Here is a 111,428-nt window from a genome sequence, read left to right as displayed (position 1 = left end):
TGAAGAGAAGGCCGGCTCTCGGCTCTCTTTAGGTTCGACTCTAACTTGATTTGTGTTCTGCAGATGTCAGGACAGTCAGCAGGCTCGGAGATTACAGCTGCCGACAGCCTGCGCTGTGCCCAGATCGGCTGAGGTTAAAGATAATCCATTAACTGGAAGGTCACCTGAGTCACCCCATCACTTAATTGAGTTCAGGGAAAAGTGCCCCAGTCTCAGGTTGAAGGGCGGCGAGTCATCAAGGGAATCGCACCAACAAGGTACAGAATGTCTTGTGTGAAAGAACGGGCAGGCTAAGTGCACCGGTGGTTGCTAGGAGATGGTGACGGAGCTGTTCTACAGCACACGGCCTGACCTTAATGCAAATCGACCGTGCTGAAAAAGAGCTGATTCTATCAGTCGTGCGTGAAATGTAGGTTGCAATGCTTTCAGCCTGCCTGCGAGGTCCTGGGCTAACAAAGCAGGTCATATATAAAAAAATATCACGAGCCACAATTCACAAAAAGATTCAGAGTGCTTCTGTTCACTGAAGACATCGGAAACATCGCCTCGTTGTGCTCGATGAGTCTTTCTGGAAGTTTACCGCAAGGTACAGGGGCGGAAGTCAAACGCAGCCCCACTCCCGGCAAACGCAGACCCACTCCCGGCAAACGCAGACCCGGCTCCCGGCAAACGCAGACCCGGCTCCCGGCGAACGCAGCCCCACTCCCGGCAAACGCAGCCCCACTCCCGGCAAACACAGACCCGGCTCCCGGCGAACGGAGACCCACTCCCCGCAAACGCAGCCCAGCTCCCGGCAAACGCAGGCCCGGCCCCCGGCAAACGCAGGCCCGGCCCCCGGCAAACACAGACCCACTCCCGGCAAACGCAGACCCACTCCCGGCAAACGCAGACCCACTCCCGGCAAACGCAGACCCACTCCCGGCAAACACAGACCCACTCCCGGCAAACGCAGACCCACTCCCGGCAAACGCAGACCCACTCCCGGCGAACGCAGACCCACTCCCGGCAAACGCAGACCCACTCCCGGTAAACGCAGACCCACTCCCGGTAAACGCAGACCCACTCCCGGTAAACACAGACCCGGCTCCCGGCGAACAGAGACCCACTCCCGGCAAATGCAGCCCGGCTCCCGGCAAACGCAACCCAGCTCCCGGCAAACGCAACCCAGCTCCCGGCAAACGCAGCCCAGCTCCCGGCAAACGCAGACCCACTCCCGGCAAACGCAGACCCACTCCCGGCAAACGCAGACCCACTCCCGGCGAACGCAGACCCACTCCCGGCGAACGCAGACCCACTCCCGGCAAACGCAGACCCACTCCCGGCGAACGCAGACCCACTCCCGGCGAACGCAGACCCACTCCCGGCGAACGCAGACCCACTCCCGGCGAACGCAGACCCACTCCCGGCAAATGCAGACCCACTCCCGGCGAACACAGACCCACTCCGGGCAAACGCAGACCCACTCCCGGCAAACACAGACCCACTCCCGGCAAACGCAGACCCACTCCCGGCGAACGCAGACCCACTCCCGGCAAACGCAGACCCACTCCCGGTAAACGCAGACCCACTCCCGGTAAACACAGACCCGGCTCCCGGCGAACAGAGACCCACTCCCGGCAAATGCAGCCCGGCTCCCGGCAAACGCAACCCAGCTCCCGGCAAACGCAGCCCAGCTCCCGGCAAACGCAGACCCACTCCCGGCAAACGCAGGCCCACTCCCGGCAAACGCAGACCCACTCCCGGCAAACGCAGACCCACTCCCGGTAAACGCAGACCCACTCCCGGCGAACGGAGACCCACTCCCGGCAAACGCAGACCCACTCCCGGCAAACGCAGGCCCGGCTCCCGGCAAACACAGACCCACTCCCGGCAAACGCAGGCCCGGCTCCCGGCAAACACAGACCCACTCCCGGCAAACGCAGACCCACTCCCGGCAAACGCAGACCCACTCCCGGCAAACGCAGACCCACTCCCGGCAAACGCAGACCCACTCCCGGCAAACGCAGACCCACTCCCGGCAAACGCAGACCCACTCCCGGCAAACGCAGACCCACTCCCGGCAAACGCAGACCCACTCCCGGCAAACGCAGACCCACTCCCGGCAAACGCAGACCCGGCTCCCGGCAAACGCAGGCCCGGCTCCCGGCAAACGCAGGCCCGGCTCCCGGCAAACGCAGACCCACTCCCGGCAAACGCAGACCCACTCCCGGCAAACGCAGACCCGGCTCCCGGCAAACGCAGGCCCGGCTCCCGGCAAACGCAGGCCCGGCTCCCGGCAAACGCAGACCCAGCTCCCGGCAAACGCAGTCCCGGCTCCCGGTAAATGCAGCCCATTTTCCAATGGATCAAACCTCTTCCCATTCACTCCCGCTGTACAGGATCCCAATGGATTTAACGGCAGTATGGTGGCCTGGTTGTGGTACTGAACTAGCAACCCCGAGGTGGAGCATTCAGAACCCACCGTGGTAAAAAGATCTGGTAATTTGTGGGTTGGCACCAGGGGGAAAAGATGAGTGCGAAATCTGCCGGATTTTCACAACAAACCCAATTGGTTCACGAACTCCTTCAGGGAAGGGAACCTGCCTCTCCCCCTACATGTGACTCCAGTCGCACACCATCTCATCGGCTGGGGATGGGCAGTAAATGCTGCCTTGCCAATGTTGCCGGCATCCCAAGGATAAAACAATCTATCTGGGCAGTGACGGTCTCCGCCCCTGATATCTGTTGTGTGCTGTCGATAGGAATCAGGGTGAGACCCACTAAATCTGATAGTTTCAGCTCTCATCAGGCTTCCCTAATGCTTTAATGGCTCACTTAGTGAATAATAGATGGTTGTGCGGCTCTGTTGGAGATACCACGCTATCAAGACTCACCTTCAGGTGCTGCGTGCAGCTGCCCTCGCTCATTCAGGAAGTGTACAAGTTGGAACCAGTGCCTCACATTCGGGAATAATATGCCTGAGAAACACAGCTGGTCTAATAACACACGCGTTGGCGTTTGGGTCGCGGGCTCGAGCCCATACTCCAGGCCGGCGCTCCCAGTGCAGTACTGAGGGAGCGCCGCACTGTCAGAGGGGCAGTACTGAGGGAGCGCCGCACTGTCGGAGGGGCGGTACTGAGGGAGCGTCGCACTGTCGGAGGGGCGGTACTGAGGGAGCGCCGCACTGTCGGAGGGGCGGTACTGAGGGAGCGCCGCACTGTCGGAGGGGCGGCAGTGAGGGAGCGCCGCACTGTCGGAGGGGCGGTACCGAGGGAGCGCCGCACTGTCGGAGGGGCGGTACCGAGGGAGCGCCGCACTGTCGGAGGGGCGGTACCGAGGGAGCGCCGCACTGTCGGAGGGGCGGTACCGAGGGAGCGCCGCACTGTCGGAGGGGCGGTACCGAGGGAGCGCCGCACTGTCGGAGGGGCGGTACCGAGGGAGCGCCGCACTGTCGGAGGGGCGGTACCGAGGGAGCGCCGCACTGTCGGAGGGGCGGTACCGAGGGAGCGCCGCACTGTCGGAGGGGCGGTACCGAGGGAGCGCCGCACTGTCGGAGGGGCGGTACCGAGGGAGCGCCGCACTGTCGGAGGGGCGGTACCGAGGGAGCGCCGCACTGTCGGAGGGGCGGTACCGAGGGAGCGCCGCACTGTCGGAGGGGCGGTACCGAGGGAGCGCCGCACTGTCGGAGGGGCGGTACCGAGGGAGCGCCGCACTGTCGGAGGGGCGGTACCGAGGGAGCGCCGCACTGTCGGAGGGGCGGTACCGAGGGAGCGCCGCACTGTCGGAGGGGCGGTACCGAGGGAGCGCCGCACTGTCGGAGGGGCGGTACCGAGGGAGCGCCGCACTGTCGGAGGGGCGGTACCGAGGGAGCGCCGCACTGTCGGAGGGGCGGTACCGAGGGAGCGCCGCACTGTCGGAGGGGCGGTACCGAGGGAGCGCCGCACTGTCGGAGGGGCGGTACCGAGGGAGCGCCGCACTGTCGGAGGGGCGGTACCGAGGGAGCGCCGCACTGTCGGAGGGGCGGTACCGAGGGAGCGCCGCACTGTCGGAGGGGCGGTACCGAGGGAGCGCCGCACTGTCGGAGGGGCGGTACCGAGGGAGCGCCGCACTGTCGGAGGGGCGGTACCGAGGGAGCGCCGCACTGTCGGAGGGGCGGTACCGAGGGAGCGCCGCACTGTCGGAGGGGCGGTACCGAGGGAGCGCCGCACTGTCGGAGGAACGGTACCGAGGGAGCGCCGCACTGTCGGAGGTGCCATCTTCTGAATGAGATGTTAAGCCAAGGCCCCGTCTGCCTGTTCAGTATGTTGAAGATCCCACTGCACTATTCGAAGATGATCAGGGGAGTTCTCCTCGATCTCCTGGGCAACCAAAAAACCAAAGTAACTGGTCATTCATTTAACTGTTGTTTGTGGGATCTTGCTGTGCACTAATGGTTGCCTCATTCGCCTACAAAGCAGCAATCGCTGCCTTTCTCAGACGTGCTGTAAATATAAACCGGAGTCTTTTTTAAGGTGGCTCCAATTGGACTCCATGCTGCCGGCACGGGCACGATGGGCTGAATGGCCTCCTCCTGTGCCGTAAATCTCTATGATCCTCTGTGGCTCCAGGAGGGAACAGAATCCACCCTCCGCGCGCCGGGCAGGGCCGCACCTCCCGGCCGAGCGGCCTCTTTGTCCGAGTCCGATTCTCGGCTGTGAGCGGCCCAAGGTGTTGCCGGTTGCAGGACTCGGGGTGACATGCCCGTCAGTCCCTTGGGACCCTGGCCAGGGCAGCCTGAGGCCTCAGACTGTGGCTGCTGTGCTCGGCGTGTCCGGGGCCGAGTCGCCCCCGCCCAGCCCCCACCCCCCGCCACTCCCGCTAATACGATAGCAAAATACTGTGGATGCTGGAAATCCGAAATAACAACAGAAAACGCTGGAAAAACTCAGCAGGCCAGGCAACATCCGTGGAGAGAGAAACAGAGTTAACGTTTCGGGTCGAAACCCTTCGTCAGAACTGAGAAAAAAGCAGACTGATACCTGGGATGGCAGGAATGACGTATGAGGAGAGATTGGGTCGATTGGGCTTATACTCGCTGGAGTTTAGAAGAATGAGAGGGGATCTCATTGAAACTTATAAAATTCTAACAGGACTGGACAGACTAGATGCAGGAAGGATGTTCCCGATGGCCGGGGAGTCCAGAACCAGGGGTCACAGTCTAAGGATAAGGGGTAAGCCATTTAGGACAGAGATGAGGAGGAATTTCTTCACCCAGAGAGTGGTGAACCTGTGGAATTCTCTACCACAGAAGGCAGTAGAGCCCAATTCATTAAATATATTCAAGAAGGAGTTAGATATATTTCTTAAGGCTAAAGGGATCAAGGGATATGGGGAGAAGACAGGGACAGGGTACTGAATCTGGATGATCAGCCATGATCTCATTGAATGGTGGAGCAGGCTCGAGGGGCCGAATGGCCGACTCCTGCTCCTATCTTCTATGTTTCTAAATTAAACAGATTAAAAAGGCCAGTTTGGGGGCTGGTAAATGGGGGAGGGGATGAAAGAACAAAAGAGAAGGTTTGTGAGAGGTGAAAAGACACTAAGAGATCTTCAAGGTGAGACGAGATGGTAATAGGACAGGTAAAGAGACGAAGGATGGCTCTGGATGAAGTGTGAAATGCGCTGGCAGAGTGAGAGGCAGCTGCCGCTGATGGATTTACACCAGCGCCGTCTGAAGCCGCTGTTCTGTTTCTGTGGATTTATAGCCGGCGGTGAAGTCAGTTACCGGCCAGTAACTGAAAGGCAGGAGCCCTCCATAAATCACCTCTAAATGATAATATTTCATTAGCCGAATAGCCCGGGAGCCTGGCGGTCAGTGACCTGCGAGCGGATCGATTGACGATGACCCCTGCTGACCTTCACTTTGTGCGACTCAAGATTAGCAACAAGGGCCACGTGACAATAAAATCCACGGCCGTCGCTGCTTGATTCATGGGCTGGTGTTGGGGCCGAGCTCAAGGACGTGAGTCCCTCCTGCAGGCTGGGGAAAGGGAGAGAGCGAGAGAGAGAGAGACAGAGAGAGGAAGAGAGGGAGGGAGAGGGAGAGGAAGAGAAAGAGATAAGAGACAAAGAAAAGGATGGCAAGAAATAAGGAGAAAGATTTGCATTTCGATAGCGCCTTTCACGACCACCAGACGTCCCAAAGTGCTCACAGCCGATGAAGTACTTGTCGAAGTGTAGTCACGGTTGTAATGTAGGAAACGCGGCAGCCAATTTGCGCACAGCAAGCTCCCACAAACAGCAATGTGATGATGACTAAATAATCTGATTTAGTGATGTTGGTTGAGGGATAAATATTGGCCCCAGGACACCGGGGAGAACTCCCCCTGCTCTTCTTCCAATAGTGGCCGTGGGATCTTTTATGTCCACCTGAGAGAGCATAAAGGGCCTTGGTTTAACGTCTCATCCGAAAGACGGCACCTCCGACAGTGCGGTGCTCCCTCAGTACTGCCCCTCCGACAGTGCAATGCTCCCTCAGTACTGCCCCTCCGACAGTGTGGTGCTCCCTCAGTACCACCCCTCCGACAGTGCAACGCTCCCTCAGTACTGCCCCTCCGACAGTGTGGTGCTCCCTCAGTACCGCCCCTCCGACAGTGCGGCACTCCCTCAGTACCGCCCCTCCGACAGTGTGGTGCTCCCTCAGTACCGCCCCTCCGACAGTGCAACGCTCCCTCAGTACTGCCCCTCCGACAGTGTGGTGCTCCCTCAGTACCACCCCTCCGACAGTGCAACGCTCCCTCAGTACTGCCCCTCCGACAGTGTGGTGCTCCCTCAGTACCACCCCTCCGACAGTGCAACGCTCCCTCAGTACTGCCCCTCCGACAGTGTGGTGCTCCCTCAGTACCACCCCTCCGACAGTGCAACGCTCCCTCAGTACTGCCCCTCCGACAGTGCGGCGCTCCCTCAGTACTGCCCCTCCGACAGTGTGGTGCTCCCTCAGTACCGCCCCTCCGACAGTGCGGCACTCCCTCAGTACCGCCCCTCCGACAGTGTGGTGCTCCCTCAGTACCGCCCCTCCGACAGTGCAACGCTCCCTCAGTACTGCCCCTCCGACAGTGCGGCGCTCCCTCAGTACTGCCCCTCCGACAGTGCGACGCTCCCTCAGTACCGCCCCTCCGACAGTGCGGCGCTCCCTCAGTACCGCCCCTCCGACAGTGCGGCACTCCCTCAGTACCGCCCCTCCGACAGTGCGGCGCTCCCTCAGTACCGCCCCTCCGACAGTGCGGCGCTCCCTCAGTACCGCCCCTCCGACAGTGCGGCACTCCCTCAGTACCGCCCCTCCGACAGTGCGGCGCTCCATCAGTACCGCCCCTCCGACAGTGCGGCATTCCCTCAGTACTGCTCCTCCTACAGTGCGGCGCTCCCTCAGTACCGCCCCTCCGACAGTGCGGCGCTCCCTCAGTACCGCCCCTCCGACAGTGCGGCGCTCCCTCAGTACCGCCCCTCCGACAGTGCGGCGCTCCCTCAGTACCGCCCCTCCGACAGTGCGCCGCTCCCTCAGTACCGCCCCTCTGACAGGGAGAGAGATTGGGGTGGGGGGATGGAGAGAGATATTGGGGTGGGATGGGTGGGGGGGGCGGAGGGAGAAGAGAGATTGGCGTGGGGGGAGGGAGAGAGAGATTGGGGTGGGGTGGGATGGGATGGGGTGAGAGAGATTGGGGTGGGGGGAGGGGTAGAGACCCCTGGACACTCCGAGCCCACATTCTGTCTCCAGTAGCTTGTAGCTGAAATGTTGCTCAGTGTACGGTCTAAGGTAGTGACACAATGATCTTTAGACCATCAGGGGACCCAGTCACATTACACCGAAGGTCTTGTGAATATGACCCCTTCATGGATTGTGACAGAAAGATAAATAGAATAGATAGTGTGTTGGTCACTGGGGACTCTGGTAGGAGCTAGAGGGCGAAGAGGGGGAAAGGGGATTTAGAAATGGACAGAACCAAGTTAATCCCTCAGATAAAGTACATCCTGAGAGTGAAGATGAGGGAATTATACTCCCAGCTGATCTCCTATAAACAGGATGTGTCTGTCGGTGTTCCTGTTTTTATCAGAGAATGAATCCCAATTCAATCCCTCCAATGGGACTTGTTAATCAAAATCTTTCTGCATTGAGCATGGAGTAAGGAACAGGACAAGGATCTCTCTCGGTGTGAGAAAGTATCTGGTACACTGAGGAGCTGGAGGATGTGCTCCCCAACTCTCCTGCCATGTCCCCAATCCCCTGTCCTGCACACGCTTACCCCGCTGTGTTGAAATCCATCTTAACTCATCCTCTCCCAGTATCTCTCACCTCGGGGTCTCCCCTCCCCTTCCTCCAACAAGTAGGTTTGAAAACCTAAGCAAGCTTGGAAAGGAAGGGAGGTTGGAATGGGCGGGCGTGCTGTCGTTTTTAAAGTCACGGTTAGGTTTTTTGAGGAGAGGGGCGATGACGGCGGTTTTGAAAGGGAGGGGGACAGTACCCGAGGAGAGGGAACCGTTTCCAATATCAGCTAACGTGGGGGGCAGGAAGGGAAGCTGGGTGGTGAGCAGTTTAGTGGGAATAAGGTGGAGAGAGCAGGAGGTGGGTCTCATGGACAAGATGAGCTCAGAGAGGGCATGACAGGAGATAATGTAAAAATGAGGGAGTTAGGGGTAAGGAGTCCAGTCGGGGGGAACTTTTCACCCACACGGGTAACAGAATGTGGACACAGTTACCAGGGAAGGCGGCAGTATATATTGGGTTAATGGAGATTTGGAAGTGTTTGTGGAGAGTGAAGGCTTGAGAAATATGGCTGTCCCATACCTGTACACATATAGGAGCTAGCACTGAGAGCTGGGTAGGTCCCCCAGTACCACACGGCAGCCTATTGTTCCCCTCACTGTGATATATCGTCCGTCTCTTGTCACCACCTGCGGCAAGAGTTGGTCAATTCACCCTCCGCCCCCCCCCCCCCCCAGGACACTGGACCTGAGCAGGAAGACGTTGAACCCCCAGGACCTACATGCTGCCCCTTGGCGACATCATCCAAAAACACAAGGTCAGGTTCCGCATGTACACTGACACCCAGCGCTACCTCACCACCACCTCTCTCCACCCCTCCACTGTCTCTAAATTGCCAGACTGCTTGTCCGACATCCAGTTCTGGACGAGCAGAAATTTCCTCCAACCAAATATCGGGAAGACTGAAACCATTGTCTTCGGTCCCCGTCACAAACTCCGTTCCCTCGCCACCGACTCCATCCCTCTCCCTGGCAACTGTCTGAGGCTGAAACACACTGTTCGCAACCTCGGCGTCCTGTTTGACCCTGAGATGATCTTCCGACCACAGATCCGCTCCATCGCCTGCCTCCACCCCTGCCTCAGCACACCTGCTGCTGAAACCCTCTTCCATGCCAAATGATGGAAGGAAGGATGAGGAGGAATTTCTTCACCCAGAGTGGTGAACCTGTGGAATTCTCTACCACACAAGGCAGTTGAGGCCAATTCATTAAATATACTCAAGAAGGAGTTGGATATATTTCTTAAGGCTAAAGGGATCAAGGGATATGGGGAGAAGGCAGGGACAGGGTACTGAATTTGGATGATCAGCCATGATCTCATTGAATGGCGGAGCAGGCTCGAGGGGCCGAATGGCCTACTCCTGCTCCTATCTTCTACGTTTCTATGATGCTAGATCAGTTGTTCATTTTAAATCTGAGATTGATAGATTTCTGTTAACCAAAGGTATTAAGGGATATGGGCCAAAGGCAGGTATATGGAGTTAGGTCGCAGATCAGCCATGATCTCACTGAATGGTGGAACAGGCTCGATGGCTAAATGGCCTCCTCCTGTTCCTGAGCCTTTGTTAATCTCGAGACTTGACTATTCCAATGCTCTACCGGCCAATCTCCTATCTTCCAAATCTGCTGGCCCATGTCCTAACTCACACCCAGTCCCGTTCACCCATCACCCCCTGTGCTCGCTGCCCTGTGTCCTAACTCACACCCAGTCCCATTCACCCATCACCCCCCTGTGCTCACTGCCCCGTGTCCTAACTCACTCCAAGTCCCGTTCACCCAGCACCCCCTGTGCTCGCTGCCCTGTGTCCTAACTCACACCCAGTCCCGTTCACCCATCACCCCCCTGTGCTCACTGCCCCGTGTCCTAACTCACACCCAGTCCCGTTCACCCATCACCCCCTGTGCTCACTGCCCCGTGTCCTAACTCGCTCCAAGTCCCGTTCACCCAGCACCCCCTGTGCTCGCTGCCCCGTGTCCTAACTCGCTCCAAGTCCCGTTCACCCAGCACCCCCTGTGCTCGCTGCCCCGTGTCCTAACTCGCTCCAAGTCCCGTTCACCCATCACCCCCTGTGCTCAGTGCCCCGTGTCCTAACTCGCACCCAGTCCCGTTCACCCATCACCCCCTGTGCTCACTGCCCCGTGTCCTAACTCACACCCAGTCCCGTTCACCCATCACCCCCTGTGCTCACTGCCCCGTGTCCTAACTCACACCCAGTCCCGTTCACCCATCACCCACTGTGCTCACTGCCCCGTGTCCTAACTCACACCCAGTCCCGTTCACCCATCACCCCCGGTGCTCACTGCCCCGTGTCCCTCACACCCAGCCCCATTCACCCATCACCCCCTGTGCTCACTGCCCCATGTCCTAACTCGCACCGAGTCCCGTTCGCCCAGCACCCCCTGTGCTCGCTGACCTACATTGTTTCCGGTCCGGTAATACCTCAATTTTTAAATTCTCATCCTTGTTTTCAAATCCATCTGTCATCTCCTCCAGCCCTTTAACCTTTCCAGATCTCTGCGTTCCTCCAATTTTGGCGTCTCGCGCATCCCCCAATTTCCATCGCTCCACCATTGGCGGCCGTGCCTTCAGCTGCCTGGGCCCTGAGCTCCGGAATTCCCTCCCTAAACCTCTCCGCCTCGCTCTCTCTCCTCCTCCATTAAGATGCTCCTTAAAACCGACCTCTTTGACCAAGCTTTTGGTCACCTGTCCTAATATCTCCTTGTGAGGCTCGGTGTCAAATTTTGTCTCGTAATGCTCCTGCGAAGCACCCTGGGAAGCTGTTGGATCTGGATGACAGGTAAGTGATATTTGAAAACCTGCTGCTGAGTTGGAAAGGTTTGGAATCGCTCTGGGCTGCTGACCTCATCTCGCCTTACACAGTGCCAGCTCTGGGCACAGTCACGTGTTGTGATCCTCTCACTGTGCTGCAGACTCCCAGGTCAGTCTGACACTGACAGGAGTACATGTTAATCCCACAGAGCAAAAATGGGACAACATAGACTTAGTGGGAATCGAACCCATTGCAGTAATGAGCAAGAAACTTTAAAACCTAATCTCTACTCCTTCAAGAGTGACAGTGAGAACAATGACTCCAGGTAGAAAGAAAGACTTGCATTTCTCCAGCGCCTTTCACGACCACCGGATGTCCCAAAGCGCTTTTTTGAAGTGTAGTCACTGTTGTAATGTGGGAAACGCGGCAGCCAATTTGCGCACAGCAAGCTCCCACAAACAGCAATGTGATGATGACCAGATCATCTGTTTTTGTCATGTTGATTGAGGGATAAATATTGGCCCCAGGGCACCGGGGAGATCTCCCCCTGCTCTTCTTCGAAATAGTGGAATGGGATCTTTTACGTCCGCCTGAGAGGGCAGACGCTGCCTCGGTTTAACGTCTCATCCAAAGGACGGCCCCTCCGACAGTGCAGCGCTCCCTCAGTACTGCCCCTCCGACAGTGCAGCGCTCCCTCAGTACTGCCCCTCCGACAGTGCGGCGCTCCCTCAGTACAGCCCCTCTGACAGTGCGGCGCTCCCTCAGTACCGCCCCTCCAACAGCGCACCGCTCCCTCAGTACTACCCCTCTGACAGTGTGGCGCTCCCTCAGTACGGTCCCTCCGACAGTGCGACGCTCCCTCAGTACCGCCCCTCCGACAGTGCGGCCCCTCCGACAGTGCGGCGCTCCCTCAGTACCGCCCCTCCGACAGTGCGGCGCTCCCTCAGTACTGCCCCTCCGACAGTGCGGCGCTCCCTCAGTACTGCCCCTCCGACAGTATAGCGCTCCCTCAGCACTGCCCGTCCGATAGTGCGGCGCTCCCTCAGTACTGCCCCTCCGACAGTGCGGCGTTCCCTCAGTACTGCCCCTCCGACAGTGCGGCGTTCCCTAAGTACTGCCCCTCCGACAGTGCGGCGCTCCCTCAGTACTGGCACCGGGAGTGTCAGCCTAGATTTTTTTGCTCAAGTCTCTGGAGTGGGACTCGAATCCAGAGGTGAGGGTGCTACCAGCTGACACTGAGAATGTGGGATAGAGTGAAAGGGAAAGAAAGATGAGAGGGAGAGAAAAATGAGGAATGGTGTGGGGGGAGGAGAGAGAGAGAGATTGGGGTGGGGGGAGGGAGATGGGGAGGGGGAGAGACCCCTGGACACTCCGAGCCCACATTCTGTCTCCAGTAGCTTGTAGCTGAAATGTTGCTCAGTGTACGGTCTAAGGTAGTGACACAATGATCTTTAGACCATCAGGGGACCCAGTCACATTACACCGAAGGTCTTGTGAATATGACCCCTTCATGGATTGTGACAGAAAGATAAATAGAATAGATAGTGTGTTGGTCACTGGGGACTCTGGTAGGAGCTAGAGGGCGAAAGGGGATTTAGAAATGGACAGAACCAAGTTAATCCCTCGGTTAAAGTACATCCTGTGAGAGTGAAGATGAGGGAATTATACTCCCAGCTGATCTCCTATAAACAGGATGTGTCTGTCGGTGTTCCTGTTTTTATCAGAGAATGAATCCGAATTCAAACTCTCCAATGGGACTTGTTAATCAAAATCTTTCTGCATTGAGCATGGAGTAAGGAACAGGACAAGGATCTCTCCCGGTGTGAGAAAGTATCTGGTACACTGAGGAGCTGGAGGATGTGCTCCCCAAACTCTCCTGCCATGTCCCCAATCCCCTGTCCTGCAAACGCTACCCCGCTGTGTTGAAATCCAAACCCATCGCACTGTCTTACTCTAACTCATCCTCTCCCAGTATCTCAGTCCTGCCCCTCTGACAGTGTGGCACTCCCTCAGTACTGCCCCTCCGACAGTGCGGCACTCCCTCATTACTGCCCCTCCGACAGTGCGGCGCTCCCTCAGTACTGCCCCTCCGACAGTGCGGCACTCCCTCATTACTGCCCCTCCGACAGTGCGGCGCTCCCTCAGTACTACCCCTCCGACAGTGCGGCACTCCCTCAGTACCACTCTTCCGACAGTGCAGTGCTCCCTCAGTGCTGCCCCTCCGACAGTGCGGCGCTCCCTCAGTACCGCCCCTCCGACAGTGCGGCGCTCCCTCAGTACCGCCCCTCTGACAGTGCGGCGCTCCCTCAGTTCCGCCCCTCTGACAGTGCGGCACTCCCTCAGTACCGCCCCACCGACAGTGCGGCGCTCCCTCAGTACCGCCCCTCTGACAGTGCGGCGCTCCCTCAGTACCGCCCCTCCGACAGTGCGGCGCTCCCTCAGTACTACCTCTCCGACAGTGCGGCATTCCCTCCGCACTGCACTGGAGTGTCAGCTTAGCTTTCTGTGCTCAAGTCCCTGGAGTGGGACTCGAACCATCTGACTCAGAGGCGAGTGTGCTACCCACTGAGCCACAGGTACAGTAATATCAGTGTCTTTTGTCCCTTCCTGAAAGTGGCAGGGGAGAGCAGGGAGCGTGTGAGGCATCTCCCGGATTTATTGCCTTCCCACGTTTGCTCGTGTCATTGCTGGGGAGTCCTGCCCTCAGGGCACACGCACATGAAGAATAGTTGGACAAGATCCCAGGGCAGCCGACTCGCAGGGAGCCGACATTTCTGTGGGCGTGCGCGCTCTACCACACACAAACGGATTAATACTGCGAGAGACACCAGCAGCTGCCCCTGTGCCAGGAATTAAGGATTTAAACGCAGTCTTTGTTTTACAGATTTTATCGTAGGAAATGATAGAGAGAACACACACAATACATAGGCTGCAGGAGAACTTGCGTTACAGTGGTTGAATTGTGGTCGCAGTGCGATTAGCTCCCTGGATCCTCCCTAACTTCCTTACAACAGTCTCGCGTTTTAATATCAGGTAAAAGGCTGTTACATCAAGTCCCCACCACCCCCACATCTCCTTCACTCTTGGTTTTACACTAACTTACACCAGCCCAGCACTGCAGAGTGCGGATCTCATGACAACAAAAGCACACAGAAAAGGTTCGATACGGCTGATGCTTTCACATGTGGGGGAGACCACAACTAGGGGGCCATAAATAAATATAAGATGGTCACTAATAAATCCAATCGGGAATTCAGGAGAAACTTCTTTGCCCAGTGAATGGTGAGAATAAGAACGTAAGAAATAGGAGGAGCAGGAGTCGGCCCCTCGAGCCTGCTCCGCCATTCAATAAGATCGCGGCTGATCATCGACCTCAACTCCACTTTCCCGCCCGATCCCCATATCCCTCAATTCCCCGAGAGTCCAAAAATCTATCGATCTCGGCCTTGAATATACTCAACGACTGAGCCTCCACAGCCCTCTGGGGTAGAGAATTCCAAAGATTCACCGCCCTCTGAGTGAAGAGATTCCTCCTCATCTCAGTCCTCAATGGCCGACCCCTTATCCTGAGACTGTGACCCCTAGTTCTAGACTCTCCAGCCAGGGGGGAAACAGCCTCTCAGCATCTACCCTGTCAATCCCCCTCAGAATCTTGTATGTTTCAATGAGATCACCTCTCATTCTTCTAAACTCCAGAGAGTATCGGCCCAATCTACACAATCTCTCATCATAGGACAGCCCTCTCATCCCAGGAATCAATCTAGTGAACCTTCGTTGCACCGCCTCCAAGGCAAGTATATCCTTCCTTAGATAAGGAGACCCAAACTGTGCCCAGTACTCCAGGTGTGGTCTCACCAAGACCCTGTACAATTGTAGCAAGACTTCCTCACTCTTATACTCCAACCCCTTGCAATAAAGGCCAACATGCCATTTGCCTTCCTTAATGCTTGCTGTACCTGCATGCTAGCTTTCTGTGTTTCTTGCACGAGGACACACAAATCTCTCTGAGCACCAACATTTGAAAGTTTCTCACCATTTAAAAAATAGTTTTTCTATTCTTCCTACCAAAGTGAATAACCTCACATTTCCCCACATTACACTCCATCTGCCACCTTACTGCCCACTCAGTCTATCTATATCCCTTTGCAAGCTCTTTGCATCCTCCTCACAGTTTACTTTTCCACCTAGCTTTTATTGTCAGCAAACTTGGATACATTACACTCGGTCCCTTCATCTGGGTCATGAATATAGATCGTAAATAGCTGAGGCCCCAACACTGATCTTGTGGCACCCCACTAGTTACAGCCTGCCAACCTGAAAATGACCCGTTTATCCCTACTCTGTTTTCTGTCTGTTAACCAATTCTCCATCCAACCCCATGAGCCCTAATCTTGCTTAGCAACCTTTTATGTGGCACCTTAGCGAATACCTTTTGGAAATCCAAATATAGTACATCCACTGGTTCCCCTTTATCTACCCTGCTAGTTACATCCTCAAAGAACACGATTTCCCTTTGATAAAAGCATGTCGACTCTGCCTAATCATATTCTGATGTTCTAAGTGCCCTGTTACCACTGCCTTAACAATGGATTCCAGCATTTTCCTGATGACAGAGGTCAGGCTAACTGGCCTGTAGTTCCCGGTTTTCTCTCTCCCTCCTTTCTTGAACAGTAGGGTTATATTTGCGACCTTCCAATCTGCTGGGACCGTTCTAGAATCTAGGGAATTTTGGAAGATCACAACCAATGCATCCACTATCTCTTCAGCCACCTCTTTTAGAACCCTAGGATGCAGGCCGTCGGGTCCAGGGGATTTGTCGGCTTTTAGTCCCATTAGTTTCTCAAGGTTCCTACGTTCTACTGATATTAATTACTTTCAGTTCCTCGCTCTCATTAGCCCCTTGGTTCCCTGCTATTTCTGCTTTACTTTTTTTATCTTTTCTATGGTGAAGACAGATACAAAATATTCACGAGGTTGATTCCTGAGTTGAAGGGGTTGTCTTATGAGGAAAGGTTGAGCCGATACTCATTGGAGTTTAGAAGAATGAGAGGTGATCTTATTGAAACATAGAAGATTCTGAGGGGGTTGGACAGGGTAGATGTTGAGAGGATGTTTCCCCTCGTGGGGGAATCTAGAACAAGGGGGCATAGTTTCAGGATAAGGGGGCACCCATTTAAGACGGAGATGAGGAGGAATTTCTTCTCGGAGGGTCGTGAATCTTTGGAATTCTCTGCCCCAGAGAGCTGTGGAGTCTGGGTCACTGAATATATTTAAGCCGGAGATAGACAGAGATTTGAGCAACAGGGGAGTCGAGGGTTATGGGGAGCGGGCAGGGAAGTGGAGTTGAGGCCCAGATTAGATCAGCCATGATCTTACTGAATGGCGGAGTAGGCTCGAGGGGCCGAATGGCCGACTCCTGCTCCTGATGTTCTTAATGGTATTTTGAAATAATAAAAATGTTGGGACTATTCATATGGACAATTTTAAATATCAGATTTTATTTCCGAACATTTTTTCCGCAATCCTAGCTTATTGCTTTATATTTTGTGTTCTCGTGTGGTGGTAGTGGGGGAGGAGACCTCGGCTGAAGATTTCCCGACATTCCTTAGGCTTCCACCAGATGGAACATTTATATGCAATGAGGCTTTTGTAGGTTCTTTCCTTCCTCCTTCAGACGCGAAGCGTGGAAGACAATCCAATGCAAGCCTACACAGAGCAGAGACTGGAGTTTGAGCTCTCAGCCATGCACTCTAATGCTGCGTACAGCCTGGAACAGCTCTTGGCGTTATCTTAGAAACGTAGGAGCAGGATTCGGCCCCTCGAGCCTGCTCCGCCATTCAATATGATCATGGCTGATCCTCTATCTCAATACCATATTCCCGCTCTCTCCCCATACCCCTTGATGCCTTTTGTGTCTAGAAATCTATCCATCTCCTTCTTCAATATATTCATTATATACATCTTAGCAACAGGATTGGTTCAAGAAAGTCAAAACACGACAGTGAAAATCTAATATTGGAATGTTTGTTACTTGCAATCAGGAATTCTTTGACATTCAAAATTGTACCCATCATACAAAGGCAAATACAAAGGTTGCGCAGAAAATACCCTGTTTTTTCCTCCTTCACACTCAAGCTTATGATCTTATATTATACTGTTTAAAGTCTCTGCCATTTCCTGGTTCCTCATTATAATTTCTCCCCGTCTCAGCCTTTAAGGGACCAACGCTTGGGGCAAAGGCAGGTGGGGTTAGGTGGCAGATCAGCCCTGATCTGATTGAATGGCAGAGGGGCTGAAAGGCCTACTCCTGTTTTCTTTAATTACTCGTTCCTGGGATGTGGGCGTCGCTGGCAATGCCAGCATTTATTGCCCATCCCTAGTTGTCCTTGAGAAGGTGGTGGTGAGCCGCCTTCTTGAATCGCTGCAGTCCCGTGTGGTGAAGGTGCTCCCACAGTGCTGTTAGGGAGGGAGTTCCAGGATTTTGACCCAGCGACGATGAAGGAACGGCGATATATTTTCAAGTCGGGTTGGCGTGAGAGACTCGGAGGGGAACTTGGAGGTGGTGGTGTTCCCATGCGCCTCCTGCCCTTGTCCTTGTCCTTCTAGGTGGTGGAGGTCGCGGGTTTGGGAGGTGCTGCCGAAGAAGCCTTGGCGAGTTGCTGCAGTGCATCTTGTAGCTGGTACACACTGCAGCCACGGTGCGCCGGTGGTGGAGGGAGTGGATGTTTACGGTGGCGGATGGGGTGTCGATCAAACGGGCTGCTTTGTCCTGGATGGTGTCGAGCTTCTTGAGTGTTGTTGGAGCTGCAACTCATCCAGGCAAGTGGAGAGTATTCCATCACACTCCTGACTTGTGCCTTGTAGGTGGCGACTTGTAGATAGATCCTGTCTCGGCCTTTAAAGGGGACCAACGCTTGGATACGGTCAAAGGCAGGTGGGGGGTTAGACGGCAGATCAGCTGTGGCGGAGGGGCCAGGTTCCAGGATTTTGAACCAGCGACGATGAAGGGACGGCGGCTATATTCCCAAGTCAGGATTGGTGTGTGTGTGTGTGTGAGACTCGGAGGTGGCGGTGTCCTTTGTCCTCGGTCGGTGGGAGAGGCCGTGGGTTTGGGAGGTGCTGCCGAAGAAGCCTTGGCGAGTTGCTGCAGTGCATCTTGTAGATGGTACACACTGCAGCCACGGTGGTGGAGGGAGTGAATGTTTAAGGTGCCGGGTTTGGGAGGTGCTGCCGGAGACGGCTTGGCCAGTGGCTGCGGGCGGTGGAGGAGAGGCGAGGTGCCGGGGTGGGGGACACTGCCGGACGGCTCTTGGCCAGTGTTTATGGTGGAGGTGCCGGGGGACCCTTGGCCAGTGGCTGCGGGTGGTGGAGGAGAGGCGAGGTGCCGGGGTGGGAGACACTGCCGGACGGCCCTTGGCCAGTGTTTGTGGTGGAGGTGCCGGAGACGGCTTGGCCAGTGGCTGCGGGCGGTGGAGGAGAGGCGCCGGGGTGGGAGACACTGCTGGACGGCCCTTGGCCAGTGTTTGTGGTGGAGGTGCTGGGGGACCCTTGGCCAGTGGCTGCGGGTGGTGCAGGAGAGGTGAGGTGCCGGGGTGGGAGACACTGCCGGACGGCCCTTGGCCAGTGTTTGCGGTGGAGGCCTGGGGAGGCGAGGAGAGGTGCCGGGGTGGGAGGCACTGCCGGACGGCCCTTGGCCAGTGTTTGCGGTGGAGGCGAGGCGAGGCCTGGGGAGGAGAGGCGAGGCGAGGTGCCGGGGTGGGAGGCACTGCTGGATGGTCCTTGGCCAGTGTTTGCGGTGGAGGCGAGGCGAGACCTGGGGAGGAGAGGCAAGGCGCCGGGGTGGGAGGCACTGCCGGCTGGCCCTTGGCCAGTGTTTGCGGTGGAGGCGAGGCGAGGCCTGGGGAGGAGAGGCGAGGCGAGGCGCCGGGGTGGGAGGCACTGCCGGACGGCCCTTGGCCAGTGTTTACGGTGGAGGAGAGGCGAGGTGCCGGGGTGGGAGACACTGCCGGACGGCCCTTGGCCAGTGTTTATGGTGGCGGTGCCGGGGGACCCTTGGCCAGTGGCTGCGGGCGGTGGAGGACAGGCGAGGTGCCGGGGTGGGAGACACTGCCGGACGGCCCTTGGCCAGTGTTTGCGGTGGAGGCGAGGCCTGGGGAGGCGAGGCGAGGGGGTGGGAGGCACTGCCGGACGGCCCTTGGCCAGTGTTTGCGGTGGAGGCGCCGGGGTGGGAGGCACTGCCGGACGGCCCTTAGCCAGTGTTTGCGGTGGAGGCGAGGCGAGGTGCCGGGGTGGGAGGCACTGCCGGACGGCCCTTGGCCAGTGTTTGCTGGAGGCGAGGCGAGGCCTGGGAAGGAGAGGCGAGGTGCCGGGGTGGGAGGCACTGCCGGACAGCCCTTGGCCAGTGTTTGCGGTGGAGGGGAGGCGAGGTGCCGGGGTGGGAGGCACTGCCGGACAGCCCTTGGCCAGTGTTTGCGGTGGAGGGGAGGCGAGGCGCCGGGGTGGGAGGCACTGCCGGACGGCCTTTGGCCAGTGTTTGCGGTGGAGGCGAGGCCTGGGGAGGAGAGGCGAGGTGCCGGGGTGGGAGGCACTGCCGGACGGCCCTTGGCCAGTGTTTGCGGTGGAGGCGAGGCCTGGGGAGGAGAGGCGAGGTGCCGGGGGGAGAGGCACTGCCGGACGGCCCTTGGCCAGTGTTTGCGGTGGAGGCGAGGCCTGGGGAGGAGAGGCGAGGTGCCGGGGGGAGAGGCACTGCCGGACGGCCCTTGGCCAGTGTTTGCGGTGGAGGCGAGGCGAGGCCTGGGGTGGCCCGGCTCCCCTCAGACTATCTTCATGCTGAATTTAGCAGCATCTTCCCCGCCGCCTCCTCCTCCTCCTTCCGCCCCGCCGCCGCGGGGCACGAAGTCGATGTGGGTGTTGTGCCGGATGGGCCCGCTGCCGCGGCTCCAGATAAACAGCAGCGAGAAGCAGAGCGCCACCACCCCCAGGAAGGAGGCCAGGCCCAGCGAGGCGGCGGTCAGCACGGTGCGCGGCTGCAGCGGCGAGCCCAGGCCCAGCAGGGCGGTGTAGCCCAGCAGGCCCGGCCTCTGGTCGGCCGGCAGCGAGCTCACCTCCAGCTCCACCCAGGCCGTGTCGTTGCCGGCCGCGTTGCGGGCTACGCAGCGGTAGGTGCCGGCGTCGGCGCGCACCAGCGGCGCGATCTGCAGGCCGCCGTCGGGCAGCAGGAGGCTGCGGCCGGCGGCCGGGCCCGAGGCCGGGGTGGGTCGGCCGGGCTCGGCCCCCGCCAGCGGCTGGCGCCGGGGGTTGAGCCACAAGATGGCGGGCGGCGGGCGGCCGTCGGCGTCGCAGCGCAAAATGGCCGCCTGCCCCTCGCTGGCCCGCACCCGGCGCCGGCTCGGCTCGTCCTTGCGGCGGATGCGAGGCCGGCGGCAGCTGAAGGCCGAGCGGGGCAGCTGAGGGTCGGTCAGCCGCCGGCCTCGCAGCGGTTCAGGCGAGGCGCACTCCGGCGGTCGGGGCCCCAGCCAACGCAAGCGGCGGGCCCGGCGGACCAGCCAGAGCAGGCGGCAGTCGCAGGCCAGCGGGTTGTCGCCCAAACCCAGCGCCTGGAGCGCGGCGGCCGAGCGGAAGGCCGCCTCCTCCAGGCTGGCCAGCCCATTGGCCGAGACGTCGAGCAGCTGCAGGCCAACCAGGCCGCGGAAGGCGGTGGTCGCCACGGTGACCAGCGCGGCGCCGGCCAATCGCAGCTCGCGCAGCCGCGTCACGTGCTGCAGCCGGCCTCCCGCCACCGCCGCGATCGGGTTGTCCGACAGGTTGAGGAAGCGCAGGTAGGCCTGAGAGCGCAGGCTGGCGTAAGGCACGGCCGACAGGTTGCAGCGGGTGACGGACAGCCAGACCAAATTTAGCCCCAGGAGGCTGTCGGGGCCTAGTTGGCCTAACGAGCTCAGACCGTCCAGTTCTAAGGCCCGGAGCTGCCGCAAGGCCCGCAGCGAGCCCCCGGGCACCGACTCGACCCCCGGCAGCCGCCGCAGCCGCAACACCGTCAGGTTGGCGAGGGCCGAGAGCGCCTGGGACGGCAGGCTGCCGATCGAAGCCCCCTCCAGCGTCAGCTGCTGCAGGCCGCCCAGCCCGGCGAAAGCCTGCGGCCCGATGTAGGCCAGCGAGGGCGAGCCGAGCGCCAGGCGCTGCAGGCCGGGCCCGGCCGAGCTCAGGCCGCCGTCGGCCAGCAGCAGCAGCGGGTTGTGGCGCAGGTCCAAGGCGGTCAGGCCCGGCGGCAGGCCGGCCAGCGGGCCCCCGTCCCCGCCCTCCCCCGGCGCCAGGTAGCGCAGCCGGTTGCGGCTGAGGTCCAGCGTCTGGGTCCCGGCCGGGATCCCGCGGGGAGCCGCCGCCAGCCGCCGGCCCGAGCAGTTCACCGCCTGCTCCCGAGGCCAACACTCGCATTGGGCCGGGCAGCCGAGCCCCGGGCCCGGGAGGAGCAGCAGCAGGAGGAGGAGGAGAGGGGCGGCTCCGGGAAACATCCTCCGGCCGGTCTGCGGAGAGAAAGAGAGAAGCGGCGGGTCAGTGAGGGAAAGACTGAGGCCCAAAAACACCACAAAAAACCCCAAAACCAGCCAAATCCCCCCAAAATATCCCAAAAACCAGCACAAACACCCCCAAAACCAGCCAAATCCCACAAAAATACCCCAAAAACCAGCACAACCCCCCCAAAATACCGCAAAACCCCCCAAAATGCCACAAAAACCAACACAAATCCCCCAAAACACCACAAAAATACCACAAAACCAGCACAAAACCCCCCAAAAACACCACAAAAATACCCCAAAACCAGCCCTGACCCCCCAAAGTACCCCAAAACCATCAAAAAAATACCCTAAAACCAGCACAAAACACCACAAAAATACCCCAAAAACCAGACAAATCCCACAAAAATACCCCAAAATCAGCACAAAACACCACAAATTACCCCAAAAACCAGACAAATCCCACAAAAATATCCCCAAAACCAGCCAAATACCCCAAAAACCAGCACAAACCCCCCAAAATACCCCAAAACCAGCACAAAACACCACAAAATATCCCAAAAACCAGCCAAATCCCACAAAAATACCACAAAATCAGCACAAAACACCACAAAATATCCCAAAAACCAGACAAATCCCACAAAAATACCACAAAATCAGCGCAAAACACCACAAAATACCCCAAAAGCAGCCACGGCCCGCCAAAATACCCCAAAACCAGCCCTGACCCCCCAAAATACCCCCAAACCTGCCCCGACCCCCCGAAATACCCCAAAACCAGCCCCGACCCCCCGAAATACCCCAAAACCAGCCCCGACCCCCCAAAATCCCCCAAAACCAGCCTCGACCCCCCAAAATACCCCAAAACCAGCCCCGACCCCCCCAAAATAACCCAAAACCAGCCAAATACCACAAAACCAGCCCCGACCCCCCAAAATAACCCAAAACCAGCCAAATACCCCCCAAAATACCCCAAAACCAGCCCCGACCCCCAAAATACCCCAAAACCAGCCAAATAACCCCCAAAATACCCCAAAACCAGCCCCGACCCCCCAAAATACCCCAAAACCAGCCAAATAACCCCCAAAAAGAGCCCCGACCCCCCCAAAATACCACAAAACCAGCCAAATAACCCCCAATATACCCCAAAACCAGCCCCGACCCCCCAAAATACCCCAAAACCAGCCCCGACCCCCCAAAATAACCCAAAACCAGCCAAATACCCCCCAAAATACCCCAAAACCAGCCCTGACCCCCCAAAATAACCCAAACCAGCCAAATACCCCCCAAAATACCCCAAAACCAGCCTCGACCCCCCAAACCAGCCAAATACCCCCCAAAATACCCCAAAACCAGCCCCGACCCCCCAAAACCGGTCCCGACCCCCAAAATACCACAAAACCGGCTTTGACCCCCCAAAATACCCCAAAACCGGTCCCGACCCCCAAAATACCGCAAAACCGGCTTTGACCCCCATGATACCCCAAAACCGGCCCCGACCCCCCAAAATACCCCAAAACCGGCCCCGACCCCCACAAAATACCCCAAAACCGGCCCCGACCCCCAAAATACCCCAAAACCGGCTTTGACCCCCAAAATACCCCAAAACCGGCCCCGACCCCCCAAAATACCCCAAAACCGGCTTTGACCCCCAAAATACCCCAAAACCGGCCCCGACCCCCCGAAATACCCCAAAACCAGCCCCGACCCCCCGAAATACCCCAAAACCAGCTCCGACCCCCCAAAATCCCCCAAAACCAGCCTCGACCCCCCAAAATACCCCAAAACCAGCCCCGACCCCCCAAAATAACCCAAAACCAGCCAAATACCCCCCAAAATAGCCCAAAACCAGCCCCGACCCCCCAAAATAACCCAAAACCAGCCAAATACCCCCCAAAATACCCCAAAACCAGCCCCGACCCCCCAAAATACCCCAAAACCAGCCAAATACCCCCCAAAATACCCCAAAACCAGCCAAATACCCCCCAAAATACCCCAAAACCAGCCCCGACCCCCAAAATGCCCCAAAACCGGCCCCGACCCCCCAAAATACTTCAAAACCGGCCCCGATCCCCAAAATGCCCCAAAACCGGCCCCGACCCCCCAAAATACCCCAAAACCGGCCCCGACCCCCCAAAATACCCCAAAACCGGCTTTGACCCCCAAAATACCCCAAAACCGGCCCCGACCCCCCGAAATACCCCAAAACCAGCCCCGACCCCCCGAAATACCCCCAAACCAGCTCCGACCCCCGAAAATCCCCCAAAACCAGCCTCGACCCCCCAAAATACCCCAAAACCAGCCCCGACCCCCCAAAATAACCCAAAACCAGCCAAATACCCCCCAAAATAGCCCAAAACCAGCCCCGACCCCCCAAAATAACCCAAAACCAGCCAAATACCCCCCAAAATACCCCAAAACCAGCCCCGACCCCCCAAAATACCCCAAAACCAGCCAAATAACCCCCAAAATACCCCAAAACCAGCCCCGACCCCCCAAAATACCCCAAAACCAGCCAAATAACCCCCAAAATACCCCAAAATCAGCCCTGACCCCCCAAAATACCACGAAACCAGCCAAATAACCCCCAAAATACCCCAAAACCAGCCTCGACCCCCCAAAATACCCCAAAACCAGCCCCGACCCCCCAAAATAACCCAAAACCAGCCAAATACCCCCCAAAATACCCCAAAACCAGCCCCGACCCCCCAAAATAACCCAAAACCAGCCAAATACCCCCCAAAATACCCCAAAACGAGCCCCGACCCCCCAAAATACCCCAAAACCAGCCAAATACCCCCCAAAATACCCCAAAACCAGCCCCGACCCCCCAAAATACCACGAAACCAGCCAAATACCCCCCAAAATACCCCAAAACCAGCCCCGACCCCCCAAAATACCCCAAAACCAGCCAAATACCCCCAAAATACCCCAAAACCAGCCCCGACCCCCCAAAATACCCCAAAACCAGCCAAATACCCCAAAACCAGCCCGACCCCCCAAAATACCCTAAAACCGGCCCCGACCCCCCAAAATACCCCAAAACCAGCCCTGACCCCCCAAAATACCCCAAAACCGGCCCCGACCCCCCAAAACCAGCCCCGACCCCCCAAAATACCCCAAAACCAGCCCCGACCCCCCAAAATACCCCAAAACCAGCCCCGACCCCCCAAAATACCCCAAAACCAGCCCCGACCCCCCAAAATACCACGAAACCAGCCAAATACCCCCCAAAATACCCCAAAACCGGCCCCGACCCCCCAAAATACCACGAAACCAGCCCCGACCCCCCAAAATACCCCAAAACCAGCCAAATACCCCCCAAAATACCCCAAAACCAGCCCCGACCCCCAAAAATACCCCAAAACCAGCCTCGACCCCCCAAAATACCCCAAAACCAGCCAAATACCCCCCAAAATACCCCAAAACCAGCCCCGACCCCCCAAAATACCCCAAAACCAGCCAAATACCCCCCAAAATACCCCAAAACCAGCCAAATACCCCCAAAATACCCCAAAACCAGCCCCGACCCCCCAAAATACCCCAAAACCAGCCAAATACCCCAAAACCAGCCCCGACCCCCCAAAATACCCTAAAACCAGCCCCGACCCCCCAAAATACCCCAAAACCAGCCCTGACCCCCCAAAATACCCCAAAACCGGCCCCGACCCCCCAAAACCAGCCCCGACCCCCCAAAATACCCCAAAACCAGCCCCGACCCCCCAAAATACCCCAAAACCAGCCCCGACCCCCCAAAATACCACGAAACCAGCCCCGACCCCCCAAAATACCACGAAACCAGCCAAATACCCCCCAAAATACCCCAAAACCGGCCCCGACCCCCCAAAATACCACGAAACCAGCCCCGACCCCCCAAAATACCCCAAAACCAGCCAAATACCCCCCAAAATACCCCAAAACCAGCCCCGACCCCCCAAAATACCACGAAACCAGCCCCGACCCCCCAAAATACCACGAAACCAGCCAAATACCCCCCAAAATACCCCAAAACCGGCCCCGACCCCCCAAAATACCACGAAACCAGCCCCGACCCCCCAAAATACCCCAAAACCAGCCAAATACCCCCCAAAATACCCCAAAACCAGCCCCGACCCCCCAAAATACCCTAAAACCAGCCCCGACCCCCCAAAATACCCCAAAACCAGCCAAATACCCCCCAAAATACCCCAAAACCAGCCCCGACCCCCCAAAATACCACGAAACCAGCCAAATACCCCCCAAAATACCCCAAAACCGGCCCCGACCCCCAAAATGCCCCAAAACCGGCCACGACCCCCCAAAATGCCTCAAAACCGGCCCCGACCCCCCGAAATACCCGAAAACCGGCCCCGACCCCCCAAAATACCCCAAAACCGGCCTCGACCCCCCAAAATACCCCAAAACCGGCCTCGACCCCCCAAAACCAGCCCCGACCCCCCAAAATACCATAAAACCAGCCCCGACCCCCCCCGAAATACCCCAAAACCTTCCCCGACCCCCCAAAATACCCCAAAACCAGTCCCGACCCCCCAAAATACCCCGAAACCAGCCTCGACCCCCCAAAATACCCCAAAACCAGCCCCGACCCCACAAAATACCCCAAAACCAGCCCCGACCCCCCCAAAATACCCCCAAACCGGCCCCGACCCCCCGAAATACCCCAAAACCGGCCCCGACCCCCCGAAATACCCCAAAACCGGCCCCGACCCCCCGAAATACCCCAAAACCGGCCCCGACCCCCCAAAATACCCCCAAACCGGCCCCGACCCCCCAAAATACCCCCAAACTGGCCCCGACCTCCCCAAAATACCCCAAAACCGACCCAAGCCCCCCAAAATACCCCAAAACCAGCCCCGACCCCCAAAATACCCCCAAACTGGCCCCGACCCCCCCAAAATCAGCCCCGACCCCCCAAAATATCCCCAAACCGGCCCCGACACCCCAAAATACCCCCAAACTGGCCCCGACCCCCCAAAATCAGCCCCGACCACCCAAAATACCCCAAAACCGGCCCCGACCCTCCAAAATACCCCAAAACCAGCCCCGACCCCCTGAAATACCCCAAAACCAGCCCCGACCCCCCGAAATACCCCAAAACCATCCCCGACCCCCTGAAATACCCCAAAACCAGCCCCGACCCCCAAAATACCCCAAAACCAGCCCCGACCCCCAAAATACCCCAAAACCAGCCCCGACCTCCCAAAAAATAAAAAAAAACAGACCTGACCCCAGCATATACCCAACTCTGAACCCCCGTAACCTACTGTCACCCCCGAATTCTCCACCGTATACCCCAGACCCTCCTTCTCACGATATATCCCTCAGCCCCAGTATCTCTCTCCAGAATCACCTCTAGTTGCCTCTTAACCCCTTTTATAAAAGTTATCTCTTCCCTGGTAATTATTTCCACATTCTGTCACCCGTTGAAATTCACTCCAACCCCCCAAATTTTTATAGAGGGATGGACTTCGATGGGAGAGTTAGGGGACTGGAGGGATGGGCTTCGATGGGAGAGTTAGGGGACTGGAGGGATGGGCTTCGATGGGAGAGTTAGGGGACTGGAGGGATGGGCTTCGATGGGAGAGTTAGGGGACTAGAGGGATGGGCTTCGATGGGAGAGTTAGGGGACTGGAGGGATGGGCTTCGATGGGAGAGTTAGGGGACTAGAGGGATGGGCTTCGATGGGAGAGTTAGGGGACTGGAGGGATGGGCCTCGATGGGAGAGTTAGGGGACTGGAGGGATGGGCCTCGATGGGAGAGTTAGGGGACTAGAGGGATGGGCCTCGATGGGAGAGTTAGGGGACTAGAGGGATGGGCTTCGATGGGAGAGTTAGGGGACTGGAGGGATGGGCCTCGATGGGAGAGTTAGGGGACTAGAGGGATGGGCTTCGATGGGAGAGTTAGGGGACTGGAGGGATGGGCTTCGATGGGAGAGTTAGGGGACTGGAGGGATGGGCTTCGATGGGAGAGTTAGGGGACTAGAGGGATGGGCTTCGATGGGAGAGTTAGGGGACTGGAGGGATGGGCCTCCATGGGAGAGTTAGGGGACTGGAGGGATGGGCTTCGATGGGAGAGTTAGGGGACTGGAGGGATGGGCTTCGATGGGAGAGTTAGGGGACTGGAGGGATGGGCCTCGATGGGAGAGTTAGGGGACTAGAGGGATGGGCTTCGATGGGAGAGTTAGGGGACTGGAGGGATGGGCCTCCATGGGAGAGTTAGGGTACTCGAGGGATGGGCTTCGATGGGAGAGTTAGGGGACTAGAGGGATGGACTTCGATGGGAGAGTTAGGGGACTGGAGGGACGGGCCTCCATGGGAGAGTTAGGGTACTCGAGGGATGGGCTTCGATGGGAGAGTTAGGGGACTAGAGGGATGGGCTTCGATGGGAGAGTTAGGGAACTGGAGGGATGGGCTTCCATGGGCGAGTTAGGGGACTAGAGGGATGGGCCTCGATGGGAGAGTTAGGGGACTAGAGGGATGGGCTTCGATGGGAGAGTTAGGGGACTGGAGGGATGAGCCTCCATGGGAGAGTTAGGGTACTCGAGGGATGGGCTTCGATGGGAGAGTTAGGGTACTCGAGGGATGGGCTTCGATGGGAGTGTTAGGGGACTAGAGGGATGGGCTTCGATGGGAGAGTTAGGGGACTGGAGGGATGGGCCTCCATGGGAGAGTTAGGGTACTCGAGGGATGGGCTTCGATGGGAGAGTTAGGGGACTAGAGGGATGGGCTTCGATGGGAGAGTTAGGGGACTAGAGGGATGGGCTTCGATGGGAGCGTTAGGGGACTGGAGGGATGGGCTTCCATGGGCGAGTTAGGGGACTGGAGGGATGGGCTTCGATGGGAGAGTTAGGGGACTAGAGGGATGGGCTTCCATGGGCGAGTTAGGGGACTGGAGGGATGGGCTTCGATGGGAGAGTTAGGGGACTAGAGGGATGGGCTTCCATGGGAGAGTTAGGGGACTGGAGGGATGGGCTTCCATGGGAGAGTTAGGGGACTGGAGGGATGGGCTTCGATGGGAGAGTTAGGGGACTGGAGGGATGGGCCTCCATGGGAGAGTTAGGGTACTCGAGGGATGGGCTTCGATGGGAGAGTTAGGGGACTAGAGGGATGGGCTTCGATGGGAGAGTTAGGGGACTAGAGGGATGGGCCTCGATGGGAGAGTTAGGGGACTAGAGGGATGGGCTTCGATGAGAGAGTTAGGGGACTGGAGGGATGGGCTTCGATGGGAGAGTTAGGGTACTCGAGGGATGGGCCTCCATGGGAGAGTTAGGGGACTAGAGGGATGGGCTTCGATGGGAGAGTTAGGGGACTAGAGGGATGGGCTTCGATGGGAGAGTTAGGGTACTCGAGGGATGGGCTTCGATGGGAGAGTTAGGGGACTGGAGGGATGGGCTTCGATGGGAGAGTTAGGGCACTCGAGGGATGGGCTTCGATGGGAGAGTAAGGGGACTGGAGGGATGGGCTTCGATGGGAGAGTTAGGGTACTCGAGGGATGGGCTTCGATGGGAGAGTTAGGGGACTGGAGGGATGGGCTTCGATGGGAGAGTTAGGGGACTCGAGGGATGGGCTTCGATGGGAGAGTTAGGGTACTCGAGGGATGGGCTTCGATGGGAGAGTTAGGGGACTAGAGGGATGGGCTTCGATGAGAATGTTACTAGACTAGAGGGATGGGCTTCGATGGGAGAGTTAGGGGACTAGAGGGATGGGCCTCGATGAGAATGTTACTAGACTAGAGGGATGGGCCTCGATGGGAATGTTACTAGACTAGAGGGATGGGCTTCGATGGGAGAGTTAGGGGACGAGAGGGATGGGCTTCGATGGGAGAGTTAGGGGACTAGAGGGATGGACCTCGATGAGAATGTTACTAGACTAGAGGGATGGGCCTCGATGGGAATGTTACTAGACTAGAGGGATGGGCTTCGATGGGAGAGTTAGGGGACGAGAGGGATGGGCTTCGATGGGAGAGTTAGGGGACTAGAGGGATGGGCCTTGATGAGAATGTTACTAGACTAGAGGGATGAGCAAAGTGGCCTTTTCTTGTCCCCTTTCCTTATAATTTAAGTGTGACTGAAAATCACATTTACCTCATAAACATCTTCTTTATCCCGAACACCTGGTTGGTTTTGTTCAGTCCTGGATCACAGCTGACGGGGTCCGGGTGTGGGTGTCGCAGCAGTTGCTGGTGATCTAGTGTTCGAGGAGCCGAGAAGCCTCTAATGTGCCAGCGTAGTGAGCCTTTTATCCGGGTGGGATCTGGTTACAGGTTACACACCTACTGCAGCCTGTGACTGAGGTTCCAGGAGCACAGCACCTGGCCGGGGCACGATCAGGTTACAGCACAAACATTGTTCCTCTGAATATTTAAAAACCGGACATGTACAAATAAAGCTTCACCGTGTAGAAAGAGAAAGGAGCGGTATCTCACAGTGAGAGCCGCTTGAGTGTGACTCCCTCTACACTGTCCCGTCAAACACTCCCAGGGCAGGTACAGCATGGGTTAGATACAGAGTAAAGCTCCCTCTACACTGTCCCGTCAAACACAGCACGGGTTAGATACAGAGTAAAGCTCCCTCTACACTGTCCCATTAAACACTCCCAGGGCAGGTACAGCACGGGTTAGAGACAGAGTCAAGCTCCCTCTACACTGTCCCGTCAAACACTCCCAGGGCAGGTACAGCACGGGTTAGATACAGAGTAAAGCTCCCTCTACACTGTCCCGTCAAACACTCCCAGGGCAGGTACAGCACGGGTTAGATACAGAGTAAAGCTCCCTCTACACTGTCCCGTCAAACACTCCCAGGGCAGGTACAGCACGGGTTAGATACAGAGTAAAGCTCCCTCTACACTGTCCCATCAAACACTCCCAGGGCAGGTACAGCACGGGTTAGATACAGAGTAAAGCTCCCTCTACACTGTCCCATCAAACACTCCCAGGGCAGGTACAGCACGGGTTAGATACAGAGTAAAGCTCCCTCTACACTGTCCCATCAAACACTCCCAGGGCAGGAACAGCACGGGTTAGATACAGAGTAAAGCTCACTCTACACTGTCCCATCAAACACTCCCAGGGCAGGTACAGCACGGGTTAGATACAGAGTAAAGCTCCCTCTACACTGTCCCATCAAACACTCCCAGGACAGGTACAGCACGGGTTAGATACAGAGTAAAGCTCCCTCTACACTGTCCCCATCAAACACTCCCAGGGCAGGTACAGCACGGGTTAGATACAGAGTAAAGCTCCCTCTGCACTGTCCCATCAAACACTCCCAGGGCAGGTACAGCACGGGTTAGATACAGAGTAAATCTCCCTCTACACTGTCCCATCAAACACTCCCAGGGCAGGTACAGCACGGGGTAGATACAGAGTAAAGCTCCCTCTGCACTGTCCCATCAAACACTCGCAGGGTAGGTACAACACGGGTTAAATGCTGTGGCTTCCAGAGCAGGAGAGGGGCTGCCCCGCCGATTCCTCAAAGCCTCTCCAGCTCCTACCAATCACGAGTTTGAGAATGCACAGGACAGAAAGAGGCCATTCAGCCCAACTGGTCCACTCGAGCCTCCTCCCACCATTTCGCCCGACCAGCCTATCCGTCTATTCCTTTCTCCCTCCTGTATATCGAACTTCCCCTTAAATGCAGGTGGTTCGAAGTTTGGTAGCAGAGGTCCTGCCGCCATCTCATTGCCCCATTGCTGCTCCGGCGGAGATCAGCAGAGCCCAGAATTGGAGGCCGGGTTTCGCCTGGCTGGGTGTGGCTCAGATCCACACCAGGCCGTATCCATTGGGCCACTCTCCCAGAACGTTTAATAATCTCCATTAAGAGTTTCGAGCAGCCCGTGACAAGACAGCAGGCGGAACGAGATGTCAATGTGGGATTTTCCTTTATTGCATCGATAGGAACAAACTATGGGTGAAACAGAGAACCTCACTTAACATCACACACACGGGAACCGCGGACTCCCTGGGCAGCAATGTGAGCATCTCATTGCATTAAATATGCAGCATCCTGGGTGCGACCACATTCCTCCTTTCAAGGGGACCGGGTATGGACTCTGCCTCTTAATCAGGGGTCCCAAATGGTGCACTCCCTTCCCCTTTACATCGAGTCCAGCTGGGACTGAACGTGAAATCCAGATGCAGGTCTGGGGAGAGATGAGGAGGCCCAGGGATATGTAACAGAATCCAAACACCAAACTATACAATTCACATGTGATTGGGGAGGTACTGGGGGGGGGGAAGAGAGGAATTACTGTGCCCCCCTCCCCTCCCCGGGGTCTCAGTTGCTAGAAGAAGGGGTCGTTCTCTTCCTTGCGCCCACTCTGGAGCTGCAGGCGGCCCATGGTAGTTTTGCCGATGCACGGGATCCTGCGATTGGCCTTCATGACAACTGCCAGCCGGCAGGAGTTGGGTCTCTGGATCACTTCACACCATTCTGGGTAATCGACTGGCTGTTGCACACTGTGAGGGAACACAGACAGTGAGACTCTGTTACAGTTAGATACAGAGTAAAGCTCCCTCTACACTGTCCCATCAAACACTCCCAGGGCAGGTACAGCACGGGGTAGATACAGAGTAAAGCTCCCTCTACACTGTCCCATCAAACACTCCCAGGGCAGGTACAGCACAGGTTAGATACAGAGTAAAGCTCCCTCTACACTGTCCCATCAAACACTCCCAGGGCTGGTACAGCACGGGGTTAGATACAGAGTAAAGCTCCCTCTACAGTGACCCCATCAAACACTCCCAGGGCAGGTACCGCACGGCTTAGATACAGAGTAAAGCTCCCTCTACACTGTCCCATCAAACACTCCCAGGGCAGGTACAGCACGGGTTAGATACAGAGTAAAGCTCCCTCTACACTGTCCCATCAAACACTCCCAGGGCAGGTACAGCACGGGTTAGATACAGAGTAAAGCTCCCTCTACCCTGTCCCATCAAACACTCCCAGGACAGGTACAGCACGGGTTAGATACAGAGTAAAGCTCCCTCTACACTGTGCCATCAAACAAACCCAGGGCAGGTACAGCACGGGTTAGATACAGAGTAAAGCTCCCTCTACACTGTCCCATCAAACACTCCCAGGGCAGGTACAGCACGGGTTAGATACAGAGTAAAGCTCCCTCTACACTGTCCCATCAAACACTCCCAGGGCAGGTACAGCACGGGTTAGATACAGAGTAAAGCTCCCTCTACACTGTCCCATCAAACACTCCCAGGGCAGGTACAGCACGGGTTAGATACAGAGTAAAGCTCCCTCTACACTGTCCCATCAAACACTCCCAGGGCAGGTACAGCACAGGGTTAGATACAGAGTAAAGCTCCCTCTACACTGTCCCCATCAAACACTCCCAGGGCAGGTACAGCACAGGTTAGATACAGAGTAAAGCTCCCTCTACACTGTCCCATCAAACACTCCCAGGGCAGGTAGAGCACGGGTTAGATACAGAGTAAAGCTCCCTCTACACTTTCCCATCAAACACTCCCAGGGCAGGTACAGCACGGGTTAGATACAGAGTAAAGCTCCCTCTACACTGGCCCATCAAACACTCCCAGGGCAGGTACAGCACGGGTTAGATACAGAGTAAAGCTCCCTCTATACTGTCCCATCAAACACTCCCAGAGCAGGTACAGCACGGGTTAGATACAGAGTAAAGCTCCCTCTACACTGTCCCATCAAACACTCCCAGGGCAGGTACAGCACGGGTTAGATACAGAGTAAAGCTCCCTCTACACTGTCCCATCAAACACTCCCAGGGCACGTACAGCACGGGTTAGATACAGAGTAAAGCTCCCTCTACACTGGCCCATCAAACACTCCCAGGGCAGGTACAGCACGAGTTAGATACAGAGTAAAGCTCCCTCTACACTGTCCCATCAAACACTCCCAGGGCAGGTACAGCATGGGTTAGATACAGAGTAAAGCACCCTCTACACTGTCCCATCAAACACTCCCAGGGCAGGTACAGCACGGGTTAGATACAGAGTAAAGCTCCCTCTACACTGTCCCCATCAAACACTCCCAGGGCAGGTACAGCAGGGGTTAGATACAGAGTAAAGCTCCCTCTACACTGTCCCATCAAACACTCCCGGGGCAGGTACAGCACGGGTTAGATACAGAGTAAAGCTCCCTCTACACTGTCCCATCAAACACTCCCAGGGCAGGTACAGCACAGGTTAGATACAGAGTAAAGCTCCCTCTACACTGTCCCATCAAACACTCCCAGGGCAGGTACAGCACGGGTTAGATACAGAGTAAAGCTCCCTCTACACTGTCCCATCAAACACTCCCGGGGCAGGTACAGCACGGGTTAGATACAGAGTAAAGCTCCCTCTACACTGTCCCATCAAACACTCCCAGGGCAGGTACAGCACGGGTTAGATACAGAGTAAAGCTCCCTCTACACTGTCCCATCAAACACTCCCAGGGCAGGTACAGCACGGGGTTAGATACAGAGTAAAGCTCCCTCTACATTGTCCCATCAAACACTCCCAGGAAACTGGGCTGAGACTTTCCAACCCATTTCATTCGGACCCTTGCAGCCAGCAGCTGAAGAGGAATGCTAGTGTCTGACCCACTGTTCTGTCCCCTGGTTTGGGTTATACTCACTTGTCACAGCAGCCCACCCCAAAGGGGTTCAGACAGATGCACTGGTAACAATTCTCATTGATCCAAGTATCTCCGATCTCCAGCCTAAGCCCCTTGTGCTCGCAGGTGGCTGCAGAGAGAGAATCAGCGCAACGTGATGGTGGGTCTGACCATTATAAGAACATAAGAAATCGCAGCAGGAGTAGGCCATTCGGCCCTTCGATACAATCATTGCTGATCTAAAACCTCAACTTCACCCTCCCGCATTTCCCCCATTTCCCTTAATATCTAAAAATCTATCGCTCTCTGTCCTGAATATACTCAACGACTGAGCTTCCACAGCCCTCTGGGGCAGAGAATTCCAAAGATTCACCACCCTCGGAGTGAAGAAATTCCTCCTCATCTCGGTCCTAAATGGCCGACCCCTTATCCTGAGACTGTGACCCCTGGTTCTAGACTCTCCAGCCAGGGGGAAACAGCCTCTCAGCATCTACCCTGTCAATCCCCCTCAGAATCTTGTATGTTTCAATGAGGTCACCTCTCATTCTTCTAAACTCTAGAGAATACAGGCCTAGTCTACTCAATCTCTCCTCATAGGACAATCCCCCCATCCCAGGAACCAGTCTGGTGAACCTTCGTTGCACTCCCTCTATGGCAAGTATATCCTTCCTGAGGTAAGGAGACCCAAACTGTACACAGTACTCCAGGTGTGGTCTCACCAGGGCCCTATATAATTGCAGTAAGACGTCTTTACTCTTATACTCAAATCCTCTTGTAATAAAGGCCAACATATCATTTGCTTTCCTAATTGCTTGCTGTACCTGCATGTTAACTTTCAGTAATTCGTGTACAAGGACACCCAGGTCCCTCAACACCAACATTTCCCAATCTCTCACCACCTCTGCCTTTCTAATTTTCCTACCAAAGTGGATAACTTCACATTTCTCCACATTATATTCCATCTGCCATGTTCTTGCCCACTCACTTAGCCTGTCTATATCCCTTTGCAGGGTCTTTGCGTCCTCATAGAGTAATACAGCACAGAAAAGGGCCCTTCGGCCCATCGTGTCCGCGCCGGCCATCAGGCCCCGTCTAATCTAATCCCATTTTCCAGCACTTGGTCCGTAGCCTTGTATGCTATGGCGTTTCAAATGCTCATCTAAATGCTTCTTGAATGTTGTGAGGGTTCCTGCCTCTACCACCCTTTCAGGCAGTGAGTTACAGATTCCACCCACCCTCTGGGTGAAAAAGTTTTTCCTCAAATCCCCTCTAAACCTCCTGCCCCTTACCTTGAAACTATGCCCCCTGGTTATTGACCCCTCTACTAAGGGGAAAAGTTCCTTTCTATCTACCCTATCTATGCCCCTCATCATTTTGTACACCTCAATCAGGTCCCCCCTCAGCCTTCTCTGCTCTAAGGAAAACAACCCCAGCCTGTCCAGTCTCTCTTCATAGCTGAAGTGCTCCAGCCCAGGTAACATCCTGGTGAATCTCCTCTGCACCCTCTCCAATGCAATCACATCCTTCCTATAGTGTGACGACCAGAACTGCACACAGTATTCCAGCTGTGGCCTAACTAGCGTTTTGTACAGCTCCATCATAACCTCCCTGCTCTTATATTCTATGCCTCGGCTAATGAAGGCAAGTATCCCATATGCCTTTTTAACTACCTTATCTACCTGTCCTGCTGCCTTCAGGGATCTATGTACATGCACACCAAGGTCCCTCTGATCCTCTGTCCTTCCTAGGGTCCTACCATTCACTGTGTATTCCCTTGCCTTGTTAGTCCTCCCAAAATGCATCACCTCTCACTTTTCAGGGTTAAATTCCATTTGCCACTGTTCTGCCCATCTAACCAACCCGTCTATATTGTCCTGTAGCCTGAGGCTTCCCTCCTCACTATTTACCACCCCACCAATTTTCGTGTCATCTGCGAACTTCCTGATCATACCTCCTACGTTCATATCTAAATCATTAATGTACACTACAAACAGCAAGGGACCCAACACCAATCCCTGCGGTACACCACTGGACACAGGCTTCCAGTCACAAAAACAACCTTCGACCATCACCCTCTGCCTCCTGCCACGAAGCCAATTTTGGATCCAATGTGCCAAATTGCCCTGGATCCCATGGGCTCTCACCGACTTGACCAATCTCCCATGTGGGACTTTGTCAAAAGCCTTACTGAAGTCCATGTCGACTACATCAACTGCACAACCCTCATCCACACACCTAGTCAACCCCTCGAAAAATTCAATCAAATTGGTTAGACATGATCTCCCCCTGACAAAGCCATGCTGACTATCCCTGATTAATCCTTGCCTCTCCCAAGTGGAGACTAATTCTGTCCCTCAGAATTTTTTCCAATAATTTCCCTACCACTGATGTGAGGCTCACTGGCCTGTAATTCCCTGGTTTATCCCCACTACCCTTCTTGAATAATGGTACTACGTTAGCTGTTCTCTAGTCCTCTGGCACATCCCCTGTGGCCAGAGAGGTTCTGAAAATTTGTGTCCGAGCCCCTGCAATCTCCTCCCTTGCCTCACACAGCAGCCTCACAACTTACTTTCCCACCTAGCTTTGTATCCTCAGCAAACTTGGATACATTACACTCGGCCCCCTCATCTAAGTCATTAATATAGATTGTGAATAGCTGAGGCCCCAACACTGATCCTTGCGGTACCCCACTAGTTACAGCCTGCCAACCTGAAAATGACCCGTTTATCCCTACTCTCTGTTTTCTGTCCGTTAACCAATCCTCAATCCATGCTGGTATATTACCCCCAATCCCATGAGCTCTAATTTTGTGTAATTACCCCCTTGTGTGGCACCTTATCGAATGCTTTCTGAAAATGCAAATACGCCACATAAGATGATGGACTGCAAGATACGCCTGTGGTTCACAAACGCGGTGGGACAGACTGTAAACTCGACACGCGAGAGATGGCGGAGCTGAATCTTGCGCCGTCCTTAACAGTGTGAACACCTGACCCAGCGCCACAGCACCGCCATGTTTAAAGAGCACGGGAGAGAAAATATAGACAATAAATTCAATCTCCCAGCTTTAATGAATCTGTCCCCATCTCTCCTGAAGGTGCTGACTCTCACTGGGGTACGGGTCCCGTCCTCTCCTGAAGGTGCCGACTCTCACTGGGGTACGGGTCCCGTCCTCTCCTGAAGGTGCTGACTCTCACTGGGGTACGGGTCCCCTCCTCTCCTGAAGGTGCTGACTCTCACTGGGGTACGGGTCCCCTCCTCTCCTGAAGGTGCTGACTCTCACTGAGGTACGGGTCCCCTCCTCTCCTGAAGGTGCTGACTCTCACTGGGGTACGGGTCCCGTCCTCTCCTGAAGGTGCCGACTCTCACTGGGGTACGGGTCCCCTCCTATCCTGAAGGTGCTGACTCTCACTGGGGTACGGGTCCCCTCCTCTCCTGAAGGTGCTGACTCTCACTGGGGTACGGGTCCCGTCCTCTCCTGAAGATGCCGACTCTCACTGGGTTACGGGTCCCCTCCTCTCCTGAAGGTGCCGACTCTCACTGGGGTACGGGTCCCCTCCTCTCCTGAAGGTGCTGACTCTCACTGGGGTACGGGTCCCCTCCTCTCCTGAAGGTGCTGACTCTCACTGGGGTACGGGTCCCCTCCTCTCCTGAAGGTGCCGACTCTCACTGGGGTACGGGTCCCCTCCTCTCCTGAAGGTGCTGACTCTCACTGGGGTACGGGTCCCCTCCTCTCCTGAAGGTGCTGACTCTCACTGGGGTATGGGGCCCCTCCTCTCCTGAAGGTGCCGACTCTCACTGGGGTACGGGTCCCCTCCTCTCCTGAAGGTGCTGACTCTCACTGGGGTACGGGTCCCCTCCTCTCCTGAAGGTGCTGACTCTCACTGGGGTACGGGTCCCCTCCTCTCCTGAAGGTGCTGACTCTCACTCGGGTACGGGTCCCCTCCTCTCCTGAAGGAGTGCTCGGTGTACACCCTCAATTACCTCACCCAGATGGCCATATTCCATGTGTAAGCCCAGCGCCAGTAGTCTCTTTGACTGTGTGGGCATCATAATCTAACCCGACACCCGTGCACTTTTCATCAGCGCCCTTCTGTTGCCCACTGGCATGGAGTTCAATTGTGGCCCCTACTACCACCCTGCAGAGATTAGTTAACCTTTAGTAATATTCATTCTCCAGATGGAAGGGTCGCTGGCTAGGCCAGTATTTATTGCCCATTCAATATTGAGTCTTGTGGCAGGGGCTCTGATCGAGCAAACTTCTCTGTCCTGGATGGTGTCGAGTTCCTTCAGTGCTTTTGTTAAGTGTTCTGCTCACCTGCTGCTGAAAGCCTGATCCATGCCTTTGATTCCTCTAGACCCGACTTTTCCAAAGCTCTGCTGCCCGTGTCCTAACTCACACCCAGTCCCGTTCACCCATCACCCCCTGTGCTCACTGCCCCGTGTCCTAACTCACACCCAGTCCCGTTCACCCATCACCCCCTGTGCTCACTGCCCCGTGTCCTAACTCACACCCAGTCCCGTTCACCCATCACCCACTGTGCTCACTGCCCCGTGTCCTAACTCGCACCCAGTCCCGTTCACCCATCACCCCCTGTGCTCACTGCCCCGTGTCCTAACTCGCACCCAGTCCCGTTCACCCATCACCCCCTGTGCTCACTGCCCCGTCCTAACTCACACCCAGTCCCGTTCACCCATTACCCCCTGTGCTCACTGCCCCGTGTCCTAACTCACACCGAGTCCCGTTCACCCATCACCCCCTGTGCTCACTGCCCCGTGTCCTAACTCACACCCAGTCCCGTTCACCCATCACCCCGTGTCCTAACTCACACCCAGTCCCGTTCACCCATCACCCCGTGCTCACTGCCCCGTGTCCGAACTCACACCCAGTCCCGTTCACCCATCACCCGCTGTGCTCACTGCCCCGTGTCCTAACTCACACCCAGTCCCGTTCACCCATCACCCCGCTGTGCTCACTGCCCCGTGTCCTAACTCACACCCAGTCCCGTTCACCCATCACCCCCTGTGCTCACTGCCCCGTGTCCTAACTCACACCCAGTCCCGTTCACCCATCACCCCCTGTGCTCACTGCCCCGTGTCCTAACTCACACCCAGTCCCGTTCACCCATCACCCCCTGTGCTCACTGCCCCGTGTCCTAACTCACACCCAGTCCCGTTCACCCATCACCCCCTGTGCTCACTGCCCCGTGTCCTAACTCACACCCAGTCCCGTTCACCCATCACCCCCTGTGCTCACTGCCCCCGTGTCCTAACTCACACCCAGTCCCGTTCACCCATCACCCCCTGTGCTCACTGCCCCGTGTCCTAACTCACACCCAGTCCCGTTCACCCATCACCCCCTGTGCTCACTGCCCCGTGTCCTAACTCACACCCAGTCCCGTTCACCCATCACCCCCTGTGCTCACTGCCCCGTGTCCTAACTCACACCCAGTCCCGTTCACCCATCACCCCCTGTGCTCACTGCCCCGTGTCCTAACTCACACCCAGTCCCGTTCACCCATCACCCCCTGTGCTCACTGCCCCGTGTCCTAACTCACACCCAGTCCCGTTCACCCATCACCCCCTGTGCTCACTGCCCCGTGTCCTAACTCACACCCAGTCCCGTTCACCCATCACCCCCTGTGCTCACTGCCCCGTGTCCTAACTCACACCGAGTCCCGTTCACCCATCACCCTGTGCTCACTGCCCCGTGTCCAAACTCACACCGAGTCCCGTTCACCCATCACCCCCTGTGCTCACTGCCCCGTGTCCTAACTCACACCCAGTCCCGTTCACCCATCACCCCCTGTGCTCACTGACCCGTGTCCTAACTCACACCCAGTCCCGTTCGCCCATCACCCCCTGTGCTCACTGCCCCGTGTCCTAACTCACACCGAGTCCCGTTCGCCCATCACCCCCTGTGCTCACTGCCCCGTGTCCTAACTCACACCGAGTCCCGTTCGCCCATCACCCCCTGTGCTCACTGCCCCGTGTCCTAACTCACACCCAGTCCCGTTCACCCATCACCCCCTGTGCTCACTGCCCCGTGTCCTAACTCACACCCAGTCCCGTTCACCCATCACCCCGTGCTCACTGCCCCCGTGTCCTAACTCACACCCAGTCCCGTTCACCCATCACCCCCTGTGCTCACTGCCCCGTGTCCTAACTCACACCAAGTCCCATTCACCCATCACCCCCTGTGCTCACTGCCCCGTGTCCTAACTCGCACCCAGTCCTGTTCACCCATCACCCCCTGTGCACACTGCCCTGTGTCCTAACTCACACCCAGTCCCGTTCACCCATCACCCCCTGTGCTCACTGCCCCGTGTCCGAACTCACACCCAGTCCCGTTCACCCATCACCCCCTGTGCTCGCTGCCCCATGTCCTAACTCACACTGAGTCCCGTTCACCCATCACCCCCTGTGCTCACTGCCCCGTGTCCTAACTCACACCCAGTCCTGTTCACCCATCACCCCCTGTGCTCACTACCCCGTGTCCTAACTCACACCCAGTCCCGTTCACCCATCACCCCCTGTGCTCGCTGCCCCGTGTCCTAACTCACACCCAGTCCCGTTCACCCATCACCCCGTGCTCACTGCCCCGTGTCCTAACTCGCACCCAGTCCCGTTCACCCATCACCCCCTGTGCTCACTGCCCCGTGTCCTAACTCACACCCAGTCCCGTTCACCCATCACCCTGTGCTCACTGTCCCGTGTCCTAACTCACACCGAGTCCCGTTCGCCCATCACCCCCTGTGCTCACTGCCCCGTGTCCTAACTCACACCGAGTTCCGTTCACCCATCACCCCCTGTGCTCACTGCCCCGTGTCCTAACTCACACCCAGTCCCGTTCACCCATCACCCCCTGTGCTCACTGCCCCGTGTCCTAACTCACACCCAGTCCCGTTCACCCATCACCCCCTGTGCTCACTGCCCTGTGTCCTAACTCACACCCAGTCCCGTTCACCCATCACCCCCTGTGCTCACTGCCCCGTGTCCTAACTCACACCGAGTCCCGTTCACCCATCACCCTCTGTGCTCACTGCCCCGTGTCCTAACTCACACCCAGTCCCGTTCACCCATCACCCCCTGTGCTCACTGCCCTGTGTCCTAACTCACACCCAGTCCCGTTCACCCATCACCCCCCGTGCTCACTGCCCCGTGTCCTAACTCACACCCAGTCCCGTTCACCCATCACCCCGTGCTCACTGCCTCGTGTCCTAACTCACACTGAGTCCCGTTCACCCATCACCCCCTGTGCTCACTGTCCCGTGTCCTAACTCGCACCCAGTCCCGTTCACCCATCACCCCCTGTGCTCACTGCCCCGTGTCCTAACTCACACCCAGTCCCGTTCACCCATCACCCCCTGTGCTCACTGCCCCGTGTCCTAACTCACACCGAGTCCCGTTCACCCATCACCCACTGTGCTCACTGCCCCATGTCCTAACTCACACCGAGTCCCGTTCACCCATCACCCCCCGTGCTCACTGCCCCGTGTCCTAACTCACACCCAGTCCCGTTCACCCATCACCCCGTGCTCACTGCCTCGTGTCCTAACTCACACCCAGTCCCGTTCACCCATCACCCCCTGTGCTCACTGCCCCGTGTCCTAACTCACACCCAGTCCCGTTCACCCATCACCCCCTGTGCTCACTGCCCCGTGTCCCTCACACCCAGTCCCGTTCACCCATCACCCCCTGTGCTCACTGCCCCGTGTCCTAACTCACACCCAGTCCCGTTCACCCATCACCCCCTGTGCTCACTGCCCCGTGTCCTAACTCACACCGAGTCCCGTTCACCCATCACCCCGTGCTCACTGCCCCGTGTCCTAACTCACACTGAGTCCCGTTCACCCATCACCCCCTGTGCTCACTGCCCCGTGTCCTAACTCACACCCAGTCCCGTTCACCCATCACCCCCTGTGCTCACTGCCCCGTGTCCTAACTCACACCCAGTCCCGTTCACCCATCACCCCCTGTGCTCACTGCCCCGTGTCCTAACTCACACCCAGTCCCGTTCACCCATCACCCCGTGCTCACTGCCCCGTGTCCTAACTCGCACCCAGTCCCGTTCACCCATCACCCCCTGTGCTCACTGCCCCGTGTCCTAACTCACACCCAGTCCCGTTCACCCATCACCCCGCTGTGCTCACTGCCCCGTGTCCTAACTCACACCCAGTCCCGTTCACCCATCACCCCCTGTGCTCACTGCCCCGTGTCCTAACTCACACCCAGTCCCGTTCACCCATCACCCCCTGTGCTCACTGCCCCGTGTCCTAACTCACACCCAGTCCCGTTCACCCATCACCCCCTGTGCTCACTGCCCCGTGTCCTAACTCACACCCAGTCCCGTTCACCCATCACCCCCTGTGCTCACTGCCCCGTGTCCTAACTCACACCCAGTCCCGTTCACCCATCACCCCCTGTGCTCACTGCCCCCGTGTCCTAACTCACACCCAGTCCCGTTCACCCATCACCCCCTGTGCTCACTGCCCCGTGTCCTAACTCACACCCAGTCCCGTTCACCCATCACCCCCTGTGCTCACTGCCCCGTGTCCTAACTCACACCCAGTCCCGTTCACCCATCACCCCCTGTGCTCACTGCCCCGTGTCCTAACTCACACCCAGTCCCGTTCACCCATCACCCCCTGTGCTCACTGCCCCGTGTCCTAACTCACACCCAGTCCCGTTCACCCATCACCCCCTGTGCTCACTGCCCCGTGTCCTAACTCACACCCAGTCCCATTCACCCATCACCCCCTGTGCTCACTGCCCCGTGTCCTAACTCACACCCAGCCCCGTTCACCCATCACCCCCTGTGCTCACTGCCCCGTGTCCTAACTCACACCCAGTCCCGTTCACCCATCACCCCCTGTGCTCACTGCCCCGTGTCCTAACTCACACCCAGTCCCGTTCACCCATCACCCCCTGTGCTCACTGACCCGTGTCCTAACTCACACCCAGTCCCGTTCGCCCATCACCCCCTGTGCTCACTGCCCCGTGTCCTAACTCACACCGAGTCCCGTTCGCCCATCACCCCCTGTGCTCACTGCCCCGTGTCCTAACTCACACCGAGTCCCGTTCACCCATCACCCCCTGTGCTCACTGCCCCGTGTCCTAACTCACACCCAGTCCCGTTCACCCATCACCCCCTGTGCTCACTGCCCCGTGTCCTAACTCACACCCAGTCCCGTTCACCCATCACCCCGTGCTCACTGCCCCCGTGTCCTAACTCACACCCAGTCCCGTTCACCCATCACCCCCTGTGCTCACTGCCCCGTGTCCTAACTCACACCAAGTCCCATTCACCCATCACCCCCTGTGCTCACTGCCCCGTGTCCTAACTCGCACCCAGTCCTGTTCACCCATCACCCCCTGTGCACACTGCCCTGTGTCCTAACTCACACCCAGTCCCGTTCACCCATCACCCCCTGTGCTCACTGCCCCGTGTCCGAACTCACACCCAGTCCCGTTCACCCATCACCCCCTGTGCTCGCTGCCCCATGTCCTAACTCACACTGAGTCCCGTTCACCCATCACCCCCTGTGCTCACTGCCCCATGTCCTAACTCACACCCAGTCCCGTTCACCCATCACCCCCTGTGCTCACTACCCCGTGTCCTAACTCACACCCAGTCCCGTTCACCCATCACCCCCTGTGCTCGCTGCCCCGTGTCCTAACTCACACCCAGTCCCGTTCACCCATCACCCCGTGCTCACTGCCCCGTGTCCTAACTCGCACCCAGTCCCGTTCACCCATCACCCCCTGTGCTCACTGCCCCGTGTCCTAACTCACACCCAGTCCCGTTCACCCATCACCCTGTGCTCACTGTCCCGTGTCCTAACTCACACCGAGTCCCGTTCGCCCATCACCCCCTGTGCTCACTGCCCCGTGTCCTAACTCACACCGAGTTCCGTTCACCCATCACCCCCTGTGCTCACTGCCCCGTGTCCTAACTCACACCCAGTCCCGTTCACCCATCACCCCCTGTGCTCACTGCCCCGTGTCCTAACTCACACCCAGTCCCGTTCACCCATCACCCCCTGTGCTCACTGCCCTGTGTCCTAACTCACACCCAGTCCCGTTCACCCATCACCCCCTGTGCTCACTGCCCCGTGTCCTAACTCACACCGAGTCCCGTTCACCCATCACCCTCTGTGCTCACTGCCCCGTGTCCTAACTCACACCCAGTCCCGTTCACCCATCACCCCCTGTGCTCACTGCCCTGTGTCCTAACTCACACCCAGTCCCGTTCACCCATCACCCCCTGTGCTCACTGCCCCGTGTCCTAACTCACACCGAGTCCCGTTCACCCATCACCCTCTGTGCTCACTGCCCCGTGTCCTAACTCACACCCAGTCCCGTTCACCCATCACCCCGTGCTCACTGCCTCGTGTCCTAACTCACACTGAGTCCCGTTCACCCATCACCCCCTGTGCTCACTGTCCCGTGTCCTAACTCGCACCCAGTCCCGTTCACCCATCACCCCCTGTGCTCACTGCCCCGTGTCCTAACTCACACCCAGTCCCGTTCACCCATCACCCCCTGTGCTCACTGCCCCGTGTCCTAACTCACACCGAGTCCCGTTCACCCATCACCCACTGTGCTCACTGCCCCATGTCCTAACTCACACCGAGTCCCGTTCACCCATCACCCCCCGTGCTCACTGCCCCGTGTCCTAACTCACACCCAGTCCCGTTCACCCATCACCCCGTGCTCACTGCCTCGTGTCCTAACTCACACCCAGTCCCGTTCACCCATCACCCCCTGTGCTCACTGCCCCGTGTCCTAACTCACACCCAGTCCCGTTCACCCATCACCCCCTGTGCTCACTGCCCCGTGTCCCTCACACCCAGTCCCGTTCACCCATCACCCCCTGTGCTCACTGCCCCGTGTCCTAACTCACACCCAGTCCCGTTCACCCATCACCCCCTGTGCTCACTGCCCCGTGTCCTAACTCACACCGAGTCCCGTTCACCCATCACCCCGTGCTCACTGCCCCGTGTCCTAACTCACACTGAGTCCCGTTCACCCATCACCCCCTGTGCTCACTGCCCCGTGTCCTAACTCGCACCCAGTCCCGTTCACCCATCACCCCCTGTGCTCACTGCCCCATGTCCTAACTCACACCCAGTCCCGTTCACCCATCACCCCCTGTGCTCACTGCCCCGTGTCCTAACTCACACCCAGTCCCGTTCACCCATCACCCCCTGTGCTCACTGCCCCGTGTCCTAACTCACACCCAGTCCCGTTCACCCATCACCCTCTGTGCTCACTGCCCCGTGTCCTAACTCACACCGAGTCCCGTTCACCCATCACCCCCTGTGCTCACTGCCCCATGTCCTAACTCACACCCAGTCCCGTTCACCCATCACCCCCTGTGCTCACTGCCCCGTGTCCTAACTCACACCCAGTCCCGTTCACCCATCACCCCCTGTGCTCACTGCCCCATGTCCTAACTCACACCCAGTCCCGTTCACCCATCACCCCCTGTGCTCACTGCCCCGTGTCCTAACTCACACCCAGTCCCGTTCACCCATCACCCCCTGTGCTCACTGCCCCGTGTCCTAACTCACACCCAGTCCCGTTCACCCATCACCCCCTGTGCTCACTGCCCCGTGTCCTAACTCACACCCAGTCCCATTCACCCATCACCCTCTGTGCTCACTGCCCCGTGTCCTAACTCACACCGAGTCCCGTTCACCCATCACCCCCTGTGCTCACTGCCCCATGTCCTAACTCACACCCAGTCCCGTTCACCCATCACCTCCTGTGCTCACTGCCCCGTGTCCTAACTCACACCCAGTCCCGTTCACCCATCACCCCCGGTGCTCGCTGCCCCGTGTCCTAACTCACACCCAGTCCCGTTCACCCATCACCCCCTGTGCTCACTGCCCCGTGTCCCTCACACCCAGTCCCGTTCATCCATCACCCCCTGTGCTCACTGCCCCGTGTCCGAACTCACACCCAGTCCCGTTCACCCATCACCCCCTGTGCTCACTGCCCCGTGTCCCTCACACCCAGTCCCGTTCATCCATCACCCCCTGTGCTCACTGCCCCGTGTCCGAACTCACACCCAGTCCCGTTCACCCATCACCCCCTGTGCTCACTGCCCCGTGTCCTAACTCACACCCAGTCCCGTTCACCCATCACCCCCTGTGCTCACTGCCCCGTGTCCTAACTCACACCCAGTCCCGTTCACCCATCACCCCCTGTGCTCACTGCCCCGTGTCCTAACTCACACCCAGTCCCGGTCACCCATCACCGCCCTGTGCTCACTGCCTCGTGTCCTAACTCACACCGTTCACCCCTCACCCCGTGCTCACTGCCCCGTGTCCTAACTCGCACCCAGTCCCGTTCACCCATCACCCCCTGTGCTCACTGCCCCGTGTCCTAACTCACACCCAGTCCCGTTCACCCATCACCCCCTGTGCTCACTGCCCCCGTGTCCTAACTCACACCCAGTCCCGTTCACCCATCACCCCCTGTGCTCACTGCCCCGTGTCCTAACTCACACCCAGTCCCGTTCACCCATCACCCCCTGTGCTCACTGCCCCGTGTCCTAACTCACACCCAGTCCCGTTCACCCATCACCCCCTGTGCTCACTGCCCCGTGTCCTAACTCACACCCCGTCCCGTTCACCCATCACCCCGTGTGCTCACTGCCCCGTGTCCTAACTCACACCCAGTCCCGTTCATCCATCACCCCCTGTGCTCACTGCCCCGTGTCCGAACTCACACCCAGTCCCGTTCACCCATCACCCCCTGTGCTCACTGCCCCGTGTCCTAACTCACACCCAGTCCCGTTCACCCATCACCCCCTGTGCTCACTGCCCCCGTGTCCTAACTCACACCCAGTCCCGTTCACCCATCACCCCCTGTGCTCACTGCCCCGTGTCCTAACTCACACCCAGTCCCGTTCACCCATCACCCCCTGTGCTCACTGCCCCGTGTCCTAACTCACACCCAGTCCCGTTCACCCATCACCCCCTGTGCTCACTGCCCCGTGTCCTAACTCACACCCCGTCCCGTTCACCCATCACCCCGTGTGCTCACTGCCCCGTGTCCTAACTCACACCGAGTCCCGTTCACCCATCACCCCCTGTGCTCACTGCCCCGTGTCCTAACTCACACCCAGTCCCGTTCACCCATCACCCCGTGCTCACTGCCGCGTGTCCTAACTCACACCCAGTCCCGTTCACCCATCACCCCCTGTGCTCACTGCCCCGTGTCCTAACTCACACCCAGTCCCGTTCACCCATCACCCCCTGTGCTCACTGCCCCGTGTCCTAACTCACACCCAGTCCCGTTCACCCATCACCCCGTGCTCACTGCCCCCGTGTCCTAACTCACACCCAGTCCCGTTCACCCATCACCCCCTGTGCTCACTGCCCCGTGTCCTAACTCACACCCAGTCCCGTTCACCCATCACCCCCTGTGCTCACTGCCCCGTGTCCTAACTCACACCGAGTCCCGTTCACCCATCACCCCCTGTGCTCACTGCCCCGTGTCCTAACTCACAACCAGTCCCGTTCACCCATCACCCCGCTGTGCTCACTGCCCCGTGTCCTAACTCACACCCAGTCCCGTTCACCCATCACCCCCTGTGCTCACTGCCCCGTGTCCTAACTCACACCAAGTCCCATTCACCCATCACCCCCTGTGCTCACTGCCCCGTGTCCTAACTCGCACCCAGTCCTGTTCACCCATCACCCCCTGTGCACACTGCCCTGTGTCCTAACTCACACCCAGTCCCGTTCACCCATCACCCCCTGTGCTCACTGCCCCGTGTCCGAACTCACACCCAGTCCCGTTCACCCATCACCCCCTGTGCTCGCTGCCCCATGTCCTAACTCACACTGAGTCCCGTTCACCCATCACCCCCTGTGCTCACTGCCCCGTGTCCTAACTCACACCCAGTCCTGTTCACCCATCACCCCCTGTGCTCACTACCCCGTGTCCTAACTCACACCCAGTCCCGTTCACCCATCACCCCCTGTGCTCGCTGCCCCGTGTCCTAACTCACACCCAGTCCCGTTCACCCATCACCCCGTGCTCACTGCCCCGTGTCCTAACTCGCACCCAGTCCCGTTCACCCATCACCCCCTGTGCTCACTGCCCCGTGTCCTAACTCACACCCAGTCCCGTTCACCCATCACCCTGTGCTCACTGTCCCGTGTCCTAACTCACACCGAGTCCCGTTCGCCCATCACCCCCTGTGCTCACTGCCCCGTGTCCTAACTCACACCGAGTTCCGTTCACCCATCACCCCCTGTGCTCACTGCCCCGTGTCCTAACTCACACCCAGTCCCGTTCACCCATCACCCCCTGTGCTCACTGCCCCGTGTCCTAACTCACACCCAGTCCCGTTCACCCATCACCCCCTGTGCTCACTGCCCTGTGTCCTAACTCACACCCAGTCCCGTTCACCCATCACCCCCTGTGCTCACTGCCCCGTGTCCTAACTCACACCGAGTCCCGTTCACCCATCACCCTCTGTGCTCACTGCCCCGTGTCCTAACTCACACCCAGTCCCGTTCACCCATCACCCCCTGTGCTCACTGCCCTGTGTCCTAACTCACACCCAGTCCCGTTCACCCATCACCCCCCGTGCTCACTGCCCTGTGTCCTAACTCACACCCAGTCCCGTTCACCCATCACCCCCTGTGCTCACTGCCCTGTGTCCTAACTCACACCGAGTCCCGTTCACCCATCACCCCCTGTGCTCACTGCCCCGTGTCCTAACTCACACCCAGTCCCGTTCACCCATCACCCTGTGCTCACTGTCCCGTGTCCTAACTCACACCCAGTCCCGTTCACCCATCACCCCGTGCTCACTGCCTCGTGTCCTAACTCACACTGAGTCCCGTTCACCCATCACCCCCTGTGCTCACTGTCCCGTGTCCTAACTCGCACCCAGTCCCGTTCACCCATCACCCCCTGTGCTCACTGCCCCGTGTCCTAACTCACACCCAGTCCCGTTCACCCATCACCCCCTGTGCTCACTGCCCCGTGTCCTAACTCACACCGAGTCCCGTTCCCATCACCCCCTGTGCTCACTGCCCCGTGTCCTAACTCACACCCAGTCCCGTTCACCCATCACCCCCTGTGCTCACTGCCCCGTGTCCTAACTCACACCCAGCCCCGTTCACCCATCACCCCCTGTGCTCACTGCCCCGTGTCCTAACTCACACCCAGTCCCGTTCACCCATCACCCCCTGTGCTCACTGCCCCGTGTCCTAACTCACACCCAGTCCCGTTCACCCATCACCCCCTGTGCTCACTGACCCGTGTCCTAACTCACACCCAGTCCCGTTCGCCCATCACCCCCTGTGCTCACTGCCCCGTGTCCTAACTCACACCGAGTCCCGTTCGCCCATCACCCCCTGTGCTCACTGCCCCGTGTCCTAACTCACACCGAGTCCCGTTCACCCATCACCCCCTGTGCTCACTGCCCCGTGTCCTAACTCACACCCAGTCCCGTTCACCCATCACCCCCTGTGCTCACTGCCCCGTGTCCTAACTCACACCCAGTCCCGTTCACCCATCACCCCGTGCTCACTGCCCCCGTGTCCTAACTCACACCCAGTCCCGTTCACCCATCACCCCCTGTGCTCACTGCCCCGTGTCCTAACTCACACCAAGTCCCATTCACCCATCACCCCCTGTGCTCACTGCCCCGTGTCCTAACTCACACCCAGTCCCGTTCACCCATCACCCCCTGTGCTCACTGCCCCGTGTCCTAACTCACACCGAGTCCCGTTCACCCATCACCCTCTGTGCTCACTGCCCCGTGTCCTAACTCACACCCAGTCCCGTTCACCCATCACCCCCTGTGCTCACTGCCCTGTGTCCTAACTCACACCCAGTCCCGTTCACCCATCACCCCCTGTGCTCACTGCCCCGTGTCCTAACTCACACCGAGTCCCGTTCACCCATCACCCTCTGTGCTCACTGCCCCGTGTCCTAACTCACACCCAGTCCCGTTCACCCATCACCCCCTGTGCTCACTGCCCCGTGTCCTAACTCACACCCAGTCCCGTTCACCCATCACCCCCTGTGCTCACTGCCCCGTGTCCTAACTCACACCCAGTCCCGTTCACCCATCACCCCCTGTGCTCACTGCCCCGTGTCCTAACTCACACCCAGTCCCGTTCACCCATCACCCCCTGTGCTCACTGCCCCGTGTCCTAACTCACACCCAGTCCCGTTCACCCATCACCCCCTGTGCTCACTGCCCCGTGTCCTAACTCACACCGAGTCCCGTTCACCCATCACCCTGTGCTCACTGCCCCGTGTCCTAACTCACACCCAGCCCCGTTCACCCATCACCCCCTGTGCTCACTGCCCCGTGTCCTAACTCACACCCAGTCCCGTTCACCCATCACCCCCTGTGCTCACTGCCCCGTGTCCTAACTCACACCCAGTCCCGTTCACCCATCACCCCCTGTGCTCACTGACCCGTGTCCTAACTCACACCCAGTCCCGTTCGCCCATCACCCCCTGTGCTCACTGCCCCGTGTCCTAACTCACACCGAGTCCCGTTCGCCCATCACCCCCTGTGCTCACTGCCCCGTGTCCTAACTCACACCGAGTCCCGTTCACCCATCACCCCCTGTGCTCACTGCCCCGTGTCCTAACTCACACCCAGTCCCGTTCACCCATCACCCCCTGTGCTCACTGCCCCGTGTCCTAACTCACACCCAGTCCCGTTCACCCATCACCCCGTGCTCACTGCCCCCGTGTCCTAACTCACACCCAGTCCCGTTCACCCATCACCCCCTGTGCTCACTGCCCCGTGTCCTAACTCACACCAAGTCCCATTCACCCATCACCCCCTGTGCTCACTGCCCCGTGTCCTAACTCGCACCCAGTCCTGTTCACCCATCACCCCCTGTGCACACTGCCCTGTGTCCTAACTCACACCCAGTCCCGTTCACCCATCACCCCCTGTGCTCACTGCCCCGTGTCCGAACTCACACCCAGTCCCGTTCACCCATCACCCCCTGTGCTCGCTGCCCCATGTCCTAACTCACACTGAGTCCCGTTCACCCATCACCCCCTGTGCTCACTGCCCCGTGTCCTAACTCACACCCAGTCCTGTTCACCCATCACCCCCTGTGCTCACTACCCCGTGTCCTAACTCACACCCAGTCCCGTTCACCCATCACCCCCTGTGCTCGCTGCCCCGTGTCCTAACTCACACCCAGTCCCGTTCACCCATCACCCCGTGCTCACTGCCCCGTGTCCTAACTCGCACCCAGTCCCGTTCACCCATCACCCCCTGTGCTCACTGCCCCGTGTCCTAACTCACACCCAGTCCCGTTCACCCATCACCCTGTGCTCACTGTCCCGTGTCCTAACTCACACCGAGTCCCGTTCGCCCATCACCCCCTGTGCTCACTGCCCCGTGTCCTAACTCACACCGAGTTCCGTTCACCCATCACCCCCTGTGCTCACTGCCCCGTGTCCTAACTCACACCCAGTCCCGTTCACCCATCACCCCCTGTGCTCACTGCCCCGTGTCCTAACTCACACCCAGTCCCGTTCACCCATCACCCCCTGTGCTCACTGCCCTGTGTCCTAACTCACACCCAGTCCCGTTCACCCATCACCCCCTGTGCTCACTGCCCCGTGTCCTAACTCACACCGAGTCCCGTTCACCCATCACCCTCTGTGCTCACTGCCCCGTGTCCTAACTCACACCCAGTCCCGTTCACCCATCACCCCCTGTGCTCACTGCCCTGTGTCCTAACTCACACCCAGTCCCGTTCACCCATCACCCCCTGTGCTCACTGCCCCGTGTCCTAACTCACACCGAGTCCCGTTCACCCATCACCCTCTGTGCTCACTGCCCCGTGTCCTAACTCACACCCAGTCCCGTTCACCCATCACCCCGTGCTCACTGCCTCGTGTCCTAACTCACACTGAGTCCCGTTCACCCATCACCCCCTGTGCTCACTGTCCCGTGTCCTAACTCGCACCCAGTCCCGTTCACCCATCACCCCCTGTGCTCACTGCCCCGTGTCCTAACTCACACCCAGTCCCGTTCACCCATCACCCCCTGTGCTCACTGCCCCGTGTCCTAACTCACACCCAGTCCCGTTCACCCATCACCCCGTGCTCACTGCCCCGTGTCCTAACTCACACCCAGTCCCGTTCACCCATCACCCCCTGTGCTCACTGCCCCGTGTCCTAACTCACACCGAGTCCCGTTCACCCATCACCCACTGTGCTCACTGCCCCATGTCCTAACTCACACCGAGTCCCGTTCACCCATCACCCCCCGTGCTCACTGCCCCGTGTCCTAACTCACACCCAGTCCCGTTCACCCATCACCCCCTGTGCTCACTGCCCCATGTCCTAACTCACACCCAGTCCCGTTCACCCATCACCCCGTGCTCACTGCCCCGTGTCCTAACTCACACCCAGTCCCGTTCACCCATCACCCCCTGTGCTCACTGTCCCGTGTCCTAACTCGCACCCAGTCCCGTTCACCCATCACCCCCTGTGCTCACTGCCTCGTGTCCTAACTCACACCCAGTCCCGTTCACCCATCACCCCCTGTGCTCACTGCCCCGTGTCCTAACTCACACCCAGTCCCGTTCACCCATTACCCCCTGTGCTCACTGCCCCGTGTCCCTCACACCCAGTCCCGTTCACCCATCACCCCCTGTGCTCACTGCCCCGTGTCCTAACTCACACCCAGTCCCGTTCACCCATCACCCCCTGTGCTCACTGCCCCGTGTCCTAACTCACACCGAGTCCCGTTCACCCATCACCCCGTGCTCACTGCCCCGTGTCCTAACTCACACTGAGTCCCGTTCACCCATCACCCCCTGTGCTCACTGCCCCGTGTCCTAACTCACACCCAGTCCCGTTCACCCATCACCCCCTGTGCTCACTGCCCCGTGTCCTAACTCACACCCAGTCCCGTTCACCCATCACCCCCTGTGCTCACTGCCCCGTGTCCTAACTCACACCCAGTCCCGTTCACCCATCACCCCCTGTGCTCACTGCCCCGTGTCCTAACTCACACCCAGTCCCATTCACCCATCACCCTCTGTGCTCACTGCCCCGTGTCCTAACTCACACCGAGTCCAGTTCACCCATCACCCCCTGTGCTCACTGCCCCGTGTCCTAACTCACACCCAGTCCCGTTCGCCCATCACCCCCTGTGCTCACTGCCCCGTGTCCTAACTCACACCCAGTCCCGTTCACCCATCACCTCCTGTGCTCACTGCCCCGTGTCCTAACTCACACCCAGTCCCGTTCACCCATCACCCCCGGTGCTCGCTGCCCCGTGTCCTAACTCACACCCAGTCCCGTTCACCCATCACCCCCTGTGCTCACTGCCCCGTGTCCCTCACACCCAGTCCCGTTCATCCATCACCCCCTGTGCTCACTGCCCCGTGTCCGAACTCACACCCAGTCCCGTTCACCCATCACCCCCTGTGCTCACTGCCCCGTGTCCCTCACACCCAGTCCCGTTCATCCATCACCCCCTGTGCTCACTGCCCCGTGTCCGAACTCACACCCAGTCCCGTTCACCCATCACCCCCTGTGCTCACTGCCCCGTGTCCTAACTCACACCCAGTCCCGTTCACCCATCACCCCCTGTGCTCACTGCCCCGTGTCCTAACTCACACCCAGTCCCGTTCACCCATCACCCCCTGTGCTCACTGCCCCGTGTCCTAACTCACACCCAGTCCCGTTCACCCATCACCGCCCTGTGCTCACTGCCTCGTGTCCTAACTCACACCGTTCACCCCTCACCCCGTGCTCACTGCCCCGTGTCCTAACTCGCACCCAGTCCCGTTCACCCATCACCCCCTGTGCTCACTGCCCCGTGTCCTAACTCACACCCAGTCCCGTTCACCCATCACCCCGTGCTCACTGCCCCGTGTCCTAACTCGCACCCAGTCCCGTTCACCCATCACCCCCTGTGCTCACTGCCCCGTGTCCTAACTCACACCCAGTCCCGTTCACCCATCACCCTGTGCTCACTGTCCCGTGTCCTAACTCACACCGAGTCCCGTTCGCCCATCACCCCCTGTGCTCACTGCCCCGTGTCCTAACTCACACCGAGTTCCGTTCACCCATCACCCCCTGTGCTCACTGCCCCGTGTCCTAACTCACACCCAGTCCCGTTCACCCATCACCCCCTGTGCTCACTGCCCCGTGTCCTAACTCACACCCAGTCCCGTTCACCCATCACCCCCTGTGCTCACTGCCCTGTGTCCTAACTCACACCCAGTCCCGTTCACCCATCACCCCCTGTGCTCACTGCCCCGTGTCCTAACTCACACCGAGTCCCGTTCACCCATCACCCTCTGTGCTCACTGCCCCGTGTCCTAACTCACACCCAGTCCCGTTCACCCATCACCCCCTGTGCTCACTGCCCTGTGTCCTAACTCACACCCAGTCCCGTTCACCCATCACCCCCTGTGCTCACTGCCCCGTGTCCTAACTCACACCGAGTCCCGTTCACCCATCACCCTCTGTGCTCACTGCCCCGTGTCCTAACTCACACCCAGTCCCGTTCACCCATCACCCCGTGCTCACTGCCTCGTGTCCTAACTCACACTGAGTCCCGTTCACCCATCACCCCCTGTGCTCACTGTCCCGTGTCCTAACTCGCACCCAGTCCCGTTCACCCATCACCCCCTGTGCTCACTGCCCCGTGTCCTAACTCACACCCAGTCCCGTTCACCCATCACCCCCTGTGCTCACTGCCCCGTGTCCTAACTCACACCCAGTCCCGTTCACCCATCACCCCGTGCTCACTGCCCCGTGTCCTAACTCACACCCAGTCCCGTTCACCCATCACCCCCTGTGCTCACTGCCCCGTGTCCTAACTCACACCGAGTCCCGTTCACCCATCACCCACTGTGCTCACTGCCCCATGTCCTAACTCACACCGAGTCCCGTTCACCCATCACCCCCCGTGCTCACTGCCCCGTGTCCTAACTCACACCCAGTCCCGTTCACCCATCACCCCCTGTGCTCACTGCCCCATGTCCTAACTCACACCCAGTCCCGTTCACCCATCACCCCGTGCTCACTGCCCCGTGTCCTAACTCACACCCAGTCCCGTTCACCCATCACCCCCTGTGCTCACTGTCCCGTGTCCTAACTCGCACCCAGTCCCGTTCACCCATCACCCCCTGTGCTCACTGCCTCGTGTCCTAACTCACACCCAGTCCCGTTCACCCATCACCCCCTGTGCTCACTGCCCCGTGTCCTAACTCACACCCAGTCCCGTTCACCCATCACCCCCTGTGCTCACTGCCCCGTGTCCCTCACACCCAGTCCCGTTCACCCATCACCCCCTGTGCTCACTGCCCCGTGTCCTAACTCACACCCAGTCCCGTTCACCCATCACCCCCTGTGCTCACTGCCCCGTGTCCTAACTCACACCGAGTCCCGTTCACCCATCACCCCGTGCTCACTGCCCCGTGTCCTAACTCACACTGAGTCCCGTTCACCCATCACCCCCTGTGCTCACTGCCCCGTGTCCTAACTCACACCCAGTCCCGTTCACCCATCACCCCCTGTGCTCACTGCCCCGTGTCCTAACTCACACCCAGTCCCGTTCACCCATCACCCCCTGTGCTCACTGCCCCGTGTCCTAACTCACACCCAGTCCCGTTCACCCATCACCCCCTGTGCTCACTGCCCCGTGTCCTAACTCACACCCAGTCCCATTCACCCATCACCCTCTGTGCTCACTGCCCCGTGTCCTAACTCACACCGAGTCCAGTTCACCCATCACCCCCTGTGCTCACTGCCCCGTGTCCTAACTCACACCCAGTCCCGTTCGCCCATCACCCCCTGTGCTCACTGCCCCGTGTCCTAACTCACACCCAGTCCCGTTCACCCATCACCTCCTGTGCTCACTGCCCCGTGTCCTAACTCACACCCAGTCCCGTTCACCCATCACCCCCGGTGCTCGCTGCCCCGTGTCCTAACTCACACCCAGTCCCGTTCACCCATCACCCCCTGTGCTCACTGCCCCGTGTCCCTCACACCCAGTCCCGTTCATCCATCACCCCCTGTGCTCACTGCCCCGTGTCCGAACTCACACCCAGTCCCGTTCACCCATCACCCCCTGTGCTCACTGCCCCGTGTCCCTCACACCCAGTCCCGTTCATCCATCACCCCCTGTGCTCACTGCCCCGTGTCCGAACTCACACCCAGTCCCGTTCACCCATCACCCCCTGTGCTCACTGCCCCGTGTCCTAACTCACACCCAGTCCCGTTCACCCATCACCCCCTGTGCTCACTGCCCCGTGTCCTAACTCACACCCAGTCCCGTTCACCCATCACCCCCTGTGCTCACTGCCCCGTGTCCTAACTCACACCCAGTCCCGTTCACCCATCACCGCCCTGTGCTCACTGCCTCGTGTCCTAACTCACACCGTTCACCCCTCACCCCGTGCTCACTGCCCCGTGTCCTAACTCGCACCCAGTCCCGTTCACCCATCACCCCCTGTGCTCACTGCCCCGTGTCCTAACTCACACCCAGTCCCGTTCACCCATCACCCCGTGCTCACTGCCCCGTGTCCTAACTCGCACCCAGTCCCGTTCACCCATCACCCCCTGTGCTCACTGCCCCGTGTCCTAACTCACACCCAGTCCCGTTCACCCATCACCCTGTGCTCACTGTCCCGTGTCCTAACTCACACCGAGTCCCGTTCGCCCATCACCCCCTGTGCTCACTGCCCCGTGTCCTAACTCACACCGAGTTCCGTTCACCCATCACCCCCTGTGCTCACTGCCCCGTGTCCTAACTCACACCCAGTCCCGTTCACCCATCACCCCCTGTGCTCACTGCCCCGTGTCCTAACTCACACCCAGTCCCGTTCACCCATCACCCCCTGTGCTCACTGCCCTGTGTCCTAACTCACACCCAGTCCCGTTCACCCATCACCCCCTGTGCTCACTGCCCCGTGTCCTAACTCACACCGAGTCCCGTTCACCCATCACCCTCTGTGCTCACTGCCCCGTGTCCTAACTCACACCCAGTCCCGTTCACCCATCACCCCCTGTGCTCACTGCCCTGTGTCCTAACTCACACCCAGTCCCGTTCACCCATCACCCCCTGTGCTCACTGCCCCGTGTCCTAACTCACACCGAGTCCCGTTCACCCATCACCCTCTGTGCTCACTGCCCCGTGTCCTAACTCACACCCAGTCCCGTTCACCCATCACCCCGTGCTCACTGCCTCGTGTCCTAACTCACACTGAGTCCCGTTCACCCATCACCCCCTGTGCTCACTGTCCCGTGTCCTAACTCGCACCCAGTCCCGTTCACCCATCACCCCCTGTGCTCACTGCCCCGTGTCCTAACTCACACCCAGTCCCGTTCACCCATCACCCCCTGTGCTCACTGCCCCGTGTCCTAACTCACACCCAGTCCCGTTCACCCATCACCCCGTGCTCACTGCCCCGTGTCCTAACTCACACCCAGTCCCGTTCACCCATCACCCCCTGTGCTCACTGCCCCGTGTCCTAACTCACACCGAGTCCCGTTCACCCATCACCCACTGTGCTCACTGCCCCATGTCCTAACTCACACCGAGTCCCGTTCACCCATCACCCCCCGTGCTCACTGCCCCGTGTCCTAACTCACACCCAGTCCCGTTCACCCATCACCCCCTGTGCTCACTGCCCCATGTCCTAACTCACACCCAGTCCCGTTCACCCATCACCCCGTGCTCACTGCCCCGTGTCCTAACTCACACCCAGTCCCGTTCACCCATCACCCCCTGTGCTCACTGTCCCGTGTCCTAACTCGCACCCAGTCCCGTTCACCCATCACCCCCTGTGCTCACTGCCTCGTGTCCTAACTCACACCCAGTCCCGTTCACCCATCACCCCCTGTGCTCACTGCCCCGTGTCCTAACTCACACCCAGTCCCGTTCACCCATCACCCCCTGTGCTCACTGCCCCGTGTCCCTCACACCCAGTCCCGTTCACCCATCACCCCCTGTGCTCACTGCCCCGTGTCCTAACTCACACCCAGTCCCGTTCACCCATCACCCCCTGTGCTCACTGCCCCGTGTCCTAACTCACACCGAGTCCCGTTCACCCATCACCCCGTGCTCACTGCCCCGTGTCCTAACTCACACTGAGTCCCGTTCACCCATCACCCCCTGTGCTCACTGCCCCGTGTCCTAACTCGCACCCAGTCCCGTTCACCCATCACCCCCTGTGCTCACTGCCCCGTGTCCTAACTCACACCCAGTCCCGTTCACCCATCACCCCCTGTGCTCACTGCCCCGTGTCCTAACTCACACCCAGTCCCATTCACCCATCACCCTCTGTGCTCACTGCCCCGTGTCCTAACTCACACCGAGTCCCGTTCACCCATCACCCCCTGTGCTCACTGCCCCATGTCCTAACTCACACCCAGTCCCGTTCACCCATCACCCCCTGTGCTCACTGCCCCGTGTCCTAACTCACACCCAGTCCCGTTCACCCATCACCCCCTGTGCTCACTGCCCCGTGTCCTAACTCACACCCAGTCCCGTTCACCCATCACCCCCTGTGCTCACTGCCCCGTGTCCTAACTCACACCCAGTCCCGTTCACCCATCACCCCCTGTGCTCACTGCCCCGTGTCCTAACTCACACCCAGTCCCATTCACCCATCACCCTCTGTGCTCACTGCCCCGTGTCCTAACTCACACCGAGTCCAGTTCACCCATCACCCCCTGTGCTCACTGCCCCGTGTCCTAACTCACACCCAGTCCCGTTCGCCCATCACCCCCTGTGCTCACTGCCCCGTGTCCTAACTCACACCCAGTCCCGTTCACCCATCACCTCCTGTGCTCACTGCCCCGTGTCCTAACTCACACCCAGTCCCGTTCACCCATCACCCCCGGTGCTCGCTGCCCCGTGTCCTAACTCACACCCAGTCCCGTTCACCCATCACCCCCTGTGCTCACTGCCCCGTGTCCCTCACACCCAGTCCCGTTCATCCATCACCCCCTGTGCTCACTGCCCCGTGTCCGAACTCACACCCAGTCCCGTTCACCCATCACCCCCTGTGCTCACTGCCCCGTGTCCCTCACACCCAGTCCCGTTCATCCATCACCCCCTGTGCTCACTGCCCCGTGTCCGAACTCACACCCAGTCCCGTTCACCCATCACCCCCTGTGCTCACTGCCCCGTGTCCTAACTCACACCCAGTCCCGTTCACCCATCACCCCCTGTGCTCACTGCCCCGTGTCCTAACTCACACCCAGTCCCGTTCACCCATCACCCCCTGTGCTCACTGCCCCGTGTCCTAACTCACACCCAGTCCCGTTCACCCATCACCGCCCTGTGCTCACTGCCTCGTGTCCTAACTCACACCGTTCACCCCTCACCCCGTGCTCACTGCCCCGTGTCCTAACTCGCACCCAGTCCCGTTCACCCATCACCCCCTGTGCTCACTGCCCCGTGTCCTAACTCACACCCAGTCCCGTTCACCCATCACCCCCTGTGCTCACTGCCCCCGTGTCCTAACTCACACCCAGTCCCGTTCACCCATCACCCCCTGTGCTCACTGCCCCGTGTCCTAACTCACACCCAGTCCCGTTCACCCATCACCCCCTGTGCTCACTGCCCCGTGTCCTAACTCACACCCAGTCCCGTTCACCCATCACCCCCTGTGCTCACTGCCCCGTGTCCTAACTCACACCCCGTCCCGTTCACCCATCACCCCGTGTGCTCACTGCCCCGTGTCCTAACTCACACCCAGTCCCGTTCATCCATCACCCCCTGTGCTCACTGCCCCGTGTCCGAACTCACACCCAGTCCCGTTCACCCATCACCCCCTGTGCTCACTGCCCCGTGTCCTAACTCACACCCAGTCCCGTTCACCCATCACCCCCTGTGCTCACTGCCCCCGTGTCCTAACTCACACCCAGTCCCGTTCACCCATCACCCCCTGTGCTCACTGCCCCGTGTCCTAACTCACACCCAGTCCCGTTCACCCATCACCCCCTGTGCTCACTGCCCCGTGTCCTAACTCACACCCAGTCCCGTTCACCCATCACCCCCTGTGCTCACTGCCCCGTGTCCTAACTCACACCCCGTCCCGTTCACCCATCACCCCGTGTGCTCACTGCCCCGTGTCCTAACTCACACCGAGTCCCGTTCACCCATCACCCCCTGTGCTCACTGCCCCGTGTCCTAACTCACACCCAGTCCCGTTCACCCATCACCCCGTGCTCACTGCCGCGTGTCCTAACTCACACCCAGTCCCGTTCACCCATCACCCCCTGTGCTCACTGCCCCGTGTCCTAACTCACACCCAGTCCCGTTCACCCATCACCCCCTGTGCTCGCTGACCCGTGTCCTAACTCACACCCAGTCCCGTTCACCCATCACCCCCTGTGCTCACTGCCCCGTGTCCTAACTCACACCCAGTCCCGTTCACCCATCACCCCGTGCTCACTGCCCCCGTGTCCTAACTCACACCCAGTCCCGTTCACCCATCACCCCCTGTGCTCACTGCCCCGTGTCCTAACTCACACCCAGTCCCGTTCACCCATCACCCCCTGTGCTCACTGCCCCGTGTCCTAACTCACACCGAGTCCCGTTCACCCATCACCCCCTGTGCTCACTGCCCCGTGTCCTAACTCACACCGAGTCCCGTTCACCCATCACCCCCTGTGCTCACTGCCCCGTGTCCTAACTCACAACCAGTCCCGTTCACCCATCACCCCCTGTGCTCACTGCCCCGTGTCCTAACTCACACCCAGTCCCGTTCACCCATCACCCCCCGCGCTCACTGCCCCGTGTCCTAACTCACACCCAGTCCCGTTCACCCATCACCCCCTGTGCTCACTGCCCCGTGTCCTAACTCACACCCAGTCCCGTTCACCCATCACCCCGTGCTCACTGCCTCGTGTCCTAACTCACACCCAGTCCCGTTCACCCATCACCCCCTGTGCTCACTGCCCCGTGTCCTAACTCACACCCAGTCCAGTTCACCCATCACCCCCTGTGCTCACTGCCCCGTGTCCTAACTCACACCCAGTCCCGTTCACCCAGCACCCACTGTGCTCACTGCCCCGTGTCCTAACTCACACCCAGTCCCGTTCACCCATCACCCCCTGTGCTCACTGCCCCGTGTCCTAACTCACACCCAGTCCCGTTCACCCATCACCCCCTGTGCTCACTGCCCCGTGTCCTAACTCACACCCAGTCCCGTTCACCCATCACCCCCTGTGCTCACTGCCCCGTGTCCTAACTCACACCCAGTCCTGTTCACCCATCACCCCCTGTGCTCACTGCCCCGTGTCCTAACTCACACCCAGTCCCGTTCACCCATCACCCCCTGTGCTCACTGCCCCGTGTCCTAACTCACACACAGTCCCGTTCACCCATCACCCCCTGTGCTCACTGCCCCGTGTCCTAACTCACACCCAGTCCTGTTCACCCATCACCCCCTGTGCTCACTGCCCCGTGTCCTAACTCACACACAGTCCCGTTCACCCCTCACCCCCTGTGCTCACTGCCCCGTGTCCTAACTCACACCCAGTCCCGTTCACCCATCACCCCGTGCTCACTGCCCCGTGTCCTAACTCACACCGAGTCCCGTTCACCCATCACCCCCTGTGCTCACTGCCCCATGTCCTAACTCACACCCAGTCCCGTTCACCCATCACCCCCTGTGCTCACTGCCCCCGTGTCCTAACTCACACCCAGTCCCGTTCACCCATCACCCCCTGTGCTCACTGCCCCGTGTCCGAACTCACACCCAGTCCCGTTCACCCATCACCGCCCTGTGCTCAGTGCCCCGTGTCCTAACTCACACCCAGTCCCGTTCACCCATCACCCGCTGTGCTCACTGCCCCGTGTCCTAACTCACACCCAGTCCCGTTCACCCATCACCCCCTGTGCTCACTGCCCCGTGTCCTAACTCACACCCAGTCCCGTTCACCCATCACCCCCTGTGCTCACTGCCCCGTGTCCTAACTCACACCCAGTCCCGTTCACCCATCACCCCCTGTGCTCACTGCCCCGTGTCCTAACTCTCACCCAGTCCCGTTCACCCATCACCCCCTGTGCTCACTGCCCCGTGTCCTAACTCACACCCAGTCCCGTTCACCCATCACCCCCTGTGCTCACTGCCCCGTGTCCGTGCTCACTGCCCCGTGTCCTAACTCACACCCAGTCCCGTTCACCCATCACCCCCTGTGCTCACTGCCCCGTGTCCCTCACACCCAGTCCCGTTCACCCATCACCCCCGGTGCTCACTGCCCCGTGTCCTAACTCACACCCAGTCCCGTTCACCCCTCACCCCCTGTGCTCACTGCCCCGTGTCCTAACTCACACCCAGTCCCGTTCACCCATCACCCCATGTGCTCACTGCCCCGTGTCCTAACTCACACCGAGTCCCGTTCACCCATCACCCCCTGTGCTCACTGCCCCATGTCCTAACTCACACCGAGTCCCGTTCACCCATCACCCCCCGTGCTCACTGCCTCGTGTCCTAACTCACACCCAGTCCCGTTCACCCATCACCCCCTGTGCTCACTGCCCCGTGTCCTAACTCACACCCAGTCCCGTTCACCCATCACCCCCTGTGCTCACTGCCCCGTGTCCTAACTCACACCCAGTCCCGTTCACCCATCACCCCCTGTGCTCACTGCCCCGTGTCCTAACTCACACCCAGTCCCGTTCACCCATCACCCCCTGTGCTCACTGCCCCGTGTCCTAACTCACACCCAGTCCCGTTCACCCATCACCCTCTGTGCTCACTGCCCCGTGTCCTAACTCACACCCAGTCCCGTTCACCCATCACCCCCTGTGCTCACTGCCCCGTGTCCTAACTCACACCCAGTCCCGTTCACCCATCACCCCCTGTGCTCACTGCCCCGTGTCCCTCACACCCAGTCCCGTTCACCCATCACCCCCTGTGCTCACTGCCCCGTGTCCTAACTCACACCCAGTCCCGTTCACCCATCACCCCCTGTGCTCACTGCCCCGTGTCCTAACTCACACCCAGTCCCGTTCACCCATCACCCCCTGTGCTCACTGCCCCGTGTCCTAACTCACACCCAGTCCCGTTCACCCATCACCCGCTGTGCTCACTGCCCCGTGTCCTAACTCACACCGAGTCCCGTTCACCCATCACCCCGTGCTCACTGCCCCGTGTCCTAACTCACACTGAGTCCCGTTCACCCATCACCCCCTGTGCTCACTGCCCCGTGTCCTAACTCGCACCCAGTCCCGTTCACCCATCACCCCCTGTGCTCACTGCCCCGTGTCCTAACTCACACCCAGTCCCGTTCACCCATCACCCCCTGTGCTCACTGCCCCGTGTCCTAACTCACACCGAGTCCCGTTCGCCCATCACCCCCTGTGCTCACTGCCCCGTGTCCTAACTCACACCGAGTCCCGTTCACCCATCACCCCCTGTGCTCACTGCCCCGTGTCCTAACTCACACCCAGTCCCGTTCACCCATCACCCCCTGTGCTCACTGCCCCGTGTCCTAACTCACACCCAGTCCCGTTCACCCATCACCCCGTGCTCACTGCCCCCGTGTCCTAACTCACACCCAGTCCCGTTCACCCATCACCCCCTGTGCTCACTGCCCCGTGTCCTAACTCACACCAAGTCCCATTCACCCATCACCCCCTGTGCTCACTGCCCCGTGTCCTAACTCGCACCCAGTCCTGTTCACCCATCACCCCCTGTGCACACTGCCCTGTGTCCTAACTCACACCCAGTCCCGTTCACCCATCACCCCCTGTGCTCACTGCCCCGTGTCCGAACTCACACCCAGTCCCGTTCACCCATCACCCCCTGTGCTCGCTGCCCCATGTCCTAACTCACACCCAGTCCTGTTCACCCATCACCCCCTGTGCTCACTACCCCGTGTCCTAACTCACACCCAGTCCCGTTCACCCATCACCCCCTGTGCTCGCTGCCCCGTGTCCTAACTCACACCCAGTCCCGTTCACCCATCACCCCGTGCTCACTGCCCCGTGTCCTAACTCGCACCCAGTCCCGTTCACCCATCACCCCCTGTGCTCACTGCCCCGTGTCCTAACTCACACCCAGTCCCGTTCACCCATCACCCCCTGTGCTCACTGTCCCGTGTCCTAACTCACACCGAGTCCCGTTCGCCCATCACCCCCTGTGCTCACTGCCCCGTGTCCTAACTCACACCGAGTTCCGTTCACCCATCACCCCCTGTGCTCACTGCCCCGTGTCCTAACTCACACCCAGTCCCGTTCACCCATCACCCCCTGTGCTCACTGCCCCGTGTCCTAACTCACACCCAGTCCCGTTCACCCATCACCCCCTGTGCTCACTGCCCTGTGTCCTAACTCACACCCAGTCCCGTTCACCCATCACCCCCTGTGCTCACTGCCCCGTGTCCTAACTCACACCGAGTCCCGTTCACCCATCACCCTCTGTGCTCACTGCCCCGTGTCCAAACTCACACCCAGTCCCGTTCACCCATCACCCCCTGTGCTCACTGCCCTGTGTCCTAACTCACACCCAGTCCCGTTCACCCATCACCCCCCGTGCTCACTGCCCCGTGTCCTAACTCACACCCAGTCCCGTTCACCCATCACCCCGTGCTCACTGCCTCGTGTCCTAACTCACACTGAGTCCCGTTCACCCATCACCCCCTGTGCTCACTGTCCCGTGTCCTAACTCGCACCCAGTCCCGTTCACCCATCACCCCCTGTGCTCACTGCCCCGTGTCCTAACTCACACCCAGTCCCGTTCACCCATCACCCCCTGTGCTCACTGCCCCGTGTCCTAACTCACACCGAGTCCCGTTCACCCATCACCCACTGTGCTCACTGCCTCGTGTCCTAACTCACACCCAGTCCCGTTCACCCATCACCCCCTGTGCTCACTGCCCCGTGTCCTAACTCACACCCAGTCCCGTTCACCCATCACCCCCTGTGCTCACTGCCCCGTGTCCTAACTCACACCGAGTCCCGTTCACCCATCACCCACTGTGCTCACTGCCTCGTGTCCTAACTCACACCCAGTCCCGTTCACCCATCACCCCCTGTGCTCACTGCCCCGTGTCCTAACTCACACCCAGTCCCGTTCACCCATCACCCCCTGTGCTCACTGCCCCGTGTCCCTCACACCCAGTCCCGTTCACCCATCACCCCCTGTGCTCACTGCCCCGTGTCCTAACTCACACCCAGTCCCGTTCACCCATCACCCCCTGTGCTCACTGCCCCGTGTCCTAACTCACACCGAGTCCCGTTCACCCATCACCCCGTGCTCACTGCCCCGTGTCCTAACTCACACTGAGTCCCGTTCACCCATCACCCCCTGTGCTCACTGCCCCGTGTCCTAACTCACACCCAGTCCCGTTCACCCATCACCCCCTGTGCTCACTGCCCCGTGTCCTAACTCACACCCAGTCCCGTTCACCCATCACCCCCTGTGCTCACTGCCCCGTGTCCTAACTCACACCCAGTCCCGTTCACCCATCACCCCGTGCTCACTGCCCCGTGTCCTAACTCGCACCCAGTCCCGTTCACCCATCACCCCCTGTGCTCACTGCCCCGTGTCCTAACTCACACCCAGTCCCGTTCACCCATCACCCCGCTGTGCTCACTGCCCCGTGTCCTAACTCACACCCAGTCCCGTTCACCCATCACCCCCTGTGCTCACTGCCCCGTGTCCTAACTCACACCCAGTCCCGTTCACCCATCACCCCCTGTGCTCACTGCCCCGTGTCCTAACTCACACCCAGTCCCGTTCACCCATCACCCCCTGTGCTCACTGCCCCGTGTCCTAACTCACACCCAGTCCCGTTCACCCATCACCCCCTGTGCTCACTGCCCCGTGTCCTAACTCACACCCAGTCCCGTTCACCCATCACCCCCTGTGCTCACTGCCCCCGTGTCCTAACTCACACCCAGTCCCGTTCACCCATCACCCCCTGTGCTCACTGCCCCGTGTCCTAACTCACACCCAGTCCCGTTCACCCATCACCCCCTGTGCTCACTGCCCCGTGTCCTAACTCACACCCAGTCCCGTTCACCCATCACCCCCTGTGCTCACTGCCCCGTGTCCTAACTCACACCCAGTCCCGTTCACCCATCACCCCCTGTGCTCACTGCCCCGTGTCCTAACTCACACCCAGTCCCGTTCACCCATCACCCCCTGTGCTCACTGCCCCGTGTCCTAACTCACACCCAGTCCCGTTCACCCATCACCCCCTGTGCTCACTGCCCCGTGTCCTAACTCACACCCAGTCCCGTTCACCCATCACCCCCTGTGCTCACTGCCCCGTGTCCTAACTCACACCGAGTCCCGTTCACCCATCACCCTGTGCTCACTGCCCCGTGTCCTAACTCACACCCAGCCCCGTTCACCCATCACCCCCTGTGCTCACTGCCCCGTGTCCTAACTCACACCCAGTCCCGTTCACCCATCACCCCCTGTGCTCACTGCCCCGTGTCCTAACTCACACCCAGTCCCGTTCACCCATCACCCCCTGTGCTCACTGACCCGTGTCCTAACTCACACCCAGTCCCGTTCGCCCATCACCCACTGTGCTCACTGCCCCGTGTCCTAACTCACACCGAGTCCCGTTCGCCCATCACCCCCTGTGCTCACTGCCCCCGTGTCCTAACTCACACCGAGTCCCGTTCACCCATCACCCCCTGTGCTCACTGCCCCGTGTCCTAACTCACACCCAGTCCCGTTCACCCATCACCCCCTGTGCTCACTGCCCCGTGTCCTAACTCACACCCAGTCCCGTTCACCCATCACCCCGTGCTCACTGCCCCCGTGTCCTAACTCACACCCAGTCCCGTTCACCCATCACCCCCTGTGCTCACTGCCCCGTGTCCTAACTCACACCAAGTCCCATTCACCCATCACCCCCTGTGCTCACTGCCCCGTGTCCTAACTCGCACCCAGTCCTGTTCACCCATCACCCCCTGTGCACACTGCCCTGTGTCCTAACTCACACCCAGTCCCGTTCACCCATCACCCCCTGTGCTCACTGCCCCGTGTCCGAACTCACACCCAGTCCCGTTCACCCATCACCCCCTGTGCTCGCTGCCCCATGTCCTAACTCACACTGAGTCCCGTTCACCCATCACCCCCTGTGCTCACTGCCCCGTGTCCTAACTCACACCCAGTCCTGTTCACCCATCACCCCCTGTGCTCACTACCCCGTGTCCTAACTCACACCCAGTCCCGTTCACCCATCACCCCCTGTGCTCGCTGCCCCGTGTCCTAACTCACACCCAGTCCCGTTCACCCATCACCCCGTGCTCACTGCCCCGTGTCCTAACTCGCACCCAGTCCCGTTCACCCATCACCCCCTGTGCTCACTGCCCCGTGTCCTAACTCACACCCAGTCCCGTTCACCCATCACCCTGTGCTCACTGTCCCGTGTCCTAACTCACACCCAGTCCCGTTCACCCATCACCCCCTGTGCTCACTGCCCCGTGTCCTAACTCACACCGAGTCCCGTTCACCCATCACCCCCTGTGCTCACTGCCCCGTGTCCTAACTCACACCCAGTCCCGTTCACCCATCACCCGCTGTGCTCACTGCCCTGTGTCCTAACTCACACCGAGTCCCGTTCGCCCATCACCCCCTGTGCTCACTGCCCCGTGTCCTAACTCACACCGAGTTCCGTTCACCCATCACCCCCTGTGCTCACTGCCCCGTGTCCTAACTCACACCCAGTCCCGTTCACCCATCACCCCCTGTGCTCACTGCCCCGTGTCCTAACTCACACCCAGTCCCGTTCACCCATCACCCCCTGTGCTCACTGCCCTGTGTCCTAACTCACACCCAGTCCCGTTCACCCATCAGCCCCTGTGCTCACTGCCCCGTGTCCTAACTCACACCGAGTCCCGTTCACCCATCACCCTCTGTGCTCACTGCCCCGTGTCCTAACTCACACCCAGTCCCGTTCACCCATCACCCCCTGTGCTCACTGCCCTGTGTCCTAACTCACACCCAGTCCCGTTCACCCATCACCCCCTGTGCTCACTGCCCCGTGTCCTAACTCACACCGAGTCCCGTTCACCCATCACCCTCTGTGCTCACTGCCCCGTGTCCTAACTCACACCCAGTCCCGTTCACCCATCACCCCCCGTGCTCACTGCCCCGTGTCCTAACTCGCACCGAGTCCCGTTCACCCATCACCCCCTGTGCTCACTGTCCCGTGTCCTAACTCGCACCCAGTCCCGTTCACCCATCACCCCGTGCTCACTGCCTCGTGTCCTAACTCACACTGAGTCCCGTTCACCCATCACCCCCTGTGCTCACTGTCCCGTGTCCTAACTCGCACCCAGTCCCGTTCACCCATCACCCCCTGTGCTCACTGCCCCGTGTCCTAACTCACACCCAGTCCCGTTCACCCATCACCCCCTGTGCTCACTGCCCCGTGTCCTAACTCACACCGAGTCCCGTTCACCCATCACCCACTGTGCTCACTGCCCCATGTCCTAACTCACACCGAGTCCCGTTCACCCATCACCCCCCGTGCTCACTGCCCCGTGTCCTAACTCACACCCAGTCCCGTTCACCCATCACCCCGTGCTCACTGCCTCGTGTCCTAACTCACACCCAGTCCCGTTCACCCATCACCCCCTGTGCTCACTGCCCCGTGTCCTAACTCACACCCAGTCCCGTTCACCCATCACCCCCTGTGCTCACTGCCCCGTGTCCCTCACACCCAGTCCCGTTCACCCATCACCCCCTGTGCTCACTGCCCCGTGTCCTAACTCACACCCAGTCCCGTTCACCCATCACCCCCTGTGCTCACTGCCCCGTGTCCTAACTCACACCGAGTCCCGTTCACCCATCACCCCGTGCTCACTGCCCCGTGTCCTAACTCACACCCAGTCCCGTTCACCCACCACCCCCTGTGCTCACTGCCCCGTGTCCTAACTCACACCCAGTCCCGTTCACCCATCACCCCCTGTGCTCACTGCCCCGTGTCCTAACTCACACCCAGTCCCATTCACCCATCACCCTCTGTGCTCACTGCCCCGTGTCCTAACTCACACCGAGTCCCGTTCACCCATCACCCCCTGTGCTCACTGCCCCATGTCCTAACTCACACCCAGTCCCGTTCACCCATCACCCCCTGTGCTCACTGCCCCGTGTCCTAACTCACACCCAGTCCCGTTCACCCATCACCCCCTGTGCTCACTGCCCCGTGTCCTAACTCACACCCAGTCCCGTTCACCCATCACCCCCTGTGCTCACTGCCCCGTGTCCTAACTCACACCCAGTCCCGTTCACCCATCACCCCCTGTGCTCACTGCCCCGTGTCCTAACTCACACCCAGTCCCGTTCACCCATCACCCCCTGTGCTCACTGCCCCGTGTCCTAACTCACACCCAGTCCCGTTCACCCATCACCCCCTGTGCTCACTGCCCCGTGTCCTAACTCACACCCGGTCCCGTTCACCCATCACCCTCTGTGCTCACTGCCCCGTGTCCTAACTCACACCGAGTCCCGTTCACCCATCACCCCCTGTGCTCACTGCCCCATGTCCTAACTCACACCCAGTCCCGTTCACCCATCACCTCCTGTGCTCACTGCCCCGTGTCCTAACTCACACCCAGTCCCGTTCACCCATCACCCCCGGTGCTCGCTGCCCCGTGTCCTAACTCACACCCAGTCCCGTTCACCCATCACCCCCTGTGCTCACTGCCCCGTGTCCCTCACACCCAGTCCCGTTCATCCATCACCCCCTGTGCTCACTGCCCCGTGTCCGAACTCACACCCAGTCCCGTTCACCCATCACCCCCTGTGCTCACTGCCCCGTGTCCCTCACACCCAGTCCCGTTCATCCATCACCCCCTGTGCTCACTGCCCCGTGTCCGAACTCACACCCAGTCCCGTTCACCCATCACCCCCTGTGCTCACTGCCCCGTGTCCTAACTCACACCCAGTCCCGTTCACCCATCACCCCCTGTGCTCACTGCCCCGTGTCCTAACTCACACCCAGTCCCGTTCACCCATCACCGCCCTGTGCTCACTGCCTCGTGTCCTAACTCACACCGTTCACCCCTCACCCCGTGCTCACTGCCCCGTGTCCTAACTCGCACCCAGTCCCGTTCACCCATCACCCCCTGTGCTCACTGCCCCGTGTCCTAACTCACACCCAGTCCCGTTCACCCATCACCCCCTGTGCTCACTGCCCCCGTGTCCTAACTCACACCCAGTCCCGTTCACCCGTCACCCCCTGTGCTCACTGCCCCGTGTCCTAACTCACACCCAGTCCCGTTCACCCATCACCCCCTGTGCTCACTGCCCCGTGTCCTAACACACACCCCGTCCCGTTCACCCATCACCCCGTGTGCTCACTGCCCCGTGTCCTAACTCACACCCAGTCCCGTTCATCCATCACCCCCTGTGCTCACTGCCCCGTGTCCTAACTCGCACCCAGTCCCGTTCACCCATCACCCCCTGTGCTCACTGCCCCGTGTCCTAACTCACACCCAGTCCCGTTCACCCATCACCCCGCTGTGCTCACTGCCCCGTGTCCTAACTCACACCCAGTCCCGTTCACCCATCACCCCCTGTGCTCACTGCCCCGTGTCCTAACTCACACCCAGTCCCGTTCACCCATCACCCCCTGTGCTCACTGCCCCGTGTCCTAACTCACACCCAGTCCCGTTCACCCATCACCCCCTGTGCTCACTGCCCCGTGTCCTAACTCACACCCAGTCCCGTTCACCCATCACCCCCTGTGCTCACTGCCCCGTGTCCTAACTCACACCCAGTCCCGTTCACCCATCACCCCCTGTGCTCACTGCCCCCGTGTCCTAACTCACACCCAGTCCCGTTCACCCATCACCCCCTGTGCTCACTGCCCCGTGTCCTAACTCACACCCAGTCCCGTTCACCCATCACCCCCTGTGCTCACTGCCCCGTGTCCTAACTCACACCCAGTCCCGTTCACCCATCACCCCCTGTGCTCACTGCCCCGTGTCCTAACTCACACCCAGTCCCGTTCACCCATCACCCCCTGTGCTCACTGCCCCGTGTCCTAACTCACACCCAGTCCCGTTCACCCATCACCCCCTGTGCTCACTGCCCCGTGTCCTAACTCACACCCAGTCCCGTTCACCCATCACCCCCTGTGCTCACTGCCCCGTGTCCTAACTCACACCCAGTCCCGTTCACCCATCACCCCCTGTGCTCACTGCCCCGTGTCCTAACTCACACCGAGTCCCGTTCACCCATCACCCTGTGCTCACTGCCCCGTGTCCTAACTCACACCCAGCCCCGTTCACCCATCACCCCCTGTGCTCACTGCCCCGTGTCCTAACTCACACCCAGTCCCGTTCACCCATCACCCCCTGTGCTCACTGCCCCGTGTCCTAACTCACACCCAGTCCCGTTCACCCATCACCCCCTGTGCTCACTGACCCGTGTCCTAACTCACACCCAGTCCCGTTCGCCCATCACCCACTGTGCTCACTGCCCCGTGTCCTAACTCACACCGAGTCCCGTTCGCCCATCACCCCCTGTGCTCACTGCCCCCGTGTCCTAACTCACACCGAGTCCCGTTCACCCATCACCCCCTGTGCTCACTGCCCCGTGTCCTAACTCACACCCAGTCCCGTTCACCCATCACCCCCTGTGCTCACTGCCCCGTGTCCTAACTCACACCCAGTCCCGTTCACCCATCACCCCGTGCTCACTGCCCCCGTGTCCTAACTCACACCCAGTCCCGTTCACCCATCACCCCCTGTGCTCACTGCCCCGTGTCCTAACTCACACCAAGTCCCATTCACCCATCACCCCCTGTGCTCACTGCCCCGTGTCCTAACTCGCACCCAGTCCTGTTCACCCATCACCCCCTGTGCACACTGCCCTGTGTCCTAACTCACACCCAGTCCCGTTCACCCATCACCCCCTGTGCTCACTGCCCCGTGTCCGAACTCACACCCAGTCCCGTTCACCCATCACCCCCTGTGCTCGCTGCCCCATGTCCTAACTCACACTGAGTCCCGTTCACCCATCACCCCCTGTGCTCACTGCCCCGTGTCCTAACTCACACCCAGTCCTGTTCACCCATCACCCCCTGTGCTCACTACCCCGTGTCCTAACTCACACCCAGTCCCGTTCACCCATCACCCCCTGTGCTCGCTGCCCCGTGTCCTAACTCACACCCAGTCCCGTTCACCCATCACCCCGTGCTCACTGCCCCGTGTCCTAACTCGCACCCAGTCCCGTTCACCCATCACCCCCTGTGCTCACTGCCCCGTGTCCTAACTCACACCCAGTCCCGTTCACCCATCACCCTGTGCTCACTGTCCCGTGTCCTAACTCACACCCAGTCCCGTTCACCCATCACCCCCTGTGCTCACTGCCCCGTGTCCTAACTCACACCGAGTCCCGTTCACCCATCACCCCCTGTGCTCACTGCCCCGTGTCCTAACTCACACCCAGTCCCGTTCACCCATCACCCGCTGTGCTCACTGCCCTGTGTCCTAACTCACACCGAGTCCCGTTCGCCCATCACCCCCTGTGCTCACTGCCCCGTGTCCTAACTCACACCGAGTTCCGTTCACCCATCACCCCCTGTGCTCACTGCCCCGTGTCCTAACTCACACCCAGTCCCGTTCACCCATCACCCCCTGTGCTCACTGCCCCGTGTCCTAACTCACACCCAGTCCCGTTCACCCATCACCCCCTGTGCTCACTGCCCTGTGTCCTAACTCACACCCAGTCCCGTTCACCCATCACCCCCTGTGCTCACTGCCCCGTGTCCTAACTCACACCGAGTCCCGTTCACCCATCACCCTCTGTGCTCACTGCCCCGTGTCCTAACTCACACCCAGTCCCGTTCACCCATCACCCCCTGTGCTCACTGCCCTGTGTCCTAACTCACACCCAGTCCCGTTCACCCATCACCCCCTGTGCTCACTGCCCCGTGTCCTAACTCACACCGAGTCCCGTTCACCCATCACCCTCTGTGCTCACTGCCCCGTGTCCTAACTCACACCCAGTCCCGTTCACCCATCACCCCGTGCTCACTGCCTCGTGTCCTAACTCACACTGAGTCCCGTTCACCCATCACCCCCTGTGCTCACTGTCCCGTGTCCTAACTCGCACCCAGTCCCGTTCACCCATCACCCCCTGTGCTCACTGCCCCGTGTCCTAACTCACACCCAGTCCCGTTCACCCATCACCCCCTGTGCTCACTGCCCCGTGTCCTAACTCACACCGAGTCCCGTTCACCCATCACCCACTGTGCTCACTGCCCCATGTCCTAACTCACACCGAGTCCCGTTCACCCATCACCCCCCGTGCTCACTGCCCCGTGTCCTAACTCACACCCAGTCCCGTTCACCCATCACCCCGTGCTCACTGCCTCGTGTCCTAACTCACACCCAGTCCCGTTCACCCATCACCCCCTGTGCTCACTGCCCCGTGTCCTAACTCACACCCAGTCCCGTTCACCCATCACCCCCTGTGCTCACTGCCCCGTGTCCCTCACACCCAGTCCCGTTCACCCATCACCCCCTGTGCTCACTGCCCCGTGTCCTAACTCACACCGAGTCCCGTTCACCCATCACCCCGTGCTCACTGCCCCGTGTCCTAACTCACACTGAGTCCCGTTCACCCATCACCCCCTGTGCTCACTGCCCCGTGTCCTAACTCGCACCCAGTCCCGTTCACCCACCACCCCCTGTGCTCACTGCCCCGTGTCCTAACTCACACCCAGTCCCGTTCACCCATCACCCCCTGTGCTCACTGCCCCGTGTCCTAACTCACACCCAGTCCCATTCACCCATCACCCTCTGTGCTCACTGCCCCGTGTCCTAACTCACACCGAGTCCCGTTCACCCATCACCCCCTGTGCTCACTGCCCCATGTCCTAACTCACACCCAGTCCCGTTCACCCATCACCCCCTGTGCTCACTGCCCCGTGTCCTAACTCACACCCAGTCCCGTTCACCCATCACCCCCTGTGCTCACTGCCCCGTGTCCTAACTCACACCCAGTCCCGTTCACCCATCACCCCCTGTGCTCACTGCCCCGTGTCCTAACTCACACCCAGTCCCGTTCACCCATCACCCCCTGTGCTCACTGCCCCGTGTCCTAACTCACACCCAGTCCCGTTCACCCATCACCCCCTGTGCTCACTGCCCCGTGTCCTAACTCACACCCAGTCCCGTTCACCCATCACCCCCTGTGCTCACTGCCCCGTGTCCTAACTCACACCCGGTCCCGTTCACCCATCACCCTCTGTGCTCACTGCCCCGTGTCCTAACTCACACCGAGTCCCGTTCACCCATCACCCCCTGTGCTCACTGCCCCATGTCCTAACTCACACCCAGTCCCGTTCACCCATCACCTCCTGTGCTCACTGCCCCGTGTCCTAACTCACACCCAGTCCCGTTCACCCATCACCCCCGGTGCTCGCTGCCCCGTGTCCTAACTCACACCCAGTCCCGTTCACCCATCACCCCCTGTGCTCACTGCCCCGTGTCCCTCACACCCAGTCCCGTTCATCCATCACCCCCTGTGCTCACTGCCGTGTCCGAACTCACACCCAGTCCCGTTCACCCATCACCCCCTGTGCTCACTGCCCCGTGTCCCTCACACCCAGTCCCGTTCATCCATCACCCCCTGTGCTCACTGCCCCGTGTCCGAACTCACACCCAGTCCCGTTCACCCATCACCCCCTGTGCTCACTGCCCCGTGTCCTAACTCACACCCAGTCCCGTTCACCCATCACCCCCTGTGCTCACTGCCCCGTGTCCTAACTCACACCCAGTCCCGTTCACCCATCACCGCCCTGTGCTCACTGCCTCGTGTCCTAACTCACACCGTTCACCCCTCACCCCGTGCTCACTGCCCCGTGTCCTAACTCGCACCCAGTCCCGTTCACCCATCACCCCCTGTGCTCACTGCCCCGTGTCCTAACTCACACCCAGTCCCGTTCACCCATCACCCCCTGTGCTCACTGCCCCCGTGTCCTAACTCACACCCAGTCCCGTTCACCCGTCACCCCCTGTGCTCACTGCCCCGTGTCCTAACTCACACCCAGTCCCGTTCACCCATCACCCCCTGTGCTCACTGCCCCGTGTCCTAACACACACCCCGTCCCGTTCACCCATCACCCCGTGTGCTCACTGCCCCGTGTCCTAACTCACACCCAGTCCCGTTCATCCATCACCCCCTGTGCTCACTGCCCCGTGTCCGAACTCACACCCAGTCCCGTTCACCCATCACCCCCTGTGCTCACTGCCCCGTGTCCTAACTCACACCCAGTCCCGTTCACCCATCACCCCCTGTGCTCACTGCCCCCGTGTCCTAACTCACACCCAGTCCCGTTCACCCATCACCCCCTGTGCTCACTGCCCCGTGTCCTAACTCACACCCAGTCCCGTTCACCCATCACCCCCTGTGCTCACTGCCCCGTGTCCTAACTCACACCCAGTCCCGTTCACCCATCACCCCCTGTGCTCACTGCCCCGTGTCCTAACTCACACCCCGTCCCGTTCACCCATCACCCCGTGTGCTCACTGCCCCGTGTCCTAACTCACACCGAGTCCCGTTCACCCATCACCCCCTGTGCTCACTGCCCCGTGTCCTAACTCACACCCAGTCCCGTTCACCCATCACCCCGTGCTCACTGCCGCGTGTCCTAACTCACACCCAGTCCCGTTCACCCATCACCCCCTGTGCTCACTGCCCCGTGTCCTAACTCACACCCAGTCCCGTTCACCCATCACCCCCTGTGCTCGCTGACCCGTGTCCTAACTCACACCCAGTCCCGTTCACCCATCACCCCCTGTGCTCACTGCCCCGTGTCCTAACTCACACCCAGTCCCGTTCACCCATCACCCCGTGCTCACTGCCCCCGTGTCCTAACTCACACCCAGTCCCGTTCACCCATCACCCCCTGTGCTCACTGCCCCGTGTCCTAACTCACACCCAGTCCCGTTCACCCATCACCCCCTGTGCTCACTGCCCCGTGTCCTAACTCACACCGAGTCCCGTTCACCCATCACCCCCTGTGCTCACTGCCCCGTGTCCTAACTCACACCGAGTCCCGTTCACCCATCACCCCCTGTGCTCACTGCCCCGTGTCCTAACTCACAACCAGTCCCGTTCACCCATCACCCCCTGTGCTCACTGCCCCGTGTCCTAACTCACACCCAGTCCGTTCACCCATCACCCCCCCGTGCTCACTGCCCCGTGTCCTAACTCACACCCAGTCCCGTTCACCCATCACCCCCTGTGCTCACTGCCCCGTGTCCTAACTCACACCCAGTCCCGTTCACCCATCACCCCGTGCTCACTGCCTCGTGTCCTAACTCACACCCCAGTCCCGTTCACACCATCACCCCCCTGTGCTCACTGCCCCGTGTCCTAACTCACACCCAGTCCAGTTCACCCATCACCCCCTGTGCTCACTGCCCCGTGTCCTAACTCACACCCAGTCCCGTTCACCCAGCACCCACTGTGCTCACTGCCCCGTGTCCTAACTCACACCCAGTCCCGTTCACCCATCACCCCCTGTGCTCACTGCCCCGTGTCCTAACTCACACCCAGTCCCGTTCACCCATCACCCCCTGTGCTCACTGCCCCGTGTCCTAACTCACACCCAGTCCCGTTCACCCATCACCCCCTGTGCTCACTGCCCCGTGTCCTAACTCACACCCAGTCCTGTTCACCCATCACCCCCTGTGCTCACTGCCCCGTGTCTACTCACACCCAGTCCCGTTCACACCATCACCCCCTGTGCTCACTGCCCCGTGTCCTAACTCACACACAGTCCCGTTCACCCATCACCCCCTGTGCTCACTGCCCCGTGTCCTAACTCACCACCCAGTCCTGTTCACCCATCACCCCTGTGCTCACTGCCCCGTGTCCTAACTCACACACAGTCCCGTTCACCCCTCACCCCCTGTGCTCACTGCCCCGTGTCCTAACTCACACCCAGTCCCGTTCACCCATCACCCCGTGCTCACTGCCCCGTGTCCTAACTCACACCGAGTTCCCGTTCACCCATCACCCCCTGTGCTCACTGCCCCATGTCCTAACTCACACCCAGTCCCGTTCACCCATCACCCCTGTGCTCACTGCCCCCGTGTCCTAACTCACACCCAGTCCCGTTCACCCATCACCCCCTGTGCTCACTGCCCCGTGTCCGAACTCACACCCAGTCCCGTTCACCCATCACCGCCCTGTGCTCAGTGCCCCGTGTCCTACTCACACCCAGTCCCGTTCACCCATCACCCGCTGTGCTCACTGCCCCGTGTCCTAACTCACACCCAGTCCCGTTCACCCATCACCCACTGTGCTCACTGCCCCGTGTCCTAACTCACACCCAGTCCGTTCACCCATCACCCCTGTGCTCACTGCCCCGTGTCCTAACTCACACCCAGTCCCGTTCACCCATCACCCCCTGTGCTCACTGCCCCCGTGTCCTAACTCACACCCAGTCCCGTTCACCCATCACCCCCTGTGCTCACTGCCCCGTGTCCTAACTCACACCCAGTCCCGTTCACCCATCACCCCCTGTGCTCACTGCCCCGTGTCCTAACTCACACCCCGTCCCGTTCACCCATCACCCCGTGTGCTCACTGCCCCGTGTCCTAACTCACACCCAGTCCCGTTCACCCATCACCCCGTGCTCACTGCCCCATGTCCTAACTCACACCCAGTCCCGTTCACCCATCACCCCGTGCTCACTGCCCCGTGTCCTAACTCACACCCAGTCCCGTTCACCCATCACCCCCTGTGCTCACTGCCCCGTGTCCTAACTCACACCCAGTCCCGTTCACCCATCACCCCCTGTGCTCACTGCCCCGTGTCCTAACTCACACCCAGTCCCGTTCACCCATCACCCCCTGTGCTCACTGCCCCGTGTCCTAACTCACACCCAGTCCCGTTCACCCATCACCCCCTGTGCTCACTGCCCCGTGTCCTAACTCACACCCAGTCCCGTTCACCCATCACCCCCTGTGCTCACTGCCCCGTGTCCTAACTCACACCCAGTCCCGTTCACCCATCACCCCGTGCTCACTGCCCCGTGTCCTAACTCACACCCAGTCCCGTTCACCCATCACCCCGTGCTCACTGCCCCGTGTCCTAACTCACACCCAGTCCCGTTCACCCATCACCCCCTGTGCTCACTGCCCCGTGTCCTAACTCACACCAAGTCCCGTTCGCCCATCACCCCCTGTGCTCACTGCCCCGTGTCCTAACTCACACCCAGTCCCGTTCACCCATCACCCCCTGTGCTCACTGCCCCGTGTCCTAACTCACACCCAGTCCCGTTCACCCATCACCCCCTGTGCTCACTGCCCCGTGTCCTAACTCACACCCAGTCCCGTTCACCCATTACCCCCTGTGCTCACTGCCCCATGTCCTAACTCACACCCAGTCCCGTTCACCCATCACCCCCTGTGCTCACTGCCCCCGTGTCCTAACTCACACCGAGTCCCGTTCACCCATCACCCCCTGTGCTCACTGCCCCGTGTCCTAACTCACACCCAGTCCCGTTCACCCATCACCCCCTGTGCTCACTGCCCCGTGTCCTAACTCACACCCAGTCCCGTTCACCCATCACCCCCTGTGCTCACTGCCCCGTGTCCTAACTCACACCCAGTCCCGTTCACCCATCACCCCGTGCTCACTGCCCCGTGTCCTAACTCACACCCAGTCCCGTTCACCCATCACCCCGTGCTCACTGCCCCGTGTCCTAACTCACACCCAGTCCCGTTCACCCATCACCCCCTGTGCTCACTGCCCCATGTCCTAACTCACACCCAGTCCCGTTCACCCATCACCCCCTGTGCTCACTGCCCCCGTGTCCTAACTCACACCGAGTCCCGTTCACCCATCACCCCGTGCTCACTGCCCCGTGTCCTAACTCACACCCAGTCCCGTTCACCCATCACCCCCTGTGCTCACTGCCCCGTGTCCTAACTCACACCCAGTCCCGTTCACCCATCACCCCCTGTGCTCACTGCCCCGTGTCCTAACTCACACCCAGTCCCGTTCACCCATCACCCCGTGCTCACTGCCCCGTGTCCTAACTCACACCCAGTCCCGTTCACCCATCACCCCTCTGTGCTCACTGCCCCGTGTCCTAACTCACACCCAGTCCCGTTCACCCATCACCCCCTGTGCTCACTTCCCCGTGTCCTAACTCACACCCAGTCCCGTTCACCCATCACCCCCTGTGCTCACTGCCCCGTGTCCTAACTCACACCCAGTCCCGTTCACCCATCACCCCCCGTGCTCACTGCCCCGTGTCCTAACTCACACCCAGTCCAGTTCACCCATCACCCCCTGTGCTCACTGCCCCGTGTCCTAACTCACACCCAGTCCCGTTCACCCATCACCCACTGTGCTCACTGCCCCGTGTCCTAACTCACACCCAGTCCCGTTCACCCATCACCCCCTGTGCTCACTGCCCCGTGTCCTAACTCACACCCAGTCCCGTTCACCCATCACCCCCTGTGCTCACTGCCCCGTGTCCTAACTCACACCCAGTCCCGTTCACCCATCACCCCCTGTGCTCACTGCCCCGTGTCCTAACTCACACCCAGTCCTGTTCACCCATCACCCCCTGTGCTCACTGCCCCGTGTCCTAACTCACACCCAGTCCCGTTCACCCATCACCCCCTGTGCTCACTGCCCCGTGTCCTAACTCACACCCAGTCCCGTTCACCCATCACCCCCTGTGCTCACTGCCCCGTGTCCTAACTCACACCGTTCACCCCTCACCCCGTGCTCACTGCCCCGTGTCCTAACTCACACCCAGTCCCGTTCACCCATCACCGCCCTGTGCTCACTGCCTCGTGTCCTAACTCACACCGTTCACCCCTCACCCCGTGCTCACTGCCCCGTGTCCTAACTCACACCCAGTCCCGTTCACCCATCACCCCCTGTGCTCACTGCCCCGTGTCCTAACTCACACCCAGTCCCGTTCACCCATCACCCCCTGTGCTCACTGCCCCGTGTCCTAACTCGCACCCAGTCCCGTTCACCCATCAGCCCCTGTGCTCACTGCCCCGTGTCCTAACTCACACCCAGTCCCGTTCACCCATCACCCGCTGTGCTCACTGCCCCGTGTCCTAACTCACACCCAGTCCCGTTCACCCATCACCCCCTGTGCTCACTGCCCCGTGTCCTAACTCACACCAAGTCCCGTTCACCCATCACCCCCTGTGCTCACTGCCCCGTGTCCTAACTCACACCAAGTCCCGTTCACCCATCACCCCGTGCTCACTGCCCCGTGTCCTAACTCGCACCCAGTCCCGTTCACCCATCACCCCCTGTGCTCACTGCCCCGTGTCCTAACTCACACCCAGTCCCGTTCACCCATCACCCCCTGTGCTCACTGCCCCGTGTCCTAACTCACACCCAGTCCCGTTCACCCATCACCCCCTGTGCTCACTGCCCCGTGTCCTAACTCACACCCAGTCCCGTTCACCCATCACCCCCTGTGCTCACTGCCCCGTGTCCTAACTCACACCCAGTCCTGTTCACCCATCACCCCCTGTGCTCACTGCCCCGTGTCCTAACTCACACCCAGTCCCGTTCACCCATCACCCCCTGTGCTCACTGCCCCGTGTCCTAACTCACACCCAGTCCCGTTCACCCATCACCCCCTGTGCTCACTGCCCCGTGTCCTAACTCACACCGTTCACCCCTCACCCCGTGCTCACTGCCCCGTGTCCTAACTCACACCCAGTCCCGTTCACCCATCACCGCCCTGTGCTCACTGCCTCGTGTCCTAACTCACACCGTTCACCCCTCACCCCGTGCTCACTGCCCCGTGTCCTAACTCACACCCAGTCCCGTTCACCCATCACCCCCTGTGCTCACTGCCCCGTGTCCTAACTCACACCCAGTCCCGTTCACCCATCACCCCCTGTGCTCACTGCCCCGTGTCCTAACTCGCACCCAGTCCCGTTCACCCATCAGCCCCTGTGCTCACTGCCCCGTGTCCTAACTCACACCCAGTCCCGTTCACCCATCACCCGCTGTGCTCACTGCCCCGTGTCCTAACTCACACCCAGTCCCGTTCACCCATCACCCCCTGTGCTCACTGCCCCGTGTCCTAACTCACACCAAGTCCCGTTCACCCATCACCCCCTGTGCTCACTGCCCCGTGTCCTAACTCACACCAAGTCCCGTTCACCCATCACCCCGTGCTCACTGCCCCGTGTCCTAACTCGCACCCAGTCCCGTTCACCCATCACCCCCTGTGCTCACTGCCCCGTGTCCTAACTCACACCCAGTCCCGTTCACCCATCACCCCCTGTGCTCACTGCCCCGTGTCCTAACTCACACCCAGTCCCGTTCACCCATCACCCCCTGTGCTCACTGCCCCGTGTCCTAACTCACACCCCGTCCCGTTCACCCATCACCCCCTGTGCTCACACCCAGTCCCGTTCACCCATCACCCCCTGTGCTCACTGCCCCGTGTCCTAACTCACACCCAGTCCCGTTCACCCATCACCCCGTGCTCACTGCCCCGTGTCCTAACTCACACCCAGTCCCGTTCACCCATCACCCTCTGTGCTCACTGCCCCGTGTCCTAACTCACACCCAGTCCCGTTCACCCATCACCCCCTGTGCTCACTGCCCCGTGTCCTAACTCACACCCAGCCCCGTTCACCCATCACCCCCTGTGCTCACTGCCCCGTGTCCTAACTCACACCCAGCCCCGTTCACCCATCACCCCCTGTGCTCACTGCCCCGTGTCCTAACTCACACCCAGCCCCGTTCACCCATCACCCCCTGTGCTCACTGCCCCGTGTCCTAACTCACACCCAGTCCCGTTCACCCATCACCCCCTGTGCTCACTGCCCCGTGTCCTAACTCACACCCAGTCCCGTTCACCCATCACCCCCTGTGCTCACTGCCCCGTGTCCTAACTCACACCCAGCCCCGTTCACCCATCACCCCCTGTGCTCACTGCCCCGTGTCCTAACTCACACCCAGTCCCGTTCACCCATCACCCCCTGTGCTCACTGCCCGTGTCCTAACTCACACCCAGTCCCGTTCACCCATCACCCCGTGCTCACTGCCCCGTGTCCGAACTCACACCCAGTCCCGTTCGCCCATCACCCCCTGTGCTCACTGCCCCGTGTCCTAACTCACACCCAGTCCCGTTCACCCCTCACCCCCGGTGCTCACTGCCCTGTGTCCTAACTCACACCGAGTCCCGTTCGCCCATCACCCCCTGTGCTCACTGCCCCGTGTCCTAACTCACACCCAGTCCCGTTCACCCATCACCCCCTGTGCTCACTGCCCCGTGTCCTAACTCACACCGAGTCCCGTTCACCCATCACCCCCTGTGCTCACTGCCCCGTGTCCTAACTCACACCCAGTCCCGTTCACCCATCACCCCCTGTGCTCACTGCCCCGTGTCCTAACTCACACCCAGTCCCGTTCACCCATCACCCCCTGTGCTCACTGCCCCGTGTCCTAACTCACACCCAGTCCCGTTCACCCATCACCCCCTGTGCTCACTGCCCCGTGTCCTAAGTCACACCCAGCCCCGTTCACCCATCACCCCCTGTGCTCACTGCCCCGTGTCCTAACTCACACCCAGTCCCGTTCACCCATCACCCACTGTGCTCACTGCCCCGTGTCCTAACTCACACCCAGTCCCGTTCACCCATCACCCCCTGTGCTCACTGCCCCGTGTCCTAACTCACACCCAGTCCCGTTCACCCATCACCCCCTGTGCTCACTGCCCCGTGTCCTAACTCACACCCAGTGCCGTTCACCCATCACCCCCTGTGCTCACTGCCCCGTGTCCTAACTCACACCCAGCCCCGTTCACCCATCACCCCCTGTGCTCACTGCCCCGTGTCCTAACTCACACCCAGTCCCGTTCACCCATCACCCCCTGTGCTCACTGCCCCGTGTCCTAACTCACACCCAGTCCCGTTCACCCATCACCCCCTGTGCTCACTGCCCCGTGTCCGAACTCACACCCAGTCCCGTTCACCCATCACCGCCCTGTGCTCAGTGCCCCGTGTCCTAACTCACACCCAGTCCCGTTCACCCATCACCCGCTGTGCTCACTGCCCCGTGTCCTAACTCACACCCAGTCCCGTTCACCCATCACCCCCTGTGCTCACTGCCCCGTGTCCTAACTCACACCCAGTCCCATTCACCCATCACCCACTGTGCTCACTGCCCCGTGTCCTAACTCACACCCAGTCCCGTTCACCCATCACCCCCTGTGCTCACTGCCCCGTGTCCTAACTCACACCCAGTCCCGTTCACCCCTCACCCCGTGCTCACTGCCCCGTGTCCTAACTCACACCCAGTCCCGTTCACCCATCACCCCCTGTGCTCACTGCCCCGTGTCCTAACTCACACCCAGTCCCGTTCACCCATCACCCCCTGTGCTCACTGCCCCGTGTCCTAACTCACACCCAGTCCCGTTCACCCATCACCCCCTGTGCTCACTGCCCCGTGTCCTAACTCACACCCAGTCCCGTTCACCCATCACCCCGTGCTCACTGCCCCGTGTCCAAACTCACACCCAGTCCCGTTCACCCATCACCCCCTGTGCTCACTGCCCCGTGTCCTAACTCACACCCAGTCCCGTTCACCCATCACCCCGTGCTCACTGCCCCGTGTCCTAACTCACACCCAGTCCCGTTCACCCATCACCCCCTGTGCTCACTGCCCCGTGTCCTAACTCACACCGAGTCCCGTTCACCCATCACCCCGTGCTCACTGCCCCGTGTCCTAACTCACACCCAGTCCCGTTCACCCATCACCCCCTGTGCTCACTGCCCCGTGTCCTAACTCACACCCAGTCCCGTTCACCCATCACCCCCTGTGCTCACTGCCCCGTGTCCTAACTCACACCCAGTCCCGTTCACCCATCACCCCCTGTGCTCACTGCCCCGTGTCCTAACTCACACCCAGTCCCGTTCACCCATCACCCCCTGTGCTCACTGCCCCGTGTCCGAACTCACACCCAGTCCCGTTCACCCATCACCGCCCTGTGCTCAGTGCCCCGTGTCCTAACTCACACCCAGTCCCGTTCACCCATCACCCGCTGTGCTCACTGCCCCGTGTCCTAACTCACACCCAGTCCCGTTCACCCATCACCCCCTGTGCTCACTGCCCCGTGTCCTAACTCACACCCAGTCCCATTCACCCATCACCCCCTGTGCTCACTGCCCCGTGTCCTAACTCACACCCAGTCCCGTTCACCCCTCACCCCGTGCTCACTGCCCCGTGTCCTAACTCACACCCAGTCCCGTTCACCCATCACCCCCTGTGCTCACTGCCCCGTGTCCTAACTCACACCCAGTCCCGTTCACCCATCACCCCCTGTGCTCACTGCCCCGTGTCCTAACTCACACCCAGTCCCGTTCACCCATCACCCCCTGTGCTCACTGCCCCGTGTCCTAACTCACACCCAGTCCCGTTCACCCATCACCCCCTGTGCTCACTGCCCCGTGTCCCTCACACCCAGTCCCGTTCACCCATCACCCCCTGTGCTCACTGCCCCGTGTCCTAACTCACACCCAGTCCCGTTCACCCATCACCCCGTGCTCACTGCCCCGTGTCCTAACTCACACTGAGTCCCGTTCACCCATCACCCCCTGTGCTCACTGCCCCGTGTCCTAACTCGCACCCAGTCCCGTTCACCCATCACCCCCTGTGCTCACTGCCCCGTGTCCTAACTCACACCCAGTCCCGTTCACCCATCACCCCCTGTGCTCACTGCCCCGTGTCCGAACTCACACCGAGTCCCGTTCACCCATCACCCCCTGTGCTCACTGCCCCATGTCCTAACTCACACCCAGTCCCGTTCACCCATCACCCCCTGTGCTCACTGCCCCGTGTCCTAACTCACACCCAGTCCCGTTCACCCATCACCCCCGGTGCTCGCTGCCCCGTGTCCTAACTCACACCCAGTCCCGTTCACCCATCACCCCCTGTGCTCACTGCCCCGTGTCCTAACTCACACCCAGTCCCGTTCACCCATCACCCCCTGTGCTCACTGCCCCGTGTCCCTCACACCCAGTCCCGTTCATCCATCACCCCCTGTGCTCACTGCCCCGTGTCCGAACTCACACCCAGTCCCGTTCACCCATCACCCCCTGTGCTCACTGCCCCGTGTCCTAACTCACACCCAGTCCCGTTCACCCATCACCCCCTGTGCTCACTGCCCCGTGTCCTAACTCACACCCAGTTCCGTTCACCCATCGCCCCCTGTGCTCACTGCCTCGTGTCCGAACTCACACCCAGTCCCGTTCACCCATCACCCCCTGTGCTCACTGCCCCGTGTCCTAACTCACACCCAGTCCCGTTCACCCATCACCCCCTGTGCTCACTGCCCCGTGTCCTAACTCACACCCAGTCCCGTTCACCCATCACCCCCTGTGCTCACTGCCCCGTGTCCTAACTCACACCCAGTCCCGTTCACCCATCGCCCCCTGTGCTCACTGCCCCGTGTCCTAACTCGCACCCAGTCCCGTTCACCCATCACCCCCTGTGCTCACTGCCCCGTGTCCTAACTCACACCCAGTCCCGTTCACCCATCACCCCCTGTGCTCACTGCCCCCGTGTCCTAACTCACACCCAGTCCCGTTCACCCATCACCCCCTGTGCTCACTGCCCCGTGTCCTAACTCACACCGAGTCCCGTTCACCCATCACCCCGTGTGCTCACTGCCCCGTGTCCTAACTCACACCCAGTCCCGTTCACCCATCACCCCCTGTGCTCACTGCCCCGTGTCCTAACTCACACCCAGTCCCGTTCACCCATCACCCCCTGTGCTCACTGCCCCGTGTCCTAACTCACACCCAGTCCCGTTCACCCATCACCCCCTGTGCTCACTGCCCCGTGTCCTAACTCACACCCAGTCCCGTTCACCCATCACCCACTGTGCTCACTGCCCCATGTCCTAACTCACACCCAGTCCCGTTCACCCATCACCCCCTGTGCTCACTGCCCCGTGTCCTAACTCACACCCAGTCCCGTTCACCCATCACCCCCTGTGCTCACTGCCCCCGTGTCCTAACTCACACCCAGTCCCGTTCACCCATCACCCCCTGTGCTCACTGCCCCGTGTCCTAACTCACACCCAGTCCCGTTCACCCATCACCCCCTGTGCTCACTGCCCCGTGTCCTAACTCACACCCCGTCCCGTTCACCCATCACCCCGTGTGCTCACTGCCCCGTGTCCTAACTCACACCCAGTCCCGTTCACCCATCACCCCGTGCTCACTGCCCCGTGTCCTAACTCACACCCAGTCCCGTTCACCCATCACCCCGTGCTCACTGCCCCGTGTCCTAACTCACACCCAGTCCCGTTCACCCATCACCCCCTGTGCTCACTGCCCCGTGTCCTAACTCACACCCAGTCCCGTTCACCCATCACCCCCTGTGCTCACTGCCCCGTGTCCTAACTCACACCCAGTCCCGTTCACCCATCACCCCCTGTGCTCACTGCCCCGTGTCCTAACTCACACCCAGTCCCGTTCACCCATCACCCCCTGTGCTCACTGCCCCGTGTCCTAACTCACACCCAGTCCCGTTCACCCATCACCCCCTGTGCTCACTGCCCCGTGTCCTAACTCACACCCAGTCCCGTTCACCCATCACCCCGTGCTCACTGCCCCGTGTCCTAACTCACACCCAGTCCCGTTCACCCATCACCCCGTGCTCACTGCCCCGTGTCCTAACTCACACCCAGTCCCGTTCACCCATCACCCCCTGTGCTCACTGCCCCGTGTCCTAACTCACACCAAGTCCCGTTCGCCCATCACCCCCTGTGCTCACTGCCCCGTGTCCTAACTCACACCCAGTCCCGTTCACCCATCACCCCCTGTGCTCACTGCCCCGTGTCCTAACTCACACCCAGTCCCGTTCACCCATCACCCCCTGTGCTCACTGCCCCATGTCCTAACTCACACCCAGTCCCGTTCACCCATCACCCCCTGTGCTCACTGCCCCCGTGTCCTAACTCACACCGAGTCCCGTTCACCCATCACCCCCTGTGCTCACTGCCCCGTGTCCTAACTCACACCCAGTCCCGTTCACCCATCACCCCCTGTGCTCACTGCCCCGTGTCCTAACTCACACCCAGTCCCGTTCACCCATCACCCCCTGTGCTCACTGCCCCGTGTCCTAACTCACACCCAGTCCCGTTCACCCATCACCCCGTGCTCACTGCCCCGTGTCCTAACTCACACCCAGTCCCGTTCACCCATCACCCCGTGCTCACTGCCCCGTGTCCTAACTCACACCCAGTCCCGTTCACCCGTCACCCCCTGTGCTCACTGCCCCATGTCCTAACTCACACCCAGTCCCGTTCACCCATCACCCCCTGTGCTCACTGCCCCCGTGTCCTAACTCACACCGAGTCCCGTTCACCCATCACCCCCTGTGCTCACTGCCCCGTGTCCTAACTCACACCCAGTCCCGTTCACCCATCACCCCCTGTGCTCACTGCCCCGTGTCCTAACTCACACCCAGTCCCGTTCACCCATCACCCCCTGTGCTCACTGCCCCGTGTCCTAACTCACACCCAGTCCCGTTCACCCATCACCCACTGTGCTCACTGCCCCGTGTCCTAACTCACACCCAGTCCCGTTCACCCATCACCCCCTGTGCTCACTGCCCCGTGTCCTAACTCACACCCAGTCCCGTTCACCCATCACCCCCTGTGCTCACTGCCCCGTGTCCTAACTCACACCCAGTCCCGTTCACCCATCACCCCCTGTGCTCACTGCCCCGTGTCCTAACTCACACCCAGTCCTGTTCACCCATCACCCCCTGTGCTCACTGCCCCGTGTCCTAACTCACACCCAGTCCCGTTCACCCATCACCCCCTGTGCTCACTGCCCCGTGTCCTAACTCACACACAGTCCCGTTCACCCATCACCCCCTGTGCTCACTGCCCCATGTCCTAACTCACACCCAGTCCCGTTCACCCATCACCCCCTGTGCTCACTGCCCCGTGCCCTAACTCGCACCCAGTCCCGTTCACCCATCACCCCCGGTGCTCACTGCCCCGTGTCCTAACTCACACCCAGTCCCGTTCACCCATCACCCCCTGTGCTCACTGCCCCGTGTCCTAACTCACACCCAGTCCCGTTCACCCATCACCCCCTGTGCTCACTGCCCCGTGTCCTAACTCACACCCAGTCCCGTTCACCCATCACCCCCTGTGCTCACTGCCCCGTGTCCTAACTCACACCGAGTCCCGTTCACCCATCACCCCCTGTGCTCACTGTCCCGTGTCCTAACTCACACCCAGTCCCGTTCATCCATCACCCCCTGTGCTCACTGCCCCGTGTCCTAACTCACACCCAGTCCTGTTCACCCATCACCCCCTGTGCTCACTGCCCTGTGTCCTAACTCACACACAGTCCCGTTCACCCCTCACCCCCGGTGCTCACTGCCCCGTGTCCTAACTCACACCCAGTCCCGTTCACCCATCACCCCCTGTGCTCACTGCCCCGTGTCCTAACTCACACCCAGTCCCGTTCACCCATCACCCCCTGTGCTCACTGCCCCGTGTCCTAACTCACACCGAGTCCCGTTCACCCATCACCCCCTGTGCTCACTGCCCCATGTCCTAACTCACACCCAGTCCCGTTCACCCATCACCCCCTGTGCTCACTGCCCCCGTGTCCTAACTCACACCCAGTCCCGTTCACCCATCACCCCCTGTGCTCACTGCCCCGTGTCCTAACTCACACCCAGTCCCGTTCACCCATCACCCCCTGTGCTCACTGCCCCGTGTCCTAACTCACACCGTTCACCCCTCACCCCGTGCTCACTGCCCCGTGTCCTAACTCACACCCAGTCCCGTTCACCCATCACCGCCCTGTGCTCACTGCCTCGTGTCCTAACTCACACCGTTCACCCCTCACCCCGTGCTCACTGCCCCGTGTCCTAACTCACACCCAGTCCCGTTCACCCATCACCCCCTGTGCTCACTGCCCCGTGTCCTAACTCACACCCAGTCCCGTTCACCCATCACCCCCTGTGCTCACTGCCCCGTGTCCTAACTCGCACCCAGTCCCGTTCACCCATCAGCCCCTGTGCTCACTGCCCCGTGTCCTAACTCACACCCAGTCCCGTTCACCCATCACCCGCTGTGCTCACTGCCCCGTGTCCTAACTCACACCCAGTCCCGTTCACCCATCACCCCCTGTGCTCACTGCCCCGTGTCCTAACTCACACCAAGTCCCGTTCACCCATCACCCCCTGTGCTCACTGCCCCGTGTCCTAACTCACACCAAGTCCCGTTCACCCATCACCCCGTGCTCACTGCCCCGTGTCCTAACTCGCACCCAGTCCCGTTCACCCATCACCCCCTGTGCTCACTGCCCCGTGTCCTAACTCACACCCAGTCCCGTTCACCCATCACCCCCTGTGCTCACTGCCCCGTGTCCTAACTCACACCCAGTCCCGTTCACCCATCACCCCCTGTGCTCACTGCCCCGTGTCCTAACTCACACCCCGTCCCGTTCACCCATCACCCCCTGTGCTCACACCCAGTCCCGTTCACCCATCACCCCCTGTGCTCACTGCCCCGTGTCCTAACTCACACCCAGTCCCGTTCACCCATCACCCCGTGCTCACTGCCCCGTGTCCTAACTCACACCCAGTCCCGTTCACCCATCACCCTCTGTGCTCACTGCCCCGTGTCCTAACTCACACCCAGTCCCGTTCACCCATCACCCCCTGTGCTCACTGCCCCGTGTCCTAACTCACACCCAGCCCCGTTCACCCATCACCCCCTGTGCTCACTGCCCCGTGTCCTAACTCACACCCAGCCCCGTTCACCCATCACCCCCTGTGCTCACTGCCCCGTGTCCTAACTCACACCCAGCCCCGTTCACCCATCACCCCCTGTGCTCACTGCCCCGTGTCCTAACTCACACCCAGTCCCGTTCACCCATCACCCACTGTGCTCACTGCCCCGTGTCCTAACTCACACCCAGTCCCGTTCACCCATCACCCCCTGTGCTCACTGCCCCGTGTCCTAACTCACACCCAGCCCCGTTCACCCATCACCCCCTGTGCTCACTGCCCCGTGTCCTAACTCACACCCAGTCCCGTTCACCCATCACCCCCTGTGCTCACTGCCCGTGTCCTAACTCACACCCAGTCCCGTTCACCCATCACCCCGTGCTCACTGTCCCGTGTCCTAACTCACACCCAGTCCCGTTCACCCATCGCCCCCTGTGCTCACTGCCCCGTGTCCGAACTCACACCCAGTCCCGTTCGCCCATCACCCCCTGTGCTCACTGCCCCGTGTCCTAACTCACACCCAGTCCCGTTCACCCCTCACCCCCGGTGCTCACTGCCCCGTGTCCTAACTCACACCGAGTCCCGTTCGCCCATCACCCCCTGTGCTCACTGCCCCGTGTCCTAACTCACACCGAGTCCCGTTCACCCATCACCCCCTGTGCTCACTGCCCCGTGTCCTAACTCACACCCAGTCCCGTTCACCCATCACCCCCTGTGCTCACTGCCCCGTGTCCTAAGTCACACCCAGCCCCGTTCACCCATCACCCCCTGTGCTCACTGCCCCGTGTCCTAACTCACACCCAGTCCCGTTCACCCATCACCCACTGTGCTCACTGCCCCGTGTCCTAACTCACACCCAGTCCCGTTCACCCATCACCCCCTGTGCTCACTGCCCCGTGTCCTAACTCACACCCAGTCCCGTTCACCCATCACCCCCTGTGCTCACTGCCCCGTGTCCTAACTCACACCCAGTCCCGTTCACCCATCACCCCCTGTGCTCACTGCCCCGTGTCCTAACTCACACCCAGCCCCGTTCACCCATCACCCCCTGTGCTCACTGCCCCGTGTCCTAACTCACACCCAGTCCCGTTCACCCATCACCCCCTGTGCTCACTGCCCCGTGTCCTAACTCACACCCAGTCCCGTTCACCCATCACCCCCTGTGCTCACTGCCCCGTGTCCTAACTCACACCCAGTCCCGTTCACCCATCACCCCCTGTGCTCACTGCCCCGTGTCCTAACTCACACCCAGTCCCGTTCACCCATCACCCCCTGTGCTCACTGCCCCGTGTCCTAACTCACACCCAGTCCCGTTCACCCATCACCCCCTGTGCTCACTGCCCGTGTCCTAACTCACACCCAGTCCCGTTCACCCATCACCCCGTGCTCACTGCCCCGTGTCCGAACTCACACCCAGTCCCGTTCGCCCATCACCCCCTGTGCTCACTGCCCCGTGTCCTAACTCACACCCAGTCCCGTTCACCCCTCACCCCCGGTGCTCACTGCCCCGTGTCCTAACTCACACCCAGTCCCGTTCGCCCATCACCCCCTGTGCTCACTGCCCCGTGTCCTAACTCACACCGAGTCCCGTTCACCCATCACCCCCTGTGCTCACTGCCCCGTGTCCTAACTCACACCCAGTCCCGTTCACCCATCACCCCCTGTGCTCACTGCCCCGTGTCCTAACTCACACCGAGTCCCGTTCGCCCATCACCCCCTGTGCTCACTGCCCCGTGTCCTAACTCACACCGAGTCCCGTTCACCCATCACCCCCTGTGCTCACTGCCCCGTGTCCTAACTCACACCCAGTCCCGTTCACCCATCACCCCCTGTGCTCACTGCCCCGTGTCCTAACTCACACCCAGTCCCGTTCACCCCTCACCCCCGGTGCTCACTGCCCCGTGTCCTAACTCACACCGAGTCCCGTTCGCCCATCACCCCCTGTGCTCACTGCCCCGTGTCCTAACTCACACCGAGTCCCGTTCACCCATCACCCCCTGTGCTCACTGCCCCGTGTCCTAACTCACACCCAGTCCCGTTCACCCATCACCCGCTGTGCTCACTGCCCCGTGTCCTAACTCACACCGAGTCCCGTTCACCCATCACACCCTGTGCTCACTGCCCCGTGTCCTAACTCACACCCAGTCACGTTCACCCATCACCCCCTGTGCTCACTGCCCCGTGTCCTAACTCACACCGAGTCCCGTTCACCCATCACCCCCTGTGCTCACTGCCCCGTGTCCTAACTCACACCGAGTCCCGTTCACCCATCACCCCCTGTGCTCACTGCCCCGTGTCCTAACTCACACCCAGTCCCGTTCGCCCATCACCCCCTGTGCTCACTGCCCCGTGTCCTAACTCACACCCAGTCCCGTTCACCCCTCACCCCCGGTGCTCACTGCCCCGTGTCCTAACTCACACCCAGTCCCGTTCGCCCATCACCCCCTGTGCTCACTGCCCCGTGTCCTAACTCACACCCAGTCCCGTTCACCCCTCACCCCCGGTGCTCACTGCCCCCGTGTCCTAACTCACACCGAGTCCCGTTCGCCCATCACCCCCTGTGCTCACTGCCCCGTGTCCTAACTCACACCGAGTCCCGTTCACCCATCACCCCCTGTGCTCACTGCCCCGTGTCCTAACTCACACCCAGTCCCGTTCACCCATCACCCCCTGTGCTCACTGCCCCGTGTCCTAACTCACACCGAGTCCCGTTCACCCATCACCCCCTGTGCTCACTGCCCCGTGTCCTAACTCACACCCAGTCCCGTTCACCCATCACCCCCTGTGCTCACTGCCCCGTGTCCTAACTCACACCCAGTCCCGTTCACCCCTCACCCCCGGTGCTCACTGCCCCGTGTCCTAACTCACACCGAGTCCCGTTCGCCCATCACCCCCTGTGCTCACTGCCCCGTGTCCTAACTCACACCGAGTCCCGTTCACCCATCACCCCCTGTGCTCACTGCCCCGTGTCCTAACTCACACCCAGTCCCGTTCACCCATCACCCGCTGTGCTCACTGCCCCGTGTCCTAACTCACACCCAGTCCCGTTCACCCATCACCCCCTGTGCTCACTGCCCCGTGTCCTAACTCACACCCAGTCCCGTTCACCCATCACCCCCTGTGCTCACTGCCCCGTGTCCTAACTCGCACCCAGTCCCGTTCACCCATCACCCCCTGTGCTCACTGCCCCGTGTCCTAACTCGCACCCAGTCCCGTTCACCCATCACCCCCTGTGCTCACTGCCCCGTGTCCTAACTCGCACCCAGTCCCGTTCACCCATCACCCCCTGTGCTCACTGCCCCGTGTCCTAACTCACACCCAGTCCCGTTCACCCATCACCCCCTGTGCTCACTGCCCCGTGTCCTAACTCACACCCAGACCCGTTCACCCATCACCCCCTGTGCTCACTGCCCCGTGTCCTAAGTCACACCCAGCCCCGTTCACCCATCACCCCCTGTGCTCACTGCCCCGTGTCCTAACTCACACCCAGTCCCGTTCACCCATCACCCCCTGTGCTCACTGCCCCGTGTCCTAACTCACACCCAGTCCCGTTCACCCATCACCCCCTGTGCTCACTGCCCCGTGTCCTAACTCACACACCCAGTCCCGTTCACCCATCACCCCCTGTGCTCACTGCCCCGTGTCCTAACTCACACCCAGTCCCGTTCACCCATCACCCCCTGTGCTCACTGCCCCGTGTCCTAACTCACACCCAGTCCCGTTCACCCATCACCCCCTGTGCTCACTGCCCCGTGTCCTAACTCACACCCAGCTCCGTTCACCCATCACCCCCTGTGCTCACTGCCCCGTGTCCTAACTCACACCCAGTCCCGTTCACCCATCACCCCCTGTGCTCACTGCCCCGTGTCCTAACTCACACCCAGTCCCGTTCACCCATCACCCCCTGTGCTCACTGCCCCGTGTCCTAACTCACACCCAGTCCCGTTCACCCATCACCCCCTGTGCTCACTGCCCCGTGTCCTAACTCACACCCAGTCCCGTTCACCCATCACCCCCTGTGCTCACTGCCCCGTGTCCTAACTCGCACCCAGTCCCGTTCACCCATCACCCACTGTGCTCACTGCCCCGTGTCCTCACACCCAGTCCCGTTCGCCCATCACCCCCTGTGCTCACTGCCCCGTGTCCTAACTCACACCCAGTCCCGTTCACCCATCACCCCCTGTGCTCACTGCCCCGTGTCCTAACTCACACCAAGTCCCGTTCACCCATCACCCCCTGTGCTCACTGCCCCGTGTCCTAACTCACACCCAGCCCCGTTCACCCATCACCCCCTGTGCTCACTGCCCCGTGTCCTAACTCACACCCAGTCCCGTTCACCCATCACCCCCTGTGCTCACTGCCCCGTGTCCTAACTCACACCCAGTCCCGTTCACCCATCACCCCCTGTGCTCACTGCCCCGTGTCCTAACTCACACCCAGCCCCGTTCACCCATCACCCCCTGTGCTCACTGCCCCGTGTCCTAACTCGCACCCAGTCCCGTTCACCCATCACCCCCTGTGCTCACTGCCCCGTGTCCTAACTCACACCCAGTCCCGTTCACCCATCACCCCCTGTGCTCACTGCCCCGTGTCCTAACACACACCCAGTCCCGTTCACCCATCACCCCCTGTGCTCACTGCCCCGTGTCCTAACTCACACCCAGTCCCGTTCACCCATCACCCCCCGTGCTCACTGCCCCGTGTCCTAACTCACACCCAGTCCCGTTCACCCATCACCCCCTGTGCTCACTGCCCCGTGTCCTAACTCACACCCAGTCCCGTTCACCCATCACCCCGTGCTCACTGCCCCGTGTCCTAACTCACACCCAGTCCCGTTCACCCATCATTCCCTGTGCTCACTGCCCCGTGTCCTAACTCACACCCAGTCCCGTTCACCCATCACCTCCTGTGCTCACTGCCCCGTGTCCTAACTCACACCCAGTCCCGTTCACCCATCACCCCGTGCTCACTGCCCCCGTGTCCTAACTCACACCCAGTCCCGTTCACCCATCACCCCGTGCTCACTGCCCCGTGTCCTAACTCACACCCAGTCCCGTTCACCCATCACCCCCTGTGCTCACTGCCCCGTGTCCTAACTCACACCGAGTCCCGTTCACCCATCACCCCCTGTGCTCACTGCCCCGTGTCCTAACTCACACCGAGTCCCGTTCACCCATCGCCCCTGTGCTCACTGCCCCGTGTCCTAACTCACACCCAGTCCCATTCACCCATCACCCCCTGTGCTCACTGCCCCATGTCCTAACTCACACCCAGTCCCGTTCACCCATCACCCCCTGTGCTCACTGCCCCGTGTCCTAACTCACACCCAGTCCCGTTCACCCATCACCCCCTGTGCTCACTGCCCCGTGCCCTAACTCACACCCAGTCCCGTTCACCCATCACCCTCTGTGCTCACTGCCCCGTGTCCTAACTCACACCCAGTCCCGTTCACCCATCACCGCCCTGTGCTCACTGCCTCGTGTCCTAACTCACACCGTTCACCCCTCACCCCGTGCTCACTGCCCCGTGTCCTAACTCGCACCCAGTCCCGTTCACCCATCACCCCCTGTGCTCACTGCCCCGTGTCCTAACTCACACCAAGTCCCGTTCACCCATCACCCCCTGTGCTCACTGCCCCGTGTCCTAACTCACACCCAGTCCCGTTCACCCATCACCCCCTGTGCTCACTGCCCCCGTGTCCTAACTCGCACCCAGTCCCGTTCACCCATCACCCCGTGCTCACTGCCCCGTGTCCTAACTCACACCCAGTCCCGTTCACCCATCACCCCCTGTGCTCACTGCCCCGTGTCCTAACTCACCCCCAGTCCCATTCACCCATCACCCTCTGTGCTCACTGCCCCGTGTCCTAACTCACACCCAGTCCCGTTCACCCATCACCGCCCTGTGCTCACTGCCTCGTGTCCTAACTCACACCGTTCACCCCTCACCCCGTGCTCACTGCCCCGTGTCCTAACTCGCACCCAGTCCCGTTCACCCATCACCCCCTGTGCTCACTGCCCCGTGTCCTACCTCACACCCAGTCCCGTTCACCCATCACCCCCTGTGCTCACTGCCCCGTGTCCTAACTCACACCCAGTCCCGTTCACCCATCACCCCCTGTGCTCACTGCCCCGTGTCCTAACTCACACCCAGTCCCGTTCACCCATCACCCCCTGTGCTCACTGCCCCGTGTCCTAACTCACACCCAGTCCCGTTCACCCATCACCCCCTGTGCTCACTGCCTCGTGTCCTAACTCGCACCGAGTGCCGTTCACCCATCACCCGCTGTGCTCACTGCCCCGTGTCCTAACTCGCACCCAGTCCCGTTCACCCATCACCCCCTGTGCTCACTGCCCCGTGTCCTAACTCACACCCAGTCCCGTTCACTGCCCCGTGTCCTAACTCACACCGAGTCCCGTTCACCCGTCACCCCCTGTGCTCGCTGCCCCGTGTCCTAACTCACACCCAGTCCCGTTCACCCGTCACCCCCTGTGCTCGCTGACCTACACTGGCTCCCGGTCCGGCAATGCCTCAGTTTTAAAATTCTCGTGTTCAAATCCCTCCATGGCCTCGCCCCCTCCCTATCTCTTTAATCTCCTCCAGCAGCCCCCCCGCCCGAGATCTCTGCACTCCTCCATTTCCGGCCTCTTGTATATCCCCCGATTTCCATCGCCCCGCCATTGGCGGCCGTGCCTTCAGCCGCCTGGGCCCCGAGCTGTGGAATTCGCTCCCTAAACCTCTCCGCCTCTCTCTCCTCCTTTAAGACGCTCCTTAAAACCGATCTCTTTGGCCCAGCTTTTGGTCGTCTGCCCTGATGTCTCCTGATGTGGCTCGGCATCAAATGTTCTTTGATTCTGCTCCTGTGAAGCCCCTTGGGACGTTTTACTGTTCTATAAATGCAATGTTATTTGTTGTGGTTGCACCACCCAGGTGAGTGTCGAGGTTCTATCACACTCCTGCTTCTACCTTATTGATGGTGGAAAGGCTTTGTGAGGGTCAGGACGGAGCTGAGCCACTCATCCCAGAATCGGCAGCCTCTGTCCTGATCTTGCAGCCACGGTGCTGGTCTGGCTGATCCAGTTCAGCTTCGAGTCCACAGCATTTCAACAACTCACCACAGACCATGACCAGACCTGGCATGTTCAGCCTGTGCATTGCCACGCCACACCGAGGGGAGCAGTTAGCCGCCCAGATTTAAAGAGCCCTCAGCTGAACATCATTTCAAAGGTACAAGGATGGGTAATCCCCCCTCAATCACTTGGAGTTAACAGGACCGGCCCACAAGAGCCCTCCCCCACTCCCCCTACAGTCACACGACTTGGCTGTGTAGAGAAATTCGTCTTACCTTTGCCATCAAAGAAGCATTCTCCAGCACCGCGTGCGGCCTGAGGGAACAGAACCAGCACCAGCCACAGAAATCTCACCGCAGAATCCAACAGCACCATGGCCCAAATCAGTCTGCCTCTCTGGCCCTGTCTGCCCCGCTTGCTCAGTCTGTCTGCCCCGCTGCCTCTCTCACCCTGTCTTTCTGCCCCGCGGCCTCTCTCGCTCAGTCTGTCTGCCCCGCGGCCTCTCTCGCTCAGTCTGTCTGCCCCACGGCCTCTCGCCCTGCCTGTCTGCCCCGCAGTCTCTCACCCCGTCTGTCTGCCCCGCGGCCTCTCTCACCCGGTCTGTCTGCCCCGCGGTCTCTCTCACCCGGTCTGTCTGCCCCGTAGCCTCTCACCCGGTCTGTCTGCCCCGCGGCCTCTCTCACCCTGTCTGCCTGCCCCGTAGCCTCTCACCCTGTCTGTCTGCCCTGTAGCCTCTCACCCGGTCTCTCTGCCCCGCGGCCTCTCTCACCCGGTCTGTCTGCCCCGCGGTCTCTCTCACCCGGTCTGTCTGCCCCGTAGCCTCTCACCCGGTCTGTCTGCCCCGCGGCCTCTCTCACCCTGTCTGTCTGCCCCGCGGCCTCTCTCACCCTGTCTGCCCCGCAGTCTCTCTCACCCGGTCTGTCTGCCCCGTAGCCTCTCACCCGGTCTCTCTGCCCCGCGGCCTCTCTCACCCGGTCTGTCTGCCCCGCAGTCTCTCTCACCCGGTCTGTCTGCCCCGTAGCCTCTCACCCGGTCTCTCTGCCCCGCGGCCTCTCTCACCCTGTCTGTCTGCCCCGCAGTCTCTCTCACCCGGTCTGTCTGCCCCGTAGCCTCTCACCCGGTCTCTCTGCCCCGCGGCCTCTCTCACCCTGTCTGTCTGCCCCGTAGCCTCTCACCCGGTCTCTCTGCCCCGCGGCCTCTCTCACCCGGTCTGTCTGCCCCGCAGTCTCTCTCACCCGGTCTGTCTGCCCCGTAGCCTCTCACCCGGTCTCTCTGCCCCGCGGCCTCTCTCACCCTGTCTGTCTGCCCCGCGGCCTCTCTCACCCTGTCTGTCTGCCCCGCGGCCTCTCTCACCCGGTCTGTCTGCCCCGTAGCCTCTCACCCTGTCTGCCCGCCCCGCAGCCTCTCGCCCTGCCTGTCTGCCCCGCAGTCTCTCACCCTGTCTGTCTGCCCCGCGGCCTCTCGCCCTGCCTGTCTGCCCCGCAGTCTCTCACCCTGTCTGTCTGCCCCGCGACCTCTCTCACCCTGCCTGTCTGCCCCGCAGTCTCTCACCCTGTCTGTCTGCCCCGCGACCTCTCTCACCCGGTCTGTCTGCCCCGTAGCCTCTCACCCTGTCTGCCCGCCCCGCGGCCTCTCGCCCTGCCTGTCTGCCCCGCAGTCTCTCACCCTGCCTGTCTGCCCCGCAGTCTCTCACCCTGTCTGTCTGCCCCGCGGCCTCTCTCGCTCAGTCTGTCTGCCCCGCGGCCTCTCTTGCCCTGCTTGTCTGCCCCGTGGCCTCTCTCGCTCAGTCTGTCTGTCCCGTGGCCTCTCTTGCTCAGTCTGTCTGCCCCGCGGCCTCTCACCCTGTCTGTCTGCCCTGCGGCCTCTCTCACCCTGTCTGCCCCGCGGCCTCTCACCCTGTCTGCCCCGTGGCCTCTCTCGCTCAGCCTGTCTGCCCCGTGGCCTCTCTCGCTCAGCCTGTCTGCCCCGTGGCCTCTCTCGCTCAGCCTGTCTGCCCCGCGGCCTCTCACCCTGTCTGCCTGTCTCTAAGTCTCCTGGTCACTCAGTATTTCTCTGTCAGTCTGTCTGTCTCTCCCTCTCTCTTATTCACCCACTAAAATATCTTTTTTTCTCCTTCACACTGCCGCAGACTATTCTCCCCCCCTCCTCTTTTCTCTCTTCCTCCCTCCGCGAACTCTCTCTCGCGCAGTCTCCCTCTCGTCACTGTCTGGTCCAGTGCATCGCCCATTACCTGCGACCTATCCCTATCCCTCTTGTATTTATACTGCTCCGTTTCTCCACCCCTCCCGTTTCCAACAGTGTCAATTGTGCAGGGATCGATCTTGTCCTTGGTGTCTGTGTGCTCACATCGCCTGCCTCTGTGATAAGACCAGGCTCTTCCTCCTCTTTTATTTACCAGCAATTTATTTGTACACAGTTGACAGAGGAACCATTAAACAGCAATGCCTCAGAGTGACGAGGTGACCCGTTAGTCCTGGTGATCAGAGCTGAACTGCCCCTTATCTGATAGTTGCAGCAATTCACTCCGGACACTGCCCGGTCACCAGGGAGACCGTGACCGGAGGGGGTTGAAAAAATCATTGATCGCCAGAAAAAAAGAACTCGCATTTCTCCAGCACCTTTCACCACCTCAGGACGTCCCAAAGTGCTTTACAGCCAATGAAGTACTTTTTAAAGTGTAGTCACTGTTGTAATGTAGGAAACACGGCAGCTAATGTGCGCACAGCAAGCTCCCACAAACAGCAATGTGATAATGACCAGAGAATCTGCTTTAGTGATGTCGGTCAAAGGATAAATATTGGCCCAGGACACCGGGGAGAACTCCCCGGCTCTTCTTCCAATAGTGGCCGCGGGATCTTTTACGCTGACATGAAAGGGAAGACGGGACCTCGGTTTAACGTTTCATCTGAAAGACAATGCGGCGCTCCCTCAGTACCGCCCCTCCGACAGTGCGGCGCTCCCTCAGTACCGCCCCTCCGACAGTGCGGCGCTCCCTCAGTACCGCCCCTCCGACAGTGCGGCGCTCCCTCAGTACCGCCCCTCCGACAGTGCGGCGCTCCCTCAGTACCGCCCCTCCGACAGTGCGGCGCTCCCTCAGTACCGCCCCTCCGACAGTGCGGCGCTCCCTCAGTACCGCCCCTCCGACAGTGCGGCGCTCCCTCAGTACCGCCCCTCCGACAGTGCGGCGCTCCCTCAGTACCGCCCCTCCGACAGTGCGGCGCTCCCTCAGTACCGCCCCTCCGACAGTGCGGCGCTCCCTCAGTACCGCCCCTCCGACAGTGCGGCGCTCCCTCAGTACCGCCCCTCCGACAGTGCGGCGCTACCTCAGTACCGTCCCTCCGACAGTGCGGAGCTCCCTCAGTACCGCCCCTCCGACAGTGCGGCGCTCCCTCAGTACTGCCCCTCCGACAGTGCGGCGCTCCCTCAGTACCGCCCCTCCGCCAGTGCGCCGCTCCCTCAGTACTGCCTGTCTGACAGTGCGGCGCTCCCTCAGTACTGCTTGTCTGACAGGGTGGCGCTCCCTCAGTACTGCCCGTCTGATGGTGCAGTATTCCCCTAGTACTGCACTGGGATTGTCGGCCTGGAATTTGTGCTCAAGTCTCTGGATAGGGACTTGAACCCACGACCTTTTGACTCCGAGGCAAGGGAGCTGACACTCTTTGTTTGGCCGAGTGTCTGACAGTGAGCTGGCCTGGGCCGTTAACCGGTGTCGGACGGCTAGAAACCTGCTGCTAACCCACCCCCGGATACCCGGAGTGCAAACAGCGCTGCTGCCCCACCTGGGGTCAGGGCTCGGGTCCAGCGATCTCTCCAGAAGGTGCTGACTCTCTGGGTCGGTGCGCCACCCTGTACCTCCCCCGAACTCAGAGCCCAACAGCCGAGGGGATGCGAAGGGAGACGTGGGGGAGGTTAGACGATCAAAGGCCATGGTCCATCTCATTCTTCCACCATCCTGGTAGTCACATGATACTCCTCCATCTAATCGTAGCCAGAGAATCACCTGCAATGGCTTCTCTTCCCGCTCCCACATCGTTACCTCTGGTGTCCCCCAAGGATCTATCCTTGGCCCCTCCTGTTTCTCATCTACATGTTGCCCCTTGGTGACATCATCCGAAAACACAGCGTTAGTTTCCACATGTACGCTGACGACACCCAGCTCTACCTCACTACCACTTCTCTCGACCCCTCCACGGTCTCTAAATTGTCAGACTGCTTGTCCGACATCCAGTTCTGGATGAGCAGAAATTTTCTCCAGTTAAATATTGGGAAGACCGAAGCCATTGTTGTCGGTCCCCGTCACAAACTCCGTTCCCGAGTCACTGACTCCATCCCTCTCTCTAACATCTGTCTGAGGCTGAACCACACTGTTCGCAACCTTGGTGTCACATTTGACCCTGAAATAGACCGCCTATTTCCACCTCCGTAACATCGCCCGTCTCCGCCCCTGCCTCAGCTCATCCACTGCTGAAACCCTCATCCATGCCTTTGTTACCTCCAGACTTGACTATTCCAACACACTCCTGGCTGGCCTCCCACATTCCACCCTACGTAAACTTGAGGTCATCCAAAACTCGGCTGCCCGTGTCCTAACTCGCACCAAGTCCTGTTCACCCATCTCCCCTGTGCTCGCTGACCTACATTGGCTCCCAGTTAAGCAGCACCTCAGTTTCAAAATTCTCATCCTTGTTTTCAAATCCCTCCATGGCCTCACCCCCCCTATCTCCGTAATCTCCTCCAGCCCCACAACCCCCCCGAGATATCTGCGCTCCTCTAATTCTGCCCTCTTGAGCATCCCTGATTTCCATCGCTCCACCATTGGCGGCCGTGCCTTCAGCGGCCTGGGCCCTAAGCTCCGGAATTCCCTCCCTAAACCTCTCCGCCAGACGCTCCTTAAAACCGACCCCTTTGACCAAGCTTTTGGTCACCTGCCCCAATTTCTCCTTATGTGGCTCGGTGTCAGATTTTTGATCTTTTAACGCTCCCTGTGAAACACCCTGGGACGTTTTACTATGTTAAAGATGCGGTATAAATACACGTTGACCAATCCCAGCGATCAATCTCGATCAATGAGTCTACAACAGACCCAGACACGAGGTGAGGAAACCCCCAGTGGTGGAGAGCTTTGGGAACCAGAGGTCCAGAGTCCCCTGTTCCTCCCGAGCTCGCTCCACTCACCGCATGTCATGTCTCCGATTCCTCCAAGAGCAGGGCCTGCTCCACCTCCGCTATTCACACACAATCCAGCAAGGATCCCTGCACCGGGAGCAGTAATCCTGCGATTTTCCCTCTCAACCCAAGGGCAGCCTTCCTTACGAAGCGGGCCACCCATCCCTCTGGTCCCAGACTGCTCCAGCTCCCACTCTCCTGTTCCCCGGGAGGGGAGGGGGATCCGTCTTTCCCCTATAGCTCGCCCCTTGCTATCTCTGCTGTAACACTCTTCAATACTATGTAAACATTGGACTGTGCCCCCGAGTAATGGGCACCTGAGCTTGTGCCCATCTCCACTGAAGCCACGAGATGTTGCTACAATAACAGCGGGAAGACAGGAGAGTGCTGGAAGCTTCCAGAAGTAAACGAGAGACGGCAATCGCTGTTTAAGCAGAGTGTTTACTCTCCCTTTGTGATCAGACACGTCATTCCATATCTGAAATCACCCCAACAAAGGAAGTTCCAAAACATCGGAGGCCAGATAGTAACTCCAGCAACAAGGAACAACCAAAGACAACATTGCAGGCAGGCCGTGTGTTAGCCCCCTCTACACTGTCCCATCAAACACTCCCAGGGCAGGTACAGCACGGGTTAGATACAGAGTAAAGCTCCCTCTACACTGTCCCCATCAAACACTCCCAGGGCAGGTACAGCACGGGGTTAGATACAGAGTAAAGCTCCCTCTACACTGTCCCATCAAACACTCCCAGGGCAGGTACAGCACGGGGTTAGATACAGAGTAAAGCTCCCTCTACACTGTCCCATCAAACACTCCCAGGGCAGGTACAGCACGGGGTTAGATACAGAGTAAAGCTCCCTCTACACTGTCCCATCAAACACTCCCGGGGCAGGTACAGCACGGGTTAGATACAGAGTAAAGCTCCCTCTACACTGTCCCATCAAACACTCCCAGGGCAGGTACAGCACGGGTTAGATACAGAGTAAAGCTCCCTCTACACTGTCCCGTCAAACACTCCCGGGGCAGGTACAGCACGGGGTTAGATACAGAGTAAAGCTCCCTCTACACGGTCCCATCAAACACTCCCAGGGCAGGTACAGCACGGGTTAGATACAGAGTAAAGCTCCCTCTACACTGTCCCATCAAACACTCCCAGGGCAGGTAGAGCATGGGTTAGATACAGAGTAAAGCTCCCTCTACACTGTCCCATCAAACACTCCCAGGGCAGGTACAGCACGGGTTAGATACAGAGTAAAGCTCCCTCTACACTGTCCCATCAAACACTCCCGGGGCAGGTACAGCACGGGGTTAGATACAGAGTAAAGCTCCCTCTACACTGTCCCATCAAACACTCCCGGGGCAGGTACAGCACGGGGTTAGATACAGAGTAAAGCTCCCTCTACACTGTCCCATCAAACACTCCCAGGGCAGGTACAGCACGGGTTAGATACAGAGTAAAGCTCCCTCTACACTGTCCCATCAAACACTCCCGGGGCAGGTACAGCACGGGGTTAGATACAGAGTAAAGCTCCCTCTACACTGCCCCATCAAACACTCCCAGGGCAGGTACAGCACGGGTTAGATACAGAGTAAAGCTCCCTCTACAGTGTCCCATCAAACACTCCCAGGGCAGGTACAGCACGGGGTTAGATACAGAGTAAAGCTCCCTCTGCACTGTCCCATCAAACACTCCCAGGGCAGGTACAGCACGAGTTAGATACAGAGTAAAGCTCCCTCTACATTGTCCCGTCAAACACTCCCAGGGCAGGTACAGCACGGGTTAGATACAGAGTAAAGCTCCCTCTACAGTGTCCCATCAAACACTCCCAGGGCAGGTACAACACGGGTTAGATACAGAGTAAAGCTCCCTCTACACTGTCCCATCAAACACTCCCAGGGCAGGTACAGCACGGGTTAGATACAGAGTAAAGCTCCCTCTACATTGTCCCGTCAAACACTCCCAGGGCAGGTACAGCACGGGTTAGATACAGAGTAAAGCTCCCTCTACACTGTCCCGTCAAACACTCCCAGGGCAGGTACAGCACGGGGTTAGATACAGAGTAAAGCTCCCTCTACACTGTCCCATCAAACACTCCCAGGGCAGATACAGCACGGGTTAGATACAGAGTAAAGCTCCCTCTACACTGTCCCGTCAAACACTCCCAGGGCAGGTACAGCACGGGGTTAGATACAGAGTAAAGCTCCCTCTACACTGTCCCGTGAAACACTCCCAGGGAAGGTACAGCACGGGTTAGATACAGAGTAAAGCTCCCTCTACACTGTCCCCATCAAACACTCCCAGGGCAGGTACAGCACAGGTTAGATACAGAGTAAAGCTCCCTCTACACTGTCCCATCAAACACTCCTAGGGCAGGTACAGCACGGGTTAGATACAGAGTAAAGCTCCCTCTACACTGTCCCATCAAACACTCCCAGGGCAGGTACAGCACGGGTTAGATACAGAGTAAAGCTCCCTCTACACTGTCCCGTCAAACACTCCCACGGCAGGTACAGCACGGGTTAGATCCAGAGTAAAGCTCCCTCTACACTGTCCCCATCAAACACTCCCAGGGCAGGTACAGCACAGGTTAGATACAGAGTAAAGCTCCCTCTACACTGTCCCATCAAACACTCCTAGGGCAGGTACAGCACGGGTTAGATACAGAGTAAAGCTCCCTCTACACTGTCCCATCAAACACTCCCAGGGCAGGTACAGCACGGGTTAGATACAGAGTAAAGCTCCCTCTACACTGTCCCGTCAAACACTCCCACGGCAGGTACAGCACGGGTTAGATCCAGAGTAAAGCTCCCTCTACACTGTCCCCATCAAACACTCCCAGGGCAGGTACAGCACGGGTTAGATAGAGTAAAGCTCCCTTTACACTGTCCCATCAAACACTCCCAGGGCAGGTACAGCACGGGGTTAGATACAGAGTAAAGCTCCCTCTACACTGTCCCGTCAAACACTCCCAGGGCAGGTACAGCACGGGTTAGATACAGAGTAAAGCTCCCTCTACACTGTCCCATCAAACACTCCCACGGCAGGTACAGCACGGGTAAGATACAGAGTAAAGCTCCCTCTACACTGTCCCATCAAACACTCCCAGGGCAGGTACAGCACGGGTAAGATACAGAGTAAAGCTCCCTCTACACTGTCCCATCAAAAGGGCAGGTACAACACGGGTAAGATACAGAGTAAAGTTCCCTCTACACTGTCCCATCAAACACTCCCAGGGCAGGTACAGCACGGGTTAGATACAGAGTAAAGCTCCCTCTACACTGTCCCATCAAACACTCCCAGGGCAGGTACAGTACGGGTTAGATACAGAGTAAAGCTCCCTCTACACTGTCCCATCAAACACTCCCAGGGCAGGTACAGCACAGGTTAAATACAGAGTAAAGCTCCCTCTACACTGTCCCATCAAACACTCCCAGGGCAGGTACAGCACGGGTTAGATACAGAGTAAAGCTCCCTCTACACTGTCCCATCAAACACTCCCAGGGCAGGTACAGCACAGGGTTAGATACAGAGTAAAGCTATCTCTACACTGTCCTATCAAACACTCCCAGGGCAGGTACAGCACAGGGTTAGATACAGAGTAAAGCTCCCTCTACACTGTCCCATCAAACACTCCCAGGGCAGGTACAGCACGGGTTAGATACAGAGTAAAGCTCCCTCTACACTGTCCCATCAAACACTCCCAGGGCAGGTACAGCACGGGTTAGATACAGAGTAAAGCTCCCTCTGCACTGTCCCATCAAACACTCCCAGGGCAGGTACAGCACGGGTTAGATACATAGTTACATAGAGATAGGAACAGGAGTAGGCCATTCGGCCCTTCGAGCCTGCTCCGCCATTCAATGAGATCATGGCTGATCTTCGTCTGAGATCATAGCTGATCTTACCAGTTCAGTACCCCGTCCCCGCCTTTTCTCCGTAACCCTTAATCCCCTTAGCCTTCAGAAATATATCCAATTCTCTCTTGAAAATATTTATTGAATTAGCCTTCGCAGCCCTCTGTGGCAGGGAATTCCACAGGCTCACCACTCTTTGAGTGAAGAAATTCTTCCTCATCTCTGTTTTAAATGATTTGCCCGCTATTTTTAGACTGTGGCCCCTGGTTCTGTGCTCCCCGGCCATTGGAAACATTCTCTCTGAATTCAGCCTGTCCAGGCCTGCCATAATTTTATATGTTTCGATGAGATCCCCTCTCAATCTTCTAAACTCCAGTGAGTACAAGCCCAAACTATTTAATCTCTCTTCGTAGGTCATTCCCGCCATTCCAGGTATCAGCCTGGTGAATCGCCGTTGCACTCTTTCCATGGCAAGAACATCCTTCCGCAGATGGGGCGACCAAAACTGTACACAATACTCCAGATGCGGTCTCACCAGCACCTTGTACAGCTGTAGTAAGGTATCCCTATTCCTATACTCGAACCCCCTTGATATGAAGGCCAACATACCATTTGCCTTCTTAATCGCCTGTTGCACCTGCATGCTCTCCTTCAGTGACTGGTGCACAAGAACACCCAGGTCCCTCTGCACTTCCCCATCTCCCAATCTATTGCCGTTTAGATAATAATCTACCCTCCTGTTTTTACCCCCAAAGTGGATAACCTCGCATTTATCCACATTATAGTGCATCTGCCACGTATCCGCCCATTCCCCCAACCTGTCCAAATCGCACTGTAGCCTCCTGACATCCTCATCAGAGCCCACCCCTCCTCCTAGTTTAGTGTCGTCAGCGAATTTGGAAATATTGCATCCAATTCCCTGATCCAGATCATTTATATATATTGTGAACAGCTGGGGTCCCAGGACAGATCCTTGCGGCACCCCGCTGGTCACTGCCTGCCACTCCGAAAACGAGCCGTTTATTCCAACTCTCTGTTTTCTATCCGCCAGCCAGTTCTCTATCCACGTTAATACTTTGCCCCCAATCCCATGAGCCTTAATTTTGCATGATAATCTTTTGTGTGGAACCTTATCGAAGGCTTTCTGGAAGTCAAGGTACACCACATCCACTGGCTCTCCCCCATCTATTTTCCCAGTTACTTCCTCAAAAAATTCCAGCAGATTAGTCAAACACGATTTACCCTTTGTAAATCCATGTTGACTCTGTCCGATCCTTTCCCCATTTGTCAAGTGCTCCGCTATTTTATCCTTAATAATGGACTCTAGCATTCTGCCCACAACTGATGTAAGGCTTACTGGTCTATAATTCCCTGCTTTCTCTCTACCCCCCTTTTTAAATATTGGGGTAACATTAGCTACCCTCCAATCCACGGGTACTGTTCCCGAGTCAATGGAGTTCCGGAAGATGATCCTTAGAGCATCTGCTATCTCCAGGGCCACCTCCTTAAGTACCCTAGGATGTAGTTTATCAGGCCCCGGGGATTTGTCGGCCTTCAGTCCCCTCAACTTACCCAGCACCATATCCCTAGAGATACTAATTTCTGTCAGCTCCTCCCTCTCATTAGTCCCTATGTTTGCCGATATTCCTGGGAGGTTATTTGTGTCCTCCTTTGTGAATACAGAACCAAAGTATGAGTTTAATTGGTCTGCCATTTCCTTATTCTCCATTATATATTCTCCCGAATCGGACTGCAAGGGACCGACTTGGGATTTTACCAGTCTTTTCCTCCTGATATGTTTCATGGGACAGTGTAGAGGGAGTAAAGCTCCCTCTACACTGTCCCATGAAACACTCCCAGGGCAGGTACAGCACGGGTTAGATACAGAGTAAAGCTCCCTCTACACTGTCCCATCAAACACTCCCAGGGCAGGTACAGCACGGGTTAGATACAGAGTAAAGCTCCCTCTACACTGTCCCATCAAACACGCCCAGGGCAGGTACAGCACGGGTTAGATACAGAGTAAAGATCCTCAGTGCCTGAGCTCCAAACTCAGCCTGTCCCACTGTCAGTGTGGTCCAGTTCCCACAACAGCCCTCCTGTGGCCTGTGAGAGAGATTTAGAGCCAGTTTAATTGTAGTATTGTGCAGCAGCCCATTCCCGCTGTGACCTGGTCTGAGACTACCACTTGCTGGTGTCCCATGGGACGGGTGCAAGACCTGGGTGGGCGTGAACCACTCGCCCCGCACCAATAACAAACCCTTAGCCCCACGGAAATGACCAGAAAGCAAGAGAAATACACCTTGATAAGCTGTATTGTACATTAATGACACAGCAGCCCAGAGCGAGCATGCACCTCACACACACACACATGCGCACACTCACACTCGCGCGCCAGGCCTTGTACACAGCACAAATCCCAATTGAGCCATGCCAGGAGATGGAGGCAATGTTTAAAGTGTAGGTGCAGTGAACGGGCGATTGGGTTTAAGCCGCTGGCAGAGAGCGCCGGGGACCATCCTGCCTTACACACGGCCGTCTATAACACTGATTGTAATCGGCAGCTCCACCGCCATCGCCGTGCGAGTCTGCTTCCACAGTCTGTACATTCTGCATCCCGAGGAAGGACTCTCGCTAAATCGATTCGATTTGTTTCCGGACTTTCTCCGAGGCGAGTCTGTCGAGCGCTCTCTGACGGAGAATGACCAGCGCGGCGAAGACGAGAGACAGCGAGATCATGGTGCCTTCGAACCTCCAGAAGAGAGTCTCCTCCATCAATGTCGACCGGCAGCTGCAGGGGAAGAGAACACAGTTCCCAGGGTCAGGCTTCCTGCAACACTCAATCTACAAATCAAAGCCAGGGAGTGACTGCATCGCCCGACGTGGGACTGAGCCCCACACACAGAGCAGGAAGATCCCAGGCTCCCCAAGTTCACAACTGACAGGGAGAGCGAAGCAATCCTTACCTTTTATATTCCTTTTTCCGCGACTCAGAACAGTTGATCTTTTCCACGAATCCGGTCCGGGTGCAAGCTCCCTGGGTTTTCTACACAAACAACACAAGAGTCTGCACGAGAAGCAAGAGGCAGCTCACGACAATTTCACCGCGCGCCCACCGCCCGCCGGGGGGTCCCTGATTCACACAGCCCGCCCCAGAAACACGGGGGGTCCCCGATTCACACAGCCCGCCCCAGAAACACGCTGGGGGGGGGGGGGGGTCGTCCCTGATTCACACAGCCCGACCCAGAAACACGGGGGGAGTTTCCGCCGCATGCTGGGTGTCCAAATGCACTTGGGGTGTCCCCGCTGCACGTTAACACGCGATGCTCTGATGCCCGCCTCCCCCCCCCCCCCCCCCCACCCCACAGTCCCCGCCTGCTCTTCCACAGCCGGTACTCACCGCCTCGAACTGAGTGCATTTCTTACATTCCTCCGTCACCATGAATTGCTCAACCTGCCAGCACGGAGTGGCTGGAACTGCGCTCACTGCGGGGAGAGAGAGAGGAAGATGGAGCGATAGGATCTGGAGCCAGCTCAGCCAAACGCGGGTTAAAATGTGGGGCCCACAACAATCCTAGGCCAGAGAGCACGCAGCGTGGGACCCCTGAGCAGCGTGGGATCCTTCAGCAGGGTCCCAGAGATCGGTGACGGTGTCCCTGAGCTTAGTGACGGGCTGGTGTAATCCTGCGGGAGTCGAATTTCCCGCTCATGCACTGAGAAAGCCCCGATTGGCAGCCTCGCGCCGCCCCCAGTTTTCTCCCTTTATTTCCCCCGAGCCGGATGGGCCAGGGTACGGTTCAGGTCACCTCCAGGGGGCAGTCTCCCTCCATTGTGACTTTACACCCAGTGCAGTATAACTGCAGGCTGGGAAAACCATGTTACACGGTGGGTAGGGCTGCAGGGAAAATTCATGGGATCCTGGCTATTACAGCAAGTATAACAGTGAATCAATATAAAACCTTAACAGGCCCATCTTTTGTTTCTTTACTTGTCCCATTACCATCTCCTTTCGCCTTGCACCATCATCCCTTTTGTCATTTAATCTCTCCTGCCTTCCGCCCGATCACAGACCTTCCCTTTTGTTCTTTCCCCCCCTCCCCCCTTTCCCTGTCCCCGACACTTGCTTAAAACCTGTTCCATCTCTAACCTTTTCCAGTTCTGACGAAGGGTCGTCGACCTGAAACGTTAACCCTGTTTCTCTCTCACCAGATGCTGCCTGACCTGCTGAGTGTTTCCAGCATTTTCTGATTTTACTTAATAACTCCACAAGTTGGAGACTGGGTGTAGTTTTGGGCTCCACACTATAGGGAGGACGTCAGAGATTAGAGAGAGGGTTCAGCACAGATTCGCTCGATGCTGCCTGGTATAGGGAAATACAAATACAAAGAAAGATTGGAAAAACCGGGGCTGTTTGCATTAGAATGGAGGAGATCAGGGGATAGTTCTGAAAGGATGGGACAGAGTGGATGGAAACCACTGGAATCAGTCTTTTGGAGGTCCAGAACGTGGCGACACAGACACGAGACATTGGCGGCCGTGCCTTCAGCCGCCTGGGCCCTGAGCTCTGGAATTCCCTCCCTAAACCTCTCCTCCTTTAAGACACTCCTTAAAACCGACCTCTTTGACCAAGCTTTTGGTCACCTGTCCTAATGTCTTCTTATGTGGCTCGGTGTCAAATTTTGTCTGATAATCGCTCCTGTGAAGCACCTTGGGACGTTTTACTACATTAATGGCGCGGTGTAAACGCGAGTTGTTCTTCAATAAAGCAGTAATGTACCTGAATCTTTCACTTCACTCGATGTTAGCGATTCAGTTAACCTGAAAGGCAAAAACGAAAGTGGACAGTTACACAGCTGTGCTACAACTCCTGGTATTTTACACAGATGTTCTCATCTGATGAGCACACTCGCACTTTGCAGCCGGGTTCACTGGGTGGCGATCAGGAGCAGGAACCCTGGCTAACCCAGAAACTATGTCCTCTGCTACAGCTAACCTGGGCACCCCCTGCTCCGTCCGGGAGGCTCTCTGCAACAGTCACTGGTCACAATTCCTCTGAGAGAGAATTACAAATGAAAGCACACACACTATAACAAATGAAGGGAACTTTGAGTCTATTGTTTGTGGACTTTGTACCGCGCAGTGTGCATGTTAGCGATAGATTAGCGATGAGGAAAGATTGGAGAGGTTGGGGTTATTTTCTTTGGAACAGAGGAGGCTGAGGGGAGATTTAATTGAGGTATATAAAATTATGAGGGGTCTAGATAGAGTGGATAGGAAGGACCTATTTCCCTTAGCAGAGAGGTCAATAACCAGGGGGCAGAGATTTAAAGTAATTTGTCGGAGGTTTAGAGGGGGGTTGAGGAGAAATGTTTTCACCCAGAGGGTGGTGGGGGTCTGGAACTCACTGCCTGAAAGGGTGGTCGAGGCAGAG

General features: G+C 59.4%; 3 protein-coding genes across 3 annotated transcripts in view; all 3 read right to left on the bottom strand.

The window, feature by feature from the left end:
- Nucleotides 1–13,920: 13,920 nt before the first annotated feature.
- On the bottom strand, nucleotides 13,921–21,738 carry LOC147086372 (leucine-rich repeat and immunoglobulin-like domain containing-NOGO receptor-interacting protein 4). The gene has a single exon (XM_085978431.1). The coding sequence runs from the start codon at nucleotides 21,554–21,556 to the stop codon at nucleotides 19,862–19,864; it is 1,695 nt and encodes a 564-aa protein (XP_085834557.1). The 5' UTR covers nucleotides 21,557–21,738; the 3' UTR covers nucleotides 13,921–19,861.
- A 9,682-nt stretch (nucleotides 21,739–31,420) lies between these two features.
- LOC147086371 (prostate-associated microseminoprotein-like) lies at nucleotides 31,421–97,421 on the bottom strand. The gene is made up of 3 exons (XM_085978430.1): nucleotides 97,251–97,421; nucleotides 34,164–34,272; nucleotides 31,421–32,014 (listed from the first exon to the last, which is right to left on the bottom strand). The coding sequence occupies exons 1-3, from the start codon at nucleotides 97,348–97,350 to the stop codon at nucleotides 31,840–31,842; spliced, it is 384 nt and encodes a 127-aa protein (XP_085834556.1). The 5' UTR covers nucleotides 97,351–97,421; the 3' UTR covers nucleotides 31,421–31,839.
- Nucleotides 97,422–108,296: 10,875 nt separating this feature from the next.
- Nucleotides 108,297–111,428, bottom strand: part of LOC147086370 (protein JTB-like) — a 4,436-nt gene continuing 1,304 nt past the window's right edge. Inside the window, exons 3-6 of the mRNA XM_085978429.1 lie at nucleotides 110,775–110,815; nucleotides 109,398–109,483; nucleotides 108,964–109,043; nucleotides 108,297–108,788 (exon numbers count right to left, since the gene is read on the bottom strand). Coding sequence (XP_085834555.1) covers nucleotides 108,632–108,788; nucleotides 108,964–109,043; nucleotides 109,398–109,483; nucleotides 110,775–110,815 — 364 coding nt within the window. The 3' untranslated portion in view covers nucleotides 108,297–108,631. The remainder of the gene's footprint in view (nucleotides 108,789–108,963; nucleotides 109,044–109,397; nucleotides 109,484–110,774; nucleotides 110,816–111,428) is intronic.

The sequence above is a fragment of the Somniosus microcephalus genome, unplaced genomic scaffold, assembly GCF_052327205.1.
Source record: "Somniosus microcephalus isolate GS21.2 unplaced genomic scaffold, FLI_Smic_1.0 unresolved_chr7, whole genome shotgun sequence".
Taxonomy (NCBI): domain Eukaryota; kingdom Metazoa; phylum Chordata; class Chondrichthyes; order Squaliformes; family Somniosidae; genus Somniosus; species Somniosus microcephalus.
Note: the sequence above shows the minus strand (reverse complement) of the source record. Positions and strands in the feature narration are given on the sequence as shown.

Coding starts and splice junctions, on each gene's coding strand:
- LOC147086372 (XM_085978431.1), bottom strand. CDS start 21,556: ATGTTTCCCGGAGCCGCCCCTCTCCTCCTCCTCCTGCTGCTGCTCCTC.
- LOC147086371 (XM_085978430.1), bottom strand. CDS start 97,350: ATGGTGCTGTTGGATTCTGCGGTGAGATTTCTGTGGCTGGTGCTGGTT. Junction 34,273..97,250: donor ATGCTTCTTTGATGGCAAAG/GTAAGACGAATT, acceptor CTCTCTCTGCAG/CCACCTGCGAGCACAAGGGG. Junction 32,015..34,163: donor GGGGTGGGCTGCTGTGACAA/GTGAGTATAACC, acceptor GTTCCCTCACAG/TGTGCAACAGCCAGTCGATT.